This window comes from Lathamus discolor, chromosome 6 (genome assembly GCF_037157495.1).
Source record: "Lathamus discolor isolate bLatDis1 chromosome 6, bLatDis1.hap1, whole genome shotgun sequence".
NCBI classification, from domain to species: Eukaryota; Metazoa; Chordata; class Aves; order Psittaciformes; family Psittacidae; genus Lathamus; species Lathamus discolor.
This window is the reverse complement of record NC_088889.1, coordinates 21,793,510-21,937,688: the sequence shown is the minus strand read 5'-3', so window position 1 is coordinate 21,937,688 and position 144,179 is coordinate 21,793,510. Positions and strand designations below refer to the sequence as shown.

The following is a 144,179-nucleotide window of genomic DNA, read 5'->3' as shown; positions in this document are numbered from 1 at the left end:
GTCTCTCCTGTCCCTTCATGGGTCTGCCGAGCATGCGTGTATGTATGCAGTGGAGAAGGGAAGAGAGGGGAGACGTGCGAGATATCCATTGACTTGGCTGTGCTTCAGTAGGCATGTAAGGGCACAAGCGCTGGATTAATACTTGACTTCAGATTTCCAGATGTCTGAGTGCTCACAGCCAGTGCAAACTCTTTATGTTCAAACCAAAAAGTCTGCTTGATGCTATAAAACACAGAATATTCAGAAAAAACTCAAGCTGAGCACTCCTAGTAAGTGGAAAAGTGACAATTTTGACCTTAATATCCTGGTTTCTCATTTTCCCAACTTTCAGAAAGAGGCAATGCCACTAGCTCTCTTGGGGAATCATGCTGGTGGACTCGGTGCTAGCAAACTGCTCAGCTATTGCAAAGAGCAATTGTTAGCAATGGGGCAAGAAAATTGAGGTGGTGATGTAGTTAAAGACATCTTTAATCCAGCTGGTTTACCTGTGCAGTACTTGGTTTTCCAGTTCCATTTGTAGTTTCAAAGATATTAACAGTTCCTTATCAGTCCATGAGAAATAAGAAGGAAGAAAAAGATCAGTCAGAGATTGCAGTTTCATGGCTTGGTCCTGGGATGGTTGTTCATTGACTCAGAGTAACTTGAAAGATTTTCTGCTTTTAATGTGAGTTACGTCTCCAGTGAGACACAGCAACATGATGGGGTGAAATGCTGCTGTAGAAAGGAGGTAGAGAATTGCCGGAGTGGTGAGATAGTGAGTAAGTTTGGCTACACACACTCCTTATTTGTGTTGCTCTAATCCTTCGAGGCCTAGCTGTGGTTCAGCACCCCATTTTGCAAAGTTCTTGTTGGTTCTCCTCCTTGGTTGTACATTTGCTTTGAGATAACAGGTAATTGCATGGGAAATAGAAGTTGGGCAAGAGACCAGGAACTCTTGCTCTCAAAGGCTACCCAGAAGAAGTGAGGCATATCTATGGATAAGTACATGCCAGGCAGCCCATCAGGATCGTGTTTAATCAGTCAACAGTGATGACCCCCCTAAAAATTGCCATTTGCCTTAGATAAGACATATCTCTCTGATAACCTCAGTATTTGCCTTATTCAAGATATATCCCATAACAAGTACAATGAACTAGATGCTATTTGTTTAAGCAAAATTATTTACGCAGGGAAGGCCGGTGCTGTGATTCTCATGCTCACAGGCACTCTGGGGTAGCTGATGGTCACAGCAATGTCCTGTTTCAAAGGAGCCATTTCCTGCAGGTTGGTGCCCTGCCCATGGGGCAGTGAGCACAGCACCTCGTGGCACTATCCAAGCCCTGCCCCTAGGAAGCTCACCCAGATCACACGTCTGCCACAGCCCAGCTTGTCATGGAGAGACTGAGCAAAGCTGCCAATACATTTTTATTCAGTGTTTTCAATGTCTTCTTTCAGTTTTGAACCAAGGTCTTACCTGGTTTTCAGGTGCTTTGATGGCTGTGGCCAGGAGAAGGTGGTGGGCAAGGGAAGGGCAGTGGGTGAGGATGTGACTGGGACCATCGTCTGGGGGATTTGGAGGTTGACGAGAGCTTACATGGCTGAGAAGGACAACGTTATGTCCCCAGCCTGCATCTTACTTGGTAAAGCAAGAGGTTAAATGTACAAGACATTTCTATACAAGCCAAGAAATGGAGAAAATGCTATGGAAGGGAAATGGAAGAGGAAATATACTGAAAGCAAGGCAAGCTTTCACCCCCAAGAGAATTTCTGCAAAGAAGCAGCAGAGATTTTAACTTTTTCACTGTAGTTTATAAATATATATATATGCATGATATGTGTGTGTCTATGTCAAATCCCCCAGCCCAAGCATGGTATGCTGACCACTCAACTGAACCTGTGAAGAACATTATACAGACCTACAGACCCAGGAATGACAAGGATTTTACAGTGGGCATATACACACACAGGACCCTGAAGCCTAATAAGGAAACTCTTTACCATTTGTTTAAAGACTACATAATTTATGTTTTTCATCATCTCACAGGGGAGAGAAGGTTGTTTACTTTGATTTGTCGATGCAGCAATTTTAAACATACTGTATGGTATGCGGAGTCTATCTATCTGGAGAAAAACACACCTTACTGATCGTGGTGTAACCAACCCCAAATCCACAGCACACACTGAAAAAACCTGTGTGTAAAGGGTAGAGAGCGTACCATTCTCGCTCAAGTTATCCAACAGCACCCTTTATGCAATGCTTGTGATCAAAGACTCTGCGCAGAAAGAATTACAGGAATAATAAAAAGAAAGGTTGAAAATGACAGATTTGAGGTGTGCTTTAGGGTCAGAAGGAGGGAGAGGTATCCACAGGGTCACCACAGGCTGCACAGCTCCCAGAAGCCATGGGTCATGGTTCAAGCTCTTGGGGGCAGGTAGCTGTGAAACCAGAACAACAGCAGGGCAACTCCGTGGAAAATCTGCAGTGATAGACTGTTTGTTCTTAATATAAGCAGGTTCATAAACCAATCTGATCCCTGAAGCTTGATAGAGACCAGATACCAGAAAGCACATTTTCAGCTACAGAGCTGGCAAAAATCATACCTGGGATCCTGACCCAGGTATAGCGTTACATCATGCTTCGAACAGGTTTGATTGCTTGCAATGTCCTAGCTAGATTACCCAGCACTGTCACATACAGTGAGGCTCTCAGAGCTAAAACAAGCTCTGGTTTTGTCATCACAGGCAGAGTATTGTATTGTAGGTGCACACAGTCTGTCTGATGGTGCTTTGGGAGCGTGGTGTGCTCTTTGCTGGGTTCCCAAGCAAAGCACCATCAACTGTGGGACTGAGCATGGCTGATCACCACTACCTCAATCGCAGAGGTGGACAATGTGGATAAACCCCCAGGATGCGGATCTCCCTGCAGCTGCCCTTTCTCCTGGGGAGCATGGCCAAAAGGGTCCCCTCTTGGTTGCAGAGAGAGTGCAGCAGCGATGCTCACCCCAGCTTGGCTGTGAGTATCAAGCCGAAGCCGGGGTGACCCCATGATTTCCTACTGTGCGCATCTCATCACCCCATGCACCCCTCAGTCCCTACAGTGAGGAGTTTAAAGCCCTTCCTTTCACTCTGGTATCCTTGCATCTTCTCTTGTTTTCATTTGCAGTATACAAGTGCACTGATGACTGTAAGTGGGGACAGCAGACTTCCAATTCTTCAAACTTTTTACAAGAAAAGCTTGCACTTTGCCTAATATGGGCTGCTCCCTGGGCTCTTTGCTTACATCTATAATTTTAAACAGAAGGAGTGGGTTTTGCTGGTGGCTTTTATTCCCTCCTTGCTCTTACTCATTTTACTGTAAGTGAAATGTGGCCATGTAGTCTTACTTCTTTGTGCAAAGGGTTCACATTCAGGCAACAGATGAAAAGTAAGAGTTCAAGTTTGATAACGCATTTTCATAGACCTGATATGCAAATGGTAGAAATACACTGAAAAAGCCAGACTCTGCTTTCAGTTCCTGAGCCAGACTGAAGTAGGTGGGCTAACCAAAGATCTAATTCAAACCCCTGGTTTTGTTTATAGCAACAACTTTTTCCATCCTGAATGCTCTTAACATAAATCATTACCTTTTTTTTCCTTGTCTTTTATGTTTACACCCTAATAGAGCTGGGAATTTATTGGCAATATCTCTTATCAGAACTTCTTGCCTTGTGCTAAACATTTATTGAAACATTTTGTAGAGATGGAAAAAAAATAACTTCATTGTGCTGGGACTTTTCCTTGTCTGTAGCTTAAGTTTTTTATTAGAGGTCATGAAATCAATATATCAAAGCAGCAAAGTTGCCAATGGCTACAGTGGACTAGGAAAATCCTCTCCTTATCTCTTCCTTCCCTTTTCCAACTAAGATATTTTCTGACACAATGAAGTTCTAGCTGCATTGAAGCATTTGGCTTTCTTCAGGAAAACTTGTGTTTCTGTTATGGAAAGAGACATGCTTTTCAGTGTAAAAATTACTGTTTCTGCTAACAAAAATGTCTCAGCAGAAACGTTCCAACTAAATTTACTAATAGCAGCGTGTCCTCTCTTCCTGTCTATTAGTAAGATATATTTCAGTCAGTACTTGAAATTAAATAGACAGCTATTGATGAAAAGCAGTTTCAATGTCTGAATTCTTATGTTTAGATGATACAGTCTGTATTTTCTTTGTTCATGCAATAATCCTTATTCTCCTATTTGGGAGATACACTTGGTTTACCTTCAATGTCCATTTTGTACTGAAGACCTAATCAGTTTCCAAGTGCGAACTTCATTAATATGCAAATGTTTTCAGCATCTCATCCCTCTGTTCCTTAGGTTTGTACTGTAGCGATACCCAGGTTGTCGTAATAAATAGATATGTGACCTGCTGTTATGACAAACAACTAGAGGAGCATCAGGCAGTGTGAGGGAGGGGAACCCACTGCTGCATTGTCTCCTTTGGAGACTTTGAAAGCCTGAGAGTGATGCCTGCATGGCTCAGCGCGGTGGCCCAGGTATTGCTGTGGTACAGGGTGGTGACACCTGGTACAGATGCACCAGCCCAGGCCAGTGACCCATCTCTGGGTCATTAGCCCAAACAGATTGAGTTGCAGTCAAACCAACCTTTCCCACTCCTCCCTTCCAGCAACTTGCTTCTGCCCTGCTCCATCCTCTTAACCATGCTTGCAGGAGGGCACCAGGGTCTGGTGAAGACAGCAGCAGAGATCTGGCTGTGGGGAAAATCCTCTTGTTTGTTAGATGCCAAGAGAATGGTGCCAGACTCTTTGCAGTGGTGCCCATAGACAGGACGAGGAACAATGTCTGTAAACTAAAACACAAGAAATTTCACCACAACATGAGGAAGAACTTCTTTACATTGAGAGCGGCAGAGCACTGTAACAGGCTGCCAATCTCTGGAGACATTCAAACCCCACCTGGACATGTTCATGTGTAACCTGCTCTAGGTGGCCCTGCCTTGGCAGGGTGGGTGTTGGACTAGTGTATCTCCAGTGGTCCCTTCCAACCCCAATGATTCTGTGGTTCTGTGATTTTTTTTTTCTCCTTCCCTGTTATTTTCCAGCCGGATCAGCGTCCTGGGCTGGCTCACAGAGATACCGCACAGGCAGGTACATGGCAGGAGGGTTTCCCCGGTGCTGGCAAGCGACTAGGTGTGGAGAGGCACAAGAACGTTGAGAGCCAGCCATGCTCTTGAGCGAGACCCCTCACCCCTCGTCTCAGCCCGGGTGGCCGGAGCGGCCTCCAGCAGCTCTTGATTGAGCCATAATATTTGTGACTAATTTCTTAAATATCTGCTTTCCTTCTCATGCTGTCTCAAGAGCCTCCCGCCCCGCGGCTGACTCACACGCGAGCAGGTGCTGCTGGCACACACACGGCACGTGCCGCCTTCTCCACCCCTGCCTCCGTGCTGAGCACCCCGGCATCCCCCATCCACAGCACTGGTTCTGCCCAAAGCTTTCCTGCTGCCGGTGGGGTCCCAGAAATGGCACTGTGCAGTAGCGCACAACAGCCAAAACCCCTCCTAGGTGGAAAAAAACATCAATTTGTACCGTTTCTTTTGCCTCTAGTAAAAGAAAGGGGTTTGGTTTGCAGTGCTCATGGGGAGTCTGGCAACAGAAAACAAAGCATTTGCCACCCAGAAACTGTCTCATCATTTCTTTGATGCATCCATATTTCTAAAGAAATCACTGTTTTCAGTGCTGAGTGCTGCATGGACTGGGCTATGGTATCGCGGCCAGATGAGCAGGGTAGGCCTGTGAACAAGTTGGTCAGCTGCACGGTAGGGAGGAGAACTGTGTTTAACTGCAGCTGTTGCACCACTGACAAATGAACCTGCCCTCCTAACCGAGTCAGTCTTTCCTAAAGGAATGGCAGGAGGGGCCGAACTCACATGATGCTGTAATGAAATAGTCATTGAAGCACTTGTTTGAAAGTTACAGATCTTGCGTTGTCTGAGAGTAAAGTAACTCGGGAGCCCCAGCTCTGTGTGTAAAGCTCACCTTGCACTGAGACAAGGCACAGATAACAGAGCTGGACCTCTCTTTGCATTTAGGGAGAGGTCAAGGAGGAAGTCAAGGGAAGGGGTTGAGTTTCCTCGAGTCAGGCATGGGCAAGGGGGGGTTTTCTGTCATGATTAAGGCATGATTTGGGGTACTGTGAGCTATGGGAGGGGAGAACAGGCAACCATGTGTCACAAACCCTCTTTGCAGTGAAGTTCCCTTCGTGGCCCACAGGTCACATCCCAGTGCAGCAGCTCCAACCATCTGGAGAAGACAAGGAAGTGCTGTGCAAGCAGCAAACATTGCCCCAAAATCTTCCTGATTGCTCCACATAGGTGCTGGATTTGGCCTACTGGGACTGAAATGGCACAACCCAACTATTTTGGGAGCCACAGCTGCTCCGTTGCTCCTGTGAGTCATTTGCCAGCCTTGCTCTGGCCTCTCTGCTACTGTAGGCCCTGCATGGTGTCAGCAAGGGCCATGAAAATGAGCCACAGCAGCAAAAAGCATCACCCCAGAGGTCTCTGCAGTGGGCAGACAAGGGGCAGCAGTTGCTTGACTGTAAGGACCTCACACCACGTTATTAACGTCTGGTGGCAAGAAAAACGTCACCCGAAATGTCTTTTCTCCCCAGCGCAGGGGCAGGGCTGCACTCTGCATCAGGGCTGTGCTGAGCCAGCTGGTGGATCTATACAATTTCCAGACCCCTTCCTTGCTTGCCCATAGCCTGGGAGATCAGATGCAGCACCACTGAGCTCATTCCTGCTTTTTCTTCCATATTAGGCAGACCCCTAAGTGTCGTGCCCTTCGCAGAGCTAACATGATCTCCAGATAGCAGCAGATGGCACTCGACGGCTTGTGTTGTGTCCACAACTCCTTACGTACGTTTCACCCTTCTCCAGCCTTCAATTCCCTCCCCTAGCATTGTGCCCCATCACACCATCTCCTGGGGGTGCAACCGCTGGACTGTGCTCTTTCTCCTGCTTAAAGATGCCACCGGTTCCAACTGCACTGGTGCATAGGGGCTCCTATGGAGCAAGTGCCACTTGGATCAAGATACTGATGCTGTGGAGAAACGGTCTCCAACGAGGTGTCAGAGATGTCTCTGCCTTGGCCAGTGGCCTCCCTGTGACCTACACCAAACAATAAAAAACACAGCAGAATAACTGAAAAGTGACATATATCCTTTGTTCGCCTTGGCCTCCGCTGACACCTCCTCCTCCCCTCTCACACCATCGGGCTGCAGGGGAGTGAGATCACCCATGGTCTCACTTGCAGCGGGTCAGCCCTCGCTGGCCCACCTGGTGCTCATGTTGCTAAATATAACGAGGATGAGTGGCACCAGCAAACACATCTAATTGTCGTGCAGCCGATTTTTACAGTAGATGTCTCGTGCTGGTTTACCACAGGAGTCATCTGAAAGATGGAGCATGCACACAGTAAAAGCCTTAGAGGTGCCTTACAGACACTTGTCTGTAACAAGTGAAACTCATACAGAAACTCATCCTGGAAACAGTTGCATTTCGAGCCATTGCAAATGTTTGAAATATCTGTGCAACGTATTTATCTTAGCTTGTGGCTTCAGCAGTGAGTGTGTTCTGCAGCCTGTAACCACGGAGCAAGGGGATTCTGCTTCTGCCTGGCAGAAGAAATGGCCTAGCAATCAGTTTTGTGTGATTAATGTAACCAAACATTAAGTGCGTGCATGAAATGGAACAAGGCATTACTCGTGCAACCCACCCCCCAGCCTAGCAATCAATCTGGGTTAAGAGTTGTGAATTTATTTTCTGGTGGGTAGATAGATAAAACCTGCTTTAATGCACAGAGAAGTGACTTAACCCAGCTATGCGAAAACAAAGGCTTGATTTCACGTGGCTTATTCCCACAAACGAATCCATCATTTTGGCACTTGTTATAAACCAGAAGATGGGAAACAATGGGCTTGCTTGATAACAAAGAGTAGATTACATGGGTCACCTTCTTGGACTGAAATATACCCTCTGCCTGGGTGGATTATCTTTATTCCCCAGCTGCTCAGGAGGTATCCTCAAGCATGGATCATGGCAAACACCAGCTGGTGTAGCTCCCTGTGCCTCCTTTGCAGACCTTGCCTGCCCCACAGCATCCTCTGACTGCTTTCTTATCTCTGAGGGTATTTGGCCTTGACACCCATTTCTTTAGAGGCTCAGCAGTGAGTTTCACTGCTACCTGCCGAAACTCCCTGTTTTCCCCTGCTATTGGGTAGTGGTGGTGGTGGTGGTGGCACCCTGAGGTCTTCCAGCCTAGTGGGAAGGTCATTTCACATCTCATCCTTAATGCCTGTGAAGCTACCTTCAATGTGGATGCTGTGCAAGAAGGAATAAGATGAGATCTGGGACAGCATTCAGACATTTATACTTTTCCCTCCCATCACAGAGCAGCCTTTGCAGCATAGGGGAGAAGGTGTGCACTTACTTAGCTCATAAAAATAAACAGTGTTCTCTGCTGCATTCCTGGACGTAATGTTTGCAGATCTGATATTCACTTGTGCCACTCCGGCAAGCATTTGTTAGCTCAAATACTAAATATTTACATAGCGTGTGTCACGTGCAGACTGTGAGGAGGGAAACCATCATCGCTCCCACTTACAGGGGAGCTAAAGGACTTCTCCATGGCTGCTCTGGAAAGACCCTAGCAGGACCTAAAATCCAGCAAAGCCTCAGGGCACAGCGCTGCTCGCTTTCCCTGGGACTTTAGGAGCTGTCCTTTTGGGGAAAGGTGCCCTTTGCCGGTGAGCAAGGAGCAGTAGGGAATTCAGCACAGGCAACTGGGTAAAGCTTTGGATGCCCCATGGAAAATCAGGCCCTTGCGTACACTGTGATGGCATCACTGAGACCAGGCAGCTGGACCTGGTGTACGGCTTAATTTCATGCAGGAGACGATGCCAGAGGCTTTAAAGAAGCAGCTGCCCCCTAATTCCAGAAAACACCCAGACTTCTGAGAAAACTCATCTCCTCCAGCCCGCACAGCAAACAAATTGTTGCTCTTTTCTTGTTGACAACTAGCTATAAATCATCCTGTTATATAAAAGGGAGCAGCAGCCCAAGGAGCCATGCTCTGGCCATCTAGCAGGCATTTTGTTTTAGCAGGGAAGGGCAAAATGCTCATGTTTAAGTGAGACACCCCCAGCTTACACAGGTTGTGGCCCAGCAGCCTGATGGTTTTCTATATGTTTCTACTGTAAAGGTCACATAGACGGCTTGAGAATCCACTCGCCTTGCTGCATGTAATGCGGATGGAGCTGAAAGTCTCTCAGGACTGGTTGCCTCCTGCATGTTTATTTTATTCAGTGGTATCATGTCAGTGTGTCTGCCTAAATATAGCTTCTGTGAAGAGCATTTCTAAGTTTCCTGTTACAGTTTCACTCGCAGTTACCTTACAGTAAATGGAGGAAAATCAATGTAATCTCCATTACACACTGCATCTAAATGTGCCTTGCTGGAAATTCTTCCCGGATTGATTCTCCTCTTATGGAAACTACCTGTCCTCTGTGCTTCTCTCCCTCCCTCTACCTCCTTTTTTGTTGGAATAAACCACAATTTTATCATTTAAAGCCCCCTTACTCCTTTGTCTCATGTGCCCTGCAGATAAGGCTCTCACAGGAGCTGACAGTGCAGAAACCATGGAGTCCCTGGACAGAGTTGCAACTGCAAAGCCCGGATTAATTGACTCTGTGGCATTCGGACATGACCATTTCAGCAGCTTCTACAGAGTAAATTGAGCAGAAGGGTCAAATTCAAGGTAATCTCTGAATAGCAAGCATTAGCCTATAGCTTGCTTCTTTTGTCTTTTACAAACTAGATGATCCTACGTAGCGAGAAAATTACTGTTTTAAGAATTTATTCCCTTTGCTGTCATGTTTAAATACAGGTCTTTCACCTGTCCCCACTGCTTCCAGAAACATGTATCTACAGCTACACAGAGAAAAATACTATTACCGAATCCCTGCAGTGTCAGTGTCAGCCGGTCACCAGTAAACAATATCAGAGCTATAAAATGATCCAACAGATGTTATGCTGGAGATGAGTAGTCCAAAATAGAAAGTCTAAAAATACATCTGCAGGGCTAAATCACACCCTCTTTTTTTATGCCATGCTCTGCTGTTTGTGGCCCACAACTGGCTCCGTGGTTCCAAACGTAGGTAGTCCCGCAGCCTCCAGCAAACACTGGGATAGGGCAAGTTGGGGGACATTGCCATGTGGGGCCCTGCCTGCAGTGACCAGCCAAGGAACAGTCCTTATCCTAAACAGTCCATTTGAGACATAGTATTACCATTATTACTATTTGTCCCTCAAATATCTCTAATTCAGCAATAGCAGCTTTGCAGATTTCAATAGGCTTCCAGAAATAGTGCCTATTAATACATATTTTTAAAGACTTGTACCTGAGGTAGGATTTAATACCCAGAGGGGTTGTGTTGGTATGTGCAAAAAGCAAAGCACCAAAGCCTCAGCTGCCTTCGGAAAGTGGAGTGGGTTATGGCAGAGACAGATCAAGCCACAAAATGGGATGACAGCACTGTGCTGCCCGTAGCAAGCTGGGGCTGGGGCTGGGGGCCCTACACTTCTATCGTGGGTCCCCAGTCCAGCAGAGGCATTTCCTCAGGAGATTTTTTTTATCTGGCTTCCACATCCTGAGACTCTGAGTCCAAAGGAGAGCCCTCGGGGTTAAGCAGCTGCTTTACATAATAGTATCTACCAGCCTAGAGACAAATCCAGTGTTGTTTTGTGCTTTTTTGAAAGGGGCGACCTAGAAGATGTATCAGCTACATCCTCTCTGCAGAGAAAGGTGCCGTGGGCAGAAGGACCCCAAAGGGGGACCCTACAGGCCTGTCACCGTCGGGTCTTTGGGTTATTATTCCTACAAGTGAGGAGCAGATGACACCAGCCGTTTTGGCCTGCAGTTGTACTATCTCAGGCTGTGATCCTATCAGACCTCACGAGCCTAACAAGACAAGGCCACGGCAGCAGCTGGCTGGGAGATTTCCAGGAAAAAGAAGCAAGCAAGCAAGCAAGCAGCCTGGACAAATCTGACCCTCTGCTCAGCCCAGTGCAAGCAGATTTGGACATGGAGCAGGATGGGCCATTAAAGCCTCAAATCTGGGGTCAGCTCAAAGACCCCAAGTCCCAGCCCAGCTCTGTGACATGGCCTAGGCAGGAAACAGCATTTCCCAGCTCTTTGGGGCTGTTGATAGAGATTTACTAGAGAGTTACTTTGGATGTCTAAAGATTGTGTCTTCTTACTTGGACTACCATTGAACAGAGATGGACAGACCCCACACAATCCCTGAGCAGAAATGGGACCTGCAGAGCCAGAAAGGAGGGCTGGGATCAGAGGAAGGAGGAGGAGCAGAAAAGCTTGGAGAGAGTATTATGCTCTGCTCTCATCGCTGAAGGCAAGTGACCAGCTGCTTTGATAACAAACAGCAATCTGGAGAAGCCCTGGCATCTTCCATCTCCTGCCTCCTCTGGGGCAGGAGACACGATCCCAAGGACAGAGGCAGCTGGCACGGAAGATATCCCAATGCCCAGGAATGGAGCTGGCTACCCCTCCAGACTGTTTGGGAGGACTGGTGTGTGATGGGCGTGATCCTCCAGGCATACTGGTCCATGCCAGTGTGGCACATCCATCAGATGCATATTGGCGTAGCAGCTGCCCTGTGTGCTGCCACTTCCCTGCAGCACACACCTCTCCTGGAGGAGGTATGGGAGGGCACTGCCTGGTTCCTTGGGCTCCAAACACTCCCCTGACTCTATGGACAGGAGAAATGCAAGTGATAAACATAAGGGAATAGGATGAAGCTGCATCAGGGGAAGTTCAAATTAGACATCAGGAAAAGGTTCTTCACTGAGAAGGTGCTCAGTCACTGGAACCGGTTCCGCAGGACAGCGATCACAGCACCAAGCCTATCAGAGTGCAAGGAGCACCTGGACAATGCTTTTAATTACATGGTTTAGTATTAGGTAGTCCTGCGAGGAGCAGTGAGTCCAACTTATGATGCTTATGGGTCTTTATGATGCTTATGGGTCCTGCTCCCTCCTCCATGATCCTTATGAATCCTTTGCAATTTGAGATACCCTACAATTCTGTGTATTTTGATGACTCTGGGAATATCTTCCTATAGGAGATTGTCACTGTTCTTTGTCCCAGTCCGTAGTGGTGCAAAGACAGCCTTTATGTCCCCAAGCTTGGGACGAGATGGGGCCCAGTGACTTAGCAGCTCCCTGTGGGCATTGCTCCAGTGAGTGCTGATTCCTTGTTTCACAGCTTTAATCGACAATTTGTTGTGATCATGGGGTGTGTTTATTTTCATCTGAGACGGCTCGCACATCTCTAGCTTTTCACAGATTAATTCTTGCTCCCTGTGTTGTTGGTTTTTTCAGCTTTACAGAGACTTGACGCTGAACTCATTTACCCTAGAAAGAATGCTTCAGCTTTCCGACATGGGTTAAAATCAATAACATTAAAGTTTATTTTAAACACTTTAGTTTATCAAAGCAATTTTCTCGGCATTCCAGCCTGCTGTCAGTTTTTTCACTGTTATTTGCAATGCATTAGGTGTAGTAAAAGAGTGTTTCACAATCCCATCTGCTTTCAAAGACCTTTTTAACGAACCCTGCAATGAGGATATAATTCATTTGATGACCTTGGTCAGAAACAAACACAGGCCCCAAGGTGCAGCATGTGCAAAGGGGTTGATACACTCACAGGTTTTGTTATAAAAATGGTTTTATGTGTCACTGTCTTGCCAAAGCTGACTGGCTTTGTGTAAACCCAGCAGCACTGCTGCTGCGGCCTGGGAGGCTAGATATTTCTTTGGCTCGTTTGGAAACCATGAAATATATTTATGCTTTTAAATAAACCCCATAGGCTGGCAAATTTCTGTGCCTGTGAGCTGAGGTTTGCGAGTACATTATGCCGTTATCAGCTGAATAAATACATGTGCAAAGTTGCTCAACTGCAGAACCTGAAAGGGATGATCAGACATTCTTGCCAGTGAGAAGAGTTTGGAGGAGGCAAAGTGGGCTAATAAATTTGCCCCAGATGAAACACCTCTGCAGGTAAGTCCCCTAATGAGAGGGCAGTTGGGTTTTACATGGATGGTTTCCTTCCATGTTGCAGACCTACCCAACTGGTACAAAACAGGGTTTAAGCAGCTGATTCAGCTGCAGACTCGGCCGCTTCTGTGGAGTATCGCACCATACATGGATCAGGCTTTGAAATTCCCCCACTTCTGAAAATCAGGTCACCTCTTGGGTGCTGGCTGTGGCATTAAAAGTCTAATTTTAGGCTCTTGGCTGCAGCAAGCAACCCTGTAAATGCTCAGCTCTGCTGCCAAGCTTCTGTAGGCTGGAGTGGAAATTTGCATCAGCGAGGCTTTAGGGTTTGCCCTCTGAGTTGGGAATTAAGAAAACAAGATACAGAACGATCATCTGGATAGAGCTACCTCTGACTGGGCAACATATGCAATAGAGACTGAATTAGTTATTTTGTTTTTCACCTCAGTTTTAGGGCCAAACTTGTGACTTTCCCCATATTTCCACCCTCCTCGCATCAGCTCCTGGCAGCTGCAGGCTGCCACTGTACTGTCCCTTGGAGTAGGCCATGCTTGGTACCAGCACCAGCAATTGCATGTAGAAACAAAACTGAATCAGAGGGTAGGTGTGAACAGAATGAGATGCCCTTGGGTCTGTGTCACATCTGCTGCACATGGGGAGGGCGATGGGGACAGCAGGAAACCTCTCTTCTTGTGGGAAGGAGGTGGGAGCAGAACGGATGGTGGAGGCTTAGAGGAAGGAGCGGATGGCTGCTTGCCACCCTATACCCATGTTTTCAAGTACATAACTGATACTCTGAGATGACCCCTGGGTTATCTGAGGATGCAGATCAGCTAAATGCTGGTTTGCAAAGGACAGTTCTTTAAAGTGAGTTATCTGAGATGCAAGTTATATGCATGAAAATACAATACTTTGAGCTCCTCAATTCAAAGCACTGTGATGTGATAGTAAGATACATATTATAGTGTCTTAAATCATGTCCACAGCACTGATTACGAATTTACATAGTCCTGTCTCAGCATGCACAAGGACTGAGGTCAGACCTGGAAAAGATGCTTTGGGGATGGAGTATTTGAGTGCTCCAAATTCCTGTTTGGTCTCTAGGAAAGGATATTGCTTAAGTGTTACCTTCATTTTCCAAGCCTTTCAGCTGGAAGAAGCCTGTGCCACTTGCAGAGAAGGTCCTGCAGATGTCTGGGACACGGCAGTTACATCCAATCACTGCCATACTCCTTACGCAGGATTACAGACACAGGGCAGCTGGCAGAGTCAAATACTGGCCCTATCAAAACCAGGGGACTGACTAGTGCAGGACAGGGTTTCACCAGGCACATTGCAGCTCTACTTCATACCCTTTTTCCTGGTTTGTTAGAACACAAAATCCAACTGAAAAGACCAGCCAGGCACCACTCAGAGAAACGCAGATGTTTTCCAGTGTTTGGAGGAACAAGGATGGTTACCATGACCCTTAACCCTGGATCTCTTGTGCCTGTTTGCAAGGCAGCATCTCAATAGCTAACCACAGCACTAACTTCCCTCCAGCTGTTTATTCCCCATTTTACAGGGAACGTCTGGACCACTCCTGCATTTGTCCTCACTGAGGGAATTTTGCTTCTCCAGGGATTCTGGAGGATAAACTTGCAACCGGGCTATCTAGTGGGAATGGGTGGCCTGATTTTCACAGGAGCTGTTTGGTTGTTTGCTTGCTTGCTTGACTTGCTTGGTTTGTTTGGTTGCTGTTGGTGTTTTTGTTGGGGCTTATTTATTTATATAATGGCTTTACACTTATATGACAATACTAAATTTTTACCATAAGTTCTGGTCCAATATGTCATATCCAGGGGGAGATACATGGGATGTTTGAGGCAGCCACTCTGATGGAGGATCCAGAGACATCAGGCAAGGAAGGTGGTGTAGGTCCATGGAGGGAAGTTAAATCACCACCCATCTTGACCCCTCCTGTGTGCATGCCAATACAGCCCCATGCACAGGGACTGCTTTCGACAGCTGTGTTTTCCAGGGCATATTTCTAATGGAGATAAAAGCACTCAGATCTGAAGAGTCTGACTTAGGGGCAAAAAACTCTAAATCTCCCCGAGCTTCTCTGAAAATCCCTACATGTATGAGGCCCAGTACTGCTACCCAGATGCTCTTTTTTAAATGAGCCTTGCTTAAAGAAGACCTCGTTGGTGTGCTGAAGATGACTTTAGATAGGGGAGTTAATTAGTTTGCAACCTACAGCTGTGAATATCAAACGCTGGGAATAGCTTCTTGTCTAACCCAGCTCTGCAACTCTATAGAGGAAATAATGGCCATGCATTGTACTGGGGTAGCCTCCAGCCAGGGCTGCTGATAAGCAGCAGAAGCAGCAGTAGGGCAATAAGGCAGGCAGACAACATCTCAAGGAGCCACAGGGCAGGGACTTGCTGCCAGATGCTGCTGCTGCCAGATGCTGCAGACACTTTCCTGACTAGAAAAAGGTTCTGAGCAGAGGCAGGTGTGTCTCTGGAGGGAGGGAAGAGCAATTCCTCTGCACGTTTCCATCCCCATGTCCTTTTTCCAGTCATGTTTGTGGTCAGAAGTCCTGGAAACCCTACCAGTGCCCGTTTTCTTCAATAGCAGATCTGAAGTTCGGTGTTGACAGTTCCTTGTAAGCCAGACACGTTGCTTCATGAGCTGTGCCAAAACAATCAAGGCAAAGAGAAGTCATGTTATCTTCCTGTGCAGTGTAAGTCAATATAGACACTTCTCTGACAACAATGGAGCTGTATTTATTTGTGTCCAACCTAGTTTGGCCCCGAGGCTACAAATAAAGCCATGTCATTTCCATCAGGACAGCCAGCAGCTGAAGATTTCCCTGTGCTTTTGGAGACCTATTGAAATGGGGGTACCTCATATTTCCAAGAAAATCAATGAAATTTGAAAGGATTAAGCCACAGTCCTTTATCATTACAGTGTGGGACACCTGCACCTCTCATGGGGATGGCAAGGGAAGGATAGAATTTGAGATGAACAGAAATCTCTCTCTCTGTTCAATCAAGGTCATCCGTATATGACCTTGATTGCTAAGGTCATATACATGTCATAGCTGAAGGTATGAGGACAGTGAGGCTCAGGCTCCCCGGCCTGATGCCACTGAACCTGAAAGCATGTCTGTGCTGGGCTCAGCAGAGCCACCAGCTCCATGGTTGCCCCAGCCTGGCACCTCTGTCCTGCAGAAGCCATACTTCCACGTGAGCATGGAGGAAAGGCTTTCATGGTGGATATGTATGGCGTTATGATCCTCTCTGTGGCCCTGGGTGGTGTGGGATGCTTCCTTTGTGCTGTGGCACGAGTCACCTCAGGCACTGCAGGGTGACAATAACAGAGCTCTGTGCTCCCAAGCACTTTCCTCCCATCCCTGCTTGGGTGGACCTGATCCTTTGGCATCCTGTGTTCTCTGATGATTTTCATTGGTGCTGAAAAGCAGCTAGGCAATGAATTCAGTAAACATCCCCTTAAATGGGTACCAACACACAACTTACTGGGGAAAACACCTTCCTGAAAAAACACCTTTAAAACACAGCTTGGTTTAACTCTGCCCGCCCTCAGTGCAGGAGCAAAGCTCCCACTGATGGTTATGAGCAAAATTAAAAGCTTTTGTCTTGTGTGTCTATAATTAGACTTAGCAGAAGGCAAAATATTCCGTTACGACAACTTCAGAGCTGAGAGAAATAGGTCTGAGCAGATGTTGATTTGCAGGGTAAACAAATTAATTCAATTCAATTTAGTCCCCTCTACTGTTTTAGTCCTTTGTTCCTTGATTTAAAGTGTCAAATACAGCGCTCATGCTGTACACATGACAAGAAACACATGCCAGGACAGACACATAAATTGCAAATAGAAAATATATCCAGTAGCCTTGTAGGTCTGCTGTATTTCCCTATCGTCCTTTAACCTTCATGACCTTGGCTTTTACCCAGGTCTGGTGTTCGACAAAGAAATACTCCATTTACAAAGCTTTAGCAGCTTACCAGTGAGATGATTGCCTTTGATGCAGAGACCTCTCAGGATTACAGTGCTGCATTAGGCTTACAAAAGGCTGTTAGGTGGCATCGGACCGACCTGCACGCACAGGACGGGGCACCCAGTCCCTCCCTGCACGTCTATCTGTTATCACCTAGGATGGCGCAGTCCCTGAGGCTGGAGCTTTCCTTGAAGCACTTGAAAGAGTGTTCATGCAAATCGCTTGGAAATAAGTTTGATTGAAAGCAAACACACAAATGACAGATCCCGAAGTCAAATGCTCTTTCTGAAAATCTGAGCTTGGATCTAAAGGTGTTTACTTGCTTCAGAGGTCTCAGAGAGGTCTGTGGCTCCTCTGGCTTCCAAGTTTAGACCGAGACATAATTCATCCCTTTTAATAATTGAAAGGCATTTGAGTCCTCTTAGTCCAAAGGAACAGATAAGCAGCTTTCTGAGTACTCAAACTCAGGCTGGTTTTATAAGGGGCATTAGTGCAATAGTCTTTCCGTGCTTAATAATCTGTTTTCTAGCCAAATAGGAATATTAGTGTACACACAGGCTTAGAAGAATTGTCTAATATTTCTATTGTTCAGCATCTACATTTCTTTAAACATGAACGCTGAGCTATTGTAGGCTAAGACAGTATTATGAACTGAGATGCATGACCTTTGTAGTGAAAATGCGAATACACTGGTACTTCGAACAGCAACAGCTAGATGTTTTAATTGGTAAGGAGGAGGTGAGCACATTCAAAGAGTCAGTGCTCAAACACAGATCCCACAGCAGAGTGTAAATGGATGGCTCAAAGAGGGGAAAGAGGGATCCTGACTTTTGTTCTGCAACACAGTTCCTGAAGTCCTGGTTCTTCACCGACCCTTTTTCACTTGTTGGTGTTGCGCATACAAATGCCGAAAGCTACAGAAATATTGGAAGAATTAATTTGATCTAGAGCATCTGTGATCCGCAAGCAAATGGCTGGTGGGTGGGCCGAGCGCTGCAACACTTTAATGACCTGGAATACCACTGAGGCACTCCGTATCAGATGCTGCTGCATGAGATCTAGCATCTCCCGGTGGCGTGAAGGGACAGGCACACACCTCTGTGCTCCAGAATGACCCATCTGGCCCAAAAGTAGTTAAATAGTTAGTTCCTAACCTGCACAGATGCCTCCTGTTAACCTCCCTCTCTCATCCCTACAGCTCAGCCTGGTGTGACAAGGCAGAACATGTTCTGCTTTGTTGGCAAAAAAGAGGAGCTGTGAAATGACCCAAGCTGCATTTAATTGCTTTCCTTCAGGTGAGCACTTCCTTTTGGTTTGAACAGCTTGTAGGATGGAGGATGGAGCAGCAGGTGGAGGATGGCTCTACTGGTAGGGCATGTTGCATGAGACCAGACTACTGCCCCTGCAGCCTCGTCGTGCTCTTCTAAGCACGGAAGGCATCCTTGTGCCATGGTAATCTTGGCTGGAATTGTTTTCCTACATCCCTCAAAGAGTGCAGAGTGGTCCTGCCCGGCTCCAGACTCTCCTTCCAGACCCATCTGCTTCCAGGGGCTTAGCGCAGGGTTTCTTCTTGAGAAAGAAAAAAGAAGCCCCAAAATTCTAATTCCACATAAAAGATCTAAATATAGAACCTGAGGAAATAAAATTGTTCCCCATTTTCATATCAAGAGTAAATGCTCTGTGTTAGTTCTGCACTGCTACATGCACCTTCTGCATGTGCTTTATGAAGCCAGTGAGGTAAACCAGACCTGCAAGCCCAAACCGCCACACTCGGCTCTGATCATCAGGATCCTCTCTGATCTTCTCCAGAAACAAAGTTTTGCAACAAAACAACTTTGAAGGTAAAAATGAGTCACTTCAGTTAACATTAAACTGGTTGCATTGCATATTTCCATCTCCTCTTTCTCACTACCATGCAGCCCTGGGAAGGTGACCAGAAAGTAGCAGAGCTTGGGGTCCATGTCCATGGGATGCTCATGTCTCCACTCTGGGGGCTTTCTCTCCCCAACAGCACTGTTAAACCCATCCTGAAGCAGCTCCATCAAGCACGGAGGTGCTGGGGGGTGGGCAGTAGCTGCAACCCTCACACTCGGGGGCAGGCTGCATAATCCCTGTTTCTCTGGAAAAGCAGCTAAAAATAGCCAGGGGAGATGTGCCACAGGCTGTGCTCTCCCAGTGCCAGGTCTGGTTTATGTTGCAGCAGGCTGGGACTCGTGCCCACGCCACGCACAGTGTCTGGGGGCAAGGGCCAGGGATTGGGGGGGCACAGGGTTGGGCAGCTACAAGCCAGCCCCCACAGCTGGGGCCAGCCCCATCCCTTGACCCACACCAAGAACTGCTTGGGATGATCATTAGTTCTGAGGAGGTAACGAGGAGGATCGAGGCAGTCTCAGTTTCTTTATCCCTTGTAAGAGGGTTTGCACTAGGACGATACCTTACTCCAGAGCAGCCTGGTCAAGTGGAAATCAACACTAGCTAAGTAAATGCTGATCATCCTGCTTAGAGACTTGAATTAAAAAGCTTTGCCAATCAGCCTTGATTGATAGAAAAAGGACAGGGCATTAGGACCAGTCATGAGGCTTTAGAAGGCAAGAAGGCAATTTTTTCTTTCTTCATTAATCCAACTAGGAGCAGCCATGTATCATTAACTGCAGAATATTTACACATTGCTTTTGTCAGTGACAAAAACCAAATTACACATTAGTGTCCATCTAGGAGCTAAATCCTGAGCCAGAGAGAGCTGTCACTCTACTGTGATCAATAAACCCGTTAGCCTTCTCCCAGTGCTTTGGCTCTGTGAGAGCCCCTGGAATCAGATGTTATTATTTTGATGTATTGGTGTTATTTGGCTGTGCTCATTTGAGAGATGGGATCAGACTGCGTGGAAGATCAGTAAAAAGAAAGGAAAAAACAGAAGACCAAACAGACCTGAACAAAGACATTAGAGGTAAAGGAAAGCCATTCGAAAGGATGAAGCTGGCAGCATCACTTGGAAGACGCAGCAGTGGAGAACACTGGGTATGAAGCTGGTACCTGGCTCAGTTGTCCCCTCTGCATCGCCCGGCTGTGTGCAGCCTGGAAGCTGCTCAGCGTGGCACTGCTGCTGCAAAGGGAGGCTGCTGCAGACGGGACAGCCTCCACCCTTACACAGTCAGCTGCTGTGGGATGCAAAGGGTCGTGGCTGCTTTGGAGGGCCCATGCAAGGCCATACAATTTTCATATCAGCCTAAATCTGCTCTCTTTTTTTTGCACTGGGAGCCTGTTGTAAGCCCACCCCCACTCCCCCCTCCCCGCTCTTTAAAGATATGGCATAAATATCAGCCAAAAGTACTGGAGGCAGAGGTTGCTCACCACAGCAAATGGGTTATTCCTAGGCACTTTCACAACTAATCACGAATCTCAAATGTGACCTCAGTGCTTTGCCCGTTCCGGAGGTGCTGGTCCCTCGACTTCTGCTACTTTGATAGGAAGAGGCAGAACAGATCCTGACACCGGTCCCAAAGACCATGGAGAGTCGTTATGGGTGTCTCCCTCCCTCTCCTGTTGCTCTGGGCTGTTCCGGCTCTGGGGGCTGTATTCAGCCTCCCAATGCTTGGGGCTCTCCTCTGCTGCTGGAACCCTGCAAACCTGCCAGAGTGGGGGAAACGTGGTTCAAACCCACCCTGGTCTCCGTGCATGATTGATAGCAGCACGGAGCGGCGGGGCTGGCAGGGCGGATTAGCAGCTGATGGATTGCTGTAACTCAAGCCCTTGCATCGCTGCTGCACCTCCAGCTCCAGGTCAGCAGCGTTCAGGCTGCAGTATGAACCGGAGCAGGCCAGGAGGCTTCAGCTTGAAGCCTGCTGATGTTGGGAAGCCACGGAGGGCAAATGTCTCTGGGAAGACCTGTGTGAAGTGCTGAAGTCCTTACAAAGTCCCTTGGTTTCATATTGAATAGAAAAAAGGAGCTGGAGAGCATGCAGCATGGGCTTGCAATACCGTTGGGTTTGTTTTCCTGGTTTTATTGCACAAGGAGCGCCCTGAAACCCCAGAGAGGGAGCAGGGGCAGCCTGAAGTGGGGGAGCGAAACGAATGAGGTTAAGAAAGGAGCGGAGCAGGTTATCGGTGCGAGTGCATTCCTGCGGGGCCGGGCCGCTGGGCCCCTTTCCCAAGCCCCGGGGAGCTGTTTGCACAGCTCCCAGCGATTGTCCAAGGACATTTCTTAAATTGTTTCTAGCACTCTCGAGTGTGTGATTGTGCCTTGTCCAGTTCTTTTAGTGATTGCTGAAAGTGTTACCTGAACACCCCATCCCCACTGAGGGCTTTGGATAGGGCTGGGGATGGGACCAGTGCTGTGCCAGGCACCCTGAAGCAGCGGGGGGGAAAGAAAGGCTCATCACCCATGTCTCCACTGCACCTGGTGCTAGGTGGGCTGTTGTCCTCCAAGCCTTATTTCAGGGGCATTCATTACTGCTTGCTTTTATCCAAGGCCCTCTCCACAGTCCAAGGGAGCGGGGTTAAACTCAGGCTGTGCTTGCAGTGTGGTGGACACACACTTGGATGGCATCACTCAGAGGGCTCAGGCTCTCACAGGGGTGGCCTTGGCCCCAGGAGGTCCCCACGCACACACAGCATCCCCAGGTTGTTGGGTGTTCCTGAGCTGGGGCTGGCTCCTGGCTGCCGCCAGCCTGTTCATACTGATCACGGCAACGTTTTGCTCTTGCAGGATGATAAAATCTTGTTGCAGAATGCTCTACCCATCACACCCATATCCCGAGCACTGAACAAGAGATGCCCAGGGATTTTCCTGTTAGCTAGGCTGAGGCAAGAGAGTGCCCCTTAACCAATGGTGGTTGACAGCCATTCCTGCATTGCCCATTCCCAGGCCATTGTCGTCATATCCATGTGTTCAAAACAGGTTCCTCTGAGCACCAGTGCTTTTGAATGTTTTATTAGAGACTGAAGCCAGCACAGGATATTGAGCACTTCAGCAGCAAAGCAATACAGTCCATGGCTGGCAGGGTTTAATGTCTATCTGATTGTATTTCCAATTACAAGAAATGCACTGAAGCCAGTCCTGAGGCAGGCCAGAGAGCTCCAAGTGCTGCAATCTGGGCCATTTAGCTGCGTTATGACTTCTTCTCCTCACTGATGATTCATTTGGAGAGCAATTAAAGCTCTCATAAAAATGTGTTCCCAATTAAAGACTGAGACTGGCTCTGAAGGATTAGACAAATTGAGAAGTAACCTTTGCGGGAGAGTGGGATTTGTACAAGCATCCCTTTTTTTGTTCATATCAAGCTAAATCCTGTGTGGACCAGTGGGATGAAAACTCCTGCTGAAAACCTTCTCCAAAGTCCACAGTGTCCTTCCTTACATTAAAGTCAAGTCTGGACTGGGGCTGTGGTTTTTGAGCTGCACCTTGCTGCTGCGCTGTTTGAGACGTGGCATTCCAAAAGAGAGCAAGCAAAACCCTTTCCAGAGGGGATGAGCCCAAACAGGAGCTAGATAGCAAATTGCTGGTACCTGCTGGCAGGGCCACTTGGCAGCATCCCTGGGACTGCAGCGATGGAGACCATGCAGCAATGGGGACCACACTGTACTGTGTCCCTGCTCAGGCAGCAGCCTTGCCCTGCCCTGCCTGGTACCTCCACCCCGGTGCAGCCACCGAGGCGGAAGCTGCAATCCATCCTGTGCGCACAGGCCTTGTTCTGATCCCACTGAAGCCGATGCATGCTTCAGGCGGTGGCTCCTAAGAGCTTCAAACAACCGTATTAATCTGTGACAGCCTCCCCTGCCAAAGCACGCGGGTCGGTGAAGGAGCAGAGAGCACAGCAGGAGCTGCACAGCCAGACTTTTATGGCCACAAAGGCCAAGTCGCACCTGCTAACGGTTGTGAATAGCCTTGCAGACAGCACCAGGTGTGCCATTTCAACAGATTTCACAACTGGGTGTGCCTTTCATCTATGTATAGAGCCCCGGCAAGGGGATGAAGCGTGCTCTGCAATTGTCCTTATTTAGCAAAACCCCTATTTGGCCAGTGGGTCGCCCCGCTCGGTCCGCACATGTATTTCAGGAGCAATTATCCCGCTTGCCCTTGGCCTGGCCCCGGCCATGGCCCTGCAGGGAGTCAGGAGCACCGCACTTCTCGTTAGTAGAGAGGGATGGTAAAGAGGGAGCAGGCAAAAAGGCAAGCGGCTGCTTGCCAGGGGAGCATGTTTCCAGCAGCACTGGGAGCATCCCGCACCCAGGGAGCAAGGGCAGCCAGGGCACCCCATGCCCCATCTCTGCGCCTGCTTCCCCAGCCCTGTGGTGTAATTCAGCTCGTTTAGAGAAGGAGCTTTAGTCATTCTGGTGTCCAGTGCTTAGTACCACGAGACCTGGGAGTAGCTCTGGGCTTGTAGATACTTTACAAACAGGTAAAAAACAGTAGTAAATGAAGTCCATGTATTTGCAAGGGTGCTGGTGACATCTCTTCTGCCACCTAATAGCAAGCCTGACAGCAATATTACATTCAAGATGTTATAATTTCAGGCTTTATTAGAAGCCTGAGTCATAAATTCAGGTTCATTAGATTATCTCTACATCCCAAAGCCGCATTGTAAAGATGAGAGAGATGCAGTGATTTGTTTTTTGAATGCAGACCACTCGATTGTACTGAACAAAAGAAAGACACCGATCTCATGGGGATGGTTGGATGAGATCAGATAAGAGTTTTGCAGGCTAGAGTCAGTATTTATTAGCAACAAACAGGACCTTGTTTCACGCTGAACTGTCTTCTCCCCATGGACATATGTGTGGTGGCACATCCAAAGGATGGGTCTAAAATGCAGACATGATTTCAAGATTCCATTAGAAGCACTTTTTTCCTGCCTGGGCTTGGCCGATATATATCAGATTTGCTCTAATTATAATCTTCGAAGTGAGCCCTGATGAGAGAAGTGGCATCCGAACTGCTCTGGTTTTATTTTTATAAATATGAATCATCTGCTGATTTGAAAAAATTTCAGGACCTTTCTCCCACATTTTCAAACCTTCCTAATTCCTTATTAAAAATACCCACCAAAATTAATGGATAAAAAAGGAGGAATATATGTTTATACTTAATAGCACAAATCCAAACACCAGATACAACATTGCTTCATGTACAACTTCTGCTATATTGCCCTGCAGCTCTTTCTGTGGAAAATTCCCGAATTGTGGAAGGAAACCAAACCAGTCCCTGGTCCATTTTGTTCCTGTTTGAGAGCTACAAATTGTGGGGAGGCCGGGCAGAGCACAGGGCCAGGTGCAGCATTCCTTGGGTGTGAAGTCTTCAGAGGAACCGCAGTCCCCCAGCATTTTTTAGGTGTCTGCCAAATAGACCCCATGGACCAGGAGGCGTGGACCGGGAGGCAGTGGCAACCGGGTTCAGCTTGTCTGGCCTTCTGAATTATGGACAGACGCTGAGGGGCTGCCCAGCTCATGCAGCTGCCCTCTGTCGTGGTTAACTGGAAAAGAAGAAGTCTGAAGCCTGTACCTTGCACTGGTGAAGTCAACTCGGAACACAGGGAGGGGCTGCCTGTCCCTGTGCTTTGCACCCTCCCTCCCTGCCCACCCTTCCATGCTGCGGTACCATGTGCTCTCCACCCTCCTGAGTGATGGGAGCCAGCAGCAGCAGTCGGCCAGATTTTGGCAGGTCTGGAGCTGCCCTTGGTGCTCCCCACCACACACACTCCCGTGGCAGGACGGTACATTAGAGGAACAGCCACGGGACCTTGGAGGGGGCAAAGCACGAATGTTTCAAACTGACTGGTTCAAAGATGTGCAGCCACAGCACAACTGGCTGGGTGGTGCACAGTGATTTTGGGACCTTCATCCTCCCCCTTCTTGTGGGTGGCACTGTGATCAACCTACAGCCCCGCAGCCCCATAACTCATGATGTGCATGTGATGCTGGCACACTGGCTGACCTGCCTCTCCAGGGGTGGTCTGGTGAGTTCAAACCGAACGCAGGTGCTGAGATTTGAAGGCTCTTCAAGACAGACTAATCAACGAAATGTGTGTTTAGTCTGAGGAATCACACCTTGAATGCCTGTCACCCACACCTGAGGGTCAAAAACACGGGCTCTCACCAAGGTTGTTAACACAACGTGAGTGCGCCCTGTGAAGCACAGACTCCAGGTCCTGGATGCGGCAGGGCAGGAATGGCGGATGGGAGAAAGCTCTCAGCGTCACATGAACAGCCTCCTCATTAGAAGTGGAGTTTCGTCCATTTGTAATTCTGGTACAAACCCTATAGATACCTAACTGCTGCTTTGAAAAGTTTCAAACTGTGACACCCCTCCCCTGCTCCAGTTCACTTTGCCAAATCACTCCATTATACAGCAAGACAGGCTTTTGACATGCATACACACACACTCGTTAGTGTGACACTAAACAGACCAACAAGCTACTGTGTAGCAATTTTGATGGAATCAAACAGATACTTTGGTAACAAGAGCCTGGAATAAAGGACATTATTTATTACACACAGTGTAGTAGCTCACAGAGGCCTCAGCAGCAATCAGAACACATAGCGCTAGACACTATAAAGACGTGGAGCAGTGGAGATCCCTCCCTAAAACAACTTCCAGTGTAAATACATGGACAGACAGAATTTATTTGCTTTTCACAGTAACTCAGCCCTTGACTCACCACAGACCAGGCACAGTTTGACACAAATGCGTCTGAAGTTTCACAAAGATACGCGACTCCCACAGGCAAAGGCTGCTCGCTCTCCAGTGGCTTTCCAAGGACCGTTCCTCCCTGTTAGTAGGGGAAGCAGCAAGCACCAGTTCTAAAAGCTTTTTAAAAAGAAATTATTTATTTATAAGGCTATTTAGATATGCAGTGATTTTAAATCAGCCACTGGATACCATCAGGTATTTGTATTGCATTTATCCTAGTTGCTTTATGAAAGTTTGTGTATTCAGTGCTCATCTTCTAAACACAGTACCTCAGCAATCCTAGAAGCACATATAATGTAGGCATGTTAATTAGCATTAAGTCAGTGAATAACATAAACCAGTGCATCATTAAACTGCCAGATTTGATTCTCTTCCATTCATGCTCTTAAGTTTCACATGACAAATATTCCACATCTAAGCTACGCTGACAGAAGAAGTAACATATGTTCTAATTAGACCACTTTGTTAAATCAAATTGTGTTGCTTAGTATGCTTGTGCAGGGCGCATGGGCTTCAGTGTAATCTGCACAAACGATGATAAAATCTCAGTAAAGCACTTCTGATCATTAGATTTCAAGGCACTTTATCTAAGGGGTAAGTCTCATTCTTCCCATTTGGGTGACAAAGAAACCGAGACCACTGAAATCACCTGTATTAGTCACCTCAGAGCCAAATTAAAACAATTTGCCCTCTCTAGTCCCACTTTTGAGGACAAAGTTTGATCTCATAAGCAACTATAACCCATAAAACAAACAAAGCAGCATGTGTTCTAGTAGAAGCTCCCATCATTCATCCATCACCATCACTGCTGCTCAGCATTATAGTGCAAACACACAGAAGCATATAATCTTACAGCTGGTCTATTGTCAAAATGACACATTAGCAGAAGGATTTACAGACACGTTTGCTTATAAAATGAAGGTCTGCATGTTGAGAAATGCAAACATCTCTGTACAGGAACTACACACCACAGAGAAGCTACTCCCCAAAAGCTGTGTAGGACTCAGGAAGGTAGTAGTCGTATCTGTGATTATTAAGCTTTGCTGCTTCCGCCCCCAAAAATGTCAGAAACTACAGTGAACACACAGTTGCCAGTATGTACAGACCCCAGTGACAGGCTCACACAGCAGCTGCACTGAGGTCCTGAGTGAGCCTTCAAAACAGTGGTAGCACAGTGCCATGAAAAAGAAGAATGGAACACATTAATTTGACCTTTGTGCAAACACTAATATTTGCCTCGGAGGCAAATCCTGGCTCCAGTGCAGCCAGCAAGTGTTTTGCTAATGATGGAAACTGAGTCAAGATTTTAATTGAGATTTTATTTCCAAATTTATTTAAGAAAGATTTGCCCCATGAGAAGACATGATGATCAAGGCAGGCAGATTTGCAGTTTTCTGCATCCGCAGAACCAGCTGGAAAGCTTTTCTTACAGTCGTGGTGCTTTGATTTTATTTCTTCCGTAGCTTGGGTGCTATGTTGGCTTGGAACCATGTGAAGCTGAAGATGACGCCCATCGTCTTCTGGAGAGTCTCATCATAAGCAAACTTCATGGAGTCTTCTAAAGGTATTTCAACAACTTCAATCAGCTCGCCTTCTTCAGCTTGGCCACCTCCTTCCCCCATTCTCATCTGGTCTGTGACTTCTGCATAAAATAATGTCTGGCTAGAACCTGTCACACCAACTCCAGACCTGGAGAAAAAAAGCAGAAGGTAAACTTTGGTTTAGATAAAAAGAAGGTAGCTAGGAACTGGGAACGGAAACATGGGTCCTTAACTTGAGTCACTAAGCAACATCAGAATGCATGCCCTTACTCTCTGCTAATGTCATTTAGCACCTATAAATGCAACTCTGTTAATACAGAAATTGTTCAGAAATTTCATGCAGAAATACGGACACTTTTGAATGCAGTTGCACATGATACAGCTCCATCTTCAAATATAATCTGCAACTCGGGAAAACGTTAGTTTGGGAAAATATAAAACAGGTTTTGAATTGAATTGTTGTTCTACATATACTGAAGTCAACAGAAGCTTTTCCAACTGACCTTAAGGAGAGCTGGGCTGCTGGATGACTCACAGATTTACAAACAACAGTGCATCTGCATGCAATCATGCTACATTTGTTTGCTTGTTTTTACACTAATATTTAGATTTTTTTACCTAAGAAGATTAAGACAGCTGGAGTCCTCTGCTCATGGACTGGATAGGTACAAGAATAGAAAGGTAGCCCGAGAGACTTCCTCTGTCCTTCCTAAACTTTAGCCTTGGCCAAAATGGACCACTGTAAGCACATGTGTATCTTAAGTAATTCAGTCTCCCTGCTAAATTCGCTACAGTAGATTTAGTGGAGGGTATTTTAAACGATGTAAACTTTCTTCAGCTAGACCACTTGCTGTGTATTATACTTGTTATTCCTTAATCCTCTATTTCCTTAGGACTATTTCATTTAGGTATTATTAAATAGGGGATAAGTACATAATCCACTCATTTAGTCCTTCCAAGAAAATATTCACATCCTAATCGCAACTTCTTCATTTCACATGATTACAAGTGACTTTTCACATTAAATCTGGATCAAAAGTTCACTGAAACTATGAATGAGGCATTAGGGCAAGCTGAAAAATTAGCTTCTATATCATTATACATACAGAGGATTCTAAGATTTGTAGCAGTGTTATGATCTTAGAGTGAATATCCATACTTGTGCAACCATTAGTCAACTGAATCTTTCAGTTAACCTAGCATACATCACATGCCATGGCAGGAATTAATAGTTTGTCTTTCAATTTTCTAAGAACACTGGCAGTTTTGTTTGGAGAATTAATAGTGATTATTGGTTTCTTACACTCCTTTTTTAAAACACAGAATAGGGAGCAGACCAATGAATTCTTTTCCCAACATTACTTCTGATATCTTGTCCAAAGCTACAGAATGCGTTTCACCCCTCCAGGATCATTCCTACATATCTAAGAAGAGAAACTTAATCATCTTCAGCACTTCCAGGAACTTTGAAGGCTGCTATGGGATTTCCTTCATCTGGGTCTCACCACGTTATTTCAATGTCAGTGCTGGGGTTTCTGGATACACGTTTTAACCAATAAAATGTGACCTACTAGCACAGTTTTCCCTCTCACTTCTGCTTTACCGAAGTCCACGACCTCCTTCTTCAGTCAAACTGATTCAGTATTTAGGTTCCCTCTTTTCTGCAGCCTCTGTCCCTGGTATACACTGTCCTGATGATCATCAAAGATGATCTGCCACTAAAAGAGACATCCAGAGCTGACAATCAGGGCTGACTGTACGTGGCACTGGCACCAGATCAAATGTCTTCTCAGGACTCCCTGTGCCACACTCCCTTTCCCCTTCTCTGACGGGAAGCTGCCTGGAAAAGTAATGCCGTCCACCAGCCGTGCTGCCACTCATCTCACTTCAGCTGAAGATCCAGCCAGCTGACAGCACAACACAAACACCGTCTTTGCCAGCAGCACGAGTTGCAAACTGGGCACACATCATTTTGATCTTGTTATAAAAGTATTGTAGACCTATTTTTCATCAAGTTGCCACCAGCAACCAGCTCGCAAAAGTTGGAATGTCATTTTTTATGCTCATATTCCATCAGTACCCTTTCTGCCATGAGGACAATGGCACACTTTACTAGATTCTCTTTCTGTTAAAATATATTTTATTTTTCTTGGTATTATCAAGCAGTAATATATATGTTTAAAAGCAACACTGGAACTGAAATACTAATTAAGAGACACAGCTCTAGTCTCAGTGGACACTCTTCCCCCAGCTTAGTAACCCTGATATCTGCCACTGACTGATTGTCGGCCCGTATGCTACCCAACCCTCACTATTGTAGCTACATCCATTGGAAGAATTCTCACTGAGAGAAGGTATTTGTGATGGAATAATAGACTGCTCACTTTCTGTTCCCTCTTTTCTTTCTTCTTTTCTTGTGTTAGGAAGCAGAAAGGGTTTTTGTTTAACCAATGAGAGATCCAGATCTGTTTTTCTCTGTATGCAGTGACTACTCATCCTTCACTTTTCCCGCAAGAATTGCATTTTTAGTAATTAAATAAACACTGGAAGCCTGGGGTTCAGAGATTGTTTTGTGAGAATTGATAAGAATAAAACCCACGTGTTCATTTATACTGTGAAATCTGCAAGACAAAGAACGCGGCTTGCTAGTCTCTACAGGTACCATGAAAAAACACAAGACTACGCATAATATATTCCACGTTGTTATTTCTCATGGGTGTCAAGTCTCAGCTTCATCTGGGGTGCCACACCTGGAGAATGAACATGATCCTAAATTGATTATAGCCATATCCACTTGATCTTATGTAAAGATTATATACAAAACCATAACAGACTATTTAAGAAACCCTTCCATAAGAAACTTCTGGCTTGATTATTTCGGCATAATCTCCTTCTGTGCCACCTGTGACCATTTACTGATGAAGTAGCTGCAGCTGTGGGAATCATAGAAGTTCACTTTCCACATACCTTTTCTGCTTCCTAAGATGCCACACCATAAGATTCAGCTTCTAGCTGTGGCAGCCCAGAGAGTGATTTCAAAATGCTGTTACTTCATTGTATGTACTCTTACAATACCTCTATTAAATTTGTGTTTTTCTTCTTATTAACTAAATACATCAAGCATAGCTGCTACATTGAATATACTTTAAAAAATGAAAGCACTGGACAACCCACTGGTCTGTTCTTATGATGCTCAAAGTTATGGCATTTCTTCACATATACTGGCATATAATTTGCCACAGAAAACAACAAAAAGTTTGCAACAATACATATTCAAAGGAATACATACCCACATGCTCATTCTTTCTTATTTGATTACCTAACTTGTATTTCTCTAGTGTAACTTTGTCATGAGTTGTTCATTAAAAACTAATAAAAACTTTCAGATAAGCTATAAATAAAATCAAAGAACACTGGTATTAATACTCATGTTATTCTAATTCTACTCTTTCCCTCCCAAAGCAGCAAAGATGACTTGGAATCCCCTCACTATTTTGACAGGTGGCTTTGTAGACTATTGCATTGTATTATTTATAATGTATTCACTGCTTTTATTTATTGTCTACATAAATGCCCATTTCACTGGTTTGAGAAAGAGGCTGAAAGATACAGGAATATAATTTAAATCACAAAAAAAAGGCATATTTCTTTTCTTACTTGGTATTTCTTTCTCTAAACTCTCTGGCTCATTCTGCTAGTTGATATTTTTTGCACAGATCCACATGAAATGCCCTTTTTAAATTAAATAATCTCCTTGTTTACTGCTGTCTTTCACGTTTTCAGACTCTTATCTATTAATGCATCCTGCCTGTCCTTAGAAAATTGTCCAGAATCAATGCTATTGACATTTAATTTGTCTTAGTACTTTTGATTTTTACAGAAATCAAAAGTTATCAGGTTTGTTGCTTTGACGCTGTTCTGAACCTCCATCTTGTTGAAGTTATAAAGTGTTTTAACATTTACCCTTGGAAAATGTGTACTCATTTCAGTGATTTTGGGTACTGGGGCTGGAGAAGGAAGACAGCAGAGAGGGAGAAGGTGGGTCTGACCAGTAAATAGGCAACAGGCAGCTATTATGTTTTCAGTACATTTTCAGGTTTATCTGTCACTAGGCACTTCCTACGCTTTTGCATACTTACTTGTACTTTCCGATTATGATGTCTTAGGAATATAGACATACCTTTAATCATGGCTATGTTCCTTTTTCTGCTGCCTTCTTCCTCTATCCTAAGTCTGTGACATATGTTTTTCCTTGCCCTAGTATTTCACATTACAAATAAATGCTTTTGCCATGGTCTGAAATGAGTCACCTATTAACAGATTACAGCTATATTCATTAGCTTTGCATCTGTGGAAATCACAGGGGTCAGCACACCTGAACTGCAAGTGATGAGTTTCACCCTGGGAAAACCACCCTCCTGATAAAGGTGCCTTCCCAGTACAGAGGGGCTTGGTTTGGGGCAGGGCAAGCAGGGTTTGAACTCACAGCACCAACCCACGGGGGAACTTCAGGCTTCAGTCCCACTTCACAGGTTTAGCACCGTGTTGCCCAGACCAGGCACATCATGGTTCATACTGACCCAGACCTACTAAGCCTGGCTTGACCTAGCTGATTGTTCCAGATGTATTTTGATGAGTCTGGATGGTGCTTGACTCTTATTTACCACTGTGTGGCAAATGCAAATGATCTACACAAAACACAGCTCTGTTTTTCTCATCTCTTTATCATGATGATCAGTTTCCTCTAGAAGTTTATAGTTCTTCAAATTAACAGCTACATGGCTGACAAATACTCTTTGTCAAATCATTAGGACTTAAGTTCACAAACCCTGTAACTTCAATAGATATTTTTAAAAATAAAAGTCTGTTAGCACTAAACTTTTAGTTTTGCTTCAGAGACAGAAACCTCTGTTACCTTTGACAACAGCAAGTCTAAGAATGTAAGCATGTCAAAGTAAGGATAACAAAGTGGTATGGTTTTCATCACAATAGTAACTTATATGCAAGTTTAACACATCAAAACAAGATTGTGTGCTGCATTCCCGTATTTCATTTTAAATAAAACACTCTAACGCTGTGATTAAATCATGCTATGGCTTTCAAAGCTGCGGGCAACACACTTGTAAGCAACAGAAGAGTGGAGAAGCACTTTCTGTGAAATGACTGCAAAGTGCTTCTCCTGACCTGCCCGGGGTGGGACTGGCTAGCACAAACGAGGCTGAAGCTACAGTATTTTCTATCTACTCCCTTCTTAGAGCAGAGAAAACACAAGAGACAGATTGTCACTCCAATCTGTTTCTGAAGCACAGCAATAGCAGCTATCACAAAGCCTTTGTTTAGTTCTTCCCTTTTATTAAATGCATGAGGGAATACACAGCACATGAAATACAGCTCACAAAATATGACTTTTCACTGGCATATCTTAGTTCATAAACACAAAGATACATTACATGTGTATTTTTCACCACAAGGGGTAACAGTATCTTATTGCTCTAAAAGTTTAGTAGCACCTAAGAGCCACAAGCGAGATTGATTCCACCTTACACGCTAGCTGATGCTCAGTAACAGTGAGCTTCTTCCTCAAACTGAGAGCATGAGCACGTGTGTGCGTGCATGCACATGTGCACATTTGTAAACAGGGCTGAAACTCAAAGCATGTGCTCAAGATTAGCTTTGCTTTCTCCTCATCTCTGGGTGCTCATCTGTGCCAACCAGTTACTACATAATTATTACCTTTCTAATTTGAAGGACCAAACATGCGTGAGAAAATAAACACTATCTTATACTCTATTTCTCTGCTAAAACATGGGGAGGAAATAAATTGACTTATCATTGTGAAGATTTACTAGTTTAACTCAGATTTTTGACAGACAGTAATTAAAAGCTAAATTTCTCTTAAATTCGCTTAAATATTAAGAAATATAAAATCTAGAAACAATCAACACTTTCCTGTTCCTGTCAACACATAAAATAATTTTTTTGGTTTTAATCTGACACAGTTAATGTGAAAAATCATAAATGCAATATATCCTTTTATCAGATTTAAGCCATCTGGATGCAGAATTTGGGTATACAGCAAATACATAATTCATGTTTACAAGTAAATGCGTCACAAATCTCTGCTATTTATGCTGAAATCAAGATCTATTTAGGCATGAAACATGTAAACTGATGAACAGTGACATGCAGCTACTATTGTCACTTCTCAGGACCTTTGTACGGTTCTGACGTTACAAGCAGCAGGTGCAGGAAAAAAGCAGAGAAGTAATTAACATAAAATTATATTACATTATGCCATCACCCAACAGGTGTACTAGCAGGTGATCTTTCTAATTATAATGCACTCCAACATTTTCAAGGCTATTATTCCTTCTGCATAAAAACCTGTGAATACAAACCATTTTTACCTCACTGCACTAAGGCTAATAGCCACGGCACAGTAATTGGAACATCCAGTATGAATTCTCTGAATGCTCTTTCTTTGTTGTATACTTTTGGGGAAAAAAAAATTAAATGTAGGTAAGTACCTATGTTAGGCTCTTAAACTAATCCATCTGATTTATTTCTGCAGTGGGGTTGAGAACCTCCAGCTCCTATTGTATCCAATTCTTAGCCAAGAGTTTATTAGAACCTCTGGGAATAAATAAAGACACAATGAAGGGAAAAGGAAGTTGAACCAGAAGCTCTGGTTCACGGTTAGCCTGATGCTCTGAGGTGTCATTCGAATTCAAATAAACTTGTAAATATTCTTAAAGATAACAAAAAAAGAAAATCCTTTACGTTGCAATGGCAATAAGAACACCTTTAACAGCAACAACAACAGACTTCCCTGCCCCTGTCTTGTAAGGAATCAATCCTCAAGAAAGACAGCCAGAAGTACTTCAACCTAAGAAACCAACAGCTGAACCTCACATGGGATTCAAACTGAAACCTGCTGGGATATCACAAGAGACAGAAAGCTTGGTTTATCTGATATATGAGTAAATCCAAAATTTTTCACTAATAAAATTTTGCAGTTAGGGAAAAAAAACCAAAACAGGGAAGCAAGCTCAGAGAGTTCTTCTAGAGCTTTTAAAAACTAACAATTTAACTGGCAACAATTTTCATGAAACATCGGTTTACAATTGTACTATTACAGTATTAGCTTCATTTCATTATTGAGCTGAATAGTTTCTTTACACCCGTCACACACATACCATCTTTGCTATTTTTGACTGAAGCCATACATACAGCTGACGAGAACTCAACACACCAGTAGGCGTCAAAACTTTCAGTAAGCCTCCAAAAGCGGATTAGCTGCTGCCAGAAGAGAAACCAAACTTTTTGTAATACCAAAATGAGGTTACTTATTGCATGCCAAGCACAAAAGTAGTGATTTGTATAGGCATGATGAGGGAAGGAAACACACTACACAGGTTGAAAATCTGAAGGGGGCCTATAGGGATGCTGGGGAGGGACTCTTCATTAGGGACTGTAGTGACAGGACGGTGACGGGATAGGTAACGGGTTCAAACTTAAACAGGGGAAGTTTAGGCTGTATATAATGAAGAAGTTCTTTCCTGTTAGGGTGGTGAAGCACTGGAATGGGTTGCCCAGGGAGGTTGTGAATGCTCTATCCCTGGCAGTGTTCAAGGCCAGGCTGGACGAAGCTTTGGGTGACATGGTTTAGTGTGGGGTGTCCCTGCCCATGGCAGGGGGGTTGGAATTAGATGATCTTAAGGTCCTTTCCAACCCTAACTATTCTATGATTCTATAATTTTTCAGACTGATCCTGCCTCTATCTACACAGCAAAATGAACCACTTGTATTTAAATTCACCTTCTGGCTGGCATTTCTCTTTAATAGGAACAAATATTTCCTATTCTTCAAAATGCGATTCCTCTGACCTCCTGCATTCAAGTTCCTCATAATATGTTTGTCTTTCTCATTGTTTGCCCCCAGTTCAGTCTCCTTCACTCACCCACGCCACACTGTCCTCCTGCTGCTGGAACAACTTGCTCCAAACACTCTTACTCAACTAGTGTAAATTCCCCAACCCCTGGCTGCTTTCCTGAAGATCTGCTTCCTGAAGATCTCCTGAAGATCAGTCCGAGATCTGCTTATTCAGTACCTCACTTCTAACTGATGAGTGTCATGTCACAGGAGCTTTTACAGAGCTTAAGAATGAGGTCCAGTGGCTTATTTGTATGTGCTGTTGAAATATCTGTAGCAGTATTGTGGTTAACCTTTCCTGGTTAGCTGAGATACATTAAAGAAACATTCCCCCAAAATCACTGCTGCAGGCCCTGATAATAAATAAGAAGAAATAAAGGCTATCTTCAGGTTACCTCTGATCGTTACTGCTCCCACTGCTTGAGAACAAAGTTCTGTCTGAATACAGTCTCTTTTCTCATTTCATTAGAGAATTCTTCTCCACCACAATGCATGTACTCCCCTCAAGCCCATTTAGTTTTCTCAGCTCATGTTTTTTTCTCTTCATTGTGCCTTCATCTCTTCTTCCTTTCTACTTGACGATTTTCTAGTCTATTCCCTCTCCCCCCAGTTCAAGTTCTCCCTACACATTGTCCATGCCCTCCCCTTCTTAATCCATTAGCCACAGAACTGTACTGACCTCTCTAGCCAAAACCGTTTCTCTCTTTACATTGGATGTGTCTTCTGCATTCCATGTCCTTCTGTCAGTTCTAGCTCAAGTCCTGCTTTTATTCCAGTCAGGCAATTTCCTCCTTATGACCATGATTCCAGAAAGGGGTGTCATTAGAAATACAAGACAACACTTTGCTTTCAGAGCAAAGCGTGTGACAACACCAAAACCCTGGTTTGTATGAAAGCCTTTTCACTGTGCACACAACTCTTGAGGTTTTATCTAAAAATATCTAATAGACCTAAGTTAGTAATTATTAATTCTCATTATCTAAATGTTTTAATGTGGTTTTATTTGCATCAAGAAAGTAACAACAGCTATCAGATTTTTTTGGGAATATATCAAGAGCAGTCAAACTAATAACAGCAATAATAGTGTGGATAAGGGCAGCACCACAAAAAATACCTCAGTTTATCAAGGCTTTGAATACTAACCCATGTGACAGTTTCATTAAGAAACTAGGACATCAAGATATACTTAAAAATCAAAACTAGTATGAAAATGGTACTCATGGAATGGATATCACTGTTCAATTTCCAATTGGAAATACAAACTAAACAGGGATTCCACTAGTGACCACCCTCCATTCAATTTAAATGAGCATTTTGCTTTAGGACAAAAACTAGGATGCAATTCAGCAAAGGCAAGTTCAAGGCTCTGTGTTCAGGTAACAGTAATGAACAGCACAAATAGAGGCAGCAGGTGAATGACAATGCAGTACTGCTGCAGCAAATAGCTTTGAGACAGGGGAGGCATTGTGTTCCATGAGTCAACAGTACACTGCCACCACAAAGAAGGCAAACATACATCCTACACCATATAAACAAAATACTCTTTAAGACAAGGGAAATAATGCTCTTTATTGGACACTGCTAAAGCCCTCACTAAAATACTGTGCTCCACTTTGGGCGCTATTTAAGAAATACGCAGACCAGATGGAGAGAAGGTAGAGGACAGCAGAAAGAATGATCAGACATCCATAACTCTATGATGCTATCTAGAAAACATGAAGAGAAAGCTTAAATCAACTAAGATAGTTTTGCATAGGCAAAAATAAAATAAAGGGGAGATAACTTCAAACAAATATGTGGAAGGTGCAAAAATACTTCTTATCACCTGGAAACAGGGTAATAAGTCTTAGACTTGAAGCAAAGAAAGGGAAATTTAGGGAAGAACATGAGGAAAAGCTTGCCAGTCTTTGGCTAAAGGAAGATGAACAGGACACTCCTAATAGAAACATTTTAATAAACATTTAGAATAAAAATCTAATCTAATACAGATTATTCTTAATACTTCCCATATTCCTTTCACAGGACGTCTGGTTTCTTTTGTAAGAAACTGTAATATACCATCTTTGGGGCTTCAAACTTTCATATTAACCTAGAAAAGTAAATACAATAAAGGCCCTTCTGACTTCAGCATAGATCTCTCTGGGCAGAAAGCTATGCCCTGATAGACAAAGCAGGATTGGGCGATTAACATACTAAGTGCCCTTTCCATGGATCTCAACAGAGAAAACTCCCATTGTGTACTTTCTTTGCAAGTCTGTGCAATTAAAAAAGGGGCAACTGAAAAGAAAAACCACCTGTAAGATACAAAGACATTTATCAACCAAACAACATACAGTTTTAGCCAGATGTAAATCATTAATGTTGAGACAAACTTTACACTGAAGCAAGACTTCTACAGATACAGAAATCATATTCTACTTTTCCTATTTTGTGTTTCTGTACATATACATGTATATATATGTATATACGTATATATCTGCATGCTATAGCCTGTCAGTGTCACCCAAACTGTGAAATTCTACAGGCAGCTTCTGCTCATAAATCTAGAAAGCACTTTTTCTGTCAGTAGAACAAACCCTTAATCTAGTTTCAAGGAGTCATAAAAGACAGCTCCTGTGATTCACCCCCTCCCCTCAACAGAAGCACTGTTTGCTAATCCAGCAGGAAATAACATTTGCCAGGATTGACAGCTGTGGATCTGTATTCAATTCTCAAATTAAAAACCAATGACAGGGCCTAGTTCAATGGAGATGTCAAGCAAAATAAAGAACCTGCTGCTTTCTCTGTAAAATACAAATATACATACATTTTGGGTAACAATACTAAAATCTGGAATGGAGATATAATGGGATTAAGGCTCTTTGCAAAGTTTCCCTTGAGGTTTTCTTGTTTTGTTTTTTTTTTTTTTTTATTTATCCCTACAGTAACTCATATTTTGTATTTTTACATATTAAATTTTCCTCTTACTCCTGGTCTATGTTTTGAAACATGTCAGAATCTATTTCAAGAACTATTTGAAACCCTGCAAAAAAAAAAAGGTGTAAAATTTTTCATAGTCAAATCAGCAAAGTCCTCATATATAATGTTATTGTCCAATCTGAAGAAGGCTTAATTACAGCTCAAATATTATGAAGAGATCTAATGGCGCAAGTTCTCATGCTTCTGCAAAACTGCGTTAATGGTAAATCAAGAGTGCATCTTGGGCAGTTTCTATTATTAAATCAGAAAAATAAGAATCAGAGATGGAAAATGACTGGCACAGTAAAGACAGCCTGTTTTCTAGTGCTGTAGCAGCCTGCTCTGAAGAGTCCAATGCAACTTTTTCCAGTTCTAATAGTCTTTGTAATAAATCACAATAGTATCATTCTTACTGTGAATTCAATCCCATAATTATGAGGTTATAATTCCTTAAGTCTCTGTAAACACTCATCTCACTTGCTGAAAATTATACCTTTCATATACTTTCAGATGTCCGTGTTCCTCCAACACACAGCTTAAATAAGGGAACAGGGAACATTAATTTACCTTCAGGACATTTCAGCAATCTGTGAAACAACAAAATGCAACATGTTTAACTTACTACTATTTACCTGTAAGAAGTGATTTTCCTTAGGTCTGTAACAGCAACATGATAGCCACATTCTTCTAAGACTTCCTCACATGCAATTTCTTCTAAAGAAAGGTCCGGTTTGTCAACAATGCCAGCGCAGAGTTCATAGGTCACTCCTACTGCAGCAGGTAAGGGATCCTCTAGACGAGAGAAGCTCTCATTGTCCTGATTCTGAAAAAGTTGAGGATGACGCTTTCCTACTTCACACATGTAAACAGCTAAAAAGAAAAAATTCACAAAAAAATAAATAAAAAACCCCACCACAAAAACACACACACACACACACACACAAAAAAAGGAGGGTGTGTTAGTTTATTCATATTAAACAGGAAAAAAGATGGTACACAAATTTTGCCTGGAAATTTATAACCATCAGCGTACTTGAGAGTAATAAGGAATTCAGCTGTGTTATCTGTTTAAGTTATGACACAGGGAAATTGCAATTTTAGAGAACAAAGGTTCTCTTGCAATTTCTGTAAAATTATTCTTTAAACTCTACTTGTGCTCAGGTCATTTGGAATGAATTCATGAACACTTTAAAATAAATAGAAATAAAAAAAAGGAAGCTAGTTCATCCAAGAAATCTACATCCCAGAAGTGCCATACAGCTTCCATTTGTTGGGCAATGCGGATATCAGGATTTAATTTAAACTATGCAGTTATCTTGCAGGGAAGTTGGGTTGTATATTACGTACCATGTGCACAATGATGAGCCTTTCAGCCTGTCAACTCAGCTGTTATTTAGAAAGGGTATGAAAAGCATGTATGTTTGTTTGAAAAAAAAATCTCTTTTGAACATACAGCTCCTTGCAGAGATTCCTGCACGGAGGCTAAAAAAGACTTCTTGAATTAATCTACAAACAGCTGCCACTGTAATGCACTCCTAAAGAAAGTGCAAATGCCAGATTTGAGTCCTTATTTAAGCAAAACCTCTCACTAATGTCAACAGAAATTTTGCCTGAGAACTATAGGACTGAATCACTACTGGCAATTTCAGATCACTGTAACTTTAACTTGCAGGTATAATACCACTTGTTTCTTCTTTGAAATTTCCTCATGTCTATCCCTTGCTTTCCATGAAAAGCTACCACAAGGATGTTACAAAACAACCTGAGTAAAACTATTTTCAAATTTCAAATTATTTTTCTTCCATTAAAGTAGTTTACATGCCTATTTCATATACACATAACATGTTTTTTCAATGAGTATATCTTTTAAGGAAGGCTGCTATGAGGTCTCACCGGAGCTTTCTCTTTTTCAAGCTGGACAACTCTTAGCCTGTCTCCATAGGAGAGGTGCTCCAGCCCCCTGACCATTTTTGTTGCACTCTTCCAGACTAGCACCAACGAGTCCACATCCTTCTTATGTTGGGGGCCTCAGAGCTGGATGCAGTACTGCAGGGGAGGTCTCACGAGAGCAGAGCTGAGGGGAGAATCGCCTCCCTCAACCTACTGGTCACGCTACTGGTTTCTTACTTGAAAGACATGACCAGAGCTTAAGTGTTTTTTTTTTAAATGCAGCATGAAGGAAGGGAAAAAATATTTAAGTAATTCCATGCAGACTCTGAGGGACAGATCCTTGATAGGTGTCGATTGTCATTATTCCAAAAGCTTCTAAAAGCTATGACAATTACCAAAATGACAACTGCCTCCAAGATACCTCTATGAGCCAAATACTCTTAAGGCTTTATTGCTCTTTTATTACTGACATATCCATATCAGTAAATACAAAAAAGAACAAGACACGCATCATGCTAAAAGACTTGGACAACAAAACATGATGCAGGTAAGAGTGTGGGGTACAGAAACATGAAACTGTGATTGAAGTAACTCTGTGTTACAAGTCTGTTGAATCCCTAAAACCAATCTTGCCATTCCAGCAGGCACCTGCCATTCTTCTTTTCCCTCAGCCTAACTGGGCTCCACACAGAGCAAAACCTGCATTTTCAGTAGGACGTAATCCAGACGTCCTTTTCAGAGCAAAGTCCTGCAATATGCCAACATTTAAAGCTCAGCAACAGCTTTTCTCTGTAGATAAGGAAGAAGCAGCACCAGCCACTTCCGTAAGAGTCTAAATACTAGAGCATTCACCAAGGAGTTGAAGTATGAATTCAATATGATGAAGGTCGCAAAGGTTCAAACAATTTACCTCTCACAGATAAGCAAAGCCTAGAAAACCAAGCTCCCTGGTAGCGAACAGAGAAGACTGTACAAGTGATGCACCAAGGGAAATGAAGTACTGGATGGAAAAGCAGCCTGTGGCTTATTGACTAGGGCACACTCTTTGGAGGGAAACCTGAAACTCTTCCTCATCACAGGTTGTCAGTTTATTGCAAATGCACAGAGTGAAGAGCTCAGTTGAAGTTAAGAGCTCAGCTCCCAGCACAGTCACCCACCCCTGTCTGATTCCCTTCTTGTCTCCTGACAGCTCATGCTACTTTGGTCAGAAACTGCCAGTTCATCATCAGCGGCCTATCTCCTCCATCGTCAGACAGACACATACGATGAGGAACAGCACAGTCATGACTCAACCAGCCTCCTACTACTCATTAAATATCTTGACTTATTACCCTAGAGCCAGTCAACTGCAAGAAGTCTCAGAGTGGAAACTCCAGTGGAATTGATGTACTTGCCTGCCTTTCTGCAAAGCTAAGACAAAGGATACTTGGCTCAACCAAACTCATCAAATGAGATCGTAATGGTTATTCAAAGCAGCCTTGTTAGATGACTCAGACAGGGACTTGTTTGCTATCCCTTAAAAGAAGTGAAAAACAGTATGGACTGAGGGGCTGGTGAGGTTTAGCTGACTGGGGAATGTGCTAGCCTTTCTTTAAACTTCTGATTTCTCTTTTATTGGAACCAGTATTTCATACCTCTTGAAACAGAACATGGCTTATGACTCAAGTCTTTGATACTGCATATTTGAAGTCAGTGCAAAATCAAACATCACAATCCATTGAAAGGTCATTGTACTTACAGTGAAAAAACCTACGCACATGCTTACAGGAACTAACCCTAGCCTTTCCCAGCAACCTACTGTTTTATTTGACAACCAAAATGAGCACTGCTCAAGACCTTTGCAATCAGTCACGGGTGAGGAGCTAATATGGAAACTACTGACATACACATGTAGGTTTTTTCATAGAATCATAGAATAGTTAGGGTTGCAAAGGACCTTAAGATCATCCATTTCCAACCCCTCTGCCATGAGCAGGGACACCTCCCACTAAACCATGTCACCCAAGGCTTCGTCCAACCTGGCCCTGAACACCACCAGGTAGGGAGCATTCACAACTTCCCTGGGCAACCCATTCCAGTGCTTCACCACCCTTACAGAAAAGAACTTCCTCCTGTGTAGCCAGCAGGGTCAGAGAAGTGATTGTCCCCCTGTACTTGGCATGGGTGAGGCTGCACCTCGAATCCTGTGTTCAGTTCTGGGCCCCTCAATATAAGAGAGACATTGAGGTGCTGGAGCAGGTCCAGAGAAGGACAATGAAGCTGGTGGTGAAGGGTCTGGAGCACAAGTCTGACGAGAAACAGCTGAGGGAACTTGGGCTGTTTAGTCTGGAGAAAAGAAGGCTCAGGGGGGAACCTTATCGCTTTCTACAGCTGCCTGAAAAGGAGGTTGCAGTGAGGTGGGGGTCGGCCTCTTCTTCCAAGTAACAAGAGTTAGGACAAGAGGTAATGGCCTCAAGCTGTGCCAGGGGAAGTTTAGATTGGGTTTTAGGAAAAATTTTTCACAGAGAGGGTGCTCAGGCACTGGAACAGGCTGCCCAGGACAGTGGTGGAATCACCGTCCCTGGAAGTGTTCAAAACTGTGTAAGTGAGGCCCTCAGCGATATGGTTTAGTGGTGGTCTTGGCAGTCCTGGGGTAAGGGTTGGACTTGATGACCTTAAAGGTCTTTTCGAACCTAGCTGACTCTATGATTCTCTGATCTAAGTCCACAGTGCACTGAAGAATATGGTCCTGTCTGCCCCACTCTGGTTGTGTGCTCCTGCCAGCCCTCAAGGCAGCATGAACTCTTTCAGGCCAGTCTGATAAGCTGCCTAATCTTCAACATTTCTGTTTGCAGCCATGTAAGAGCTCTTCTGCAGACACACAAGGGCTGGTGCTGTCAAAGGGAATGGAGTGGGAATGTACATACAAGGAGGGATGAATTCTTTTACAAGCTGCACAGACTTCAATGGGAAAACAGTATCGTTACACCTCACCTTAAGGAAAGGCAAGCACATATGTCAACCCACACACGTGTGGAGGACATGCCTGGTAGAGCGAGTGGCAGCTGTATGGTCACAAGTAATGAGTTACCGTTTTCCTGGTGAGACCCTGATAGCAGCCAGCAATGAGAAAAGTCTCAGCCTTTATTTTTGCTTTGTGGAACGTGCACCAAGGCAGACAGTAACCATGGAATGGCAATATAATTACAGTGATGTGAGTAATGTCAGGGCATGGTTATGATAACTAAACTGCTATGGGGTGTCCAACTGACTACCGTCCCTCTGGCCAGCTCAAGCCTCTGGAACGGTTTAACTCCAAGAACAGTCTAGTCTTTTGAGGCAGATTTAACACTTTCATACGGATGATGTAACGAACATGTTGCTGTTCAGCATATATACATATATATATGCACATATATGAAGGCTTCTGCCTAAGATAGCCTCAAAGAGAGCAACAGCTATATGAGCCATTTTATTCAGCTGGCAAATAAAAAGACATTGGATTAGTGATAAACAAACACACACTTTATAATAGTCAATATAGTGCTTCATGGGAAGTATGGACTGTCAGTATAACAGTGCCGCACAACACTGAAAAGCCTGTCACTGTCAGTAGACAAGGACAGCATGACAGCGCCCTAGAAAGTTTCCCATAAAGTCTACCATGAACAGTCTTGAAATGGTCTCTTAGCAACAGTGAAATATCTTCTGATATTTTTAGTTAATATGCAAAGAATATGAATTTGATTTTTAACTTCTTGAAAGTAAATATGGCTTTGAATTAAAATAACTGATGCAAAACTCAAGAAAAAATAATAGCATGCTAACCAAAATTCATAATAATAACTGGTAAAATGAAGCTGCCCACATATACATAATGATGAAAAGCATACAGTCCTGAATTTCCCTCATTATAAATTCCCAAGTATACAATGCACAACAACAAGCTTAAAAAAAAAAAGGAAAATTTCAGGGAAAAAAAAAAGATAAAAGGAAAAACAATTGTGCTTCTGCACATTACTAAATACTAGATAGGTCAGAAAGGAACTTCAAATAAAAACATATCTATTGATATTTGTAATTTCACACAGAAGATGACAATGACTAGCCCAAAAGAAGAATGTATGGCCAGCCATTACATAGAAATTTCCCTGGTTAGAAATTCTGACCAACTGAAAGGGGTGGGCTATCATACAAAGAAACGGAATATAGAACAAAGATCTTATCACCATGGATGCACCAACTTTTAACTGCTAAAGCCTTAAAAGCTTGCTTCGCTAGAGAGCAAAAGTAAATCTAAAAAAAGAGGATTACCTGGGCGGAACTGCTTCACCAGAACAAAGCACTGCCGAGAAGTATTAAAGATCAGGATTGACACACTGAGGAAGAAGGTAAAAAAAAAAAGATCAATGCTTTATGAAGGATTAATGCAGAACTTTTTAACTTACATCTTGTGAATTTAACTACATAAATATATAGAAGATTCATTACTAAAGACACAATGCTACAAAACCCTTATCAAAAGGCCATCAAGAGTGATACATAATGGGTCGTGCTTCCAAAGCCCCTGCGAATTTACACAAAATTAAGTCACTTAAAACCAAAATGGTCTCCTGCCATGCAAAGTAATCCTGCCACCAATCACTTCCTTCTCCCCAACAGAATGAAAAAAAATAGCCAAACTCCAGGAACGCTGCTCCTAGGTAGTCATAATAAGGGAAAAAAAAAATTACAAATAGCATTTTCTTCCCTTATATCAGTCCCAGATTGTATTTCAGAGCCAAAAACTTCTGTATAAGCAGAGTGTCTCCTATCATTGGATACTTGCCAAGCGTGGACCTTAAAACAGACACCATCCAAGTCCAATTTTGTACAAAATTAAACCAGAAATAGTTTCAACTGCTACCACACTCAATGGCTTAAAAATCACATTACAGTCTTTGCCCTGTCCTCTTTGATAGGTTGAGATACATGTCCTAGGGAAACCTGACAGTTTTTGAGTAACTGGCGATGCTCTGAAAGTATGGAATACTGACATTCTCTGCTCACTTTAAAACTATACTCAGAATTTATTAGTTAAAAAAATACAGACAAAAGTCTCTCCCCTTAGTTGGCAGCCCATTAAAACCTGCAAAAATAAGTGTACATTGTGCTCTTTACCATTTTAGTATTCTCTCATTTGTCATGCCTGCCTCGCTGTATGCAACTGGAAAGTTAATTCATTATTCTATGAATTCTACAATAGATTAGACCATCAATAGCGTATTTGCAGAGTTGAGTCAAACTTTTAACTTCCCTTTTAAAGGAGCTGTATATTTATTTTCACTATTTAATAATGAAATCTCAAGCTGCCAGAGAAACTGCTATTTGATGATAATTAAAAATAAAGTTAATGTTTATTATAACAATATATAAAAACCAAAACAGAAGGGAAAATTCCAGATGTTAACATTTGTATTCATGGTTGCTATTCTGAAAGACCTGTACTGCATACTGATGGCTTCCTGCCCAGGAGATGTCATTTGCAGGCAATTTTAAAGCAGAGGTTTTAGCCTTCAGAGAGGCTGGCGGAGAACATTCACTCTGTTTACTGGCATGGGGTTCTTTCTGACCTAACACTAGAATATCTGGGAGTTAGAAAGAAATGAAATTATACCACAGCCTACAATGTTCTTTTTTTTCCCCCTTTGCATGACTGTTCTTCTCCCTAAAGCAGTACTGTCTAAGTGTAGACAATACACTAAATGAAAGGGGAAAAGGAATTAACTGCTACTGAACCTTTGTTTTTTGCCTATAGGCCTAAGCATCTACACTGCCTGAAACTGGAGCCAGCAGTAGTCTAAAACTGAGGTTAAAGAGAACAGTGGGGACTTCCTGAAGCATACACTTATCCTTTACCTTTCTTTAAATCCAGCCCCAATCCTTCACTTGGCTTGCCTTCTTCAGCATGTCTCATTAAATAACTCCTATCAACTCATTAAAAGTGGCTAAGCTATTAGACATTATTTTTTTCCTAAGAGTCAATCATTTGGGATTTTTATGGAACAGATGGGAAAACTAAAAACAATCTGTCAGAACTAAGGAACAAGATCAAATTAAGCTGGAAAGGAGTAGCAGCAAGTTATTACAATTGTCTGCTTCTCACACCATCTTGAGATGAGAGGGTACAGATAAGGCACAAATCTGTAGAACTTTCTATTTAATTACTTCTAATTTTCTGAGAAACTGACAAATGATTTTGAACATAAATTTACATTTTTTAACAAACCACAACACGCAAATCCTAATATTTCTTGTCAGAGTTGGAAAGTCATGGAGGAGAAAGTTCAAAATTACAACTTCTTACAAGGAGTGTGGCATTATGTGTGCCATTTGATATTTCCTATTCCACAAGAAACAATAGAACATGAAATACTTCCACAGGTCCCTAGGTCTGTAACTTCTGAAAACCCATCTGAAGCTGCATTCAGGACAGTTGTTTGGGTATAACATAAAGTTAGGGCAAGACTGTTTAATTGATCTAGAGTGGATGAAACCCTAAGCTACTGCTTTGAACGGGTCTCCTTATTGCTGCAACAATGCAAACAGGTTCAGCTGTTTGGTCTAGTGTGTAAGATAAGAAAACTATTTATGTTCTGGAGTATTAAATCATCATACAAAGAATTCACTAAAAAATATTTTTGAGATTATTATTTTTGCATATGACATTAGAAAGGACTACTACAAAAGCAGAGTTCCAAATACATCCTTTGGTGATCATAGCACAGGATATTACAAGGGTATTTGAAGTTTCAAGGCAATTCCCTTTAAAACATTACAATCAAACCTATTTTAGATTATTATATATGCATCTATAAGCTTTAAAGTGATAACTAAAGATTAAACATATAAAATGAAACCCCAAAACATTCACAATGACTTTTGGGAACATCACCACAAATAAAAGATATAGAAGATAAACAAAGCCTAAGCTGTATGTTGGAGAAAAATCACAGAACCACTAGAACAGAAAAAAAAGCCCAGCCAAGCTTCCTAAAAAAGGCAGGAATCCTAGACAAGAATTTAATCTGAAATGGACATCAAAGTACTGATGTAGCAACAGGCTCCATATGGCCACATCCCAAAGCGGAGCACAAGACCGCTTTTTTGTCATTTTCTTACAAAGGAAAAGAATACTCAGAAATAAAAGGCTCACGATGGATCCAAAACTTGCCTCCATGCCTTAAAAACAAGCTTAAACACATTTGCACAAATGAAACAGTCTCACAGCTTAGACCTGACCTTTTCATTTCGGGTGGCAGGTAATCACTTTTTATCATATTGTACAATTGTACCTCTTTGCTGGCTATTCCTCCAGCAGCTGACAGAGGAAAACTGCTGGTGTAAAAGGAGAGGTCATCAATACAAATGCAACGCAATCGAGCCATGGACGTGCAGCTGGGACTCAACAAGCACATGGCACAACTGCTGCACGCAGGTATCGCATTCGCTACCTGCCACTGCCAGTGGGCTTACTCTGCAGGTAAGAGGTGGCTGAGAAGAAAACTATTCAATCTGTGCTCTATGTGTCATTTCAGAGCTATAATTTGTTTCTGTGAGACACAGATCAACTCAGACCAATGAAGGAGACTTAGCTCCTCCACACCGTATATGTCAGCGGCTGCTTTAGGGACCACAACCGAACAGCAAGGTAACATATTATGAGATGACAGAGGTTTGTCCAGTGCCTTCCAAAGCTGGTGAAAATCACAGGCCTGCTCAGCCTTCAGCAAACCCCTCCTTGGCTTCCCCCTGCAGTAACTCCCACTCACTTTATACATAAAATAAATGACTACTCTAATTACAGGAGACATTTTCCCAAAGTGGGCATTCATGTAAACAGGTTACTGTGAAATAATGTAGAATACTGCTCCTTCTGTAAATACAGGGACAATTACAGTAGCCTTAAAATATTTTAAGACAGACATGTACCTAAAATGTTAGCAACACGTATCTACAAAGATGAGCTAATCTGTACTTGAGCTTTTACTGTATTCAAGTTTGCAGTTAAAAGTGTGCCTGGTCTTGGTATCTATCACAATGTTTTCCTAAAGGGATTCCAACTCCTCAGTCAAGGATCTCACGTACCACTTAACCATTTAAACTTCAAAGACAACCCTTACTGAAATAGGTATTAGGATTCTCTAATGGGTATTTGGCTTCCCTAAAATGTCTAAGTCAGTGTGCAGAAATTACATACAACTGACCCATGGACTCTTGCAACACAGGAGTCCAGAACGTTAACTCCTCCTCTACCTTTAAGATTCTCATTGAAAGAAAAGATACCCACCTGAATACAACCTGTGCAGTTGAAAATACCTCTTATAAGAGTTTAGAAAATTACTCTGTTGTATTCTATTGGCCTAGAAAACTATTTTCACCTTTTTTCCTTCCCCCAGCATAGTAGAGCTCTGTATTTATTGAACTCACTAACTGATGCTTTATTACATTCCACCCCAGCAGACATTTACATAGAAATACCACTACAACTTCACACACTCAAACCTAAGAAAGGTAGGTCATGTTTCTAAGAGCAATGTAAAAACCTCAGTATCTGACCACACCAGCTATGAGGTAGGGGACAGATGAAAGCTGACATCCTGTTAAAAATGTTCACACACATATGGATGGATGCAAAAGTTAACTATTTTTTTGTCTGCCAAAGCTATAGGAACATGTACTTCTAGAGCTGCAACATTTGCGAGAAGGTTTTTAGGGGGTGGGGATTAGGATTTTTTGGTTTTGTTTTTGTTTTCTTTTTGTTGGGATTTTTTTAAGGTAGAAATGTAATTTCAAATTGTAGCCATCAATTTGGCAATCTTCTATCCTGATGATTTGTCAGTGGTTGACCTGGGCTACAGCTAATCCACAAGCAACTGCTAACACTTACTAACGGCTTTTCATGAGACAAACTGTTAAAATCCTTTATTAAATAAAGATTGACTCAGCCTTTCATTATTCTTAGATGTGCCCTTAACACATACTTTACAAGGGTGAATTTGCAAAATTAAAAAATAATTCTATTAAAAAAACCCAAAACTGTATAGTAATAGCAAAGAAAAGGACCAGATTCTCATGTGTTCCTGTGAATGAAATAGAGTCTCAAGGCTGGAGATGAGGATTTCTAATTATAATCTTGTACTAACACCATAGTATGCTAAGTAATTGATGTGGTAATACTGGCAAAGAAATTGACCTTTCTTTAACCACCGTAAGAGCTATTCAGGATCTCCTTGTATCTAGCATGGGCATGCATGTGTCACACACAAACTGTGATCAGAATTTAATAGTAGAAGATAAAGCTCCTAAAAAAAGACTGACGTTAACATGGAAAGCCAAGGCCCCCAAGCTACTAACCTCAGCCACTTCCACCTACTTTAAAAAGCTTAAATTTATCTCAAAATTAGTTGAAAGCCTGTAATACTGTTTGTGCTGCTTACAAATTATAATCTCAGCTCCACAGTGGAGGCTCTAGAAAGTAATGTTATTCGATTAAGAAAAACACAATAAACAAACCAAACCAAAACACCAAAATCCCCCCAACACTGTCAGAGCCTGCAGTAATTCGGTTACCATTTTCAAAGGTGGCAATGAAAAAAGAATGGTGGATTCCAAAAAAGAAATAAACAAAAAAAAAAAAAAAAAGGCATGTAGGAATAAAAACAAAAAATTGATTCGATTGGTCCCCTGGATTCTCAACAGACATTTGGTATTAGAAATCCCTTTGATACATTGAGAAGAAAATAATCAAATGTAGTGTGCAACCACATAGGTATTTAGAGATTTATTCATATTGGTGGGAAAGCATGTGAATATAAAATATACATATAATATTTTAACCTATATGTCTCACAAGGTAGAAAATGTCAAGAATTATGACTCATACTAAGGAAGCATAGATATTAATTAAAAAAAAAAATCATTTAGGATCCCTATAAATATTTTAAAGTATAAAACTGTTTCTCTTCTTGAAGTTACAGGAATTGGGCATTCCTTGCCCATAGACTGATGACAAAATAATCTTTTGTATTGTTTTCCACATCAAGACTACAATTCCAGTCTTTTTAAAATATGAAACACCCCAGATCAGGACTAAAGCATGTTAGTGAACAAATGCCCTTTTCTTGTCCAAATCAGAAATGACTGTCTTTCAATTTTAAAGTGATAATAAAAAAAAAAAACCCACAAACTTGTCTGAAAGCTAACAACGAAAACTAATTCTTTGTGAGGAGTCCTCCTTTTGGGGCAGTCTACTCCATCTTAAGTTATTTCAAAGATATTTTTTTTGACCATGAGAAAGAATTGCATGTGGCCCCTGTGTCACTTCTGTATTCAAATTAACCATCCTTTTGAGTTGAACACATCCCTGAATACTTCTAATGTGGTATCCAAAGGGCTGTCATCTTCCTTTTATCAGGCAGCACCTAGTATCTTAAACCAGAGAAAACAGTCCCTTGGTTTTCAGAACAGACATGCAATAAAACTGTACCCTTTGATTATTCTCCAGTGCAATTCCTTTAGTTTCCCAGAGCTTTAAGTATAATGCAGATAGTCCTGAGATTAAATGTGTGTGCTTGCACAATCTTTACTGGTTCATTTAAGTCTTCCTTCAAAGCATTTTACATTTTTCAAAGGCCAACACCAATCCAATTGGCTACTTAAAATGCAGCCTATTACAAAAGCAAAGCTATAAGCTCCTGACAAAAACATTTCAGCCTTTCATACTAATCACACATAAAAGTGGATCTGGTAAAAGATAATTAGAGACTTCTAGAAGACTTCTGCATTCTGATGAAATTTGAACACTTTCTCCAATACAAAATAAATATTACAAACTAAGTAAAACCAGAATAAAGGTGAGACGCATATGCTTAAGAAAATAAACACTACTTTGAAAAAAATCAAAAGGAAGATTGGTTTCAGTAGACTGAACTGCAGCAGGAAGTTGTCATGACACCATAAAGCAGGAAGCATTTGTTTGATTAATCATCAGACCAGTGGAAGAGTGAATTAAGCAGTGCTAACAAATCCATACACAGGCACTTTTAAAATACAATCTCTACTTGTAAAGCAGTAATTTGTACCCAACCAGAGAACATGATGCAGGACTTCTCTGGAATAAACAATCCTCCCAGCACCCTGTTTTCATATAACAAAGAAAATAATAGAAAGTAAATTCAACTGCAAAATAAATGAGACATCAAAGTACATTGCTCTCAATAACATTCTTTAAGTGTCATATCTTGGCCTGTATCCCAGGATACCCTTGGAAATGACACACTGCATCTCAACGGGAGTCTTTCAACAAAATATTTTAATAAATAAATTCAGGTTTTATGCTAACTTATTTGATTAAATAAAGCTTTGTGGGCATTATGTGCAACAGATGACAGAGCCTGATCGGCTTTTGTTCCAATTCCTAATTATTCGTGAAACTGCTGTTTATAAGTGCTATCACATAGTAAGACCAATAAATAATCCATCTAAAAGGCGTAAGTATGACTTCATTCTGAAATGGCAAAAATCAAAGTTTTAAAACAATATCAGGTTTCAAGGACAGCTCACAAAATAAAAAGCTTTTTTTGTAAGGGACAAACCAGCAACTTTCTTATCCACCAAAACCCAAATCCTAAGTCAATAACACTGGCTGTTTTTCACATTTTGCCCAATTTTCACATTTCTGTTTCAATAACTGTTTCAATAGTTTCTTCTTTTCCAAGAGATATTTTCAGATAAAATTCTAAAAATACAGGCACTCTGAACACAGAACATTCCCTAGCTTTCCTAGGTCGATGAGAAACTTAACATGAGCCGGCAGTGTGCGCTCGCAGCCCAGGCGGCCAGCTGTATCCTGGGCTGCATCAAAAGGAGCATGACCAACAGGTCGAAGGAGGTGATCCTGCCCCTCTACTCTGCTCTTGTGAGACCTCGCCTGGAGTATTGTGTGCAGTTCTGGTGTCCTCAACATAAAAAGGACATGGAACTGCTGGAACAAGTCCAGAGGAGGGCCACGAGGATGATCAGGGGACTGGAGCACCTCCCGTATGAAGACAGGCTGAGGAAGTTGGGGCTGTTCAGCCTGGAGAAAAGAAGGCTGCGTGGAGACCTCATAGCAGCCTTCCAGTACCTGAAGGGGGCCTACAAGGATGCTGGAGAGGGACTCTTCATTAGGGACTGTAGTGACAGGACAAGGGCTAACAGGTTCAAACTTAAAAAGGGGAAGCTTAGATTGGATATAAGAAGTTCTTTACTGTGAGGGTGGTGAGGCACTGGAATGGGTTGCCCAGGGAAGTTGTGAATGCTCTATCTCTGGCGGTGTTCAAGGCCAGGTTGGACAGAGCCTTGGGTGAGATGGTTTAGTGTGAGGTGTCCCTGCCCACGGCAGGTGGGTTGGAACTAGATGATCTTAAGGTCCTTTCTAACCCTAACTATCCTATGATTCTATGATTATTTTTACCAATCCCAAATGCTGACCATGACCATGCTACTGTCTGTAGGCCATGTAAAAACTTTTGGCACTCTTTAGACAGATGAGGTCTATTTCAAAACCACCTGGAAGCCAAAGGAAGACTCTCCTTGATTTCAGTGACTATACGAGAATAAACATCCACTTAATTTGTGTATTATTGCAAATACGAAAAAATGAAATCCTTAAAGTTGTAAAAACAGAGTTCCTCTAATCCAGACACCAGAAGCCTGTATGTAGAAATTTCTGACTAATCAGTCAAAATTCTTGTGTAGCTGCTTAGTTTTAAGAATTTTTATGGATTCTATTCTTAAAATTAGGCAAACATGAAACTTCCCAATGAAGTAATGACTTTAATAAAGATTTTATTGCTATTTTACCCTATTCAGTCATCTAGGAGAGAACAGTTCTTATGCTATATGGTGCTTTCATATAACATACTTAAAAAGGTGAGATGAGAATCTGAAAATGTGACTTTTGATTTACTGTTTTTCTCTGATAACTTTACAGCATCAAATAGATTTTTTTTTTGCCTCATTGCTATGATTTAGATTGGATCCTAAGGTAACAACATAATAAGACATCTTAAAAGACAGTAAATATACCTGCAGAATTCCCAGCACATAAGCAGAGGATGTCAGGTCTTTGCTTAAAAAGAAAAAAAAAACAAAACCAAAATGAAAACCACACACACACACACACAAAGAGGATGAAGTCCATTTTATTTGCAAATACCATATGCAAACAAATCATGTATTTACTTGGGTTGAAGGAAACTAATAGGATAATATGCTTTCTCCTTCTAATAGCAGGAAAAATACCATCATCCTGATAGCATCCTTGATAGACAGATATCAAGTCTAGACCTGAGTGTTTTCAATGGAAGCAATTACAAAACATGCCCTCCTAGACTGTCTTATTGCCTATTGGTAAAAATGGCTTCTTGGTGTTTAATTTTAAAAATACTTTCCACATGAAACACCATTTCTTGTTCTGTCATTGATTACTAACGAACTTCAATGATTTTGGCCTGTTTTATATTATTCCTTTACATTTTTGTAATAAGTAGTGATTTTTCTCTTCAGTTCTGTTACACTTTGCATGAACATGCCCAGCCATCATTACCTTCTCTCAGCTATGATTTCCCTAAACTTTTCATCATTTTTGTTGTTTGTTGAACTACATCCAGTTTATTTTAAACAGTGAATTATCTCCTGCACTATCTTTGAAGATAACAGAGAAAATTTCACACCATTGACACCCTGGAGACATTACAAAGATAGACAGGGTTTACAGCACAACAGCACATTGTTCCACATGAAATGCACATACCACCCAAGAAATAGTTTGGGTTTTTTTTTTTTACCTATACAGATGCTAAAAAGCTGTATTCTACCCATTTTAAAGCTACTGTGATTAATTCTTGGTCAAAGGAAGCACCTGAGTTAAATTTCATGGTGTCTTATAATACACTACGACATAAACCAGAAAAATACATACAGGATTAAGTTTCCATAAAGCCCAAATGATCTGGCATATGAAATAGGAGAAGAAACTCAATCTACCCCTATAATGTGGTGAGGGCACATGACTTTCACCCTATCTCCATAGCTGCCTGCTACAGCCACAGAGCCACAACAAGCAACCCCATTCCCCAAGGCCACTCACATGGCTCTAGTGACCCACCACCTGGCCGGCTCTGGTGGTGAGGGCCAGGGATGTGGCCAGCTTCAGTGGCCAGGGCTGGAGATGTGGCTGGCTCTTGGCACAGTTGCCCAGCAGCAACATTCCTTGTTACCCCTGGTGAGGCCATGCTCCCCGACTTCACCAGTGCACAGAAGCCAGCACATGGCCAGATAACTTCAGACCGCAGAGTGGTTGAGTATATTCATCTTCCCGTTCTCAGTTATGTTCATTTTTAACTTGCCTTGAGAACTTCATTCTGTTCACCTTCAGCACTTGTACCTTCAGGTGACAACAAGCTGAGGTGCAGATTTCCTTGGTTTCCTTCACCCTGCAAACTCCTTCCTGACAGAAAACTATACTTTCTTTGTAAAAGATAAAGTATAAAACCTCTTTTTACTGAGAAAACAAATAAATTGGAATTAATTTGTTTTAAACGAGAAATTAATTAATCTTTTTACGTAAAGGAACCCACTCTTTTAAGGGAAAAATATTATTTCCTCCTCTTTTTAGAGAGGTAAGAAAAGACTTATCCAAGTTAGGAACTATTACTGAGCCACTGTGACATGTTTTTGTAGGTAAAAACAGAACATAAAAGGCTACAGTGCACATCCAGAGCACTAAGTTTCTTTAGTCCAAATGCCTTTTCCTTGTCACATGACATTTTCAGAGGTGAAACTCACGCAACAATCTTGGATGCAATTCAGTCTCCTCAAATTTGTTCTCTCTTAAATGCAATGTACTTTACAGCAAATTTTTCATACTTTTAAATAGAAAAATAGCTGTAATTTTGCTTAATATTAATTTACAATGCAATTGGAAAGCTGTCCTTTTACTTGTCACCTAGCAAAAGGTATGGTTATGTTCCTGTTCTCCAACGTTATTACCCAAAGCACAAAAGCTAGCACATGACTGTACACTGACCTTCATCTGTTCCTAAATTATGTCTTTCAAAAGCCTTGAATCTGTTTAAGGAGAGTTGCTGAAACCCGAAACAAACTTGGCCTATTGCTTTATAAAGTAGATAAATGTAAAATTTAAGTATTACATTTCAGGCTCTTACTGTACTGAAGAGCAAAATTAGAATGAGGGAGAATACAGCTGGAAAGCATGTCTGGTTTTAGAGAGCAATTTTTTGTTACAGGCATTGATGATTACTTTGTATTATTTGATATGTTTCTATTTCTGACAGAAAATCACCACAATCACTAGAAAGAAAATGTCTTTCTGACCAAGTTTATTTTTAAAAGCAGTGATCTTAAAAAATTAACAACTCTTTGCTCCACAAATCACCACAAATTGCCAACTAATTCCAATAGATCCAAATCTAAGAAGAATCTTGACATACACTTTCCATTTAAAATTTCATTGCTTGCACACTGCTTGATTTTCATCAGGATATTTTTAATATCAAGCAAACATATCAGCTGACTATTCAGAAGGAATGACTATTCAGAAGGAATGTAAACTTAATTAGGAAAGCAAGCAGTAAAATAACTGCAGAAAGCATCTTTTGCTTCATGCCACTATCTAACACAACAGCCCAGAAATATGTAATACTTCCGAGCACCACCACAATAAACTTGTACAATAATTTCAACTGAAAAGCAGGAATCAACGATTTCTATTTTAATTCATTAACTTCTAGTAATTTCCACTGTTGTTTCTAATGATATAATAAAACCTTGCAATGAGCTCTGGTAATGTTCACGTGCATGTTCAAAGAAAGATTAGCTTAAATGTAACTCCACAGGACAAGAATTATAGTAAATGCATTATTTTCCAATAGAAAAATGGCTTGTAAGTTGACAGATTTTAGTTTACAAATTTTAGACAGTTGTCAGATGGGAACCGTAACATTCAGTAAGTATTTAATCTGCTTAAAAACACAGAAACCTTCAGGTTGTAAAAGACTTCTGGAGATCATCGGATCAAACCTCCTACTCAAAATCCAGCTGACTTCTACGTTAGGTCTGATTTCTCAGAGCCTTGTCAAGGTTTGAATTTCTTCAAGGATAGAGGTTCCTCAGCCTCTCTGGGCAAGGTGCTCCAGGGCTTAACTACTCAACTTGGGTATGTCTTTGTGTCCTTTGTGCTTCTGTTACAATTTAAATGTAAACATGGTGAGAAATACTGCTTCTTTTGACTTTTCACAGCACAGGTTTTGAAGGTTTGCTTTGGTAAAAGTTTATTGTGTGACCAGGAATAATTTTGCACAAAACTTTGGTTTTGTCTTTAAGTGGCATGGAGGGATTGAGAGTATGCAATTATTTGTTCAGCATTAACTACAAGATATATAAACCAGAGGTGACTCCAGGGTTGATACTCTAATTCTGAACGGTCTTTATCTTAAGAAAGCTCAGGAGTCACACACTGAAGCCCAGATCTGCAATAACTAAGAAAAAAACCCAAAACAACAAAACCAAACAGTAGTATCTAATAAAGATTCTGATATTTCAGCATGTTAGTGCAACACCAACTTGCATACAGATAAACGATCTTGTCCGACTGCAATGTATAGTAAGATTTTAAAAGGTGACTCACACTTAAGGCAAATGACATGAATACTGCAGTCCTTATGTTTGTGTCATTGTATAATTTAATCAGCTGTTCATCTGAACAGTTGGAAAGGACAAATCTATACAAAGATCACTTCATCTGTCTTGCTGATTTTTTTTTTTTTGCTATATTCTGATACAAATCTATTGAATATTAGCTTGTGTTGACCTAATTTGAAATGAAAAAGAACTCTGAGGTCCTAAAGGAACCCAGCACACAATCTCTCCCTGTCATGCAGCAAGGAAGTCAAGTCTTAAGCACTCATTTATTGTGCTGCTGAAAGAATATGAGAGAAAGACATGAGTTAGGCTCAGTGTCTGGTTTTGTATGATTAGCACGCTTAGTTTGTTGTTTGTTTGTTTTTAATTCAGCATCATTAAATTCTTTATACATATCAATTACATATAAATGTATAATACATGCATATGTGCACTTTACAGATCTGGCATTCCAATTTGTATGCTCAATTTGGAAAAGCAGCTTTAGTAAAAAAACTAGTGAGCATTTAACAGTGTTACAGCATTTTCAGAAGTAGAAGTTTTTAAAACTTTTGAAAAGTATTATGGAAAAAGGATCTTCATTACGGAAAACACCTACATCCTGAAGAAGACATAAGCACTAGGAAATCCTGACAACAGGACATATACCCTGGAAACCCCTCCTCTTCCTCAAAATTTTAACCTTCATTAAGAGTAATGAACCTCTAAAAGCCCTCCAAGTATGAAGTTCTCTATAATTTTCAGCAAATAGGCAATGTGACTTTTCCATACAACTAGCATCACAGCTGTCCTGTTGAAACACAGTAAAATGTAGGCTTTAATGCATTACATGGGTTTGTGAACCTAATTTATCTGGTAACAATTAGCTTCATATTCACTAATAAAAATTATGTAAACCCAAAGTTCACATTATCACCTCTGGTGTCAGAAGTTGCACTGAATTTACTTGCAAAAGAGTGTTAGACGTTCTACAGTTCAACGGTAGTCACTAATAAGTTAGGATGACAGCTGTTGTACATCTGAAGCTAACAAATGTTATGTGACCAGAGATGACTGGCATGACATGTGGCCATAGCCTTTTTATACAGTTATGTTCTCAACTATTTTAAAAATGTCCACAAAAGTCCTTCAGAAATACTGTTCCCAAGAAGTGGGAAAACTGATCCTTTAATATTTACCCCACTCAGTTAGTTGCATATATTCACACATTATCACAGAGCTAAACTGTTTAAACTAAATTTTAAACAAAAACAGTTAATACAAATTTTTCACCTGGAAGTCATGTTCTTAGCACTGTGATTTGAAGCTGCATTCACTTGCTTGAATGGGCATATATTCAATTTCCAGAAATCAATTATCATTTCAGCCTTTGTATCCGCGATCATAAATTCAGGCACATGCCCATATGGACAGACAAAGTGCAAAGACAGAACTGTCTTCCAGGCAAACTCCAAAAGCAAGTGTGAAGTTCAGCATTCAAATATCGCTCCCTTTTCTGTCCTTACTCACAAGCAGTAAAAGCATTTTTAATCTATCTAATATTTTCCCAGTCTTTATGGAACGTTTACCTTAATAATTTTTATACTGATAAAAGTGTTGCTATCAATTTATGTCCATACTAGATACCTACACACAAAAAGGTTCACTGTAAGGATTTTAAGGGTTCCAACGAAGAAGAATTTCCAAATACGCAACTGATTTTACCTACTTACTTCACGTACAAGAAGAATACACCTCTAAACACATTCTGGTTGTCACAATTTCTTTTGCCATTAGTGTTTTGCTATATTTTTTTTTACAATTAATAGAGTTAGAAAAGCTTTTTCTATGGAAAAGTTGTTACCTTTGCTTTTTATTTTTATTTTCTGGTACCTGAATTTTCAGTGACTAAAAATTTACAGATTTTAAAAAGACATATGAATAGTTTAATATTCAATAACTCTGGGTCTGTTTCATATATACCCCAGTTGTTATAATTTTGCATGACTTGATTTTTGAAGTCAGGAGTTAACTTTCTTCCCTGATAGGAGAAATACAATTGGAAAGACAGAACAGATTAAAATAAAAGTTAGCATAATACTAGGATTTACTCAAACGTAAAACAATCTCTACCTTATTCCAAGTAATTGCCAGTGGAGGGAAAAAATAAAATCAAACAGTATGACCATAACTTTAGATTGCTTTTTAATAGTCTTTCTATTAGGGCAATACCTGAGATTGTATATTCACAGGTGAGAGAGTCTGGTCATATACTGGGACTAGTCCACTTAAGGGCACCAATAACAACACGGTTATGTATGTGAGGGGCATAGTCCTTCACACTCAAAACAAAAAACGTCATACAATCCAAACTTTCAGTTCCACTTTCTATGTAATGATTAAAATGTACACTACCTCATGTACTAAAACTCTAATATTTGAAGTCAAGCACAGTCACAACTGACTGAAAACATAGTAAACCATGAGGAGATTTTAAAATGTCTGCTAATTATGCCTACTAAAATGGAGAACAATCTCAAGTATCATGCAATAACTGAGAATTGAAGAGTAAATTGGGGGAAAAAACTCCACATTGACAAGATTTGACCAATGGAAGACAATACAGTTATGAAATATAACAGAAAGACAGAAAGAAATAATGTGGTTCCATCTGTTACCTGTCATGTACCTTCATAAAATCCCAGACCTTCTTAGTGCCATTCTGGGGAATTAAAAAAAAAAAAAAAAAAAAATCAGTAAAATTAATTCCAAGTGAAAAATTACTGTAACAAAATTTAACAAAATTTAACAGGCATTTCTTTGAAAACTTGGTATAGCTGTTTTTATTTTATGAGACCATTAGTCTGGATTTCGACAGAAAGTATTATAGATGGTGAGAACTGCCTTAGGCCAGTTCAAAATTTTAGATCCACAATATAATGCCGATAGCTAACTTAAGACCAGGGCAGTCTTTGGGCCCAATTTTGGCTACAGTGTCAACTTCAGATGCCAAATTCAATCACTCAGGTATTAGGAAGCTCTAAGCAGCTAAGTTTTAACCAGTAAAATAACCCGTATGTCTATATTCTTCCATGTCCAGAAATGGTCTTAGGAGGTCAGCTCAGCACTTACATCCTAACTAAACTAATCTGGGATCCAGGAACAAGACATCCTTCCCTCTAACCCCTAACAAGGCCCCAAAATGGTGGTTTTGTCCATGATATGCCTAACATGAGGAGATCACACTCTTTCTTCTACACAACAGCTGTTACCCGGCACTGCTTGTGGTGGTGAGGATTCTGTATAACAGTAGGCTTGAAGCCACAGCATTCACCCAAGAACTGGGAGGCATAAAATGAATTATTTTCTCAAGTTGGGCCAATTTCTGTCCTCTGCTATCCTAAAAAAGAATGACATTCACTATAGCACAGATTAAACTGACCCCTACAAACAAGCATTCTTCCACAGTTATGAACACGTACGTTGCTTACATTTATATTCTGTCTTCTACGATCATCTATACTCATTCATACACACCAGTTAAGAGATACATATAAAATTCTTAACCATGCTTATAAGAAGTGTGACAGTATTTTTCACGTGAAATACAACTGAGATTTCACTCCTAGGTCAGCTTTATGTCTATATAAGGATCAGTATGCAACCAGAGGAAATTCTTTCGGTTGATACCTTTCTCTTATTCGCATGGCAAAACTAACCTGCTGAAAACTTACATACCTGAACCACACTTAATGTGAAAAGCAGCACAAGCTTTCTATTATGAAGTATAGTTCAGTAGATGATCAAACCCTAAGCAACTGGTTAATGATTTAAAGCAGGTAAATGTGAGCAATGAAAGAAGAATTAAGTTCAGTTGGTGAGTAAAGGTGCCAAGCAATATAGACAGGCCCTTCAGCTCTATTACAGATGTCATGGCTACCAAGTACACAACAGCTGGTGGGGATTAGATAACAAGCACTCTGGTTCAGAGATTAAGCTCCTGAGCTTTATGAGTTTACCAAGCTTTTTGGAAGAGTGACTGTTTGTTTGCTAGCTGCGTTCTTCTTCATTCCCACAACTCTAATTATAAACAGTTGTCCACCTCAAGAGAAATTCTAGTCTACTCTTCCACTGGTGTCTGTGCATACCTTCTGTTAGCATTGACAGGAATCAAACATACGCATTACAAGAGAAGCCCTGTTACCGTTTAAATGTAATATAATGTAGAAAGAGAAATAACAACAGCAAATTCTCAGTATGAACCAAAATACTAACGCTACTGTTTATAAAGCTGAGTGTATCAATCTGTTCCACCTGGTGAGACATAGAGGAACAACTCTGAAAGGACTATGATACAACAAATTATCTTGTATGGCAAGATAATTTAAGGTATTAAATGTATAAGGTCCTTCTGCAGGTTTATTTCTGAAAGATACGTATTCTAAAAGACATGTATTTATTTCTGCAAGACATGTATTTGTGAGATTTTCTCTTGTTTGTAGATTTCTATGCATTTTTCCATTTGACAGGAGTCTGGGAAAATGTGGACCAAGGATAATGTCTTCTGCATGTACCTTCGTATTATTTCTCTAGTTTCAAATGTTCCTTACCCCAAATGGTAAGATGTGCTACCATCATCCATTCTCCCTTTATAGCGCTCATTTGGGAGAAATGCAGTTGTCCAGCTGATGGAAAAGATAAAACAGCCTGAATCAAAGCTCTTCTTGCATTAATTTATGCTATTAGTCCTGTGATACTACTTCCTAACGTATGATCCCACCAACAGTCTTCCTGCCTCTTTCCTCCTGCTATCATTTTGCAAATTATAGAACCTTATTGCTTTGGAGCACTTATGAAAGGGTTTCAAATAGCTGAGGAAAATTACACCCTAGAGAATCATCCTCATCCAGATGGGATCCATCAGATTTGAATGACCTCTTCTCAAGGATGAGCTCCATTAGCATTAACAGAATATACTTTACAGACGTGCACATAACTTTTAACAGAAAGTGAAAGGAGGAACTTAGTACCTAAAAAGAACATAATCAAAAAATAAATCCTGTACTTTCTAAGAGGCTGGACAGCACATGAAGCACTTTCTCTAGAGCATGTTTGATTAGTTTAAGAGCCAAATTCAAAACCAGCTACAGGCTAAATTAATTTCAGTCCATCCAAACAAGATGTTGGTTATCATCATACACTGACTGGACAATGTCAGTTAAGCTATTTTCTGCCTATATTTGAATAAAAAAATTATTTCATACCATCAACCTGCACCTGTCCAAATAAATAAATCAATAAACAAATGAAACATTCCAAGATCTCGTTGTTTACAGTGGCAAAAACTCAAATGAGTTCCATTCATGCTCCATTGTCCAAGTCAAATGTAATTTGAACGCAACCGTATGGAGCTGAGTTTCTATTGTACCCAGTGTGTGGTTCTTTCCTAACAGACTAGTATGAAGGTTGCTAATTATTAATAGCATGTAAACAGTTACCAATGGTTCTTATGCTGCTTTGCATACTTTACAGAACATTAATTCTAACCAGTTTCTAACCAACTATATCAAGCTGTATGTAATATCTCTATCTTATCTTTGAGACAAAAATATAAACTTCTGAAACTGCTCAAAATTCATGCTTTTAAAAGTGAAGCAGCCATGATTACTTGTTAAAGTGTTCCACTCCATATATTCTTGCCTTTGACAATGCCATATAGTTACAGATAGTTGGAAAGAATAAAAGGTATCAATGGTCAACATTGCCCCCCCAAAAGATAACTGTCTTTGTGAAATACAAAAGCTCTCTCAAATCCTTAACACTCTTCATTTTAATAAACATATATATTTTCATATTATGAAATATATTTTCATTATTATATAAGTCTATTCTCTAATGTCTAACAAGGAACAATCAAAGTGTTCTTTGATTGCATCTCAATGTCTTCTTTGAGCTGCATCTCAGTAAAGTGAGAGAAATAAGCATGACTGATCACTACAATATCTAAGCACTGATGACAGGTGGGAGGAAGGAGTGTACTACTGAATTTGAGAAACACTAAAAAATATTTTTCAAATTGGAAATGGGTCTTGTGAAGTTGACTAATATGTCAAAAGTATTTTATATTAGTTTTTATCTGTTCAGAATAGCAATTCTGATACTGCAACAACCTTGTGTAATACATATTTGATTTGGTAAATCTTTAATCACAAAGTAATAACACTCCAGTTCTGTGTTCAGTGGTCAAGTTCTGTGATGTTGCAATGCTGAACTAGCGCATATAGTACATATAAATTAATAAAGCTGTATTCCAGGAGAGGCAGCATATGAGATGCTTTCATTTCATATTACACAGAAGACAGGTGACTTACATAAGCACAAATTGCATAAGAAAGCCACATCAGGTCAGATGAGATGTCCATCTTTCTTAGAATCCTGTCTCTAATGGCAAAAGGAAAATACAAGAACTGAGGAAGCACACAGCAATACTCGACTGAGCCTTTGACAAAAGGCAGCTGAAGAGTGTCAAAAGACAATTCCTCCAAAAAGGATAGAAGTTAGTACGGTCCTCCTCTGACAAGCAAGCACAGATAGCCACTCCTATTCTACTTGAATGTGCAACAGTATGTTACAATGTATGCTCATCTTGTCTACAAGATGACTTCATCATGGCATTGACAACTTAGACAGGATCACGACATTATGCCACCAGCTTGACAGTCTGCACAAGGAGAACTCAATCCCTTTTGGTTCAAGTGATTCGAGGACAATCACACATTGCAAGAACCTCTCTGCTGGAGAAGTGTTGACAGTGGATGCAAGCTCAGCAGATGTGACGTACCAGCAGAGCTGTTTATGATGCCACCCATACTTGATCTGTCCTGCTTGCATCCTTGAAATCATTTTCCTAAGACTTCTTCTGCACCTGCTCATTGCCATAATTACAGGCAGGAGCCTGTTCACACCGTCTGTTACAGATAAGTTGGACTTGCCTGCAGCCTATAATCAAAATAGCATTCTTTTTCCCACCTACACTCTGACTAAAATGCCTTAAGAATAACTGCACCAGATATATTGCTGTCCTCTGCTTTCCTTCACTACCTTAGACAATATAACATCTGAAAACCCATGGTCAAATTGCTGTCAGGGTACCTACACAAAGGATAACTTTTGCTTACAAATTAAAACTCAGAACTAAGACTTAGCCCAGGCTAGCCAATAAAGATGATAGAAAGGACATGCTATGCTAACAATGTAAGAAGAAACATTCAGTGGCACTGGTGATACTGGGTGTGCTCTACATGCAACAGACCCTGCACGCGCTCTGACACAAGTTACCTGGGCGCTGCCTTCTGCTCTTCATTTGGGGCAGCTCGAATGCTTTCCTCTTTTCCCTGAGGGCAGCACCCATACACAGTCTGCCAGCAGAGAAGTTCTTGGGCCACCTCATACATCAGGCAAATGGGTGTTCATGTGTAGTAACACTCAGCTCAGTGTTACACAGATTCTATCCTAGGCCTTCAAAAAAAAACCAACTTAAACAAACCACTCCCATCTCAGTATGACTGTAGTGTACAGCCCTGCTGGGACTCTCAATTTCTCTGTAGATGCAGTTTTTTCAAATGGAGGGCATAAGTGCTTAAGCACAATTTCAGAGACAGATGTAGGCCCTTCCAAAACGGCCATCTCCAAGGACCCTCCCAAAGAATGGGAGCTGTTTATAAATAATGGAAGTGAACTAGAGTTGTTGTGCCCCACTTGCAAATAAGACCTCAATTTTACAATGCTATTGAGCTTTGAGATAAGAGAAAGGGATAGTGGTGCAGCAGGCCAAGCCATGCAGCTAAAGGTAACCTAGGTACAGTGCCACACTAAGGGCTGATGTAACAGAAGCCTGTAAAGTCACAAATGACATGGAGATGGTGAATGAGAAATAATTATTCACTATTTCTCACAATATAGAAGCAGTATGTCATAGCTGGCTTCCCAAGGAGAAAAGCTAAGGCTTATCTGGGCACTAATTTGTCTCCTTTCAAGGAGCCAGTGCTGAAGTCCAGCAGCTGCACAGATAAGTTTTCATTGCTTGTTTTATGTATAAAACAAGTACCTGACAGCTTCTGGAACACCTACCTGCAAACTGCATACATGTATGTTCTAAACAGGTGCAACCAAAGGTTTATAGTTCTTAAGTTTAATCACAAATTTTATTCTGAAGAGAAAACTGAAAACATGTTACTGTAACAGGTTCAAGAACACTCGCAAAACTTCTTTAAATGCTTCCTTTATGTAATAATTGTTTCACAACATCACACAAGAGTGTTTAAAATATATCCTCAACATGCAGATTTACAGTCACAGATTTCTTGTTGCTCTGCTAAGAGCTCAGACCAACTTAATCAAAGGCAACAAATCAGATGTTTTGTTGGATCTGCACTGATTTAAGTGATTTCTTGCAATGAGCTCTGGACAGACAACACATGACTCAAGCAGAAATGATCTTTACCCAAAATCTACTTAAAGCTTCTCCTATCTTACCTGCCTTATTTAGTATTTAATAATTTTACACCCAACTGAATTAAAGGCACTTCCCTGTCATCTCCCGTGTTTATTTACAGCAAACTTCTGCTTGAACAGACAAAGCTGAAATGGCCAAAACTACCTCAGTAAAAAGTGATGATACCTTGTATTAGATTTTTGAGGAAACTGGTTAACAGTCCACACAGAAAGATCACTTTAAATGCTGAAGACGTATGTCCAAACTAAGCAAACTAACTTCACATACGCCACTAAAAGAGAGAGAAAAAAAAAATCTGTCTGTGACAATGATTAACTTCTTAATGTTTACATTACAGGAGAGACAACATGATGTTTGGCGACCCATTGTGATAGGAACTAAACACATGTAGTGGGAGCAGTTCCTGTTCAATGATCTAACAATTCAGTTACAGCCCAGACAAAAGTTGGTGCAAACAAAGAGTGGCAGTTAAGAAAAAACAAATATATTACGGTATAGATAAACTACATGCATGGATTATGTGGGTTAAAACGACAAACAACAGTCATGATCCCACTAGTTGGAGTGGGTTTAAAGCAGTCATCCAAGAGGTAAATGTTCCATGTTCGTGAAAAAATCCAACTCGAGAAGCTGAAGCAATTATAACGTAAAAATACCCCTGTCCTCATTGCTCCATTTCCTCTACTTCCACACTAAGACACAAAAGTGGTTAACGTCCTCAATGCAAAGGGATTATGACCATTCTTCATTCAATAAAATACTAACATTACAGGTAAACAAAAACAGGGAAGAATTAACTGGCAAATAACGGTCTTAAACCAAAGTCAGCAAAGCCAAGCAAGTGCGCAGTCCCTGTTTAATGATTTACATGTAAGAAAACAGTAAAACTCCCTGCAGGAATAATCCCATTTTGCTTTTTTCTGTTAAAAAAAAAAAAATAAAATAAAATAAAATTACAAGGGTATGTTTTTCTTCAAAAATATGTACAACTTGGTTTTCTATTGCACTTATTTTCACATTCCATCCATCTTCTATAAATTTATCTACACAGTTTAACATCAATGTGCTCATCAACGTCTCTATCTGGAAGTTCACTGTACATTCTCTTGTTGAGATGTCTACTTGCTGTCCAAGGCCACATGGCAAGAGAACACCAAACTTTTATTAGATGGGGTTTCACCAAGTTAATCCAGATGAGCAGCATGTCTGGAGACTCAAGTAACTGACTCATGAAGACGGACAAAGATCTACACCAATATAACCAGCTCCTGCAGCCTCCTTCCACTTTCAATTGCGGAAGTAGTCTTAGCTTAATGCTTTTCAGTCACAGTCTCCTTTTTATTGCAAATAAAAGCTGCCAAGAGGTAAATTCACAATAAAAGCAACTCATTAATTCAGTACTTAAAATATATGATCCTACAATGTGAAAATATGCCCTGAAGACGTGCATTAGCTGCTGCTTCTCCTAGAGTCACAGTTCTTGGGCTAAACAGAGTGGACTCTGCCAGCAAGACAGGAGATACTGAACACTAAAAGTTAAGCTCTCATCCTCCTATAAATGAAATTTTCCCTTCCTTTCTCCACCTGCTACAGAGTAAGTGCTCCTATCAGCTGAAATTTCCTTGTTACATTTCTTTTTCCAGCTTAATGGAATCTGATGCCAACCTGTAGCAGTTTTCAGTGGAAACAGATGAGAATTTATAACCTAATATAAACCATTTCTTGCCAGCTGAATTATTAATGCTATACTCATTGTTATATGCAATCAATACATAATGTTGCCAGTGTCCTCAATGACGTGCCCACAGAAGCTGTACTTCCAGGACAAACTCCGGACTGAACACTATACTCTCCACTTTCCTATTGTACATTTAGTGACCAAATTACCTTGCACTATCTTGGGTATTTTTCGTAATAATTTTAAGCACTATGTCATATACAAAAATTATGCTAATAAATTAGAAAAATAAACCAGCACTTTGACCCCCTAAAATCCACTTTTTTTTTTTTGAAGATACAAAGCATTAGTAGCCAACATGATACTGTGAAACCTGTATGGAGAATGGAAATCAAACAGAGAAAGACAGCTACAGCAAGCTTGGACTTGTGACGTTTTCCAAATAAGAATAAAATAAAATACCTGTTCCACATGCTTAAAAAGCTTCATTGCTTCCTGCTGGATATTTTTATTGGATTAATAAACTAGTGGAGTGGGGGTTTTTTGTTTACAGAAAGTAGAGAACTGCCATGCTGTATCTAAAACTCTTCATCCACAAAAAAACAATGCAAAGGAGCAGTCAAGAATTCAAGGACAATTAATATTCAGCTTTTTCATGTAAAATAAAAATGCTTTCCTGAAGGGACTATTTTGCACCAAAAATCTGTCTGAAATAATGACTTATCATAGGCTTTTTTGTCAGCTTTAAAGGTTTGATTTGTGGTAAGCAGGAAGAAAGCTGTTTTCTTTCCACGTAATTACAGATTTCATAGAAAGTATTACCTATCCTTCAAAATGAAAGGAAGCACTTTCAGCTGGCATAAACCCATGCAACTCAGTTTAAAGAAAAATAAATCAAGAAAATTCAAATTTGCTTTAGTTCATCACCTGCCCCTTCCCTTCTTAATGTATAGTATACATCAGTATTAGGTAACTCTTATGCTTGGCTATCAAATTATGTAACTACTAATTTAAATGCAAGGGGAAGGGGTTGGTGTTAAAAGTCACTCAATCTTAAGGTGCAGTCCTGCAACAGTGTAAATCAGTCAAAATCCAGCCAGCCCCTTGTTCCACCCCAACTGCACAGTTCTGCTTTACCTTTATGACTGGCATTTGTGTAACTACACAGCAAGCTGGTTCTGGGAACTGATGTGATAAGGAAAAAAATGCTCTACAGTAAAACCTGATTTAAAAAAAAAATACAGATTTTTTGTAGTCAACATTCATGTAATGCCATTTTATACCTACCAAGTTTTCACCAATGACTATTAAACAAGACAGCCCTGGTCTACTCAAAACTACTCAAAAATAGTGATGTACGTGATAAGGACTGCTCCAGAGAAAGATAAATGAACACAAAAAAGCCGAAATTACAATTTCAGCCCACACCCACTAATCCACTCCATCAGACTGCACACGCTGGAGTAAATGAAGCCTCATCTTCAAAAGCAATTTGCACAATTACTTGCTGATGTTGAAGAACTACTTCAAAAGAGTTTTAAGTGTTATGGAATTTTACTGTTTTTTTAAACAAGCCACTGTTTAAGCTTAAGAGGAAGGGGGGGAGTGTTTGTTTTTTAAACAAAGCTTGTAAGATTTCATCACTGAACTATCCAGAATGTTTATTTTACAAGCATCATGATTACAAATAATGTCATTTTGCAGTTTTTAACTTCCCATTTGCAAATGTTTGAGTTAGAAATTACTGGGTTTAGTGCCTTTGTGGAACCTGCATTCAAAAATACACAAACTGATGACTTTTCAACATTAAAATTGAACATTCCAGCTGAAGCTAGAATATTGCTGCTAATTTGAAATATTAATAATTTAAGAAGACTAAGCTTATGGGGACAAATTATCCTATGCACTAAAGAATAACATGCCGGTTCCAGCTGACACAACAGTTCTGGCCTGGGCAAATTTCCACTGGGCTCCACTATACACATTTTATGTATAAGGATCTGAATCAAGAGACAGACGTGCTCAGCTCTACGTGATACCAAACTCTAAGATAGACGTGACTTTTATCTGACAATAACTGGAAGACATAAAGGTACTTCTTGAAGAAATCGTAATTTATACCAGTGGAGACCACACCAGAGATACCTCAAGAGACATAAAATCTACAGTCATAGACTGTAATTTTTACCACCCATATCGATTTTCTCTTCAAAGTGAAGGTTATTCTGGTAGGAGTTTGTAATGAAACTGCAAACAGATGGTTATGGCAATAGAGTTTACTGTTCAAAGGTGCAATTTTTTCACACTTTAGGAGGTAAAATAAACAATGGAGAAAGCATTAATTTATTCAACTGTTAATGCAAAACTGGGCCAAGCCACTCTATTCATATTATGTACATCAACTGCCAAAACAATTACAACTAAGATACCTGATGTGTAAGTAAACTTTCTCATATAATCCTCTGGAAGTTTACTTTTCAGACTGCAGTTCGGTTTTTGTGTGTACTTTTCAACAATGGAGTTGTTGCAGTTTAGCCTGGCATTCAACTATCAGTAAGATCACTTACCTTTGAAGGAAATTTATAAAACATGAGAATTAAGCATATATAAGTACACTAAATTAAGTCAAATCTCTTTTCTCGCCTTCTCTTTTTAATATACATCATTATTAAGAATAATTGTGTACACATATAAAACACTTTATTCCAAGGCAAATACATAGAAGCACACTGAAATCTATACTACAAAGAATAAAGATAGGGTGCTTGAGTTAAGAAACACGATATGCACAAAGGTCAAATCTATGACTTTTCTCACATCATAGTACTGACAGGTCAGCATATAATTTAAGGTTATATGCTGAGCTACAGATGGGGCTTTCCTAGTACTAAGTTAACTCCAATTCTGATGAAAGGAACTAATTACCAATAGTTAAAAGTTTTGAGACTCTGGCGTTACTACATATAAATGACAAAATTTAAAGCAAGTGTTCAACTGCTCTTTCTTTTACTTAAATTCCTGTCATATCATTGACTTTCGCTAGATGTATTTCCCATTATCACTAAACTCTATTTGCCCTTTGATGTCTGTGACACACTTTCTTATTTTGCAGGGATAAAAGGAACACACTCTTTCCATATTTACGAAATTACTAACACTGATTTCTCCACAAAGTTACAGTAAAACATGAAATCTGAAAGCTCAACCGGTCATAGTTAAGGAATATATTTCTAATAATGAAAGACGTTTTAACAGAGATAATATCATTTGCAAACTGTGCATTCAGCTGACGTGACAGCAGAATACTCTCCTGCAAATAACTACTGTACTTTCAGACAGATGCATTGCACATCTCACACGGCTACTTAAATCCATACGTGCTGAAAACCTGCAAAGTGAAGGCCTTTCCTTGCAATCTTTTCCCAGTATTTTTCTGTTATGGTTGAAGAAAAAAAACTCCCTGCAAAATTACTATTAAAGGGACAAGTACTCAGGAAATTTAAACCACCAAGATTTCTTCTGCCATATTTTCTGCTTAATCTGACCTAGATGAGCACTTTCATCAAATAATATCACTTCTCTTTTCCTGCTTTCTGCATGGTCTCCTGCATGCAAACAGCATAAACATTTCTGCCACCACACACTGAGCCACACTAAAGATGTCACCTAGTGACTAAGCCAACTCAGCACAAAAAAGCTCTTCTGTTGCCACTTATGTTGCCACTGCATAAATGTATGTGCCACACAAAACAGGGGACAGCTGTACCTGTAATTTCATGTCCCAAATTCTACAACTATGATCTCCCAAATAATTAAGGACATACTAGACTTGATGATATTCAGCTGAATCAATACACATATCTTTGAAGAAGATCAAAAGCTAGAAGCTATTGATACATGTCTCCTGGGTAAAATGTGATCAGGAATTGTAACATTTTGTCTTCTGAATTCTGTATGAGGACAAGCAAAAGTGATACTAGCATTAAAAGCACATCCCTGTGGAAGAGTAGCATGGATTTTTTTTTTTTTTTTTTTTTTTTTTACTTTATTGTACACATCACATGTCCAGTGAACATTAAGAGAAATGAAAAATAAAATTCCCTGAAGAGCCTAAGAGCCTGAGAAATACAGATATAGGAGGCACATCTGCTGTCTCCAGCTCAGAAAATAAAAGCCAGGGAAACACCTCAGCCAGAGGGCTGCTAAGAACTCCTGTGTGTTCTGTGTTTCATTTTTTTTTCTGGCGTTTTCCTTATTTGTATAAATTGTTTCATATTCATTGAGTTAGAAAGAAAAAAAAAACAAGGCCTTTGTAGTTCAGTAGTAAATGAACCTAGGGAACAAGAGACACAGACTCATATCCCTGCTCCAATTTATAATAATTCTTACAAAATTCCAAAAGATTCAAGAACGCACTTTGTTGCATTCAATAACCTTCACTTTTAAGGCACTCACTGGAAAGATGGAATTGCTGAATTCAGACTTTACTCAGAACAACTGTCATTTCAGGTAAATGCCAGAAACCCCAAGCATCATCTAAACGCCTTTACTGATTAATGCCATATTCTGTGGTGGGATTAAAACTGGAATATTTGTCCTAAGATTACAAGACTGTTTCTGCTGTGCTACATGACAAAGCCTTCGTGAAATTCAGTGAGACTGATTCCTGCAAATTCCTTTGGAAAATGGCACTTACACTCCCAGGTTACTAAAGACAACATTTTCCGAACAGCTAATTTTTACTGAGATGCAGCTAACTGTAAGAAAAATAAATAAACCTTTTTTTTTTTTTTTTTAAGAGACCCAAAGGCTTAAGAACATGACCAGGAAACCTGTTTTAATCTTTCGTGGTCCACTGGCAGCTGCTTCTTTTGACCACAGTTACCAAGATAAAGGGTCTGAATGCGAAATTTCAGACCAGTGATATGACAGACAGGGTAAATAATTCTGCAGCCATCGTAACACACCTAGATCAATTATATTTGTAGTAGCTGTTTCAAGATAGAGCGAGATTCAATACAGAGTACCCATTGTAAATCCAACATCCCACAGCAGATGAGAAATCTCACTTGATATTCTTGCAGTCCTTCCTGTACTCATCCTGTGCACTCATGAGTCAAAATATCCTTTCAAACCCTTAAGAAGAGGGCTCTCCAAATGATACATACTGGGCAAACACTGCTTTGGTCCAAATCATATTCCCACAACTTGTGATTCCCCTGACCACTTACTAGTATAGCAGCCCAAAGAATTTGGTACTGCTAATGACAACCCCATATAAAATCTCTCTGAGACATTTCACCCATTGACTTTGGCAGGATTTAGGGTTCTCACCTTGTACCTCACAGCAGGGAGAGAAGCAAACACAACTATAGTAAGTAGAAGGAGAAAATGAATCTTAAAATCAAACCCAAGGCAACCAAATACGCCTACCAGCATACTTTCTTCTTTGCTACCCTAGGTCATGACCCTCATTTAAAAGAGGAAGGAAAGAAACTGTCCTTTCATCATTAATTTTGCTGTGCCATTCAGGAAAACAACACCAATACCACCATAAAACCACAGTTTAAGTTGCCACTAGTATTTCAGCCAAATGCTAATCACCACCATCAATTGTCTAATATTTCTCATTACCTCTTTAGTCATGCTAACAAGTTCCACTGCAGCTTACAGAGGGTCTGATTAAAATCTCTGGCTGAAAAAGAACCAGCGGTAAAAAAAAAAAACAACAAACCCAGAGCTACCCCTCTTCTATAGCAGTACTGGACCACTTCATTTTTAGATAGATAATAAAGCTTCATTCAATGAACACTGTTTTAATTTCTGAAACAAAAAACACCAACCATGTCACCTGAAACAAAACACCGATATGAAAAAGCCTGTGCAGAGACTGCTGCATCATTAAAATTGGATTGAAAAAAACCCAACAACAAAAACCAACACAGAAGATTTGTCATACATAACTTCAAAGATACTTGGTATTGTAATGCACCTATAAAGCAATAGCACGGGTCACATCAGTATGATTTTAAAAAGTAATTAACAATTCTATTCATTTATTTATAACTTACAGAGGACAAGATATTTCTGATGCAGAATTTGAATCAATACAGCACAATAAACTGCACAGCTTGCATCACACACCTGTCTGGTACATGCCCACAAAGCAGCAGCATTAACAAGATTGACTGAGGTTAGCAAGCAGCACTTGGGAAATCCAAAGTTTCAACAAAGTTGGGAACAAAGCCAGGTGCAGCACCATGGTGTCTCCATGGCGAAGTCAGAGCACAGAAGGACTCGGCCCACACACCCAGGCTCACAGAAATCAAGGTTACTGCTTACTGCAAGTCAGACACAGACAAGGTCCCAGGATACAGAGTATGTCTCTTCAGCAGTACTGAATACTGTGAGCATACTAAAACTATTTATTGCTATTTCTGTTGGCTCTTTCAACAGAATCCCAAGACACCTTAAGCTCTAAGACTTTATCCTGAACATGCAATGGGCTGAACCCAGCATACACAGAAGAACCTTAAGAGAAAGAATGAAGGTCACAAATTGACACCACAGATCCATCAGGGCTTGTGTAAGAATGAAGAATGAACTTCCACAAGTACTACAGGCAATTACACACCTTCCCTTGCAAGAGCAAGACTCATTTTTATGACCAAAAAGTATACAAAACATAGCACTGCAGAAAGTTTCTTTTCTCTTTCATCCTCTCCCCAAGGCACAACTGTTAGGTGCGGTTTGTCATCCCACTTAGTGCAATACTGGAAGGCATGCTACTGCTCTATCAGAAGGGCTGCAGAAGAATGTACAGAGGGGAGGGAAGACACAATGCCAACTGGCATTCACCTGGGGGGTTTTGAGAAATACTTCAAAAGCAAATATTCCAACAGTTTTTCCGTTTAGTGGAATGATTTCTCTGAGTAGCTTTTTTCAGCCCTTGGGTGTGATTAAATCTCTACTCTACATACCCCAACTCCCTCAAACATAATTCTTACACTTAAATCTTGACATTTATATTATTATTTTTACAAATTAATCTTTCTCTATGGAGAGTACCATAATGCTGTAGGGAGGCTTGTATGTTCCTGTGAGTCTTGTGCGAGTTTCGCCAAGAGGTCTGAACTCCTAAACAGATCAAAGAGAAAGCAACAAGATAAAAAGAAACAGGGTTCTCCAGACAGGTCAACCATCTCCCCTCGACAAGAAAAAAGGATGGTTCACAGAAACAATCAGGTTTCAAATTTAGAGGAATTATGCCTTAAAGGACTATAGATGTCATTCCTGTACTAACTATTACTGGCTGGTTTCACTGAATAGGAGACCAATAGTCTCACATTATGCTTTAACTGATGAGTTACAATTTTAGGCTGTACAAACTGCAGTGATATGGAAGAGTCCAAAAAGCCACACAAGCCTCTCAGACCAAGTAAGCCAGAAACTGCCTACCTATGTGCACTGCTTTAAAGCATCAGAAACATTACAATGCTGAGAGTGCTAAGTGCAGACATACACATGAAATTCTATTTGCCAAAAGATTTGATAGCCAACTTTTCTTTCAATCCTGCTGCTTCAAACGCTCAACAATCTAGGTGGACAAGCAATAGCACAGGTAGGTCTTAAAAGCCAAAATGAAATTGAATGAAGCCAACAGTGATAGCTTATTTCAGCAGAAGAAGATGAGAATTTATACAAGAGATATATAGGTTCATATCCTAAATCTAAAGCAAAATAAAATAATTATTTACAATGTTATACTCAATATATAAATTTAGCTGTTTACCCTGTTTTTTCCACATCCTGACTTCCAACCTAGTTTGTCAGAACACGTAGTTTCTGGTCAAAAAGCACTGAACTGCTGTGACACTTTTTACATTCTAAGTAGAACAAACAAACAAATAAAAAATGTGTTGAACTGCTTTAGGCTTTGCCTAAACTAGGATTAAATAGAAACAATGCAAGTGGCCTCACCAATGAGAAGAGAAAAAAAATATTTTATTCAGCAAGGCTGGAATTTCAAGAGTTTATAAAAATATATGCTGAGAATCTTAGTGTCTGGCCAGATCCATTTATAGCCTAGAATCATTTTATGCAGCAAAACAAGATGCTACATTCATTCCAAGTTCACAGATAGCTAATACAGCTAATTAAAACAGCAGCTAAATGACAAGTATAATTGAAAAATTCCCTAAAACAGTAACAGCAAGTCATCAAATTCCACATAATTGATTACACAGTCAATACTCCTAATTTTAATGATCTCATACATCATGAAAATCCTACAGAATCACCCAAATAATGTTATGCTTTTCAGGATATGTACCATTTCTAAGCATGTAATGTGTAGAAAACCTAGTAACTGCATTTACCTCATATTAGGGTCTTGGGAAAAACAATTTTCCACATCAAGAGTCAGATCTGCAGTCAGAATCATGCATAGATGTACGCGTTGAATTCCAGGAAGAACTCACAAATTAAAACAAACTACAACACTGAACATTTCTGAAATCTTAGCATGGATAGTGAAGAATGCACCATGTGCTTTAGCAGCTTGCTAAGGAATCCTTCTAGTCTTTTAAAACAAATGTTTGTATTTGCTTACTAAATATGCACCCTGATCATATGTAGCATGACATCAGAACAAGCATCTGACTTAAAAATATGAAGCTCAAAATCTTAGTGGCAATGTTTTCTATGCACAATTTTTGTTTTCTTTGACTTTTTTTGTTAGATCTACTACTCAACTTTAAAATAATACACAATTTACTGGCCAGGAGAACTGCAGCAGTAAAAGAAGGTGGGGAGAGGGGCAGAAAGCGAGAGAACCAGGTTCCAGAAGAAACACAATCACTAGATGATACACAAACGCATTTTGTACACACCGAACACACAGAATAAATTTTATGCACCACAACACAAAGAACTACTTCAGAAATAGATAAGAATTTGAAGCACTAGGTGATTAAAAATACCAGAAGGCAGCATCCTTACAGGGAAAGAAAATGAAAAAGCACAGTAACCACCACCACCGTTTTTATGCTTCGTACTTTTCCCTCTGTATGTAGGAAAAACCCAAAACTCTTCAGGAAAAAAAAAAATCCTGCACACACACAGAGGGTCACACAAGCTATGAAAAAGATACTTAACACAGGCTCTTGAGCAGATGACAAGCTATTAAGCTTTCACCTTTAGGTAGTTAGGATGATCTGATGTCTCTTTTATGATATCTCCCTTTTTTTTTTTTAATTAAAATCTACAATGTGTTTAATAAGCAATTCTTCCATCAATCTTTGATGTGTTTTACTTATAAAGCATTGACAATTTTCAGTTCAGACTCCTTAAAGTTCCAGAGAAACCATTTTCCACTCACTTGCTTTGAAAGCCATTATAACAATTTGATGAAGAACAGCAGCAGGGGGCTAACAGAAGGCAAGGCTTAGTAACAATCTTTAGATTTTTCTCCTAAGGCTTTCTCACAGACCCTCCTCACAAAGATCCTCAGTGCTTTTCATCCTCTCTTCACAACCTCCCCAAAAAGATCAGCTCAAAGCTCAAAGTGACTGCTCCTGGAGCAACTAGCTCCAGGTTCTGGTATTTTCTTAATTTCACTTTTACCTCTCAATTTTGATAGACTCAACTGAAATCTGATTCCCATAATGGCAGTCATGTCCTCATCCTTTTCCTGTTGGGAAAAAATAATACACAGTAGGATTCAAGAAGTAACTTGGGAACATCTTCTAAACTGTTATCTATTCTAAAGAAAGCACTTGCAAAGACAAGTATACCCATTACTTGAAAGTCATATACAACTGGCATTCAGTTAATCAAATTAATTAGTGATTAACTGATTAGTGATTTATATACAGTTCAATGTTTTACTGCAGTATTTCTGAAACATTCATAATGACAGTGACCCTATAATAGTTAAATTTTTGGAATACGAAGAACCATGCAAACCAACTGCAAATCAGCTTCAACTACTCTTTAAAAATGGGAACTGCCTGTAACAAATGGTAAGTTCTTTGCTTATAGCTTCATGCAAATGTAGAAATCAAAGTTTTATGGAAACCAGAACTATTAGGATAGAATCACTAAAGCATACTTTTTAATCTCTGTCTGTGTTCACCACCATTTTCTTTCTTTATTATTATGGCCACTTCGAAGGACAATCTTTCTTGATCATTAATTTTGGGGAACTTCTGGAACTCCAGAGCTCTACAGATTCTTTAATTGCTATATTCAAATGATGCCACTGTGGCCAAAACACCACATATGTAATTTCTGCAATAGGAACAGGTACTTCCATGAAGCAGGACATAGCTATTCACCCCAGATTATAGTTACAACCTCAGTAGACATGGCGAGGAGCAAACATGGACTACAGGAGACCAGATACATTGCCTCCTTATCCTGAGGACAGGGGCAGCACATATGAGAAACCTGAGGTCAGAAAAGACAGATGGTGGGGATGCCCATTACAGCCAAGTCACCCCTTGTCCTTACACTGTTAAGCTTTATGTTTTCCAATTGGTGACTCTCAGCATGTGTTTCTACTTTATTTTAGCAAGCTTGTATTTGTAAAACAAACTGGGAGAATACACTGTGGTATAAACTTTGAAATGTCTGATAACGTATCAGTACTTTCTCAGAGCAACATTAACTTTCCGCAGCACTCCCGTCTGCTAAAGTAATATGCTATTAAAATGTTAACACAAGATCTGGGGGGGGGAGGGGGTAAATGGTATTTTCTTTAAAAATTAAAAAAGGCACACACAAATTCTAAGTCAGTGAACTGACATAGAATCCTATCAGTAAATACATAAAAAGTTTCTGTTGGCTTTGAGATAATTATACCCCAAATACTGGATAAAGATGATCCATCAATAATTTAAACTAAAGAAGTTTCAAAAAGTACAGAAACAATATCCTGAGGAACAGTAACACTTGTGTATAATTTTCTACAAGGATACAACCACTTTATAGAATTCAAAAAACATAAGGCTGAAGAGACCTCACAAGATCACTCAGCACAACTCTCAGAACAAATATACATAAGTGCTAGGTTACATAATATAGGCCAGATACAGAATTATCCAGTCACAGCCTCCATTCATCCTGTTCCATTATTCAAACTCTTCAACCATTTGTCTGATGTTAGGATTAAAATAAATACTTGCAATACTATATATGTAACTGCACTGTAAGATTGTTGTGCTTGAAGTACATGACCTGGAGTTCACCATGAATGCTACTGTGGAATAATCATTTAATTAAAATTACCATTAGCATTACTTCTTTCTACATTAGTTTTCAAGTATTAATGCTTACTTCTCCAGGAGGGTAAACCTTTCCTTTCCCAGATTTTCTATTTTCAGAGAAAGAACATCTCTCACCTTTAGGAGTTTAGCCTCATTTCCCTATAATGTATTCATCACCGCTCAGCACATCTGTCCCAGCAAATCCCATTTCCTGTTCTATTCATGAGGCTCTGCAACCTGGAGCTTTAGCAATTGCTGCCACACTTTTCCCATGGCCTTCTCACCTCTTACTCCCCCCACGCACCCCGCTCCCATTGTTTATCATCTGTTCTCCCCTGCTGCAAACTGCTGTCAGATGTTCACTTATCCCTAATCTTACTTACTGCCTTTGATATTCTTTCTAATCCAACAACCTGTCAACTGGGGCATCAGCCCATGTCCAGACCAGCTGCTCTGTCACAGGCCATAAGATTCCCTCTCAGCTCCAAGAGGTATTTAAAGGATTTTGACACAGCAACCGCAACGTGAAACAAATAATTAATGCTGTTTTGATCAGTGATCAGGACTTTAGTGTGACATAAGCTGACCAGTAAGAAAAACTGAGCTTTACTTTGTTTAAACTTCAGTAAACTTTAGCGTTACTGTATTAACAAGATTTTGATCAATGTCTGAAGGACAGTACCAAAAAGCTAAGTTCTTTAACTTGTTCTAGTTAAAAATTATGAAGAATAATTAATCTGAATGCAAGTCAGAGGGGCAGTGAACTTTCTCTGCCTGCTGTTTAAAACATGATTATCAACGCAACATCAACTTGTGTAGAGTTTTCAAAGCACAGGAGCTGACCTTTTACAAGTTACAGCTGAAAATACAAATGTATTTTAAATATGGCAGCTCTTGAGGTAAAATCATTATTTAAAACACACTTGTATTTTCAGGATTATAATAAAGCATATCCCATATATATATCCCATGAGTTTCATCCCATATAGAGCATCAAAACCAGACATTTTAAAGAATATTTCCATTTACAGAAAATGTCTAATTTCCATAATATTCAGATTTGCTATAAACACTTAAGATGTTAGTGTTCATCTGCTTTAAAACCTACCAAATACACAGCGTGTCATTGCTGAAATTATTCAGATGACAGATATTTTTGTACTGAGAAAACTAAGTTTCTGCTATTTAAGCAAACATATGTATTTTGATCCAAGCTAGAAAACAAATACAGCACTTAGTTGTTGAAGAAGATGAACACGATTTCACTTCTCAGATCTACAAGAGATGGTACCAAACAAGTAAAATAATGCCTACTTTACCATGCAGTAGTTGTATTTCACAAACACACACAAAATACTATAAAATACTATAAAATTTCAGTGATGGATTTTATAACATGGCTCATTCACTTCAAACTAAACCAAGTCTATTCTTAGGGCTTGTCTATACCAGGACATTAATAAAATGAAGCCGAAGTAAGTGCCTTGATGAACTTGAATTCTGCTAGTTAAAACTCCATTAAACCCCCATGTGGACACAGTCATTCAGTTTAGTTTACTGCTCCCTTAGGGCATGCACTGGAAAGTTAACATGGATTAAGGTAGGGTATAAATTCAAAGTGCAATCATACTTTGAAAATGGTTTAACATAAACAGAACCAGACTCTTTGTTGTAGAATGAGACGTGGAGTTAATCAGGAAAGTCCTGTGTAGGCAAGCCCTTGCAGATGAGGCGACTGGAATGGTATTGTCAAAGCCAATGGTTTTCAACCTCTTCATCTGCAGACCTGGAGACATCTTCCAGTGAAGCTGCAGACTTTGGCAGTACATTAAAATCTGCTGATAACTGATCTGCTTTTCTTAGCTGACTCACATGGCTGACCTACAAGTAGTCTAACGGCCCTCTATAAGCTACATATCAGAACTTGAAAAATACTGGTTTAAGCTAACTACAACTTACGTACCTCTTCCTAATACTCAATCTTAATTACACAGCTATTGCACAGTAACCCAAGTAACCTAGCTATTGATGACATTAAATGAGATTTTAATGTTCATTTATGCAACTGTAAACACATTGTCAGCCCTCTGCAAGGAAGTTAAAAAAAGGTGTTCGACAAAGCCTTATGCTTTCCAGTAAGTGACATTTGCTTTCATAAGTTTGTTAAATCATAATATGACTGACCTAAAAATACATTGTTTTGTCACAGCCAACTACTTTTCACATATTTACTTCAAAAAACCCTACACTCACTTGTCAAAGCACACTGGATAGAGAAATTAAGGCTAATACAACATAGTATTTGATGAAAAAAAAACCCAAGTATTAGTGTTGCTTTCCACTACTACTCTTAACTAATTCTTCTCATTTCCCCCTTTAGCAATTCATAAAAATCCCATACAAAAATAACTTGCACAAATTTCCAGAGCTGAATTCAAGTTACATGGCAAAGCAGAAAGAGATACGCCTAGATTCCTTAATTTCTCCTTTTAAACCTGTGTTCTAATTGCAAAGAGCACTGTTTCTCCCACAGGAAATTATGCTCCCTTGGTATTTAATTCCCTAATGTTTCACTTTTCTTTCACCCATATAAAAGAATTATACTGCGCTTCAACCGTAATTCCAGTTAACACAGCAGCCATCAGATCAGTCAGATCAAAAATCTGTCTCATCCAGGATTCTACCTCTGGCAGAAACCAAAGTGCCTAAGGAAGAATATGCTGTTAAAATACTCTCAGCCTCCTGCAATTGGCAGCTCAGGGACTTCCTGAGCTAGAAGCAGTTATGTTTGCATTTAAGATTAATACTATGTACTGACATAATAGACTTGACAAGCTGAAGAAAATGAGACAAATTCTGCTGCAAAAATGGCATCTCCTTTTATTGCACTGCTTTGAAAAAATGAACTACAAATAAATGTATTACTCAGTAGCATATTTCCTACTACAAGAGCCTTTTGAAGATTCAACAGAAGACTCACTTGTTTGAACAGGTAACTTAAAAATCTGTTTACTCCCTCAACAGCGTAATTTTTAATTGTCAAAATAGAAAGAATGTTTTATGTTTAGAAAAAAGCAGACGGAAGTTCCAGAAAATGTTTCACGCAGCTGGGCACATTCATGTGGCTATTTCCATTAAAAAAAAAAAAAAATAAATAATCTGAATGCAAAATCAGATTATTCATATTATTGTAACACTGCACTGCTTTGCTTTTTTCATCTTCGAAGATTTCAAGATACTAATGATACAGGCCTCACTTTTTTCTGCATGTATACATATTTTAAACTTCATGACATCTCCAAGACAGTTAAATTGTAAGGCACAGAAACAGAATGGCTGCTCATGGTCACACAAGAAAGCAATAGTCAATCTAAGGTTAAAAATAGAAATTCCTTCTTCACTGATGAATTGCGCATTACTCCTGAAGTACATTTTCTACCCATTTTAAAGTTCATGTTGTGTTAAAAGCTACAGACTTGAGAATTACTTCAATATGACTGTAAACCTCCAAGAGATTATAACTGAATTCCCTTAACACCAAATGAAAATATCATACATTAAAATTAAACTGAAGGGCGCATTTTTCACATTCAACTTCAAAGTGAATGACTCTAAATATTAAATCAATAGTGGAAATGCAATGAATGCTCAGGCACTGGACTACTCTGAAGTGCAGAAGGAATGCAAAGCTCATGAACAGCAAATAGTTCCAATTTGCCGCGACTGAATGTACAGTTCAGTCGATACACATGGAGTTTTTGAGGTTTATCCCACATCACTGAAGGAGCTGCCCATTCACCATCCCACAGGTGATTCAAAATACAAACTCACTCACATGCTATACTGGGAAAATTACTAATGGTTAATACTAGTCTAGTAGCAAACTTCTAAAAGTTCCTGGGCAGACGGCAAGTATATGTTTATATAATGCAAGGAAACAGTGGCAAGAACTCTTGCCAGAACAACCTTCAAACACAAAGCTACAGAGCCCGAGCTAGATCCACAAAGGCTTTGATATGCGAGCTCTGGCCAAAAGTTTTTGTAACAGCTCAAGATATTATTCCCCCAGCTAGATGCTTCCCCCTATGAGCTGATGCTTTGCCTTCCCTTGAAGGATACTGTCCCTAGCACAGAGGTCACCAAAAAGAATATGCAAATGCAATTCACTTAGTTCTGTGCAAAGCTCAGCAATTTAGCTTGAAGGGCTGCTGGAGGTCTGAACTGGAAGAGTAGAGTAAAAGCTGGAGCAAAACTACTTTCTGCTGATTCTCAGAGGGTAATAACTGCTACCATGGGGACAAATAATTGCATGCAGTAACTTCTCAAATTATTACAAGATTGACCAGAGCTCTCTCTGTTAAAGCCCCGTGTTAGGGTCCAAATCCAACAGACAGAACTACTGACATCCCTGCTCAGGTGCTGATTAAGAAGACTCCATTGAATACAAGTTCCCATTTGGCTACTTAATGCTGCCCCAAATCCTAACAACTCTTCTCAACTGTTACTTCTGAGAGTCTACTTCGTGACAGACTCAGCAGAATTATTAAACTTGATTTTTTTTTTTGTCTGTCTAATATATAGCCCAGTGCCTGGATAACACACACAAAAGAGCTGAAGATTTACACACTAATGTGTTTCCCAGTAGTGAGCACACTCTGCTGTGATGTGGGAAGCAGTATTAATTGAAGCAAGATCTTGCAGCCTGACTCTACCACATCCCAGGGAAATGCCCTAGCCCTTGGGCATTGAGTTAATCTCTCATTAGCCATCCCTCTAGTCTCTTGAATATCTTATTTATGAAAAGGAGAAAATCTTCAGTAGGAAAAAGTGAAAAGAGATTTACCATGGAGCTCTTGGTAAAGAAGCCAATTCTTCAGGACATATGTTTAAAAAAAAACAGAATAAAAAAAAAAACACTTTAGATAACAAATCAATCTGTACTTTGGGGGCAAGTACACATTAAAACCAGCCACATGCTATCCTATGTGTGAGAAAAATTAATTATCTTCTTTCAATACCAAGCAGAACAAAAATATGTAAACAGGGTTTCTACCAACAAAATGAAGAGGATATTCATCAGGCTAACTGAGATACCTCATCCATCTCTCACCCTCAGGCCACCTCACTTGAAAAAACATGGCTTACTTGTCTGAGGGCCCCACCTGGAGGAACGGGCCGATAGCTGAAAATCCTAGGTACTAAGTGAGGGCCATTTTGAGGAGCTGTTAGATGCCTATTTTGAAGAAGACCGATTAAAACCGTACCTTACCCCCCCATGTTGACCCTAACCAAATATTCCTACAGTTTGCTGAATTCCACGACTCCTTTACCGCACTTTTATTTCTACCTTTGCACTACAGAAAGAGGGAACAAATAATTTTAAAAAGTGATTGGTACAGCGATTTGTCTGGTGAGCCAAGCTATTCACCACAGCTTGGATGCCTAACACCAAGCTACATGCTGCCTCAGCCTGCACCGTTCAAAATCTAGAATTCCTTCAGAAGGTGTACACCTACTTTTATGCTCTATAGGAAACATTCAGAGCTCATCAATTTCATGTAAAGTATGAATGGGCAGAGGAAGAGGATGATCAAAGATCTCACAACCCTCTACTAAGAAAGCAGATCCACCATCAGTATAAATTCCTGTACCATCGAGGACTGCTACAATTTAAGACAACCCTTATGACAGCAAAATAACCAGAAACTTACATTTTTCTTGTGGTCTTTTGAAACAGTATTTCTGTATGTAAGCAATGTAACAGGTTCAATCCAAAGGATGACTCAAGCTCTTACAACACAGGGGAACTCAGGACTCAAGCACAAACCTAGAAGGACATTGCTGTAGTTTTCTCTAACATGACAGTAACCACTTCACTTGACTAGAAGTACATACAACACTGTTTCCGTATGTGTCTGAACATCCAGATACCCAAGCTGGTCAAAACACTAATCCAATCTTTGGGCCTGCGACTTTGAATATGTTAAGTGCCTCTGAGAACAGGCAGATGACCTTCTGAGTCTCTGGTCCCACCCCTGATCAGGTGTGAGCACGATTTTCTTCAGGTGCATAACCTGTGTAGGCTTAAAACAGCTGTTTGTTTAGATTTATCCCCTCTCTTCCTGCTCCCAAATGGACCCCCTTCTGATGTCTTGCAGATTTATGGTGGTCTATAAACCTACTAGAACTAGAGTGTTTAGAGCTCAGTGGGGTGCAGGCTGAATGGATAAAATCACACTAGCAGGGTAAACTGTGATATTAATCACCTGTATCTAAATTTATGTTCCACTTATACAGACTGAACTGTTTTAGCTACAGTGATGGGATCCAAATTACATCCACAGAAGTAGCATGATTTTTAGACCAAATGTCTAGGAATCAATGCTGTAATATAAATGTTCTTGAATGCTTAGAAATAATTTTAAAATCACATGTATGTAAAAACCCTTTTAATTTCCTGTTTGCACAGATAAGCAGTAGTTGTAAAAAACAGTCATAAAATAACTCCCATTTTATATACGTTCTTGGGTAAAGAATTTATGTTGAAGTATCAGTGTCTATTTTAGGAACGTTATCTGTTTGAAAATAGATTTCAAAATCTTAATCTTCAAGGCCTATATTATCCTTCATCAATATTATATGAACAGAAGAATACCCATCAATGAATCTTCTTCAGACTACAATGAATTATAGGGGACATGTTACAGCTTCACAAAATGTACCTGTAAGATCACCCAAGCCTTGTACTTACATCATGATGCCACGTATTGCATCCAAACTAGTTTCAGCTTTCATAGTGCAACAAATGCCAGTATTTAAGTTTTCCTCATATAGATTATTGTCTTATTCAGAAATGCTTTTTTATGAGATCTGGGTTAAGCTCAGCAAGCAGGTGCAGGGAATCTATGGAAGGGGGATACTAATATTACTCTAAGCTACAGCAGCAATTAGCAACTGAGAAGAAGAAAAGTTTATTTTTTTCAGCTAGTGAATAAAAAAAAGTTGGACAGGGGGAAGTCCTACTCAGCATAAACCCATTAAGATCAAGGGCTAGATTTTGTAAATAATTTTCAGTCTTAAATGAGTGGTGGAATTTTCAGAAATTCTTAAGCAGATCATGTACCTAGTTCATTTAGATTTTAAATGCTAAACTGTTTAGTTATTTAATAGGGTTTTCAGCAGGCCTAAATGCCTTTGAAACAATTAGTCAAATGACTGAAAATACTTCGCATTTCCTCGGGTTAGTAAGTCAGTTTTTAAATACAAAATATGTTTTTAATAAATGTAGGACTTGTCTCTCAGGTCAGGTGCAGGAAGTTGTGCATTTGTTGAGTTTATGCTCCCAGTAGGCTGGACGCAAGCCAGCTCCTGTACAAATGCCATATAAACTACATTTTCATGTTCATTTTAAGACAGTGCTGTGGCCAAGAGAAACAGTCTCTGCCCTCAGCCAGCCCCCAAACACTCATCCCTAACCACCCCATTACCACCTTCCCTTTGCCAGCATAAGCATTAGAATTAAATCAGAAGATTTTGTTTAGGTTAAACCTAACTTTTTTTTGGCCAATTAGGTATGACCTGGACCACATCCCTTATCTAGCTGCATGTTGCGGCGCAAACACTTGGACAAGGAGAGGAAGTAGCAAGATGGGCAGAAAAGACAAGTCTGTATCTTTCGGTGGCAATACTGGTCTCTGTCAAATCATGGCACGCGACCAAACACATCCTCGTTTCTTCTTCACCATACTCATCTCATTGAAGGCACTTTTATCCAATTAAATGTAATTTTGTAATACTGTTTCATACATTTTAATTCTCACTTTTCATGTAAATAGAGCATGACTCAGAAATAAAATTAAGAAGTAACTAACCCAGAAAAAATCAGAACATGAAAGAATGTTCTTCAGGTTTTCTGATCCCTAAAAATAAATCATTAATTCAATGGAAAGCCTTCACCTGTTCACAAACGTGTATTTTAAAAAAGGTGAAAAGATGGGTTTATCTGTTTTGATGCAACCTACTTGAACCCTTGCTTTTCCTTATCTCATTGCTGGACTTGAAGACAGCTCCTCTATGTATGCTCCCTTTTCTGCATTTTCAACCGCTATGTTTAAGAGCAACACAAAGTAAGAGAAGATGCGCTCTGCAGTGTGCATTTCTAGGGCTGTCCAAATCCTGCTGCACTGTCACTTCCATGCCTCTATCTGGGTAAGAGTGCAGCCTGGATCGGCCAACGCTGCATCATCACCTACAGAAACAACCAGCTTCATGCATGACCTCTCTCATACAAAATGCTCAAAGAATCCTTTATTGCAAGAAGTGACTTCCCTTTCACACCTCGCCTGCCACTGACAGAGGTGCCACTTCTCAGGGATCCTGTGACAGGTGACTCGCATTGACCTAAAAATGCTGACCAACCATGATTTCTCAATGGAGCAACCTGCTGCGCTGAAGGCTAGCCAGCAATAGGCTCGATCTGAAAACTACCAGCACCAAAGCAAGGCCCAAACCAAAAGGTGCCCATTCAAAGGTGAAAAACCAGAACGGGGTTAGGACGACTGTCTCGGACCCCGCTGAGGCTGCGGGCACCGGGGGTCACGGCAGGCCCGTGGAGGAGCTGTACGGGGTGGCAGACCCAACGGCAGTGACCCAGCGGCCTTCCGGGCTACCTCCGCTGTGCGCTTAGAACCCCGCCCGCCCCGCTGGCCGGGGAAGGCTGCGGTGGGAGGGCAGCGAGAGCGCAGCCGGCAGAAGAGCGGTTCCGGGCGGGGCGCCATGAGGCTGAAGCACCACCGCCCTCTCCCAAAATGGCGGAGGTGCCGGGAAGGGGAGAGGACAGCCGAGCAGAGGGGCCCGCGGGCTAGCCTGTCTGTCTCCCTCGGCCTCCAGCCCCTCCGCGCCGCGACGAGCCAGCAGAGGCTCCACCGCCCGGACGCGGCGGAAGGAAGGGGCGGGTGAAAGAGACGGGAGGACCTGGCTCGGCCGTGAGGGAAGGGGCTGGGCGGCCTCCAAGGCGTGAGGTGCCGGAGCCACTTACCTGCCTGTAACAGAGGCGGTAAGGCCGCAGGTAGATGGAGGAGGTGCAGGGTTTGAGCGCCAGATCCTCGATGGCCTCCATCCCTGCTGGGGCAGCGGCCGCCAGGAGGAAGAGGAAGGAGAGAGGCGTGCGCAGCCGCTGGCGGCCCGGCCGAGGACGGAGGGCAGGCCCGGGGCCCCGGCGCGGTGCGGAGCCCGGCAGCTCCGTCCCTCCGTGCGGGCCGGCCCGCGGAGCGGCGACGGGACGGGGCTGCGGCGCCCTGCTGCTCGCTTCCCTCTGAGAGGAGAATGCTAGGTTTCGTTCCCAAAACGGAAACGCGGGTAGCAGCACGCAGGAGCCTTGTCGCTTTTACTCCTTAAAACCACCTACTTGTGATGGTGTTTTCTCAAAAGTTGGCAGAGGTTCTCGGGGGGGCAGCCATTTGCACACATCACACCAAAATGTATGTGTTACTCCTGCATTAAACAGAAAACAGGTCCCCTCCTTGCGAGCCTGAAGGCTTGGTGGAAGCTGTATGCTGAATTTTGCTGCGACCCTGGGCATGTGTCCTGTTTTGCAGGATGAGGACCTTGCCGAGACACTGGAGCAGATTGCTTCGGAAAGTTGTGGTTACCCCATCCCTGGAAGTGTTCAGGGCCAGGTTGGACAGGGATTTGACAACCTGATTGAGTTGAAGATGTTCCTGTCTGTGGCAGGGTGGTTGGAACTAGCATCTCTAAGGTCCCTTCCAGCACACACCATTCTGTGGTTCTATGAAAAGCACAATCTCATATCTGCCTGTGTCATGTTTTATGTCAAAATAGGAGTTCTGTGAATGGTATGGAAAATGCAGGTACAAATAAAGACTTGTTGGTAACCTGCGGTGTGTCCTTATTTTATATTGTGGTATTCTGTGTGAAAGTAATGGAAGTCTTCATAATAATGGTTCTATGATTTGGTGCTTTTCAAACTTTACCTCTCAGGGTCGGCTTCAGTCTCGGCCACCTACCCAGCCCATGGGAGAAAGTAAATGAAGCTTCATTAGACTCCTCTGGCTGTTTTCAGCAACAAAGTTACAAAATAATGATCCTCCCCCACCCCCCTTTTTAAAAAAAATAAAATGCTATTAGATTTAGTGATTTCCTGATTTTCTTGGGAGTTTGATCATCGTTATGCAACATTAGGTTAGATTCCCTTGGTTTTTTAATACTCTTTGATAACGATTTTCTAGGTTCATTAGCATCAGAGCTCACAATTTGTGGTGTCTGAATTGTGTTCACTTGCCATGCAGATGTTCCAGTGCACAGCTATTTTAGTTTTTATATAAATCAAGTTATTTTGTCCATATATTGACCACACAGAATAATCTGAAACTTCTTGTGTTTGTTTCTTTTTTCTCTTTCAGTCTATTTCCCTTGCATCAGGAAGAAAGTACCACATATGTTATGTGGTAGGAAGCATCTTAGCAGTATGGCTAAAAAAAAGCCAGCTCCAGCAATTACAAAACTCACTAAGAAGTAAACGAGACAGCATTTACATTGCAAAATGCCTACCATCAGTTCTGATAACGCAAGTGACAGGTGTTTGGTGGGACTGAAAACTGTGTTTTTAAAAGTATATTTGCAAAGCTGTTATAACAAAAAGGCAACAAGATATTTTACTAGCTGACTTTGAAAATATTTGTGTAACTCTATTTGCATCATTGTCTATGTCTCTCTATTCTGGGTTTCTTTCAGAATGATCTTGAGGTCATTCAGAGCTCCTGGGAACTTAAACTATATTTTTATATTAAATTATTTCAGTCTTCCAAGTCCAATTCAAGTATAAACACAGTTTCCATGCACAGCAAGTTTACAGTACCTCTGTTTGCTTATGTTAAAAGTTACCGGCTACCCAGGTTGGCTCAGCCAGTTAGATTGCCCTTTTGAATAAACATTCTGACACCACTTTAAGGTTTTGAGCGTGTGTGTGTGTTTTGGGGAACATGTCATAGCATGTGAGGGATTGCTTATTCCATTCTTAGTATTAGTTGGGAAGCTTTGGGGTTGTGATGTGTCACAGACCTGATTTCGCTAATGTACCTGGAACAGTTGAATTCAATGTCACAGGGAAACACATTTCAGGGTGCTCTAGCGTTACACTTGCAGCTGAAAGTTGTAGACTTCTCTATTGGAAAATGTTCTTTGTAAGTCTGCTTGCTAAACTAAGGGTTTAACAGGCTGAGACTGAGGAGCTGCCTTAGTGTTGACCATTTTACAGTTGAAATCTGAGCAAGAAAATAAATAGGAAAAATACGCCCTGTGTAGTGGGACTAGGGTTGAGTAGCTGGACCTGATTTTCATTACTATTGTTCATTAAGGCCTAGATACCCCACGCAGCAAGTGACTTTGCCTTTGTCAGCCCAGGAACAATCCTGAGAAGGAAATGCCCAATTCCAAAGGACAGTAATGAAGGGAAACAATTTATATTTGGATGGATGAGATGCACTTCTTCTTTCCTGTTCCCTTGCAGTACTTTTGTGGCTTGCCTGCACTGACTAGTGCAGCGACACTGACCTGGCCCAAATGCACTGGCTTCACAGCAAGAAGTACAATGCAGAGACGCTACTAAGCAGCTCTGCTGAGGGGTCAGGAGAGCCCTGTTCACACATAAAGTCCCACCAGGGCACGTGCCCACCTTGCGCTCACCACTTTCACTGGAGTAACTTGATTCCAGAGGACGTTGAAAGACCACAATTGTTTGCTCACACGGAGCGCAGCCCCATATGGATTTATAACCTCAGATAACAATCAGCTTGCAGATCTCTGAACTACTCTCTTGTGTGTTATTTGACATCCCTGTGTGCCTGCTCCTTTTTAAAGCAAAAGTACTAGTGGTGGTGTTCCTCCAGAAACTTTTGAAAATCAACATTCATAATTCCAAACTGTTCAAGGACTGTGTTCATGTCTGTTATATTCAGTGAGATGGTTCTGATACTTAAGTTAAAGCCCGTGTTTAACTGCTTGCAAAATCTTTGATTAGTACTACTCCAGAAATTATCATTTACGTTTCTATGATACTGTCCCTAGATCATTAATTCCCAAACTTCTTACATCCTGGATTACTCTTGGCTATCATAGTTTCTTTGCAGAGCACAATCCAGGTTTGTGCTCGTAACTGAAAGAAGCTTTCAATGATATATTCCCCCAAACCAACTACCTGGTGCCATCATATCTTCCTTGCTAAGTGTTACTGTTACTTTGACTAGCAAAACCCAACAAAGTGTTAGAATGACAGTTTGCCTTTCACTACGTTAAATGTGTTCCTTTATCTTCTTTAGAAGAGGCTTCTGTATTATAGGTTGTTTTCTTCTAAAATAAGAGAGAGAAGGTTGTGAATGTTATGTCTGCTTCCCTCATGGGTTCTTTAGTTTTCTAGAGCTGCTGGTCTCCTATTGTAAGCTACTAAAATCTAGATGTTGTGCTGGCACAGGCTCTGACAGGTCTGAGGATGGTTTGTGTAACAGTGTAATAAACAGCCTAATAAAGAAAAGCAAAAAACAGGAGTAAAAGTTTGTTTCTTTCCTGGAAAGAAGGATCAGCAGAGTAGGTCAACAGGCAGAATGGAAAAGAAAAGTGTCTTGTCTGGATTTGAAGGGTCTTAAGGGAAGATTCACTGGGATTTATTATAAAAAATGAAATGTCAACATTAGTGTTAAAAAGGAATTCTTTCGTCAGGGTAGGGTTCTCTGTTTAACAGACTTCTCTTTCCTTCAAAGAAGTGTTTGCTCTGTGTTACTTTGTGAGTAACTTTTATTACCAGCAAAATACCCAATCAGTTTTTCAGTTGCTGTTTTAAAAAAACATCCCCTTGAGCTTGAAGTTTCCACCAGCAGAGTCCTTCCTTCCCTGCCCCTTACAGACCCAGTCCTTGGCCATGTATTCTGCAGAGGGTCGGGTTGCATCCTCATTAGCAGTTTGTTTTATTGCTGTTTGCTTTGGGACGCAAAGGGGAATGTTTCCTGTGCAAGCTTGGCGCTACTGCCCTTCTCTTGCTCGTGGTGGCTCTCAGAGCCAAGCGCACCCTCTCGCCTCCACCTGTGTGCATGGGTATGGGTATGCAGGGAGCCAGGACAGCCCTTTGCCACCTGCCTTAGCCCATCTATTCAGGCAGTAGCCCCACTGTTTACTGTGGGTGGGCACCTAGGAATGTCCCTTGTGGTACTTCCCCCTTCCTACTGGAGCTTAGCAAAGTGCCTGAGCTGCTGGGCTCATTCATGCACAGTTAAGCAGCGCTTTTTCCATGGTGATTTTTTGTGTGTGTGCATGTCTACATGTGCTTTTAAATACAGCCAGCAATCCTTACCAGGCTTGCTTTGCTCTTTGACATTCCATTGCTCATGAACAAAAAACCACCAAGTCCTCATCCTTTCTTATCTTCAGAGGGCTCCTTAACATATTGCAAAATGTCATTACTTTCTTATATTATTTTGATACTTGTGAGTACTGTAGTTACTAAGATACTGCATGAAAGCAACTAGAGGCATGCAGACTTGCAATTCTCAGTTTTCATTCTTAAAAAATCCTTTCTAACCCTTATGGTTGCAGAAAAAAAAGCCATGAAATGTAAACGATGGTAAACCTATGGTTTATTAAACACAGGACCTGTGCCAAGGCAGTGACACATATTTGGTAGACAGGCTTTGATGTTGGGGTGAGAGATAACCTGAATCACCAGCACTAAGGGAAAGCAGCTCTAAAGGGGCTGCTGAAGCCAACAAGCTTTGGCTGACCTAGGATCCAGCTGTATGCCCCGTGCAGCAGCAGATGGCTGGGACACCAGCAGAGCCATTGTCTTCTGCCTGGAAACTGCTCCCAGAACATCCTCCTCCTCCTCAGCTCCCCGGACCACATGCATTTTTTGTTAAGGGTATCAGGAAGGTTGGACACCTTTGCTGTACAGGCTTACTGGGAAGGATCAGTGAAAACGTCCAAAATCCAGTATCTTCTGTAATCTTCTGTTGGGAATCCTTATGGTTGGCAGCATGAAATCTCATCCTCTTCATGTGGGCCATCTTTGCATTGCCACAGAGACGTTAGTTTTAAGCACTTCTCTGGGGTTCCTTCTGTAATGAAGTGGCTGTTGTGAAGTTTGCCTTCTAAAGTTTACCCCTTAGGCTTCTGCAGAAAAGCAAGCCTGAAGCTGCCAATATCTAGCTTTTAATTATTATTCAGTTCTGGGGCATAACCACCCTGGTTACATTCATGAAAGTCAGGAATCGTGCTTATGCAATTCTTCTGGCATTGTAAATAGAGCCCTAAAGAAATTTGTTTTTATTTTAGTAGTAACTTTTATGAGAGATTACTTTTCTTTTAAAATAATTTACATTTCTATTACAAAATATAAAATTAGAGGTCTTGCACTGCAGTGCATAACATTATGATGTTCCAACAGTTTTATTCACCGTCAGTTGGTTCAGAGTTGCTTTAATCACATGAATAGCCTCAGTCCAAAGAACTCGGAGTAATTATTCATGTATGGGTTTGCAGGATTTGGTTCATAAGGACTGACAACACGAGCAAGACAGGTATGGTACATGGTATTGCTGATGCACACCACAATGAGTTAGAGGAATATTTCAGTTTGTTTCCCTTAGATGTTTTCCTTAGCTCCTCCTTGTTTTCAGACAACCTAAGTCTCTTTTAAGGAGAGGCAACCATCTTGGCCTTTACTTTGCAAAGTCAAGTACAGTCTCATGGCTGTAGTGGAAGACTTACTTGTGCCTAGTAGTATATTGTGATTTCACAGAAGAGCTAAAATTTTATCTATCTATCTATCTATCTATCTATCTGCCTTGTGAAATTAAAAGCTGATACAAAGCTCTTTTTTCAGTGCATATCATCATTAAAATCCTTGAACCAAATACAGCAAGAAAAAATAAATATATTAATTGCAAATATGGCTGTCATGTCATCCAATCAATCTCTAAAAATAGCAGAGAAAAAAACTTCAACATAAATAGGTAATATGTCAATTAGTTCATAAGATACTCGATATAATATGACAAGTTGCAATATGGTATAGTGTAGAAAAAGGAAGGTGATAACATGGGAAGTAGATCCTCATTTCTAGCTTTTCAGCTGGGGGAAGAGCAAACACAGACTGAAAAAAAAATAAGAAACAATATGCATGCAAAATTTAGATCTTTTAAATTATTTTAATTACTAGCTAACAAATGTTGCCTACAGCTAAGAGAGTGAAAAAGATTAGAGGGAACACTTTGATTTTTAAATAAGCTTCTCTCTAATGAGGAAAAAAGAAAATGGTAGCACCTTGTTGTTTGTGTTACAGTGCCATGTACAGCTACAATCTGGGTCTCATTATGATAGAAACTGTTCAAACACATGTAGAGAAATGGTGTCTTTCCCAAAAGAGCTGGGAACGTGTTCATACAGAGGAACAAACAAGGCTAATGTACGGTAATAAGGAACAGCTGAAGGAGAGTAAAGGAATAAGAATCTGCTTTTGTTTACCCCATATATATGTAATAGAGGTGGAAGGAGAAAAGTATTTTGATTTCTCAGGGAACCTTGATGTTCCAATAGTTTGAAATTGTCTGTAAAAAGGGCTGGAGCCAGAGTTACTGGATACAGGAATGTTGGCCATGGCTCTAGCCATGCCCCTGGTATCTCTGAGCTCTCCAATCACCATGACACTGTTCTATGCCTTGTAGACTGCCCTGGACTGTAGGCATTATAAGTCTAAGGGTCCTTAATCTATAGGCAGTTTGCCTAGCAAGATTTGTTGAAGCTGTGGGAGTTGGAAGCCCTGGTCCTTAGGAGACTACCAACTGGGCTGCTCAGAAGCCGGTCCTGGCATTGCTCCAGTGGAAACTTGCCTGTTTTCCAAAGGAATTTAATTGAATACTTCTCTGTATGAAATGTTTCTGTTTGATAAATTGAGACATTAAAAAAAAAAACCCAAACCACCCAAAAATCAAAAAACCAAAGCTGCCCCCCCCCCCCCCCCCCCCGATGTAGGGAGCAGGTAGGCTTCTATTTTGACATATTTAAATATAAATACATGTGTATGTGATCTATGAGATAGATAGGTAAGGAGACACAACTGGCCATTTTCCTGCCTCTTCTTCATTAGGCATATTGCATTACTTTCATATTTATTTGTATTGCAGCAGTACTTAGGAATCTAGAAGTTCATTGTGCTCAGCAGTGTCAAAACACAGAACAAGAACACAAGGTTCTTGTGGTTAGAAGTGAGTTGGAGTAGAGCTCCAAGGCAGGATAGGGTATGCTCTCCACAACTTAGTTCAGGGAGGTGTAACTTCTCATCAAAGAGCGTGTGTGTACAGCCTGGAGAATGAAGCCTGGGAGTGCTACAGCAATGAGGAACATAGCCTCTAGATATGGAGCATCAGGATTTCAGCATAGGAGAGCTGAAGTTAGGAAACAGCATAGGGATCAGACTGGTTGAGTTGAGGTGACTTAGCAAGTAACCTACAAGCAGCTGAGCTCATCTGTTATTGAGAGCTTGCTGGAAAGTTAGCGTTTGGGTCTTTAAGAAATGGGGTCTTTATAAGAATCAAACCGAAAAATAAAATCCTAGTCATCTTAACATTGGCCTCTCAAAACTGTTGGCATTGATATTTTGTAACTTTTGGGGGCTTGACTGAAGCCTTGACAAGTTTTTTTAATAAATGTTCTGCATACTTAGTTTCACTTCTTTGGTTGTAGTTCAGCAAAAAATCTCCAACAAGAAACCCACAAAAATCAACCTTTCCCCCTCCTTCCTATTTGTGAAATTCTCTTGCTGGATTTATTGTTTTGTGCTGTGTTCTTAAAGGCTGCATAGAAGGTTTCCAGAATATTTTAATTGGAGATTTGGGCATTAGTATGCTCACAGTAAAACAGCCCAGGGATATCAAACCCTAATCTCTGTCGATCTCCTGAAGCAGCCTATTTTCACTTTACTTTAGCAGTGCTCCTTCTCTTAATGCCTCTTCCTTGCCTGTAGCCACTCTATTAGAAAGCCTGCAGAATGAAAGTGGTGGATGTATTTAATATTGATAGGTGTCAAGACCAAAGAAAATACACTGTCTGTTAGGCTACCTGCTTATACATAGGATGTTGCACCTCAGCTGAACAAGATGGACAAGACATGGGACATTAGGATCTGAAGTTTGTTTGTGCTGTGCAAGGGGTATCATTGCTTTTAAATCGACAGGGAGCTATTCACTGCATTGCTTTTTTTCTGAGACTAGATATGAGATTCTCATAATTAAGCAGACTGTATGAAGAAAATAGCTTCCGTAACAATAAGGAACTACATATTGTTTCAACCTTAGTGCTGTACAATTAACCCCTACAGTTTTCTACTTTGTATTTTAAAGATACACAATCCATGTGTGCTAATATATCTGCATGAGGGATTATCATGATGTAGAGCGAATCTTTGGCAGAAACAATAAAACAGACTCACAAACAGGTGGTTCTCATCACTGGATGCATAATGCTGTGTGTATGCATTTTAGCCTTTTGCCTAATGCCCTGATCCTGTAGAGAATGCCATTCTTTCTGGATATAGATGTGTATGCATTTGCTGGAGTAGGTAACTAAGTACTTCCTTCACTGAGGCATCCCACTTGGCTCCTGCATAAATCTGCCTATGCAAGCAGGTAAACCAGTAGCACATAATCTGCCCTTGCTAAGGACAACATGCTGTTTTGCTTACTTCAGAAAGGAAAATATATTTAGAGTGAATGTGGATGTTCTGTTCGTCATTCGTGTGTGACCAAATTCTAAGCTGTTTCAGACTGCTGTAAATCCAAAAGAAGCAACTGAAGTCAGTGCAGTTCCTGGGGATTTGTGCTACTGTAAATGGGAATAGAACTGAGTTTTTTTTCTCCCTCATTCTTGTCATAATGAGAAGAAAAGCTGGAATATCAGCCTGGCTATACTTCTTTGCTGTGCTCACGTTGACATAAAATGGACATAATTTAAACTTTCTTTTACATATATATATATTTGGAATATAACTGAAGGAGAGCCTTGATGGTTTCATATTTTACAGAAATATATAAAGTAATTTTTCTTTTACACATGAGTGAGGAAGCATAATTTACTTGAGAGGAGCCTATTATATACTCAGTACTGTATTTGTTTATCTAATTGAATAGAGGAGCATTTTCTGCAGTTTCATAGTTAAGCTAATAAACGTTTGTCTTTGTATTGCAGCAGTGATGTTTGACAATTGGGTTGGGCAACACCCATTTTAACTTGGATTTATTTTATGGCATCGATTAACCAAAACTCCAGGTACATTTTCGCTCCCTTGCTTTCACTGTTACCACCAGTTGGGTATCTGGCAAAAGATGCTGAAAGCCTTTCTTACAGGTTGCCTGTATTACGTCGTCCGTGTTTCCAAAACCACTGGGTCTCCTCACAAACTTTACATTTTGCTTCACGTATCTCTGGATTTATTCTGTGTGCAGCAAGGCATAGAGAAATGAGAAGTGGGATTCTAAATGGACCTATATGTATAATTCCTGTTAAAATCAAGAGGAAAGCAGCGGAAAGCATACTGAATCTTTTAATGTGCCACGCTCATACAAATACATCTGCCCATCCACTCTGCTTAGTTCAAATCCAGGAACAACATGTTTATAGGAGTGCTTAAAAAGCCTTTATTTTCACTGTCAGTTAGATGATGCTGTTGGCATTCATAGACATAAAAATATTTAAGATTGCTGTGTTTCTTTTTTTTTTACTCTGTAAATGGCATTATGGATTCTGCTCCCTGTATCAAATAGCTCCTGGAACATCCCTCCTAATCAGTTCCTTTTGGGAGCAGGATCTGTGCTTGTTCTGAAGCTGTGCCAGTGCCTGCAGTACATGGGGACTACAGATGAGATCTTTGTTACAGAAGCATGAGATCAATTCACCATTCCAGGCCATGTAGTAAGTGCATTCCTCACTGTTACATCGTTTTTTATTTTCCTGGGAGAGCATTGCACTTTGTCTCCTCACTGAAAGAGCTATGTTCATTAGATACAGGAAGTCCTGCTAAACATCCATAACGTTACATTAACAGCTGCTGGTAGATCCTTGAATGCCCAATGATCAGGGGAAAGTTTGCAAGAGATTTGGCGCTTCTTTGCTATGATTGTTTTCTTTAGCATGCTCCAGAATCTAAAGTTCTGTTAAAAAAAAAGGCAGTTAATCCTTAAGTTTGCAAGGAAAACTTAGAACATGCAGCAGATGGAAATCAGTGCAGTAGTGTCTGAAAGCAGACAGATAGATATGCTGAGAAGCAGTCTGAAGGCTGATACTATTTGAAATAAAGGAAAAAGAGTTGTGAAGCAGTCATGCAACTTGGATATCATCCATATAGTACAGAGAATCTGCAAGTCTGCAGTGAGTACTGTCTTGTTTTACATCATTGATAGGCTGTTTTTTTGCCAGTGACTCAAGAGAAACACAGTTTTTGCTCCTGTTGATTTGTGCTCACTCTGTTCTGTACAGACAACTTCCATTACTTCCTTTGGCAGTGACACAGATAGCTGACTCAGTAACAGAGCTGACCGGAAAAAAAATACTTCCAATCTATAGAAAATAAATTTACATTTTTCCACTTGTGTAATTCTCTTACCAAGCAGAGACAACTGAGGGATAAATGAAAACTGTTTTAAAAGCTCTGGGTGGAACAAAACCATTTTCTCACAACAAGAAAAAAAGAAAGAACATGGCTCATGAATAATGAGATATTTGATTTGAACTGTTTTGATCTATATGAAACTCATGTGTTGGAGTTGATAAACTTAGTGGCTGCTTTGTGTGTAATCATGTCTTCAGGAATCTGTCTTTCAGACAGTTACTCCTTTGGGTTAGTTAGCGGGTTACTCCTTTGCCCAAGCTTGGGATCTCTGACACCTCTGTGTGGTGAGATTTAGCAATATTTCAAAATAATCTACTGCTTATGTCATGAGGAGTGCTGCATGTTCATCTCCAATGCAATTTATAGGACAGACTCCCTGTTGACATACTGTTGCTGATTTGTTGGAGGAAAATCAATCCTACATCCTCCTGGATGTCAGCTCTGAAAAGGTAAAAGGATCCCTTACAGTGGCTTGCAGTGTTTGGGAGGAAAAATACACAAAAAATTACATATCATACTTTTGAATACAGATGAATTCCTAGTGCCAGCAGTGGACAGGGATGGTTTCAGGGAGTTCCATGGGCCACAGAGGTGATGTGGGCAACAAGCATGTGAAATCACCTTCATTTCTGGTCCCTCCAACACAGGAAAGCGCCCGTAACTGTAACAGACTGCTTGGGAGTGAGCGTTGTGCCAGATGAATAGCACAGAGCTCGTAGCAGCTGATGGCTAAAACTGGTAGGCAGCTGATATCAGTATGGACAGTGTCCATAGCAGGAAACTGCACTAAGAGACAGCAAAGGTAAAACAGAGGGATCATCAAAGAAATGCCCATCTGATGGATATACATGTTTGCATACAGTTCCTTGAAACACACCTAGGTGCCTGGCAGCTCTAGGTTGTTGATGTTCTTAATAATGCACATGCAAGACCATACATGGTACCATTTGCTTTAATAGTCGTAATTAGTAGGCCGGCAGAATAAACAAGAATTTTATGAAAATGAGGACTGATCCATTCATGGATGGCTCTGGGACAAAGATTGAATCCTGTGTTCATCATCAGTCAGTGCCATCCTCAAGGTATCTTTGTGTGCCTTTTTTTTTTTTGCCTAATTCACTCTTGCAGAAAAATGCTGTATGGCCCTGCAAGAGCAAGTTTAAATAAGAAAAAAGATGTGTGTTTCCAGCAGTGGGGGTAATTCACCACTGGAGCACACGTTCCAAGGAAAACCATCTCATGGTGGCTGACGATTAATACAATATTTTTTTATGTATTTTGTAGACAAGTTGACAGATTCCTCTAAGTTTCAGCTGTAAAGGGCTGTGTGACACAAGGCCAGTAGAGTTTTACCTGGGGAGAAGAGCACAGCAGAAAATACGTTGGTTCCAGTTCTCCACTACCTCCTGACTCCTCTTGCCTGGTGTCCCTCCTGTGGGAGAATCTTGGGAGGACAACCCACAGCGCTGGTGTCTTTTGTGCTGTGTGTTAGTGACAACATGGCTGTTCCCTTGGTATGCAAGGTGATGTAGAAGAAAGAGGACTTAGGTTTCATGTTTCTGCCTCTTCACCCTTCCTCTTACCCTTTCCTCCCTTGATTTTGGGGACTTAAATGCTGCTGGAAGAAAAAGGAGGGAGATCTGTCTTTAAAGGAGATGAGTCCTAGAACAGAACAGTAGCCTGTTATTTCTACCTGGTCACAGATAAAAAAGTAAGTCTTTGCTGTTGTCAGATGCTACATCCAGAAAGGAGAAAATGCTTGAAGCCCTTGAGTGTTAGTGTCTTCCATCAAGCCAGCAACAATGAAGCATTGAGTCCCAAAGTCCTGGAGATTGGCCATAATGTAACAAGGATTCAAAATAAATAAGCATTAAAGTTTCCCTGCACTATAAGTGGGGTCTTTAAGGCTTTTGTATTTTTCTGCATAAACTTGGATCTTGAAATGAACTATTTAAGTGAAAGATGAGTCTTTCTTCTCATTGTGATTTCTTGTCTTCGTGAACACCCAGTACTGTAGGATAAAGAAACATATCAGAAAACTTGTGATAATATCCTTAAATCTGGCAGCACTAAATGCTATCGTACCAGAGAATGGGATTGTTGTGAGACTGAAGATGAAATCCTGCTTTTAGTTGCAGAGTTAATTTTAACACTCACCCACGTGTGTTTAATAAAACCAGATTTCCACCTTCCCAAATGCAGTTTTAGTCAGAGCAGCATATTTTGCAGTTCCCACTCAAGCCAAGCCATATGTGATAGTAATGGCGATGTTATTGATGCAAGGAAAGTTGAATCAAATACCATCACAATCTGTCACATGCTTCTTAGCTAGCAAACTGAGCAGGAAAGTGTTAAATCTGCTCCAGAAATGCTGTAATGGGAGATCGCCAGTCACCTTTACCTCCGAGGTCACTTGCATACCAAGTAAAGAAGTAGATCCTCCAAATTAGGTCATCTGTTTGCTTCATTCTGAAAGATTTTTATTACAATAAAAAGTGTTGTCTGTTTCTTCTCCCAGACAGAAAACAAACATTGGCAACTAGAGTGGTGGAAGACAAATACTTGATGCTGGGCAACTTGATTAAAGTGTATTCCTTGTAATGAGTGGTGCCTCCCTTATCCTGCCATTGTGTTCAGACAAAAAAAAAAGGAGAGCCTGCCTTTTCCCATGTATAGTCACATTTTCCAAGTTCAGACAAAATGGGTTTTATAAAAAGCCCTAAAAAAAGAGTTAACTTTGACTTTTAGTAAAACAGAGGCAATGAAAGCAATCTTGTGCATCTTGTATATTAGAAAACTGTACTAGAGAAGGAAGATAATACTGATAAAAATGCTCATGGGATATTTGTTATCTACGCTTTGCTTAAAGGTTTGATGCTAAAATTGAAGCTGAATTTTACTTCAAACAGTGGGGAAGGTAATAGAGGTAATAGAGTGATTTGCAGAAGAAGACAGTAAGCTTGTACTGTTATATTTTTATCACTGCCATCGCCAGTACCAACATCTACATTTATCTACCATTGCTGCTAAACCAGCAATCCAATAGTATATTAACAGACATGATTAGCTGTAATATCCCAGTTCAGTCAGCTTTAATGGGAGTATCACAGAGTCTCTGCATCATGTTTGCTATTACCCAGAGAGATCTGCTTGTGGGCAATCACCTGTGCACAAACTGGGCAGGAAAAATTAAAATTGTTCATAGTATGCTTACATTTTGGAAACATTAGAAAAAAAGTAATAAAAAAAAGCTATAGTCAGTAGACAGATACAGGTATGCTCAAAAAAGAAAACAACAAAAAAAAAAAAACCCAAAACAAAGAAAACCTGAGTTTTAGGCTTGTGCTCACCCCTGATTTGTGGCACTTTTATTTGTTTTAAAGACTAAAGATCACTTAAATGCTCAAGTATTTTCCTTGATGTCTTTATATGCTTTTACTGTACTGGTTCTACCACCATCAGACTCAGTAAACAAGGATGTGCCCAGGGAAAAACAGACATGGTTGCAAAGATCTGTGTTGCCAGCCAAAATATGGTTAGGTTAGTGTGGGCTTCCAGCAGCCAAAATAAAACAGTTGTGCAGGGCCAAGAATTTTGAGATACAGAGGGCTGGAGGAATTCTAAATATGCTACAGAAGTGAAAGAACAGGACTTGGCAAAATCCTTGGTCTAGTTAGAGAAATAACGTGTCTCGCTAGCCAAACAGCAGGGTGGTGTTGAGAGTGAGATGGCAAAACCCTTAGGCAGAGATATGAGAGGGTAGCCAGGAAGGGGTGTTTGAGACCTCAGTCTGGATGGAGATTAAAAGTTAGCTCTATTGAAATACCAATTTGCTCAGAATTTTGTTTCAGTGTAAATATAAATTCTTGACCTAAAATTCTTCCTTAGTATGATCAAGGGGTCTGTACTGACCAAATAATCCTGGCATTGGTCAGGACAGAGAACCCACAAAAACACAGTGACTATTGATAAATATATAGAAAAATACATGTATACCCTCTGTGCTTGCATATATGTGTGCTAAATGGAGATGGTTTTGACATGATAGTTTAAAATATTGGGACAAATATTTCATATTAGAATAGTATTAGACAGTTACAGTGAAGGGTCTAATTTATTTATGCTTAACTTTAGTTCTGTATTGACACATTTGGTTTTAGTTTTGGTTTGTTTTTGTTGGTTTTTTTTTTTCTTTTCCTTCCTTATTTTAGGGATAATTGCATTCCCCATGGCATCTCCACTAATAGAAAGAGATTTATCTGTGGAACCTGCATCAGAGAAGCTTAACATATAAATGCTTGTGTCTGTTTGGCAAGAGAATTAGCAAAGTGATGTAGATATTTTTATAGTTACCAATTACCCACTAATGTGTATCGATTGAGGGGAAAGCAGTGCACATACGTATTTCTCAGCACAAAAGAAAGATGCATTCAGACAACATGGCATTTTTGTTGCATGATTTTCTTTGGTTTTCTTGCACCAAGTTCAGTATAAAAGACATTTACTTTCAGTTAATTAAAATTACACTTTTTATCCAGGAACACATCAATAGATAGGCGTGTAAAAGGTAGAGATTTTATCGCACTCAAAGAGAACATGGGTTTGGTTGACTCTCACTCTTTGAATTTGTGTTTGTGGCTTATTACCATTGTAATCAACAAAATATAAATCTCCTAGGTGCTTGCTTGATCCTGACAGCTCTGAGGGAACATTTTGCAGCAGGACCCTTCCATCCGAGCTCCTGGAATGCTCAGGGTCTTTTTTCCTTTTGCATCGGAGCTGTCAGAGCTCACAGATTTAGCACTGGTATGAGTCAGCAAAAACTAACCCAGTGTCGCTCTGCTGGCGCCTGGCATCCAGCGCAAGGGTTGCAATACCAAAAGAGATGTATATGCCCCTGCAGGGCCTGGAGCCCGCCGAAGGGCGGAGACTTGGCTTATGCCAAAATATGCAAAGAATTGAAATGAAGATTCTCCTAACCCTATACAGCATGCGTTTTTTAAAAAATGCCTAGATCTCTCATCAAAGTGAAATGTAATTAGGGATATTACTGCATGCCTTCTTAATTGGAACAGCTTGTGACAGAGAAGTATTTGGGAGGATTTCAACCTGACAACAAAGTGTAAGCGCTGTTGCTCTGCTTGGTTGGAAATGCCACCTGGCACATCCATGTGCATGCAGCGCAGCTGTATAGCAAGGGTCAGTGGGACTGCCCTGGTGCCCAAAGTGATTCACGTACAAAAAAGTTAGCTCAGAGCTTATGATCCAGTCACAGTAAGACGCTATTAAGATTCCTCTGGAGTACTGAACAAGAGTGTGGCATTCCCAGTGAGCAATAGGAAACACGTTAACAAGTCATGTACAATTGTAAATGACATCTTTTCTCCCGAAGTATAAAGGAGGGATCAAAAATTTGCCCTGTTTTGCAGTTATTGTTCCAAACTCAAACACAATGGTGTCAACAAAAGAATGAACAAGTGTGCAATCAGTCTGGAAAAATTTATTCCCATGATGCCCAACCATGAAAGTGAGACACTAACAAATGTTTGGGGAGAATCCTTATAGACAGAACAGTAGAGACAGACAGGCGATATAGATGGGATTGAGGCACAGTGAGGGAAGGATTGAAACCATTGAAATCAGGGGGCAAAAAGATGCCTTCGTTCTTCTGGTGCGATGGCTCTGCACTGCCATTGCCAGAGGAAGAAAACCCCCGGGGACTACTCATCCAGACAGTCTGGCTACAGGCCAGGTATTAATTTCTCTGGGTTCCTGTGTGGGAGCAGGGAAAGTGAAAGTTTTGGAAATTAAAATAAGATAAAAACATTAGCGATGTCTGCCACAGGGTTTCTTTTTAGGTAGTACTGCTTGCACAGCCCCGGAGTAAAAGTAGAAACAAGTTTATGTATTTTATTTTTATTACGAGTAATTTTTGTATGATTAATAAAATATTCATCTGTTGGGTTTTTTTCATTTAATACATTTCTTGGTGGAAAAGGAGTGTAGCTAGATACATTTATTTTAATGCAGTGCACTGAGAAGAGCTGTTGCCTGGCATTCAGTGGTTAAGTTATGAAGTATTGGACATGGGAGTAATAAAAGCCTACTTGCTTTGATCTTGTAGTTAAAAAATGATTAAAGTATAGAATTGCATGTGCCGACATTAGACCTCCACCCACAGAGAGGTTTAAAGCTGTCGGGGGAAAAAGGAAAGTTGAAAGATAGCTTAAATGTAGTAATTCAGAAACTGAGCTGCTTTGTTATTTTAAAGATGGTCAGAGTAAATGGGATTTTTCATACCCTATTTGTCATATGAACCTTATCCCAAGACATGTCCTCGTGCATACAAAAAGCTGAAAATGGCTAAGAAGAGGTAGCATATCAGAGAGCTGTGTTTCCATATTTTCTGTCGAACTGAACTTAGTGAATTTACAGGCTTGAGGACTCCCTCTTCCCCTCTCAATACTACCACACTACTCAGGGCGACCCCTGCCCTCCCTTCTGCTTGTGTGCTCCAAATAGAAAAGACCGGAGCATTCAGTAATGTAGTTGCAGGGATGAAAAGCTTTCTTCTTTTAATTGTGTGCATACTGTTATCTCCCAGGCACATGAAATTACATAGGGGAATTGCAATTATGAACTTATTACTGGTTTATCTAATTGTTAAAGAATACAAAGACTTGTTGAGTTGGGTTTCTGGCCCCAGCCATGTACACTGTTCCAGTGAAGGCACACCCTTACACCCACACACAGTTCTGATTTAAGTCAATAGGAAGCCTCTGGTTTTGCATAATCATTCTGTAGCCGGTAGAGAAGACTTGAGAAATGTATTAGCCGATGCTTGCAGGATTACATCTGCCAAGCCAGTCTTCTTACTTCTTTCATTGCAACACCTTTGCTAGTGGAAAGTCAATATGTGATCTTTCAGTGTCTTTGATTATATTAGATAATTTTGATTGTCTGCCCTATTACAGGTCCTTAGCATTTTGTCAAACATTCTTGAATAAATGCAAAGACTTTTATTACCCTGGAGATCAAGGACAGTGAATTTGGTTTCACTAGCACTGCATTCCAGATCAGAAATTGCCATTTGTCTGACATTCATGTTGCTGTTCTCTGAAATTAAAGACCAAGGAAGCACACCATGTCATCTCTGAGACATAAGATATACTAGAATAAGAAGACTTTTAAGACCCAGCTTTCTGGAGTCAGCTTTCATTTACACAGGAATCAACACTTTTGCATTTTAATTGACTCTCATGTTGGCAGTGCCGTGCTGTTCTTCTACTGTATTCTTTACAAGGTGTTCATTTATCAGTAAATACGTTGTTTTTAGGGAACAGTAGGAGTTCTGTAACTCACTGTTTTGGTACACATTGCCTTTCCCAGTACCAAAATTTAAACACCGTGAGTCTGGCTGCTAGGGTGGACAAGAAACTCATTTTGTCCTTCCAGCCAGCAGGGATCCATTTAGCATTTCAAGAGGTCCCAGTCTGCTGCAGGACAAGTTCCTGAGGCATCAGCGTTGTCTTTTGGGAAAGCCACACACGTCTTCCACATGTGGAGAAGGGAACCTTCCAACCATGTGGAGTTTCCGCTGTGTTTTTTCTGAAAGGAACATTCCTGTCCTGATCATCTGCAAATCACAATGAGGTCCGCAACAGGAAGCCACTTCAGATGAGAAAAATAGTGTTAAAATCTCAAGATTCTTCTGCCTGAAGGTTCGTTTCCTGGACAATTCTGCATTTTCATTCCTCCATGAGATGCGAGGTACTCCCAGAGAAGGGTTTGCTTCTTGGAAGTACAGTTGCATTCTCCAGCATTTCAGTCCATTTGAGGCATTAATCGTTTGGGACCTGGTTGGGTGGACTGGTTTAGGGTATTGCTTAACCTTAATTTAGACTTAACAATAAATGGGAGTAGAAGCATAAAAGCATGATGTAATAGGGGATGTGGTAGAAGTGCATAACACATAGATTAGGTTTAAATTGGGAAAAAAAGTGACAATTCCACAAAAAAGCATGGCAAAAGAGATCTCCATATCTTGGCCAGCTTCATCTGCACTGGCAAATGTTATCTGGGTCTAAGGATACGTCCACTGGGAAATGGGCACTCTCAGGCAGAGCTGTAAAAGAGAAGTGCCCAGTCAGATTTGTGGAGAACAGGACATCACATGCCTTTGGGCTCCTCTGAAAGCGGATAACATGAGGTATTTACAGTTCATTTCAGAGGGCTAAGGTTTCACTTGGGGTTTTACCACAGCATAATGGAAATGGGCATGTTTTAAATGGTCAAATAATCTTCTATGCCAAATGCAAATAAATAATGCTTTCAAGTTAAAATAGCAAAGAACATCTTGAAACATATCTATAGAAATAAGCCTTCTAGCTAATAGCAAATGACTATTTATAATTGCCTGTTGGGATGCCTGACATCAGATGGTTGTACTAGTAACATGAGAACAGCATCTGACAGGTTGGGAAAAACACATGGCAGGAGATGAGAATATTGATTTGTAGGCAAAATTTGGAAGGAGGAGGAGGGAAAAAACGGCCAAGAGTGTGCTTTACTTTTTAAGAAAGTGACATTCCTACCACCAAAACAAAAACCTGAGAAAGAAAGCACATTCCAAAATGATATCATCACATTCCTTCTATACGGACAAACATGCAGCACTGTAGCTGCTGTTTCCTGCATTTGTGATTTCCCTCAAAAAGTGTTTCAGTGAGAGATGTTTTCAAATAGGAAGAGAAATTCAATTTCAGTGTCCTTAGAAGCCTCTTGGCAAAGTCAGACCTTCTCTCTGAGGCCAAGACTGGCTTAAATAGCAGTGTCTGGGTTGGGTAAGACACCAGCTTGTAAATTTGTGATGTAGGTAGATAGATTTTACTCTCTTCAGTGGCTCTTTATAGAGAACATCCATCTATTCTGATCACCAGCTGTGATTTCTGGTGGATGCTTTAGGCTGAGCAATAGACCCAACATGAGATTTTTATTTGTGTTGTACTGAAACCAAGTCTGCAAAATGTCTTGATTTCCAGGTTTGCGAGCAGATAGGAGGCCTGTCAGGCTTAAGAGGATTTGTGTTTAGGTGACTCACTGAGTGTAGCAAACCACTGCATTACCTGATCAGGGATGTGGTGATTCTCCATCATTAGAAGACTGGAGTAAGCCGTAGATTCTACACCAGCTCCAACCACAAATTGAGACCAGAGGGTTGTTGTACAGGAGCTTCTGCATGAATTTCTGCCCTGGGTTGCACCAAAGGTCAGACTACCAGATCACGAGATCATGACAACCTCTCTGGTCTTAAAACCTGTGTGATTACAAATCTGTAAATTGCAATGACTGCCTGGGTTTATTCTCCTGCTTCTAAAGAAGGTATTCAGGCCTAGGGAACTGCGAATGCATGGGCTACCACAGCCAAAGATCTCTTTTGGGGTTTGCCTGTGCTGTAGCTTTTAGGATAGGGAGAAAGGGAAGAGGGGACAGATTCAGGTTCATGTAGAAGTAGTTTACAGGCTATCAAACATATCTTACAGCAGAAATGCAGAGTCTCACTGTGATTTCAAGGCATGTGACTTGCTGTTTTTCTGCTCTCTACTGAATTCCATTCTGGTGTAACTCAGTGGTTTTCCATAGAATCGCCTCTGCTGTAAATGAAGAGAGAACAAATTTAGACCTGATGAGTTAAGAAAAGCCCAAGATTCCTGTGCTGTTTCAGAGTACAGGCTGCAAAAGCATGGGTCTCTATCTAATTGAGAGTGTGTTATTCTGAATTCTGTTATGAATTATGATGTGTTATTCGGTAACCCTGAATTTTATCATCAACTAAGTGATGAATTCTTGGGAGTTTTCTGTAATTATTTCCCTGTATTCCTATCTTCTGTCATTAGCACCCCAAAATCAACATTTAGGCACTTCCACTAGCTTCTTGTGTGATTTCTGGTATCTCTCACTGATTTCACATGCTAGTCTAGGGTAGCAAGGTCTACCTCTGTAAGTATGAAGAGGTCTTGGTCTCAATGAGGGTTGCAATGCAAACAGGAATAAGAAATATTTAGAGAGGACAGACATTTATACAGTCCTTGACTCAGGGGAGTAGCTCGATCCTCATACCAAAGAGGTACATTTTGGAGAAGTGATGCAAAATTATGGCATCTTCACTCACATTGGGGGTCATTGTAGAACCCCGCTTGGCTTCAAGGGAACTATTTGGGTGAGGAACCACCTACCACAGCAGAAACCTGAAGGTCCAGCAGAAAGAATTGCCATGATAAAACTGTGTCCCTCATAGCCTTTTCCAAACCATTCCCCTGCTGATTGCAATTTAACTCCAAGTCCTGTTCTCCTTTTATATAGCGTGTGATCCTCCTCCATCCTGCTGCCCCCAGACTGACAGCTGTTCCTTCTGTCCTTGAAGCACAGAGGGAACCATATGACTGGTGTGTAACTCTTCCTCTCCTCAAAGCAAATGACAGGGTTATATGGCAGTTGCATGTTTCCTTTGTTATCCTTTTGTTTGAAGAAATAGGAGTTGCACCTGACCAAGTCTGCAGAGGCATCTAATTAAACAAAGACGTTTTATTTTAGCAACTGTTTAATGAAGAGGAAACCAATAGGCAATCTTCTCTTCCTCCAGGCAAGGAAAGCACTGACAAATGCTATATTTAGTTATGAACTGTGCAACCTGCAAAAGGATTTTATCCAACTTAACAGGAAGTGAATCCTCCCTCATTTCTAACAACCTGAACTTGGAATGTCTAGGGTGGCCTAGGGTGAGGCGTCCCTGGCCATGGCAAGGAGGTTGGAACTAGATGATCTTAAGGTCCTTTCCAGCCCTCACTATTCCAAGATTCTGTAAGGTGAGCAGCTTACACTGCAGTGGAAACTCGTGTTCCTAAATGCATCTATGTTTTAAAAAAACCCTAAAGTGAATAAAAAATCCCACCCCACCTATGGGGGGCAAAGGGGGGAAAGGCATTTTTGGGCAAGCAAGTCTTCTATCTAGGTCATAATTTGGGATACATTTGCTGACATAGGAAGGCAAGGTAACTTTTTGCTCTTGTTCCTCTCCATGCTAAGATAGCCTAGGGGCAGTGATGGTTGAACTGTATAGGATGCGGGACTATGCACAAAGAATGGCATGTTCAGTGTAGCTCCATCTCAAAGAGCAAGTTTTGACCTCAGTTATGCCAGACAGCCCTCCTGAGCTGCAGGACTTTGATGTATCTATTGCTGATGATGATTCATAAGACACTCGAGAAGACAACTGGTTCCTCATGTCCCAAAACAAGTTTCCAAGGCTGGGTAGTGTAGCTGTAAGCTGAGCTAATTAAAGGTAATTTTTCGTATGTGACAGGAAAAAGCTGATAATATCAAACCCTAATGGAGAGAGATGGGAGCATTTCCCTGAGCTACATGCTTTGCTGCTGAGAAAGTAGAGCTTGGCAGATGGAGGAAGATAGAGCTGATTTCCGGTTTAGCCTTCTATTAATGTTTTATGATTTTAAATTTAGCACAGTAGTTCACTTTTCTGTGATCTTTGCAGGACTCCTGTTTCCTTTCTGTGGACTGCTAGAAGGAGTTCTGTAGAATACTAGCATAAATGTGTACCAGAAATCTCTCCTTTCTAAAACAAGACAGTCCCAGTACAAATTCCACAGCAACTGTCCTTCCTACCAAGTAAGGCTCAACATCCTCACTCTGTCAAAACTTCCTTTGAACCCTGGCTTAGATCCAGGTTTGGTTGGGTCCAGCTTTTCAGGTACAGACAGCTGTGAGAGAGCAGAGGACACAAATTGTTCTTCCTCTTTTAAGCTGGCTGAGCAATTAGGCTCTTGGCAGAGAAAGGGTGAGAGATGCAGTGCAAGTCCTTTCCTCTCCACTCTGCGTGGGCTTGAGTTACAGGCTGTAAGATTTTATCCAGTGCATTTTTATGGCATATGGGGAGAGCTCTGGCATCAGGCCATCAAGGCACACTGATGGCATCCTGGGATATATCTTTAGAGAAATGCAGGAAAGTAAAATGCATATCCACCCACTCTGGGCACTAGGGACTATCTGAGAGATGGATGCTGATTCATTCTGCCCAAAAGAGGTACACAGAGTGCACAGCATGAATTGCCTTCTGCTTTTCTTTTAATTGATTATAATTTAAAATATATCATGTAGAGAGATAGCTTGGACTCAGCAACCTGAGATTTAGAGAGATAAAGTTGGGCAAAAAGCATTCAGCTCAAAGGACCAAGGTGGAAATAAGAAGTGATTCCTCTCAGGGCATGTTTCGTCCTATGCTTGATACAGTATCAGCATCTCAAGCTTAATCCTTGGGAGCATCTCCATTGCTTTCATACTGCTGGTCCCTTTATAGGTTGAGGAGCCATTGTGTGAAGAGTTAGTGCATGCATATAAGTTAATTGGGGTTTTGGTTATACTGACATGAATCTACAGAAGCTCTTCCAACACCAACAGCAATTGCTCTCTGTGCTGCTGAAAGCAAGAAACTACTGAATGAAACACTGTGAATTTTGGAGCTTCAATTAGCAGTTCTAAAAATGATGAAATCCTATGAGGTAGTGTGTCAGTCAAAAGCAAGCAGAAGGCAACCCAAAATATGATTCTGTAACAACTCAATAAGAAAAACAGGCTGGGGAGGGAATTTCGCCCAGCAGGGTCTCCCTGCAGGAAGGGAATCTTTATTTGGAGAAACACGACTTCATTGTGTCGACTGTAGCACTTTTTCTTATCTTGAGCTGTTGCACAAAGAGGCATCTGCAAGAAGCCCTAATATACTGGTGCTAATTTAGGTGTGACTGGGTGTAAAAACACAATCATTTTAGAGCTGGGTTAAAGGACTGCTGGTGATTTAGCACTGCATATCTCCGGGTCTCAGTCGGCTTGCACTGGCTTCCTGCCCCTATCCACCATTATGTATCAGCAGGAAATTACACTTTTATGAGTGATTTACCTTTAAACAAATACTACTACACAAACAATATGGTATTGAATTCTGTGGTTTGCCTTTTAAGTATTACAGTGAAAGACTGTAACAGCTGTCTAAGCTGATAACTACTACCTAGGATAAGAATATTGTTGACTGAGTTATTAGTCAATTGTTTAACTAAATCTAGCTGCATCTCTCTCTTTTAACTGTGTGACATTTACAGTTTCTTTAAACAATATAGTTCCTTGAAACACATGTATAACTGGTTTTTGGGTGGTAACTTTATGGATAAAGAACTGTTTCGGAGATCAGATCACGCTTCAAATTTAAATGTTGGTGATTTTGGTTTTATTTATTTATTAGCTATTCCTGGAGGGAATAGTCCCCTAGAATTAAATTTCTATGTGGCTTTCTAAGTTCAGCAGAGGAGCTGCAACCACAACTTGTGACTAAAGATGACTAAACTGCACAGCTGGATGAACTTTGGCAGAGAAGGATTGAGATAATGTAGTGGGTCCACTGCACATCTACTGCTGTGACTGTTTTAAGAAGGTTTATCCTAAGATGGGAGTTTGTTTGTGAGGTGCTGAATGCCTGCAGCCTTGGAGGACAATCTCAAGTCACTGCAAAATAGGACACAGCATGGTGAAGGAGGTTCACAAATGGCAAAATCCTCACTCTATTTTTGAACAATTAGAACTAACTTCTACCCCAGTTGAGACCTCCAGACTTCAAGGCTCCAGAGTTTGGACTGGATCCAAGGCCCAGTGAAGTCACCTACAGATTTTCCACTGACTTCACCATGCTTTGGACCAGGTACTTTGAAAGACTGTTCCCATGAAATCAAATGCCTAAAACCAAACACGGCTTTACACAATTGAAAATAACTTCTTTATATGTTTTCAAAGGCAGCTCCACCACTAACAATATAGAATTGGGTTGAAAGGGTGAAAATGAATGTGGATGTGGAGTGACTCTTCAAAAAGCCCACGGTAATGCTCCAGCACTGCAGCATTGAAAATAAGAATTTTTAATGAATGCTGGTTATGAATTAGAATTAAAGGGAAGAAATAGAGTAAATATGTAGAACTCTCTTCATGTTTTATATAAGTGAACAATTCTCACTGCATTCCTTGAAAAGAAAAATACATAAATGCTTCAAGGCATCCTTTTTTTGAATCAGTTCTACTACCATTTTAAAGCTAATTTCTTAATATCAGTTCTGGTGATACTCTAGAATTGATCTATTCAACAGCCTATTTTCATCAAGACACACCTGGAGTGATTTGCCCATTTCATGACAACTCGATGCTATGCTTCAAAGACAAGCTGTTCTCCACAGCTTTGCATCTGGCAACAGTCTAGTTCCAAAGAGCCAGACTCACCCCTGAATTCCTATAAAATCTAAAAGTAGAGGCAATCTCTTCTATTTTTTCCCACCATTAGTTTTTTGAAAGCACGGTTCTCCTTTGCCTGTAAGTGCTCTCTGTAACAGAAACCCTGACTTTTTAGGTCAAGCTAATACCACTATCTTTATGCTTTTTCTTTCTAACAAGGTCAGGTTTGAAAAATTTTGACATTTGTGCATAAAATATACGAGTCCTGATGTGAATGACCGACAGCTTAGAGCAGTAGGCCCTTCTTTTGCATATTACATGGATGAAAAGGAGGAAAAGAAAGCTTACAGAGGCTTTATTTAGTCTTATAAGACTCATAATCTACTTCTATTGCTTATTTCCTGCCCACGTCTAAGTTTTCAAAGGCTTCTGTCTTTGTTAGAGGGCTAATTATTTTGGCTACTAGGCCAAAGCATAGATGCATATTGGATTAACAATGCCCATTAACTCTCCCTCAGCAGGTGGAAAATTTGATTCTGATCTGCTTGATGCTGGTGTAAAGGAAGAGTCACGTCCTTGAATCAAAGCGATATGCCACAGTACAAAGGAGGCTGAGATCAGAAGAAAGCTCTATTACTGCTATGAGCAGCTCCCTGCTCCCTCCTTGAAAGAATCACAGAGACTGACCTTTGGCTTTTCAGTTCCTCATGTATTTTGGGCAACAAGGGCTATTGGTCACAGAGAAAATAAATGCTCTCTATTCAAACTGTTTTCCTTTTCTGATGTTGTTTTTTGTTTTGAGTCCATACCGCAGTGGGAAGAACTTTAGGTGAAGATGAGTTTGAGGTTCTTAAATGCATGAAAATGGCGGAACAGTCTTGCGTACAAATAAAATGGGACACTTCTCTGTAAAACAAGTTGTCAAAAGCACTGCCCCTTACTGTGGAACAATAAAATAATGTTTTCAAACCATTTAATGACCAGGATGAATGAAAGAATCTGTGTATGCTTTACAAATGGCCTGATTACTGCCAGCTCACATGCTTGCTCTGCAGTTGTAGTACATTAGAATTTGAAGTAGGATGTTGTTAGCAACCCTTTGCGTGGGGTGGAATTTGAATCAAAAGCTATAAATGACCTGTGACAGCAAAAATGAAAGTTCAATTGCTTTCTCACATGACCTGTTTCTTTTAGTGTCATTAAACTTAATCAATGATTAACCTTTGGTTTAACAGTGCTTGTCATTTCACAGCAAATCAAGTAGAAAAAAGTTGTCTACCTGAATAGTTCCCTAGAAAATGTCTCTGAGGTACATTAATAGTTTGAAAGGTGACAGGCTAACCTAAATTTGAAGTGCAAAATCTCTGAGTGCAATTGAGGGAATGAGAAACATCTGACTATCCATTTGATTTGTAGAAATCCTGTATGCAAACACAAATTTTAGGAAGATCTGGTGTCTCCTTGCACATACAGGACAGTGTTCAGCTCACTAGTAACACAAGAGAAATAGTAATGAATGATTTCACAGACACTTCATCTCATTTAAGTTTTGCATAATAACTTTATATAGTAAATATATACAAACAATGCATCCTAATCCAAGACTGTGTGGATATGGTTGTGTTTTTTTGATCTTCATTGAGATCAAATGAGTTAGACTACTTTACACTGAATTAAGTTCTAACTGGAATGAATTTCCTTTCGGCAACCAATTAGGATGTTTAAAGAATTGCATTTTTTGATCTCAAAAGTATTTGTGGACAGTTCACATGGACTATATATTATTGTGCCTAGCTGCTATGAGCCTGTATAGCTATCTCATTTGCATATGCTAACAAGGCACACTATAGGTATGGTGTTTTCACATGCCTTTTATCCAGTTAGCTCATTGTTCCCACCAGTCTTGTGTTCTCCCTCTCTGTCACCAAATTAATAAGAGTTGTGAATTGAAAATGGTTTCATTCATATGGTGTGTCTGTGCAGACAGACTTCACTCAGAAGAAATGCAGCTTCTGCTGTTCACAATCTTTATTTATTCATTACACACGTGGGGAAGGGTCTGTGTGGCTCCCAGATAAGCTGGGGAGCTTGATATGGTAGGTACTGACCAAATTCAGAATGTCATAGAAATCTGTGTGCTAGAAAAAACAAACTCCCAGAATGATTTCTTGTCTTCATCAACCACCTTTCGTCTGAGGGCACGTGCAATGATTAACCTTTGCTTGCTTTCATTCAGTTTGATTTCAAAAGGAAAAGTTGCACACAGTGAGGATCTCCTTCCTCTTTTCTCCTACACCCAAGTGGTGCAATGCACTTTGGTTTGCATTACTTCAATCCCACTGAACTGGAATTCGTTCAGGTGACTCAGCCGTGCTCGTGTGCCATCGTGCACAAAACCATACCCAGCTGTGTTTATTTAAAAGAAGAGGATTTGCATGTAGATTTGCACCAAGAGGATAAAAATTTTAAGAAATAAATTTTCTTCCTAAAATATTGGGTCAAAATATGTACGAACTTACACAAGAGTCGTGTCATGGTGATATCATTACCTTGTTATAGTGTCATTATATCATATATAACATATATAGAATCATATATATCATATCTGGTATTATATATTATAAGTTGCAATATGATGACCAGCTACTTGCCTAGTATCCCTGTTCACAACTGAGGCTTGGCATACCAGCATGGCTAAGAACTCACACATTTGCCTTTTCATGTGTGCGTGCTGTAGACCAGCTACATTTCCTTTCAGACTACCCAACTTCCATTTCAGCTGCCTCTGGCTGCATCAAGCAGGCGTACTTTTGTCATGGTCAGTGAAGTCAGAGCAGTGTCAGGAATTTATAAAGGAGAACAAGGTTAGGCTTCTTATTATTCCCAGAGCTCTTTTTTATCTTACCCTTTTTTAAATCAGGAATATTTCTAGGGAAAACTTCAGTGTCAGTTTCCTTTGCTAAGGAAGGGTGGATTACACTGAGGGGTTCTCGGAACTGGCTGCGCTTGTCAGTGTATTCACGTGGTCTAAACCATCAGGTAGGGCACATGTTGAATAAAAGTCCAATATTTTGTGAGACCAGTATGGACACAATTCAGGAACAACTCATATTTATTTCATGTGATAAAAATTCACTAATCTCATTAACTCAATGATAGCCTAATTAGTCAATGGAAAACTGAAAAGAGGATAAAAATTTGGGCAAAGCAAAACAAGAGTATGGAGGCAAGAGGGAAATTAGTTAAAAGAAGTGTGGAGAAAATGGTTTTCAGTTAGCTGTTTTCTCCTTTTCCCTTCTTTCTCTCTCATCCATGTCACTGCAAAGAAAGCAGCTGGCATCTGTAGCCTGTTGTGCAGATGGGTTGAGAGGAGCACATATTCTACTATGTGTCTGGCACACTTCAAAAGTGGCTGGTGACTGATTATGTATTTGCCAGCAGTTAGCGATTAGGGAGACTTGCTGTAGCAATGGATGTCTGGCAGCACACGAGGTCAAAGAGACTGAGGGTACGAGAAACCATCAGATTAATACCTCTCAAAGCACTGACCACATATGATGGTAGACACAGTCTGCAGGGTGAGCAGGTTCCTTATTGTTCCTTGACAGTTTTATAGAAGTCCTAAGTTTCCATTTTTATTTCTAGGCAATGCTTGGACTAAATAACCTGCAGTTTAAATAGGCAGGAGCAGCAAAGGCTGGGAGAAGGAAGATGAAATTCTTCATTCCACAGGGAAGGAACGGAAGCATGGATAAATAATGTTGTTTGACACATGAGAGTTGTGTGACAGTGGTGAGAACTAAACCGCATTATTTCAAGACTTCATTAAGTGTCTTAGCATCAAAGTAATTCTTTGCCTGTATGAACAAGGCACGCATCTGACTCCAAGCAGGGCTCTAGCATAGGACAGATGCAAACCTCACTGGGTTCTGTGCCTCTCCCCCCCGGTTTCCACTACAGCATCCCTGTCATCATCACTCTGAAGAACAGTTGGACACAGTTCTTCCTGTTTGCAGAAGGCACAGCAGCTGCTTATCCCTTCATTGGGCTGCTCCCTGCCCATGCAGCCTGATGAAGGACCAGGAGAGAAAATAAGGCACAAACAGGCAGATGGCAAATGACACTGAGATGATCCTGACACTGCCAGCCGGACATTCCTGCACAGAGCCAGCCACTGGCAGGCAGCTTTGACACTGTCCTTGCCATGCAGGTGGGAGCATGGCATGGCTCAAGGGCTCTCTGGAGCTGCTCCCTTGTTTCTCTGAAATGGTACCAGCACAAAGCTGCAGCAACAGACTGGTGATTCAGGCCCACTGGGAACAACAGGGCTGGACTTTTGCTGTATGCCAAGAGACACTGCCAGAAAATTCACCACCAGCAGCATCCTTGCACCATGTTCGGATTTTCGGACAGCTTTCCAAAGCAAATATATCTGTTTAGAATGAAATTCCTCTCTTTGTGAAGCCGTGTCAGGTTCTGCTGATAGGGGGTGTTTACTGATAGTCACCAGCTCTCCAGTGCTGAGGTCTCCAAGTCCCTGCATTTCTTACCACAAAAGTAAGAGCCTTCTTGAACCTACACTCAGGAGTTAAACTTGTGGTGTTTCTCAGGAAAGGCTAAGGCAGAATATTTTCCTCCCTTTCACCCAGCATTGGGTGATCTTTCCTTATTATATGAATTATGCACTTCCACTACTGTGGCCCTGGTGAACTGATCTGTCATTGGTTACTAAACCCACCTCTGGCCTCGATTTCCCATCAGACAATACCAGTGGCAGCTTCTGCCCATCCATTAGGTTGTGATAAGAAACCCATGGGCTCTGACAGGACCTCAGCTAACATAAAGATACTGGAAACCGAAGAACTTTCTTCTGACCCACCCTCACACCTCTTCTGCACTGACACTGCTCCCATATGACCTGGGAATGAAGGAGTGTTTGAACACCAGTGACTGAAGCAGCAGGGGCAGGTGGGGATACATGTTCTTCAAGCAAGTGCCCAGGCAGTGAAGACTAGCTCTCTATGTGCATCAGGCATGGTACCTCAGTCTTTGGTCAGTCTTTGTATGTTATTCATTTGTTACAAATTGCTGTTGTATACCCCACTGCAACTGATATTGAACCCCCCTGTCAGCTACCACTGGAAGCAGCGGAGATGGGTTTAAATGCCTAGTGATTTCATCAGGTGTGATGGCTACCTGGAGGCCTAGGAAAACTAGTATCTTCAGTTGTGCTTTTATTAGGCCAAGCTTCCCGTGGACAGAGCTTGGGTTAGTGTATGTGGGGGGAAAAAGGAAATAAAAAGCTGGCATAGCCTCAGCTTGGGAAAACTGAAATTCAAGACAGCAGTCCCCGGGCAAAATATCCTAATTTGGGGAAGCAGGAGGAATCACTGGGGATTGTTTGCTGCAAGGTCAGGAGTGTGGCCAGACCAATGCCATGGTGAGAGCAGCTGGGCACGGCTGCCCTCTGTCTGGAGACCAGGCAGTGCGGAGGTGGGGGCTCCACATGGACATTGGATGCAGCTTGTAGGTCTTGGAGCCATGGAGGAGCAAGTCTGGTCGATCCAAGCAGTAACACACAGGGAAGTGGTGCTTCAGACTTGCTTTCTCCCTTACAGAAGTAAACTATTCAACCCGATGCATTCCAGCCCCCCAGGGGACATGCCACCCAGTTTGAGAACAGGCACATTAATAAACCAACTATATCTGTGTCTGCATCTAGATGTAATCTACGGCTGCTAAGTGAGATTCACTGTTTCCCACCCCCAGCAGCATCTTGGCAGCAGTTCTTGATCTCAGTTCTTCACCTGTAGTTAACATCCCATATGGTGGTGCTCATTCAGCGCCTGTTACTCTTTCACTGTTCCTGTTGACATGCACTGGGGAAGTTCAGGTGAACTCCGGCCCTTCAGGGAATGTCTCTACTGCTTTCACTGGTTAATTCAGCCAACTTTATTCTGGCTTGCTGGATGGAGAAGCCCTTATGGGATTTTCTCAGATAAGCTGCAGTCCTTAGCTGCTTCAGTAAATGCTTTTCACTGGCCATTAATTTGGCACCAGTGTTGTCTGTAGAGAACCCTAGAGAGACCTTGATGGCATACAGAGCCAAACAGCTTCTCTGCTTCCTTCAAGATGCCTTCCTGCCACCTCTATTCCTCCGTTTGATCTGAGTTCCAGCTTCACACAACAGTGTTTAGTACCTTCAGATTCATTATTTAGCTACGTTTTGGCCAAAACACTCTAAATATTAATGCAAACAAGGCCTGTCTCTTTTAACTGTTTCCCTCTGCTTGCTGATAGAAAAAAAAGGAGTGCTCTTCCCTGGGGACAGTCTGCCCATCTGGAGCAGTCAAGTTTTTAGGGGTCTGCTTTTCATCCTATTCCCTGGCACTTGCTTCTCGAAGGGCTGGGCTGGGCTGCATGTTCACAGGTGTATGACATTACTGATAATACCGCAACAAGCTGGCATTCACTAGGCATCTTAGATGAAGGCTGTCTTTACAACGGCAGGTAGGGGCCTGTGCCATGGGAAAAATGACCAGGTTTCCTAATCACTCATATGGAGTTATCTGGCCACATGGCTACCTTTCATCACTTATGCTGATGCCAGAGAAGGGATTTGAAAGCCAGAATGCCTGTTGAAATGTCTGTGTATATTGAGCTGTCATGGACTTGTTTTGGGTCAAAATAACATGTGTACTAAATTTCTTTGTTTTTAGTTTTCCTTTTTTTTTTTTTTTACTGTCCTGATTTTCTTGTGAGATTGTGAATAGACACCAGCCATCCACAGAAAATATAAGTAATATTGCTACTAAACAATACTGTTTCTTGAAAGCTATGCATAACCAAAACATACTGTAATTGTAGAAACAAATACAAATAGCTAGGGTTTTTTTTTGTGGGGTTTTTTTTTCACATAAGAACTAAATACTTGAGGAAATGGGATTTTGAGCAACTTGATCTACTGGAAAGTGTTCCTGTCCATGACAGGGGATTGAAACTAGATGATCTTTAAGATCACTTCCAACCCAAACCATTTATGCACTACAGCATCCTTATCATCACTATCTGTACCACAAGCATAAAACCAGAAGAGTAGCCATACCAGGCATACATATGCCAAGTTCCATCTATCCTGGCATCCCGTTTTAGACTGTAACTGTAATCAGATGCCTGTGGAAGAGTAAGGAGAGGCCAAACCTACAAGATAAGTTCCCCTGATACTCTTTCAGCACCCAGGGACTCGCGGGTTAGGGACTCCCTCAGCTAGGAGGTGTGGTTTCTGTGTGTTTAGTAACCTTTGCATTTCTCTAATGTGAACTTGTCCAGTCCTTGCTTGAACCCTTATAAACTTTTATCATCTACAACATCCTTTGGCAAGATCAGTTTCATAGATCTACTATCTATTACATTCAAAACTACCACTTCTTGTTTGTTTTGAACCCACTTCATGTACAGCAAAAAGCAAGGGACAATCCATGCCTAACCAACTTTTCTGTGATTAGATTAAATGATCATGCAAATTGACCCCAATGGCATTATTCAGATTTGGCTTTACATCGTTCATGGAGCTATGTTGATGTATTCCAGGCTAGCAAATGCTTGTCTTCTGCAGAACTTGCTTAGAAAAGACAAACTCCTTAATAGCCAATAAAAGAATTCATTCAAAAGATTTTCTGTCCCGTATAAATAGCTCTGACCAATTAGGACAAGATGTAGGTCTTGGTTTTCCATTGCATAGCACTAATGGAGTTACACTTGGAGAAACTGTGTGTAAAGCTCTGGATTGGAAAGGAGGAAATTTCCATTAAAATCCTATTGAAAAAAAATAAAGTCTGGTGTAGCACTGAAAACACTGTTTTCAAAAGTATGCTTCAAGAGACAGAAAAGAAAGACTATTTTAAAATGTCATTGTTTGAGGATGTAATGTTAGTCCTTTCAGTTTTTCCTGATGGTGGTGAGTGATACGGCTCTGCTTTGCTTTCTAGGGAGTCAATGGTGGGCACCACCCCCCAACAGTTATGGCTTTTCATTTATTATTGTGCAGCATTTTGCTCCTATTCTTGTGTGTTTTCCTCTGCTACTGACATTTGTGTCAGTCCAATCAAGGCATCTAACTGGGATGCTAATAAGCAGGAGCAAGAAGTGAGGCCCTCAGAGAAGGCACCAGCATCTCCTGTGACTCGAAGGGGAGATCTGGAAAGAATTGCAAGGAGGATGCCAAGCCAGCTGGAGCTGGGAGAGTGGCTATGGTAAGGGAGGAACAAGAAAGGGAGGAGAAAAGGAGAGAGCTTGCCACCTTTCCCTGCAGGACTCATGCAAAGTGCTGATAATGTGTGTTTTATTCATTCCTTGCCTTTGTTCTCTAACCATCTCTTGAGAGACATTTCAAAGAAAGGGAGGTGAGGAAGAGACTAAAAGTCTCCTTTTAGATTGAGGAATGCAGGCTCCACCCTTGCTCCCAGCTCCATCCTTTTTGTGCTGCTGCAGCTGGAGAGTCTCCCTTGAGGCTCTAACTTAAACCTGGGGTTGGTCCTAAGCCAAATGGTCCAAGGATCAGGGGAGCTATTTTCTTCCTTGAGCTTAGAGCTGGCCTTTCATTACAGTGTATGGAGCTGGAGGGGAGGAGAGTGCCAAAGATCCCTCAGAAAAGGAGCCCGTTCCTTTCATTATAGGGGAGCAGTAAAGATGTAGGGGTGATGGGAAATAACAAGATAAATGTCAGCTGCTCGTGCAGTGCCACTGTGCAGAACATCCTGGACGTGCACAGGAGGAGCTGTGAGTTGGATTTATTTCTGTTGCACAAAAGCACGGGGCTGCCGCAGGAACGCTCTGTCCTGTTTTCAAGCCCTCACTTCAAAAAGGATGTTGGCAGTTTGGAAAGGCATCAGGGAAAGGTACATGAGCAATCTGAGATCTGGACGACTTTATGGTAGGAGACAGAACTCGATGGAATTTGTCTGTTTGAAAAAAGGCTGAGGGGTGACTTGCTTGTGGTCTACAAGTAAGAGCATGGGGAAAATGCAACAGATGTTTCAAGGAGAAAATAAACCCATAATAAAATCCAGTGGTTGGTTGTTGATGCTAGGCACATACAGAACAGGAGTCAAGTAAAAAAATTGAAGGTAATTAACCACCGCTTACTAGGGTAAAGTTTGACTTTAAACCAAGAGTGAATGACTTCCCAAGAGCTCCTCTGCAGCACCTGAAGATGAAGAGCAGCTCATAAGAGATGATTTCATATCAGGGTTATACAGCAGTTGAGATGATCACCATGAAAGCTCCCATGACAAAAAGTGTGCAGCAAATTTGATCTCCCATGCCAGTCCCCTTTAGTCCTTACTCTGACAACCTTCATGTGACCCTGAATATGATCCGTATTCATATTGTGTTTATATACCCTAGAGAGATGAATGAGAGAAATGTTTCCATACTGAGTAATCAGAATTAAATCTCACTGAGCATTCAACATCAGGGCCTTGGAAAATGAGATAAAGAACAATAATAAAAATATAGCCCCCCTTTTTTCACACAATAGGTCTGCTATCAAAGGTAACCAGTCTGCTAGCAATGATATCAAAATCTATTTCTATTTTGAGACAGTGTTGTGTTGGTATTGGTTATAGCGGGTACTCTGACCTAAAACCAGTGAGATCTGGCCTGCTGGAAGCGGTGAGCATTGGAAATATGTTGTGTCTGGTCGCTTGAGCTCCGGGGAGATCCATGGTTGTTACCTGGAGGCTTTGGCACTGTTTGTATTCAGATCTCTGTAACTCTAATTTAAAACAAAAAAGACTTAGTGCGTGTGAGTTCACATGTGTGTGCCTGACAAGGAGGAAACTCACTTTGCCAGTTTGACTTAAAATGGTCTCTGGGTGAGCGTTCACACATCCATTCTGCAGTGACCTCTGCTGGCAAGGGCAGACCTAGAATCTTCAACGCCGCTCCATTAAGGGCATCTGCAAGCATATTTTATTAGCACCTTTATCTGAACCTATCGCATTACACTCGGTGTCATTAGCACAGGGCAACACAGTTAAGGTTATGGAGCTGTCATACAAATGCAAAAAATGCCATGGGGCATGTGAGGGTGGTAGTTAAACAGAGATAGTCAAATCTGATTAATAGCAGTGATAAAAGAATGTCAACATATGCCAGTCTCGATGATTAAAAAAGAAGGTAGCTGGAAATTAGCAATTGTTACAGGTAGCTTAAGGATATTGGTTTTTTTTTCACCTTTTGAAACATCCCTACAGGCATGTGTCTGCCAGTGAAATAATTGAGATATTTCTGCAGTGTGTAAGGAATTGCTGTCATGCAGCAACTCATAGAAGAGGCGTCTTGCTTTTCTGGAGGGATCTATGCTTTTAATGGCAGAGAGTCTCTGTTGCTATAAATTAGATTAGTGCAATTTACTTCATTGCTTGCTTACCCCAACAGAGAATCTGGCTCCAAAACTTTACATTGCAGTTGTCCAAGAGAACCTAACAGCACTGGATTAGCTTTTGGCCCTTAAACAAATCCCCAGTGTTCACTGTTGCAACTTGCCTTCTTATATCTGATTCTTTTTCATTTTTTTTTATATAATGTGTTTTTCTTTCTGTGATCACTATTTGTTTGCCATTTCAGAAACGCTCTGTTTGCAGCCTTACATGTAATCAATAAAGTCATATTTTCATGCAGAATGCAGAGAGGAATAGTGTTTTGAGATACTGTCTTCCATTTGAATGCAGGTGGAAATGATAAAGACTCAGCTGCCTGCCTTGTCCTGAGCTCTCGCCTCCTTACCATCAGCATCTAAATATGCATGGCTATTTCTAACTGAACAGGAACTCAGAGCCAGAGCACAAACAGAGCAAAGAGAGAAAAATTAGCTTACAAATTAACATGCAATGTGTAACCTGAGTTTTGGCTACATGTTGGTGCTCTCTGAGAGTAGCCAGGGACTGGTGTCTGTAGAAGAGTACAATAACAGGGCACCAGATAGTGGTATTTCCCCAGACCGCTCTGCTAGCTATCAGTGACTAATCTGACCCAAGTGCCGTAACTGGTAATGTCTAAGATGTTAATGAAAGATTACCCATTTTCCAACACTTATAATGCAAGTGACAGCCTTCAGCTTTTGGAGACCTCCTGGTCCAGAAGCAGGAGGCTGCAAGAGCCCTTCTTCAGAGGGCTTCCCCTCCCTGGGACAGTTTTTCCCCATCACTTTGGGGTTCCAGCAGCAAATGGAGGCAGGATGCATTCCCTCCCGTGCAATTAAGGAGGATCATGTGTCACTGTGTTCCCCAAGCACACTGTGCAGGGCCAAGTGCTGGAAGGCAAGGTAAAAGAAGAGGGAGGCCATGTGACTATCATGCCTCAGCCAGGGCAGTCAGAAGCATCAGCAGACAGTTAGGTTCATGTGTGTTAGATGTCCTCTCAGCTGAAGCCCTTCAGGAAAATTCAGTTTTGTCCCTCTGTGGCAGAATGCCCCACCACCTCCAAACTGCTCCATGGGGACTGCTGGGAAGAAGTGGCATATCAAAGTATGAGCACCACGATTGCCCCAGGTTCCCATTGTTATACAATATTCTGGACTTTCTGGTGAGGGCCAAGCCATGTACCCCCTGTACTAAGCCCAGCAGCCTTGCCACCTTCTCTCCCTCCTAGGTGACTCACAGTATCACCTGTATTGCTGGCAGTCTCCGTTAGTTAATGTGGCTTTCCAGGGTCTCAAAAAAGACTTGCAGCTCTTCAGATCTCTTCCTGTGAACTCTTGAGCCTTGATGAACTTACCCTGTTGCAGCCAAGGTGCAGGGGAATCTCATAAATCTTCTGGAGCCCTATTGTATGTTGTTTAGTGCATATTATCATGTTCGACATCTCTAGTTGTAGTAATCACTTTCAAAAATGTACTTCTGCCATGTCAGTAATTAATCAAATGCCTTTGTTTCATTAGCCATAATAATATCTTCAGTTTCATGTTTTTAGGCGTTCCTCTTTATAAACCGCTCATGATGAGTGTCTCCTGCTTAGCACTCTGTCACTGCAGATGGTGATAAGGTGTTTAATGGAAAGTCTATGAAATATTTTTTTCTCATATCAGACTGGGATCTAAAAGGATTGGGATGAGCATCAGGTCTGCTTTGCAGCTGCAAGTACTGGCTCTATACTTTAAGCTCCTGAATAACTCCAGAGAGCTGTTTGCCTGTGCTCAGTCTCCACACCCTCTGCAGTGCAGAGCTTCCCCTGCAGCTTCCATCCCAACCCCTGCCCCTGTACCACACCTTGTGTGAGGTCTCTTCTTGGTTTAATATGAGCAGGATCAGTTCCTAGATGTAAGGAAAACTCCTGACAGTCTGTAAATGAAAGAATAATGAGTGAACAGATAGTGTGGGTTTTGGTAAAAGTGAAATTAAAAAAAAAAAGGGTGTCCAAACCCAACACTGTACCTGTATGGATTAGAAAGTAACAAAGGTGAGGATACACCTGCAATACACGTTTCCCCCAACTGAGAGTTGGTGTGCTGGGACTTCATCTGTCACAGCAATGTTCACTGGGCAATCTACATGAAGCTGACTGGTGAAGCCTGGTTATTCAGTGTCTCTAACTTTGTAATCTGTGCCACTAAGGCTATTACTGTACACTTCGGAGTCGTGCTGTACAACAGGGACTTTCTTTTCTTCTTCTTTTCTTTTTCCCCTGGGATAATTCCTTTTATAATTTTTAAATCAAGCAAAAGAAATTAATTCTGGCTTACTTCTGAGAGTAAAATAATTGTATAAAGTCATTGGCAAACAATCTCTGCCCAAACACGCATGCAGAAAGCAAGTTCTCACAATTATGGTTAGTACAAAATGAAGTCAGATCATAGAGGCCTCCAGCATGATTTCTAGCATGATAATTATAAGAGGAGAAGATTAGGCTTATCACAGACAGAGCTTACAGAGCTGAAATTTTTAGTAATTCAAAACCAGCTGCACTGCCACTTAAACTGCTTATGGGCAGCAAGATAGTCACAAATACTGTAGCTTTGCAAAGCAAGGCAAAGGAGGGCTTTTCTGCACAGTTTTACGCCCCGATATAGCAAAATGCTGAAGTGCAGGATAATTTCCAGCTCCGTGAGCTCTGCTGGGAAGTGCCATGTGCCTAGAGGTGTGCAGGTGCTGCTCATTACTTGGGTGCTCAAGTGGTTTGTCTTTGGGGGTTTTTTGGAATGAGGCCTTATCTGAACCTCCTGCAGCTCTGTGCATCTGCCGTGGGAAGGCTCTGGGAAGTCTCAGAGGGAGAAGAGTGTGGCAGGAGCCTGAAGCAACACTCGCCCCCTCTTTTGTTTAGCTAGGAACTGCAGTGCAAAACGCAGAGCTGATATGCCTTGGTAGAAGGTGAAGTTGGCAAAAAGTTAAGTGCTGGGCATGGCGTGGATCCAAAATCCTTACACGTCTATATTCCCAGCCTGTGTGGCACAGGTTGGAGATGGGGCTTGGCTCGGAAGAAATGGGTCAGAGTGCTATTATCTACACCCTAGTGAGATCCTGCCATAGTGATGTAGCCAGTGCTGACTTGGCCGTGGCAGGCGCAGAGTCTGTTTTAGCTCTTGTCCTTGTCATTGCTTTTCCTTTGCAACTACGTCAGGACCTTTGACCACATAGTACCACCTTTCTCAGCTCTGATCGCTGTGTCTGAAAACTTATGCCCCTCTGACTTTATCCCAGTGAGGATTTGCCCTGCTGGCAGAGACAATCTTCTCTTCAGGATAACCTGAATAACACATGACAGCAGGAGATGAAGAAATACAGCTTTCAAGAGGCCGTCATGTGGCCATCCCAGCTGGAAAAGAGCCAGGCTGATGGAACAGCAGTGCTGAGTCAGACTGAGGGGTCATGCAGACCATATCCTGTGGCTGATCAGCCCATGGTGGATGCTCAGCAAAAGAGCACAAGAGAAGGGCAAGTACAGTGATATTTCCTACACTTCATCCTTCCAGTTTCTGGCAATCTGGAGTTTAGGGACTTCCTGAGCCAGGGCTGTATCTTCATCTCTGCAGCCTGGGAGCCTTTGATGGAGTTTTCTTTCAAGAATTTTCTAATTGCTTTTTGAACTCATATATACTTTTGGCCTCCACGACATCCTGCGACAGTGGGTGTCACAATGTGGTTATGCATTGGGTGTGTTTGCTTTAAACCTGACAATCACGTAAAGGCTCCCCAGTTCTTGCACTGAGAGAGACACACTTTTATCACATTCTCCAGGCTATTCCTGATTTCACATAGCTCTCTCATCTACTGTCCCAGTGGTCTCTTTTCCAGCTGAACCGTTGCAGTCCATATGATACTTCATTATTTTGGAGACTTTCCGTATCTTTGATCACTCCTGTTGATCTCCTCTGAAACTTTATGGTCCTACTCTGTTTTCCCTAGTCACAGCAAGCAGCCCTTCCTGCAGTTGTGAAAAGGGAACACAAAATCAATGTACACAGCATTGATGTTGAGTTTTTCTTTCTAAGTGCTGCTGGCCCCTGAGTTATGTACTTAACTGCACTACCCACAGTGATTGCAGGGTGTCTTTCCTGAGCGGTAAAAGCTAATGTAATGTCCATTACCGTATAGACATTGTGGATGTTTTGGGTTATTTTGTTTGTAAGTGTGAGTTTGCATTTGTTATCATTAAACTTTTATTTGCTATTTTATCATTTGCTAATGCACAATTGCAGTTACTGGTAGAGTGAGATTTTCTGTGACTCTTCACAACCACCATCATTAGCTGTTTTAATGTTCACAGTTAGCATCAGCTTTTTAGTAACCTGGGCAAGATTAATACAGAGCTAATGCTTAGTCTCATCTCTAAGGGTTAGTACTGGACACAAGCCATCAGACTTTAGGGTTTGTGCCTCTGTGATGCTCTTCTCTGGGCCAAAGATGTGTTGAACATCTCAAAAGAGAATTGACACCAGCAGACTCCCTCATTTATTGAATTACAAACACCAGTTCTTACCTCATCATACTACAGGGAGTACGGAGTTGAAATGCCTGATTAGTGAGATGAGTGTAATGCACACGCTTGGGGCTATTCCAGGCACTGGAGCTAATCCAGGCTGTGGGGTACAGTGATGGGTTTGGAGCTATGCAGGCTGCAGATTGGATTCCAGGTTGAAATTAAGCTATTGATTTTCTTTGTGAAGCTTTAAATATCAGAGACCACTTACTTTTTGAAGGCACACCTCTTCTGATGCCCATCTGTGACAGTGGCAAAAAATGTGCAAGTGCAACTTTGAATCACACAGGTTACTTGTCAGTTCTGTCTCATCCCATAAGCTGGGATCTTCATTCCCCTATACAGTTTCATAGAATCGCAGAATACCAGGTTGAATGGGACCTCAAGGATCATCTGGCCCAACCTTTCTAGGCAAAGCATGTCCTAGACTAGGTGTCCCAGCACCCTGTCCAGACAGATCTTAAAGGTGTCCAGTACTGGGAAATCCACACTTCCCTGGGGAGATGATTCCAGTGGCTGATTTTTCTCATTGTGAAAAGTTTTCTTGTGTCCCATTGGAATGTCCTCAGGAGTCACTTGTGCCCATTACCCCTCATCTTTTCCAGTTTGACTCTGTAAATCCTAGGGGTGCTGTGGAGGGCCCATTGATCACCGCTGCATTGGGAAGTAGGGACAGAGGGAGGCTGGGGATGATTTTTGAGGTTTACATTTGATCATGATTGGCTGTTGCAGGGTGAGAAGAAGAAGGTTTTCCCAGTGACAGATGCTGGGGAGGCAGAGCCAGGATAGGTTGTTTCCGATGGGAGTTCATGGTATGAAATAAATAAGGGGAAAGTGAGAGTGAAAGACACATTGTATAAGATGTACAACTGGCGAGATGCCAGCATAAATATTCATTGAGTATGTTAATTAGCAACTATTGCTGCTACTCATTAACTAATTTATTCAACAAATAGCATTCAGGCCACTCTAGAGCACTGCATACTGTTACTGCTAAAAGGGGTATCGGTTTCCCTGGCTGTCACCTGGAGACATTGATACTCCCCCATCTTTGCAAGTACTTTGATATGCAGAGATGAAAACTGCTGCAGGGGGCCAACAGAGCACCGTATATCTTTTATAAGGTAGGAGATGTCCAATCTTATTTCCAGCAACATGCACAAGAGATTTAATTCATTAGTTCTACCTCAACTGGAGAAGAATGGCAAGTCTATGACAAGACTTCTGTTTGGACAGCAGCAAAAGCGTTTAGGTTGCAGAGAGTCTGCAAAGACATTGATGGGCAACTCTGTGAATTGACTTTTTTTAAAGGAGAAGAATTAAAGGTGGAATAAAGAGTCAGCATAGGGAGTTTTCATTTCATCTGGTAGAACCCGTGTGCAAAAACTACTGCTGACAGCAGAAGAGGTTGGCATTACTGAATGACTAGGTGATAAAACAGAAAATGGAATTCAATGTTGGAAAGTGCAAAGTAATGCACTGCAGAGAATAACAATCTGAGTATTACATATATAACATGGGCTTCTAATATACTTACTACCAACCAGGAAGAGGAAACTGGGGCCACTGGGGACAGTCCTATGAAACTATCACACCAACAGTGCTTAGTAGTGATCAAAAAGGCAAATGGAATTAGTAATTAGTGGGTAATTGTTGGGAAAAGAATAAAGAAAACAAAACAAAACAAAAGAGAAAATATTATCGAGCCATTACTTAGATCCAAGTACATTCACACAGTTTGGTCCCCCATCTGAGAAGCACAGAACAGAACCAGACTAGATCTGTAACTGTGACAGAATAGGGCTTTATAGTTATGAAGGAATAACTTCTATGCAAAGACTGAACAAGTAGACTGGAATCTTCTTTATAGAAAAGAAAAGCAATGATAAAAGGCAACATCTGATAGAAATATTTTAAATCCCAAATGGCATAAAAAAGGTAAATAAAGACAGCTGTTCTTACAATAGAAGAACTGGGAGACATGCAAAGAAATGATCAAGCAGCAAACCCAGACAAGAAGAAATACTGTTTCATACCACATCTAATGGATTTGTGGAACTCCGTGCCCGGGGTGTTATGGAGGCCAGGAATATAACTGGTTTCGGAAAAGAAATTCCAGGAAAGAAATAGAAACATTCACGAGGAAAAATTCCTTTAGGTCTGTTGAAATCAAAGGCTTAGGAAGCTGTTGACTGCCAAAAGCTGGGAGCAGGATATGCCCACAGGAGGATTACTGTATCATGCCCTGCTTTGGACTTCGCAAACCTGCTGCAGGTCATTGCCAGAGACTGGGTCCTGGGGCACCTGGACTCGTGGGTGACGTTGAGAAGAATTTTTATGTCAATGCCCTGCAGTGTGGATTGAGATCCCCTCGAGGTCCCTTACACCCTATCTTTTCTAATTAGACATTGGAGAAGAGCAAAAGGATTAAAAATCCCGATCTATCTACCTACCTGTTTACCTTACCTGTCTGCCTATGCGTCCAGATGATGTGTGTCATTTAGCAATAGCTTAAGCCTCATGGTTTATCTTACAGTACTTAAGTCAAATGTATCTTGACATGAAATTGAGCCACAAGTGGTACACTGTCATACACAGCAATGTAGATAGCACCGTGCTATAACAGCTTGCCCAGATAAAGTAGTGGGCTGATCCTCATGGCCTGCTCCCACAGCACTGTCTCTGTAGCAGGATACTCAGGCAGCAGCAGCTGTGCTAGTGAATTCAGGTATGGCAGCAGGATCCCCAGATGCTGTGCTGTGACTGCCCGCACTAACAGTATCTCACAGCATCCCTGCCATGAATTTGGCCCTTTCTAATTCTCTTCCTGGGCACAGCAGTTAGACCAGCCCAGGGATCATTTCTAGTAAGTGGTTACCATGTGAACACTTTTAACCAGGCGGTTCAATAGCACAGACACTGCCTTTTCCACGCCAACTGGCTGCAGTGCGCAGGAACACTGCTGGGCATGTTTAATTTACCAGTGTACATGTAGCTTCTGTGTCTGGATCCAATTACAGGATTGGGTCCACAAGGACAGGGGAGATGAATTTGTGAATCCAAGCAGTGCAAATTTGACAGGCAACATTTTCATGTGAGGCTGAAGGAAAAAAGACTAAACCCCCCACAAACCTAAAGATTCTTCAATCATCTGTAAGAAATGTATGTATTTTGGAACTCCATCACTAATGATAGTAGGATGCTGAGCTGGAAAGTAAAGGAGCTGGAACAGGAGCTCAAGCACTCTGAGCTTCAAGGAGAATGGCTTGGAGGAAAGTGCTAACCAAAACCCCAAAACAAACAAGCAAAAAAAGGAAATAAAGGAGCAAATGGAAACATAGTTGACATTTACACAGTACTGAGACAATGACCTCCTAGCAGAGCTTCTTAGAACTCGTGTATTTTAAATAAAATATAAAGTGAAGTAGCAATTAACTAACAAGACAATCCAAGTCCAGCGCCTACAACAAGTTGCAATATGTAGAGAAATATGTGTGAAATTCTTTGATGGGGTTTTAACGTATGAGATAAAAGTGGTGCTGAGGAAACAGTATTCTCTCTCCTGTCTGGTTCATCATCACTAGTGACTGTAAGTTGCTCATGGTAGCTGCCTAGCATTTGGTACTAATGATTTTTAAGATGGCTGAGAACGAGGGAGGAAATGTATATGCATGCTATTCCCAAAGTGTTGGCTGTATCCTATTAAAGCATGAAAAATAAGAGTGAGCTGACATTACTCATGCTCAAGTTGACAAAAAGCTCTGAATGAAGAGGTGCCCTCTTCCTGTATTATCAGGTTGCAATGACACAAATTTAGACTTGCAGAGGATTGTGGAGCTTTTCTTCCTAATCTGCGCTGTAACTTTGGAGCAGGGTAAATCGGCACCAAGCTTCATGCACAGAGCTGTCACATTTTCTGGTGTGGGACAATGAGGGCAGTGGCATGGGTCTGTCCTGCTGGTTCATGTGGTGAAGAAGGCACAGTGTGTGACGGGAAAGAGCAAGGAGATGTGGGAGGAGTCTGTGTAGCATGGGAGCAGAAGTGGAGGGGCAAAACTGGGTCAGCAATGCTCAGACTTTGCCCTAAGAGATCCTCTGGGCTCCACTTCAGGAAAGGTCCCCCTTGCTTTCCTGTTTTAATTTGCTCACAAGATGTTTTCTCACACCAGATAGGCTCTTTTTTTATTACTATTATTATTTTTGGCAATATATTCCAGGTTTGTTTTGAATTTGGTGCAACGGCTCACACGCAGCAGGGCTCTCTTTAATACAATGAGGAGTTTTCTCTCTTTGGATGAAGTCCTCATGGGAGATGAATATTTTAAATTAGCCCAGGGAGGAAAAAAAAAAAAATAAGGCTTGTATTCTTTCAAAGAAGAGCAGCAAGTCTCCGTGAATCAAAAAGATTTCTGCAGCCTACGCTCCCAGGGAGGATATCACCGCAGGGAGAGTCCATCCCTCCCTCCCTCCCTCCAGCCCCCGCACGCACATTGCCTCTGGGTGCAGGTGAAGTTTACCTCTGCATTCAAATAGCTGCAAGCCCTGGCTCCAGACCCACCCAACCTCTCTCACCTCCTGTGGGAAACTGCCCCCCAGTTCCGTTCCCTGGATGCGGGCACTGGCTACCCCCACAGTGGGAAGTGGGATGCCAGAGCCCCCAGGGCGAGCAAGTGTCTGGAGGGTGCCCATCACCCAAGCTCAGGTCCCCATCATTGACCCATGTGGTCACTGTGGTGAAATCTCACTACTGGGGCTTCAGAAAGAAGAGAGGTGGTGTGTGGTTCACACCCCAGAGGTTTCCAGGGATATCACAAATCCTAGGGAAAGTCAGGCTCATCCACAGGGGCTGGACATGAATGCTCTTACCATCCTCCCAAAGGAGACGTATTTCAAATAATGGTAAATACTGTGATTTCTACATGATGCCTATCTCTACTGTGTATCCTTCTTCTGTCCAGTTACCGGAATGCAGCATATCATTTAGTAGCACTGAATATAAAAGGCAGCCCGATTTTTGCTCAAAGATAGTGATGTGGTTGTCTGTTTTGCCTAGTGTAATGTATGAAGAATTTTTAATGTCTCACAAGAAACATCTCTTTAAAGCAGCCTGTCAGCTTTGCACTTTAATCCATTAGGCTACGAAATACAGAAAAAATTAACAGAATGAACAGAAAAATATCTTTCGAGGTATAAAAAGAATATTATAATTTTTTTAAATATTTTTAAAAGATTTATTAAATCTTTTTATAACAATACAATTGCTTACCTTGTTTCAGTATTTACATATTTAGCAGCAGACAAATAATGGACTTGCTCATTAGCAATGAGTTTGTTTTGTGCCACTTTAATTTTCCTTACAGCTTTGTTGGGACCCAATTGCCCATCAACAATGTACTAGGGGACATAATGTCATATGAATAATGTCATATAATATGAATTAGTTACAAGGGACATTGTGGATTTCTAAATGCTTAGATGCATTGTTGCATTCACAGTATATGGTGTCCCACTCCCTTTTGAATAAGGACAAATATTTTTACATATGCAGGTCATCAGATAGCTCAAGCCCATTCTATTTTGACTGGATACTGAAGGACCATACTCAGAAACCAGTCACATGGATTCCCACTCCTACCTCATTGTCCACACTTCTTGACAATCAGTCACTTGTCCTTCTTGGCTTTTTTTGCTTGGAGCAGCTGAGAAAAGCCACATGCTCTCTGGATAATCAAACAGCTGATCCTCGAAACGTGCATTGCCAGTCGTGACTCAGTAGATATGGAGACACTGTCGCTAGCTGGCCTTATGATATGCTCCTCGTGGCTACTGAATAGGCAATAGCACAAAGGGATGAGGAAAGACATTCAGGGCACATGCACAAACCAGAAGTATAGCATGGCAAAGCGTATCTTTGTTTATAAGGGATGTATAGCTGTCAGCCAGGTCTTCATCTGTTGCACTTGGATGTCACATCAGTGAGTACAGTAGGCCTGCACCTATGCATTTCACCCGCAGATACAGCTCTTCTACATCCTCTTTTTCAAATGCTTATCTTTTGCAGAGAAAACTTGCTGGAGATCCATTGCCTGGACTGAGGACATAAAACACACACAGAGACTCCATTCTTCTCTTTAATGAGATGCCATCTCCATTTAGCTGGTTTCTGGCAGAATTTTCGAGCGTTGCAGATCTCACATTCCAATTACATCATTTGGTATTTTGCGCTTTGGCAAAGGCCACCAACTTCAGCAGCTTGCAGCATTCACTAACAGTAGCAGAGATTACCTACAAAACAGGGCGACAGGCCTAAATAAGCAAGTTACACACAAGGAGCCAGAACCTTGGCCCAGCTGAGGCAGCTTTGCCCAGCTCCGGCAGCACAAAGCTGTCACCAAGCCAGCCCAAACAGCTGTTGGAGGATTCCCTTGGCGCAAAAGAATTCCTGAATGGCAAAGAGCCACTAAAGCAACTCCTACACAATCTCACTCACTGGTCCCCAGAAATCCCTGACAGCTGGGACAGCACAATGGGGCCAGAAGCACCTGTTACCATTCAGGGCAGCCTGAAGGCTGCTCTATAGGGCAATGAATGGCAAAAGGAGCACCCAGCATCTTTGGGAGCGCACAGAGGCCTGCCTTTATTACCTCGCATCCACAGCCGGAGGTGCACCGTGGGAACATTTTTCCAAGGCGCTGCTACGGTAGTCAGAAACTCAAGGCACTCCATGCGTGTCTGCGCTTTCTGATGTTTGCGCTTGTGGAGACCTGGAGCAAGGGACGAAGAAAGCCTGAGCCTCTGCAAGGGCAAGGAACCTGGAATCAAAGCCAGGTTTCACAGCTTGGCATCTCTCTGGATGGGCCCACTGGAAAGCTCAGATGTGAGCCTCCTTCCGGAAATCTGGAGCCAGCTATTCTGAAAGCAAATATTGCATCTTGGCACCTCATTCAATTTGGCATTTCAGTTAAAACCTTGGGTTTTATCTCAGGCTGAAGTCCCAGCCAGGCATGCCAGAACCTTTTTCTTCATCTTGCTTGCCCTTGATGTTAGCTGGCCCCTGCCAGTTCCCTGTTGTCACTGACCGCAAAGAATCTTCAAGCTCCCAGCTCTCCTCTCAGACTAATACAAGCCCCTTTTTATTCGGTGCCTATCTGACATAAGGTTCCTTGCTAATTCTCTTAGGCATTTTACTCAAATTTTGGGTCTGATGTCTGAACTTCATTAATCCTTTGGTGCACGATCCATTATAAACACAGAGATACCCCAGGAGCGGATGATCGTTCCTCCAAATGGCCATAAAAGTCTCTACGTTGTGCTATGCTTCTAGAGAAGGTGTAAAGCAGAATGAAACCCCTGATTATGCTCAGTTTTAGGGGCTAATGTTTAGGCCAATTTATCTTTTTTTCCCAGGATCAAATTATATCTGAATATTTAAAATAAAAGTGGTATGTAGTGGGGAAAAAAAAAAAATAAAAAAAGAATAATTTGTTATTTTTACTTTGTCATGCACACACTGAATCCAACTAAATAACTAAAAAAAATCCAGTTCTGTTGATAATCCTTTCGCAGTGCTCATCATGGGATTCATCCCTAGCCGTAGACAGCCTTCACTGAAATGACAGTATCAGCATCAAGATTTCATGCAGGATCTGAATGGAGCATTGTCTCTGTGCTGTGCTGTTAACACGCTCTTGCTCTTATTAATTGGGTACTTAATAAGAATTTGTGAGGAATCCACCTTTCATATGCTGCCAATGTGAAAGGGATTAATATTGAACAGATCTAACAAAGGACACAAAGACAGGCCCTGACCCGGAGACCTCCTAATCAAGGATTTAGACAGTACACAACAGGTGAATACCCTGGTAGGATAAATGGAGACAGGAAGGAGGAGTGGAAGACAAGTGCATTTGCCTAAGCTAATAAGCACAGTGATCTCAAGAGTCACAGGTGGTCACTAGCTGAAGCCATGACTCAACAGCCAAAAAAGTTTTGTCCAAAAGCTTACAAGATGAATGTGCTCTATGTGAGTACAATTCAAAGCATTTTAAAGCCACTGGAAAGACTCCCATTAATAAGGCCCGAGGAGCTGAAATATTTACCTCTTGGTTTTAATCATTATTGGATACAAAATTTGGGGATGCAATAAAGAGAGTTGTTTTATGGCATGTTCTAATCCATCTGTAACTATTATCAGGAAACACCTTGGTGTTCCTCAAGTGATAAATTACCTGTCTCTTTCTCTCTGAACCATATAAGCTAATGCCCTTCTGGACTCCAATTTTAGTAACAATCACTTGTGAGACCAGCAAGCCACAGGAACCAACTACCTTTCATTTCAAGAGGTATTGATTGCTTTCTGATGTATTAACTGAATTTAGAGCAGTAGTTTTCAGCCTGCTCTGCTTTTTTGGCCCTTCTGACTTAAATTCTGTGGTGTGCTTGAAAACGTTTCTAACACTTCCAAGCACAGCAGCTGGTCTAATAAAATCTATTCCTTCTCCCTACAAATTTTGACCTTCCTAACTATTAATTGGATGCTCAGAAATTGCAGATTTTCACCTTTTCTGGAAAATGTGTTGTAAATGCAGAGCAAGCATAGTGTTTTGATTTATCAAGTCAATGATTTTCCATTGCAGCTGAGGAGAGAATCAATTGGAATAATGCGGTTGGGATCAGGTAAAGACGCAATCAAGGAGAGATCAGAAAAGGTGGGGAAGGACAAACAATATTCTGTTTAATAAGAAAAAAAATACTGTAAGTTGCTGATGAAAAACCATTCATTCCAACAAGGGCATGTCACCAAGATGTTGCAAGATGAGGTAAGAAATTATAGTGATGATTGGCAGACTTCTGGTTTTGCAGGCAAGGAAGGATCTGCAGGCATCTTTGCTTTCGACAGGTTATGTACTCCCTTAGTATATGCCAGAGGGATGTTACTGCCACAGAATACAACTCTTAAAAGAAAGTTTTCAACGATTTTGTTGACTAACACTGTAGTAGATATGGCAAAAGTAGCCGACACAAGTCACCAAATGCAAAGCTAGTGGGAGCAGGCTCAGATCTCATGTCTGCACTACAAAGAGTTGCTGTTGTGGCCACACTGGGCCATGCATAGAGACTTCCCTTCCTCGCACAGGTCTTACAAACAAAACCCTTGCTTTGCTCTTCTGCGATAACACATTTGCTGGGCTGAGAGCAAAGGTGAAACAAATCACACTGCCAAAAGCGCAGTTTTCCTGAAACAAGCTGCATTCACAGTAAGGCGATTTATTGGTGAATACTGTTAAAGCTGTATTGGCAGAGTAGAGAGATGTGGACCTGATCTGAGAGAAGCTGGCAGGTTTGCATACTGTGTATTATCCCTTTCCAACCTTCTCTTCTGAATAAAAAATGGTGTGGAATCTAATTTCCTCTCTGAATAAAACATGAATATAGATAAGACGAAGTAAGGACCCAAAGACCACAGCAGCATACTTTCTTGCTCTTCTTACTATTCAATATCATGGCAGCTCACATATAGAGCAGCTCTAGAAACCATCTGTCATTGAGCAGCTCTTTATTCAAATGAAATCAACTGTGAAGTAATCATGGTTCTCATTTTTATTATCTCTCCTTACAGTGAACTTGATTAAAATCCAGTGCACGGTATGCAAACAGGCTGTTGTAAATTTGTACTCTGACAAAAGGGGAAAGAAAATGATCTGCCCACATGCCTAGAACTTTGTCATTATACATCAGGACAAAAAAAGGAAGGGGCATACTGGGTTGCATAAACAAGTTTGTCTGGACACAAACTGTCCTAGCCCTATACAAAGGCCACGTCTGCTGCGTGACACCACCAGAGGGGCCGAGGAGAAGCTAATTTTACTAGGACATATAAAAGGCTTGGGCATGTTCTGAATAAACTAGATAGCCTGGCTTCAGCAGCACGTGCTTTAAAGTCTTTTGCCCAGGAGGATGATCTGAGCTTCTGAGGAATGAACTCAAAACAGACGTGATTCTCCTTTCACTTCTGGCGGTGTAAATGGGGAGTGATTCCATTGTATGGCTGGTATGAATGAGACTGGGAAACAGTCCCAATCAGTCAATCATTCCCTGCTTTGTCTATTCATTAAACCCCTCTTCTCCTCTGCACAGATGGCCAATGTACTATTGTACTCTAAGAACCGGCCAAGTTAAAAAAAAAACAACTAAAAGGAGTATGCCTGACAAGTCAGCAATAAATGTTTGTTTTTCAAAAAAAGGGGCATATTAGCCTGCTTCTACAGACAAGGCTTAAGCTGTACATACACGCATGTATGTAAGTAGATATGTATATGTATATAGATACGCAAAATATATACAACATGCAGACTTACGTGTGTGTGTATGTGTGTATATATATATATATCTTACTTCAACGCCCACAGATTCCCCAGCACAAGGCGAAAGTGTGATTTTTTAAAAGCCGTGTTAGCTAGTGCAGTGTTGACAAACCTATCTTTGTGCCTTGGAAAAGGCACAGCCAGGGAGGGTGGCTGCAAGCAACAAGAATTTGGCAGAGCAGTGTTTTGCAGCGGTGCCACCTAAAACCAAGAGCATATCCAGGAGTACAGCCATGAAGTATGCAGGTTGTGGAGCAGCTCCTGGGGCTGCTGGCAGCAAGAACTGAACTGGAGAGGTGGAGGATGGAGGAGAAGAATAAGGGGACAGACAGACAGGGGATGCCATGTAATTCCTGCCAGTCTCCCAGGGTATAACCAGAGGAGAGACGGTGTCTGTCACCCAGCAGTCCCCAGCCAATCTATGTGACCCATGAAACAGGGTCTGTGGAAGACTGGGCATTAACCCCAGTTCTCTTTAGCCCTAGAGTGCTCAAGTATCAAATCTCTGTACCTTCTTCTAGCAACATCCTATAAAATAACTACCTGGGATTAATGCTTACCAGTCCTCAGGTCTAAGGAATTATACCAAGGATGACTCTCCCACATTTCCCTGAAAGTTGCTACAGAATTCAATCCCTGATGAAATCTTAGAGCTCTGGCTACTTACATGGACCCAGAACACATTTGGCATTCATAACATTCACACAGTGAGCGCACGTTTGCTGAAGTGTTTTGCAGTATTGCCATCACAGCATGCTGCTGAAATGGTAATCCAAGTCACCCCCTGAGTGTCACAGTCTGAGGAACTGCACCCATTAGCTGCACACAGCCAGTGGCTTCTCATCAGTTGGCATGCAGAAATTCGCTGAGAAACTTCTTGGACAGCTTGACAACAGTGTGGACAAGCCCATGTGCAGATGGGCTATACCTAGGCTGTTCAGGAGGCACTAGAAACGTAGACAGATCTGAGTTTTTTAAAACACTGTCTGGGGAAAAACTTGCTTGTGATAAGGAAGATGGGTGCTTGTTGCTCAAGCTGATGTATTTTGTGCTGACTCCTGCTCAGGTCTGCCCTGGGTAGCTCCGAGGAACAGATGCTCAGTCTGTAACACCTTTAACTCAGTTAATCTTCTATTGCCCAGACTGAGGGTTTCTGTAGGGTCTGGACGTGGACATGTCTTCCTAACCCACATGCTTCTTGCCTTGGCACCCAAGGACTGAAAATCATAAGAAGCTAGGAAAAGTCATGTCAGTTAAGGTGCTGCTTTTCATTTCACAGTGAAAAGACCATGTTTTTAAAGATTTGGAGTCTGTTTAGGTGTCAAGAGTGTTCTTCATCGGTTGTTGCTTCACAGAAAATACGCTGAACCTGGTGCATCACTGAAACAATTATGCATGTAATATATTTACACAGGCAATGGAGGGGTGTATGCTGCCTGACTGGCATCTGCTCTCCAGGCAGGGCACCTGGTACAGGTGTTCCTGTCTAAATCATGAGCTGGGGAACCTTCCTTCCTCCCTACAGAGCCCTTGATGCCCTGTAGATATAATTCACTGAGGATGGATTTCAGAGCCTTATCATACTCAGAGGAATATCAGGCCTAATAAAGACTGGACAGCTTCATGTTAATGAGTTTTTGAGCCATTTTGGTCTGGAAATTTTGAAATACTCTTTGTGACAAATAAGCATAGGGAGCGTTGCTTAGAGATAACAGGTTGTTCATTGTAGCTCTGGGACATGTCATTGTTTCTTGCACAAACAAAATGTTGCTATAGTTCTTCAATGAGGAAAATTATGCCAATAAAAAGGGAAAATCTGAGAGAGCATGGGGCACCTCTGAGTATACGGGATGCAGCTGCAAGAACAACAAAATGTCTGTTTTGTCTGCTATAGGTAGGAACTCAAATATGCAGCACCCAAGAAATAAAAGATTTCACCCAGGCAATAAAGAGAAGATGGTGATTACTTTGAAGCTGCATACAAATGCTGAGATTCCTTGGCAATGATTTCATACCTTTTCCTGAGGCATGCTCTGCTGGTACATAATAACAGTATCTTCCCATGTCCCACAGCGATCTATGTTTTTGTTAGTCACTCGAGGTGGGGCTGTGGGCAGGGTCAGGCAATCCACCTAGAGGTGAAAATGTGGGAGCAGTTCTCCCTCACGCTTCTTTTCTGGGGGTTTCATTTGCTGCGTTTTTAATAATGAAAACCAAACCAAAACAAGAATGCAGCATCTGAAATGTTTAGAAAACACAGGGCCCCGCTTAGATGAAAGCAAACCATGCTCCCTCATCAAGTGGATGGAAGTCTGTGCACTCCTATGTTTATCTGCTCCCTGCTAACCTCAATTCACCCTCGTGGCATCCAGGGAATCTTTGATACAGGGCTCATGTATCAAAGGCTTCATCTTCTGAGCATCTCATTGCCCCATTCATGCTTCATCAGATTAGGTTGTTGCACATCCTTCCATCGATCCAGCGGGCTTCGGATGTGAGTCTTTTGTGCCTTTCCCAACAACACTGTGACTTTTCTCAGAATTACTACCTTATTTTGGACATTTATAACCCACCCCTCATATAAACACGAATTCTTTAAAAATACCAGCACTTAGAAACAAGTCCCAAAGGCTCCCTCACTCCCTACCAATATAATTGCACCCTCACTTAATCCACACAGAGTGAGAGGCAGCAGAATAGGGGTGCTGAGCTGCATGGGGTTGGAGACAGTCAGGAATCAGAGGAAAGGGGGGTTTGGGGTTCTTCTCAGACTCTAAACAAGTAATTCATTCTGCTGCTGAATGGCAGGGACATTTTAACAAGTAATCTAGAGGGTAATCTAAGGGCAAAAATATAGGAGGTTCTGATTTGTCTGTGCTGCATGCAGGGTATACACAGTTACCACACAGCACTTGAGAGATGTTGAAGAGTTGAAGAAATAAGACATCTCTAAAAAACACACATGGTACAGAGCCTGGCTTCCTGCTTTAAGTGCATATAATCTGGATACATTTATTGCTTGGGTGCTGCATATTTATATATTAGATATTTATTGTGTAAAAGAGTGACTCACAGGGCTGGCATGAGGTAAGCACAGCTCTAGGAAGTCTTTGAAAGCCATCTCTGCTAGAAAGAACTTTCCTACTTTTGACCTGAAATGTCCTCTGCTGTCCCAGAGCTCCTCTTAAGCAGACACCAGCATTTCCAGTGAAATGCACAGTAGTTTTACAGTCTGTGCAAACTGGAGTATCTTAAGGAAATAAAACATAAACCTGTAAATTAAAATGACTTTTGAAATCCAGCTTAGAAAATCGCCTTTTTCACTTTTTTTGGTTTGGTTTTGGGAGAGTTTTTTGTTTGCTATTTATTGTTTTGTTTGGGGTTTGGTTTTTGTTTTCAAAACTCAATGCACCTTTTGCTTTAGGTTGTATGTCTCCTTAATAAACATTTTAAAGCTTAATCTCATTCTCTTGAGTGATTATGTGCATAGAGTCACCATCTCTCCATAGTATAGCAGTGCAGTAATTATTATTATTTACTAGATCAACTGAAGATGACCTGACATGAAAAAAAAGCAGACCTGAAAAAAGCTTACATGCCCCAAACCTTATCTTTGTTTTTCCACCCTTATCAGTTGGCTTAATAAAAAGATACTATCTTACCTTCCAAACAACCGCCTTGTTTATATCGTTAGCTCATCAAGACTTTAACAACTTTCACATTATGTCCTCATCTTTGGAAAGAGAGACAATACTCATGTTGCTGCATACAGCTTCTGCACTTAAGCATTATCACTATCTTTATGTCACTTTAGCTATAACAAGCAACTAATCTAAGCAACTCTAGAGAGAGTCACAAAATAACTGAGGTTGGAAGGGACCTCTCAGTGTCACCTGGTCCAACACCCTGTCACAGCAGAGCCAACTTCAAAGTCAGATGCAACTTCAAAGTTAGATCAGGTTGCTCAGGGTCATATCCAGCTGAGTCTGGACTATCTCCAAGGATGAAGACTCCACTACAGTTAATGTTCTGAAGTACTCATTGCTCTCTTGAAGTTGTGTGATACTTAAATACGTCCCACCATGTAGCTAATTAGCAGTAAGCTAATGGGAGTTCATGTACTGGGCAATACAGTAAGAGTCCTTGGTCCTGTGGAGATGTTACTGTTGCACATGCATTCCTTGTTGTTCCTCAGGAAAAAACAATTAACCTCAGCAATGGAGTGACTAGTAAGGGCAATGAGAGCTGCTGGTACTTTCATCTTCATCTTTGTTTCTCTTGGTTTCAGGAAATATTTCCTGCCCGTTTGTCTAAGCGTTTATCGTATTTCGATATTCTTTGTACCCAAGGAAAAAAAAAAAAGAAACCCCAAAAATCCCAATAAAACCTCAAACACTGGAGCTATAATTAAAAAACATTATAAACTTCAAAATGAACCTGAGGCAAAATCATAGAGCAAAAAAACCCCATGTGCTTAATCCAAAGACTGCCTGCCTGCCTTTGCTTGCCTCCAATTTTACCTGATCTTCATTGACCTGAAGAGAGTTTTCAGCTACTCCACTGGCATGCTGCACATTTGTCTTTGGAGCTTTATATGAGGTCCTGTGGACTCAAAGTCTTTTCATTTATCTACAACTGCTTTGTTTTGGTTTGAGACATCACTGGGACATTACCTGTGGGTATCAAGTGGATCAGAAGTAGAAATGGTGGAAATGATCAGGAGCAGTGCTGCAGAGAGGTGGTTTTGGCCAGAAGTTTACACATAATTTATAGAGAGAAAAGTGTGAAGCATTCAAGGTTGTGTCCTATTCTAGAAATCACTATTAAAACAAATCCATATTTGTAAGTGGAAGTAATCAGATACATGTAAAAGAGCAGTTTGCTCTTTGTAGCATTAATGCCATTAATAGTAAAATGAAAGCATATGTATTGTTTGCAATCCTTGCCAGTATTTCAGTGTATTGATTTGAAGCTGTATAATATACTTCAGGAATAAAAAAATTGAAAATGTTTGTATCAAGTCAGGGTAAGAGATCTTTTGACAACATTTCTGATAGGTTGTTGATTTTACCTAAATTAGATTAGGTTTTGCTTCAGCAATTCTTCTGCTGAAACTGTCCAACTTTTAAGACAGCAGCCCATATTTTCAAAGAAAGGACTGATGTTTTCCACTGAACACTGCTTTAAAAGCAATTTATTTCCACTTTCATCAATTATTTCCAACAAAATATTAACAGTTTTCTGCTGACTTTGCAAGAATCAAACCCCATTTTAAGGGATTTGGATAAGAGTCTTGCAATTGCTTTACTCCCACTCAGCTGTCCTAATTCCTGTAGTCTAGATCTCTGTCCCTTCCTGATGAGTTGACTGTAACATGACTCATCTCTTTCTTGACCTACCCAGCTGTTCTTATTTCATTTCCCTTTGCTGGGTCAAAGACAATCAGATCATTTATTTCAACCTTTCCAAAATGAAGGAGAGCTAAAATTTTTAAAGGGCAACATATCATGACCAATGACACAATTACAGTCTCAAACACAGATTTGTTGACCTGGATTTTGACTGGTAATATTTGTAGGTATTCGTATTAAGATAATACCGGAATAAACATGACATACCCTGCTGATTTTGTAAGGCTGAGGAAAAATTTCCTCTGTGTAGCATTACACTAGGGCTCAGTGTGGTACACGGACTTCTCATTTTCCTTTGAAAGACTAATTAGCAGCCACATCTAAAAGCAAGTAACTGGCCCTACTGAGCCAAAGGTCTAGCTTTTACTGCAGTTCCTTTATATATAACCACAGAAATATCAATATAGCTTAAGGCTAGCCATTCGGGTTTCTGTTTACCTGCAGATTCTTGTCATGCTCTCTTTTGCCAGGTCTCTTGGAGGAATTTATTATGGTAGGCATTACCCTTGTCTTGGGTGGAACATCATGAAGCAAAGATAACAGGATGGGACAGTTAAGCTGGGCAGGAAAGAAGGATTAATGAGGGGAATGGAAAAAGACTGGAAAGAGATGATTTGTTTCAATAGGTTGGCCAAGGCAGGCAATGTTTTTTTTTGGTTTTCTGTGGCTCAGTGTCAAAAACTCTGTTATCAACAAGCAGACAAGAGAAGAAACAGTTTGCAAAACATGAATACCTCAGCTTTATGTATCTGACATAGATCTTCCTGACTTTTTTTTTTTCCTATCTATGTTATTTTCCTTTTCAATAACAAAAAGCTCAACCTAGTGAAAGAGAAGTAGCCCAGGACAGCAAAATTAGCATGATGTACCCACCAGTCCTTTCTTTGAAAGCAGAAACCTCTGCTTATCTGTTCTAGCACTTAAAAAAGGGGGGGGAAAAAAGGGGTGGGAAAAAAAAAACACCAAAAAAACTACCTTGGTCCTATGTGAAGTCAGGTAGGAGGCCACGTCTTGCTTGCCTTACTCCCATGGGCAACCTGAACTTGCATATTTGGTGTGAACTTAAAGTGAGTGAAGCTCTGGAATGTACTTCTGATTTGCAAAGGGAAGTCAATCCCCAAAAGCAACTTCATTTGGATCCAGGTGCCCCTCCTGTAAATACAGATGCAAAAGCGGTGGTGAGCAAGCCTCTA

At 41.2% G+C, this 144,179-nt stretch overlaps 1 protein-coding gene across 2 annotated transcripts; it reads right to left on the bottom strand.

The window, feature by feature from the left end:
• Positions 1-27,105: 27,105 nt before the first annotated feature.
• NUDT14 (nudix hydrolase 14) lies at positions 27,106-87,485 on the bottom strand. Of its 2 annotated transcripts, none has more exons than XM_065685393.1 (5): positions 87,324-87,485; positions 59,505-59,548; positions 44,416-44,480; positions 38,865-39,102; positions 27,106-27,490 (listed from the first exon to the last, which is right to left on the bottom strand). In XM_065685393.1, the coding sequence occupies exons 1-5, from the start codon at positions 87,402-87,404 to the stop codon at positions 27,250-27,252; spliced, it is 669 nt and encodes a 222-aa protein (XP_065541465.1). In that variant the 5' UTR covers positions 87,405-87,485; the 3' UTR covers positions 27,106-27,249. The 2 variants fall into 2 exon arrangements, with proteins under 2 accessions (XP_065541465.1, XP_065541466.1); XM_065685394.1 differs by lacking the exon at positions 87,324-87,485 and adding an exon at positions 53,212-53,254 and having other exon boundaries at positions 59,505-59,547.
• Between the last annotated feature and the right edge of the window lie 56,694 nt (positions 87,486-144,179).

Coding starts and splice junctions, on each gene's coding strand:
- NUDT14 (XM_065685393.1), bottom strand. CDS start 87,404: ATGGAGGCCATCGAGGATCTGGCGCTCAAACCCTGCACCTCCTCCATC. Junction 59,549..87,323: donor ACCGCCTCTGTTACAGGCAG/GTAAGTGGCTCC, acceptor TTAATTCCCCAG/AATGGCACTAAGAAGGTCTG. Junction 27,491..38,864: donor AGGAAAATCACTTCTTACAG/GTAAATAGTAGT, acceptor TTTTTTCTCCAG/GTCTGGAGTTGGTGTGACAG.